At 41.0% G+C, this 115,680-nt stretch overlaps 1 protein-coding gene across 25 annotated transcripts; it reads right to left on the reverse strand.

Moving 5' to 3' along the window:
* Positions 1-1,958: 1,958 nt before the first annotated feature.
* Positions 1,959-83,710, reverse strand: CREM (cAMP responsive element modulator). 25 transcript variants are annotated; one of them, XM_055147257.1, is made up of 11 exons: positions 83,371-83,705; positions 75,848-76,006; positions 72,838-72,938; positions 59,716-59,839; positions 39,756-39,902; positions 36,655-36,752; positions 36,159-36,301; positions 26,833-27,021; positions 13,417-13,452; positions 8,876-9,032; positions 2,629-3,184 (listed from the first exon to the last, which is right to left on the reverse strand). In XM_055147257.1, exons 3-11 carry the CDS (start codon positions 72,879-72,881, stop codon positions 3,040-3,042), a joined length of 1,083 nt encoding a protein of 360 aa, XP_055003232.1. In that variant the 5' UTR covers positions 72,882-72,938; positions 75,848-76,006; positions 83,371-83,705; the 3' UTR covers positions 2,629-3,039. The 25 variants fall into 25 exon arrangements, with proteins under 25 accessions (XP_055003231.1, XP_004605459.2, XP_055003235.1 ...); XM_055147258.1 differs by lacking the exon at positions 83,371-83,705 and adding an exon at positions 82,082-83,361; XM_055147256.1 differs by lacking the exon at positions 75,848-76,006 and having other exon boundaries at positions 1,959-2,771; positions 83,371-83,710.
* Positions 83,711-115,680: the final 31,970 nt, after the last annotated feature.

The raw sequence follows: 115,680 nt of genomic DNA on the forward strand, positions 1-115,680 counted from the left end.
AAAGCCTTGGTTTCAGGCATCACTTGACTGTGCGAGAATTAAGAAGTTGCTGTGGACCTTGGAAAATCTGCCTCAAGTCCTACTTCTCACAGGGGCTCTGAACCCTGGAACAGTTGGAGCACTCCCACCTCATCCCGATGGGAGCTGCTGACATGTTTATTCAACACTGACAGGCACTGTGCTGTACAGGACCTTAGAATCCTTCCAAGTGGTTAAGTCTTTATTTACAACCCAGTGCTTTTAATTCTGTTTTCCTTGACAGTGATTGGTTAAGGAAGGAGGTTATCACAAAGACCAAGCGGGTGGAATTTGAGAGGGCAAAGATCTGACTGCTTCTGAACAAGTTCTCCTTGCTCTTAAAACAGGACGAAAGAGAAAGGTGCCCTTTATCCCCCTCTGGTGCTTACAATCATGGCAGAGAATTTGTGATTTAGGAAAAATCGAATTGTTTCGACATCGTTAAGTCACTGACTTGAGCAATTCTGGGATGTCTGACCTCTGGACTTTGTTTTGTGAGGTACTAGAATTTCTTCATTGTTTAAACCACCCACCGGGGAAGACAAAGAGGCCACTGCTCTTTGTGACCCCCATGTATTCTGAAACACCAGCCTGTCTTATAGAGCGTCACTAGCATACTCAAGCGCGCGCGCACGCATGCGCACACACACACACACACACACACACACACACACACACACACACACACACACACACACACACACACACACACACACACACACACTCTCCTGTGGGTACAAGGGAAAACTCGCCCATCTCCCAGGAGTAGGATGCAGTGGTCTTTCCCATCCAGCATTCCCTCCTTGCCGGCACAACCGCTTACCTCAGAGCCCAATTCAAAGCCATGCCTCCGGGTTTACATGTTTCTAACTCTGACATGGAGCATTTCCTGCTGCCCCCATGCAAGGTCAGCTCTGCTGACCGGTATTCCCCTCGTCCTGCCTACAGCTCACAACACTGACAGTGACTGGCTGGCTGAGTATAAAGCACCATTTCCCTGCACCCTGGGGTTTTTCTGTCTTCTTTCTTCCTTGACTTCTTCCCTCCTTCTCTGTAGAGGAACAAACAAGAAAAGAGAAATTCAGAGTTCTACACTCTGAAGGATGAGTAAGTGTTTCTAAAGGAAGCCTTAGATGGCATGTCCTGTGTTCTGGGAGTGCCAGGAAAGAGAAACGAGATGACAGGAAGAAGTGAGATGCTAGGCACAGGATCCTCCCTCTCCACAGTGAACACCGGAGCCTCGGGGTGGGGGAGAGAGGCCCAACTTTACGACTCAGAAGTTACTGCAGAAAATAAGAAAATGTAACAGAGACACTGAAGGCCTTCAACTGATGTCCTGGGAGGACATGTGGATACCAGGGACAACACTGCTCTTGAGATACAAAAAAGATCATCTGGACGTGTGGACACAAAATATTTGATCTAATGTGGACTTCAAGCTGTTTTGAAATGGGGAAAAAAAACAACACCCTGGCTTGCTTTTGTTTTCACTTTGGTAGCAAGAATTCAAAATAGAGAGTACTCAGCAGGAGACGGCCAGACCCTCTGCAGAAAGGCCTTCTCCACCACACGGCTGACGTCCTGCCAGCGGCTGCTGCATGTTCCCCTCGAATGAGATGACAAGAAAAAGCATCTGCCGAGGGGCTGGTGAGAAGGTAGGGCACAGCTGATCCAGGTTCAATCCCCAGCACCCCACATGATCCTCGAGCCCCTCCAGGAATATTCTTGAGCCAGGAATAAGCCCTGAGCACTGCTGAGTGTGGCCCCCAAACGAAACAAGAATGAGAAGCATCTGCAGAGCTCAGAGCCCAGTGCAGGAGGCGGCACGAGTGAGCACCCCGTGCCGGTACGCAGTATAATTCTGACTCAGACGTCAAACCCAGTTTGGATAGTAAATATTTGTTGTAACTATAATTAGGTGATAGTAAACCAACAGTAAACACTTTTGGAAGATTGTTTTATATTACACAATAGAGTAAAAACGTAGTAAATTTCAGATACTTAAATGAGCACCAAACACTACAAAGTGTAACCAACATGGTTCTATTAAAAACTCTCTCCAACTATGGCATTCAAGGACAGTAATACAATACTTTTCTTTACAAAGCAACTAATATAAAAGCCTGCAAATGCCATAAATTCATTTATAGGCTATAATTTTCATAAAGGCATGTCATTAGATTCTTTTAATTCTTTCCTGAGGTATTTTTGGGGTGTGGTTTATTTTTTATTGTACGGCTGGATGCATTATCTTTGATCATCCTTTCCTAAAATGATTTTTAAAGACCTGCAAACAAATTTATTGCATAGGACACTATTCATGACATAGAGATCAGGAACTGCAAATATGTAGCATTGGAACAAGTCTTACAAATATTGCATTTTAAGAATTTGTTACATACATTTTTTACAGCTTGTCTCTTTAAAAAAAATTGAAGTTACAGTTAAGAATTAACTACGTACAGTGAAGCATTTCAGGAATGTTAGAGATTAGAGAATATGATGAATGATACAAAGGAAAAAAGCCATAATTCTTGCCGGCTATATATTGTATTGCCTGCAAAAGCAACTGTACATGTTGTGATCAGTTCACAGTTAAATATTTCTACTAATCTGTTTTGGAAGAGCATATGTCTTTCAAGGTCTCAAGTTCCTCTATAAGCTTCTTGTTCTGAACTTCCAGCACTGCAACGCGGCTTTCCAGACATTTTACATACTCTTTCTTTCGACGTCGACATTCTTTAGCAGCTTCTCTGAAAAGGGGTAGAAGCAAAAGGGCAAACAAAACAGTTTTTTGCATGCTATTGACAAACAGACTGAAGTAAGCATAACATATGTGATCATGGCTGCATTCCAAATCTCACAACAACATTCCCAATTCCATTTCCAACACTAAAGCCAAACTGGATTCTGAAGGGTCACAAGTGTCCCTTCTACAAGTCCACATGGCAATTAGTAGAACTGCTGTTATCTCCTGCCTTGATTAGAGTTCACAGAAAACAAGGTCCAAGCCAAAGACAATTACTCTGCTTTATGGCAATAAAGATCTTTGAGGGCCTTGAGTTCCTCAATGAGAGTCTTGTTTTGGTTTTCAAGCACAGCCACACGATTTTCAAGACATTTGACATATTCTTTCTTCTTCCTGCGACACTCCCGGGCAGCTTCCCTGGAACCAACACAAGGCAAATGACTACAAGAACAACCTCCCAGGACAATCCAGAGTGGCTCAATAAACATCTGCCCCACCACCCTCCGCCCCTCCAAAAAAACTCAACAATCAATCAATCCTGGGTACAGTTTGTACAAAACAATACACCAAACCGAACCAAGCACATGCCCTTTGATAAAATTACTCTAAGACAACAAGAACAACTTGAGAGCACAATCCATTCACTCAGCATTGGTCGTAAATGGTGTTTTCATAAACACACACTCTGATAATAGTCACCAGAATTGTTTACAGTAGCCTAAAACAATAGGCCCATATCCCCAAAGTGGAACTGCCACAAAAAGATTTAGAGATCTTTTCAAATTTCCTTACATTTATTTTGGTCTACCAAAAGCCACATTCTCTGCCACAAGCTAATTTCATCTGACTAAAAATTATTAGAAAAAAAGTTAAACCTCCAAATCCTTAAATGTTAATATCAGTCATCTGAATTCTTTAAGATTAAATTTCAGTAAAGCAAGTAAGAGCAATCATGACGGCAAGAAATACTTTATTGGCTAGAAAACAACATGGAAAAAAGTAACAATAAATAAGTCACATGCATTTTCATAAACCAAAATAAAAGAGATTCTATTCCTGAGACTAAAAAGAAGGGGAGAAGGGAGAGTACACAATACAACATCTAATGATTCAGAACATTTAAGTCCAGGAATGTGACTTAAAATTTAAAATTATGAGAAGGAAACCACTGAAGCACCCAACAGTGTACTTCAAGGCTCTCTAATCATATGCATCTCTATCCAATCTGCTAAATTTTAACGCGTGGTAGACCAGGCCCAAAGGAAACAAGAGACCCACAGCCAGAGCACAAACATAAATAAGTAGAAGAACACATTAGTCACTTTCACGTAAAACTCCACAAAAATCAAGGAATCTAACAAATATTTCTCTTTCTGTTTTTTCAGGGGTGTGTGTGTGTGTGTGTGTGTGTGTGTGTGTGTGTGTGTGTGTGTGTGTGTGTGTGTGTGTGTGGTATGAGGGGAGGGGGAACATGTTATCATTTAACTCCTCTATAGAATATCCCCCTCTTATACTCTGATAGCTCTATTTTGGAATATTCAACTGAGAATAACTGCCTTTGGGGTACTCTTTACATTAAAAAATTTTAAAAAGCCTACACTGAAACCTATTAAGAAACAAATATTATTTTAGCAAAGGTTTGTGTTTAATCACTAAGTACCAGTTACTTGAATGCAATCAACAGGCACTGCTGTCAGTCTCAAGTGGGGATGATATACACATCATCATGATGTGTACAGGATTGGCCAATTCTGATTTATTTTTAGGATATTTGACTCTCACTACCCTAAAACAGCAACAGCTGGTTATCTGTTTTCTCTGTGGGAGGCCAAAGTCAGCCAAAAAGAGAAACTTCGAAATTCCATCGAACTACAGGTAAAGATCGCCTGCTTCCTAACCCAAAACAATGCTACCGTTCTGTGAACTCACAAAGCTTTCAGATACATATTATGTATAAATTACAATTTAATGTAAACAGGATGACCCAAATAAATAAATCACAAGGAAAAGTGAAGAATACAAGCAAGATCACTTAGAGCCCAAGATGCCAGCTTGGGAATATAATTCAACACTCTTCCATAAAGGAACTAAAACACATTTATGCATAAGAATGTTTTCATGATTTAATCACTGTATTAAGTTCTAGATCTAGGAGGTGTATAGCCATGTTACAAAACAAGCTACTGTTCGAATTATTCAATTTGTATACCAGTGTTGTGGGGTATTCAATCTTTTAAATTAACCAAAGCGAACTATTTATTATAAATATCCATTCTTTGTGTTTCCTGCACTCAGATATTATGGGAGTCTGGAGGGTCTCCAAATGCAAAAAACTTTATGTCAGTGTAGCCCAAAGTGAGCACTGGAACCAAAAAAACGAGTTAGGAGGAGGGCTGTAGTAACTTAAGGAGCAATGGGGAGCAGTAATTTTTGTTTGTTCTCTTAACATGTTCATGATGGCATTGTTGATTTGTGTCAATAAAGCCACAGCCAAGTATAAACCACCAGCAGAATAAGCCAGCATCAATGAGACAGTAGAACATGTATGTGTGTGGGACCCATAATAATTGTTTTCTGAAAAGAAGTAGACCAAATAAGTTTGGGAACCTCTGCTTTGAATAATCACACAAATATATGACACTTAGCTATGGAAAACACCTCTTATCTGTGGCAAGGACAACAAACTGACAGGGCTTTAAAGAAATGAAAATTGTCAGCAGATTGATTGGTAGGAATATAATTATCCTTCAAAATGCCAGTCGAAGAATCAAAGAGAATGTTGAAGAGGTCTTTCTGTTAGTCAGGAGAACCCATCTCCTTCCCATGCACATAAATCTGAAGCTGACACTGAGATGACTCAGAGGTTGGTGCAGAGAACAGGCCCCAGAGCAGAGACCGCTGATTGCATGTTCTGTCTGAGCTGTGCAGTATTAACTCGCTTGTTACATGACCTCTCTGAACCTCAATTCTTCAAAGGATGATAATCAAATCTATCCTCGTGTGGAATTTATGTGACTTAAACAAACAGTAGATATAAAGCACTTAAAACTCAGATATAGTACTGGTACTTGCTGAACAGATACCAGTATCTTGTTCAGCAAGTACCATACGTTGAGCATAATATACCATATGTTAAGTGTAAGACATTGGGCAACCAATAGCCACCTATTATCTGCTTTTCACTCATCTTGCTCTAAAGCTGGGATTTACAAAGCTAAAATAGCCCTTTCTAAGAACTCTTGCAGTTGAGTATTCTATTTCTTTGTGTCTTTAAGCACCACCATAATGTTTTGGTCTAGGCTGGACACAGCATGTAAGAAAGTGGTCACTCGGGCTAGAGTGATAGCACCGTGGGTAGGGTGATTGCCTTGCATACGGCCAACTCCAGTTCAATTCCCAGAATCCCATATGATCCCCCAAGCACTGCCAGGAGTAATTCCTGAGCACATGAGCCAGGAGTAACCCCTGTGCATTGCAGGGTGTGGACCCCCCTCCCAAAATAAAAAGAGAGAAAGTGGCTGCTCTATTATCACATAGCTGAGTACTAGGCCTGACCATCTAAGTGTAATTATCTAGAAGACATTAGCATAACAAGGAACCGGCCTAAAGGCACATTCCTCAGAATGCATCCCCATTGTGATGTGACCCAGGACTATTTCTAGTCAATGAGTGAAAACTGAAAACTGCTAGGTCTTCCAAGGAAATGTTTTCAGAGGGTAAAGGCTCAGCTAGCCCCACTCCTCTGCCAGTCTGAAGCAAGGCCGACAGGTGTGGCTGCCAGACTGTGGTCCTCGGAAGAAATGTCAGATGTTGAAGATGACAGCAGGGAGGAGGAGCAGACCGGATCCCCAATGACGCTGGTGGTTCTTTGTTTGGGCTGCACATTAAATCTGGACCAGCTATATAAGATCAAAATACCACCTACAAGGCTAGGCCTTCATTTCCTGCAATTATTACAGCTTGAACACAAATGCTACCCAATGATTGTTATTAGCCAATTATTCTTTTTTAGAAACCATTTTTTTACATTTTATTTTTCCTTTGGGAGATTGCTTATATATGAGTAGGCAGCGGTGGGGCATGCTTATAGGGTCTCACTACTGACTCTTTGGTTGTGTTTTGTTTATACCTGCAGGGCTGAGGGCTTACTCCTGGCTGTGTGCTCAGGAATCACTTCTGGAGGTACTCAGGGAAGCATATGTGGTGCTGGGGATCAAACCCAGGTTGGATGAATATAAGGCAAGCACCTAACCCCTACAGAATCTCTCTGGTCCACTAGGTAATGTCTTATCCATTTCACTTCCGTGAAACTGATGAGTTCCTGACTTAAGTAAACTGACTATTTTTAACAGCTGGGTTGGGGATGTGGCTTGGTGGCAGACTGCATGACTAGCATGAGCAAAACATGCCAGTACAGGGATCCAGTTCAGGCACTGCCAAAAACAGAAGGCAAAACCAAAGATAGGGAATGTCTAATTGAGGAAAAAAAGGTGTCGAGGATCAATTTGACATCTTGCGTTATCCTCACACTGAACTATTTCTAAACTGGACTTCACCATGTCCTGTGTGACATGAGAGTATTTATATTCAAGTACACTCATAACATGAAGAGCTATGATAATTTTAAAGTATCCACAGATCAAATTTAGATCAAATTCAGATCAGATTAAAATTAGGAATCTTTGATAACAAACAAGATTTCCTTGGAACAACTATGATGGCCTGTGAGCCCTTTCTGCCCTCCTTCAGGATTATCCTGATGTGAAATTGTGATGATGAAAAACAGGAATCCAATATGACTACATACATGAACCTGAAACAATCACTGATAAGGAGGTCCACCTCCCAATGCTCCTATTTCTGAAATCTGCTGAAGTATTCCAGGGTACCAAAAAACTCCATTTAATGATATAAGCTTGGGAACAGTAGTCTAATGTAAGAAATTCTAGAATATATCAAGCTTCCATATTTAAAAGGCTATTTGGTAAAGTGAATGTCGCTGCTACTGTCTCACATTTGTGACAAAGGACGGTATTGAGCTCAGACCCCTTCTAAATTTTAGAGACTCATTAGTTAAATTGATAATACCCAGTAAATTAAATACCATTCTAAGTTTCTTATTTTATAGATGAACACATCCAGTCTAAAATGTTTTATTTTTCTTAACACTGACATTATTTTAGACAGGAATAAACTGATAAGACTTAGCAGAAAAACTATTTTGCTTATTTAAAAAAAAATTAGATTAATGTGTGTCATTCTTTATAATAAGAATTAAATTCTGGGGCTGGAGCACTAGCACAGCAGGTAGGGCATTTGCCTTGCACTCGGCCAACCCGGGTTTGATTCCCAGCATCCCAAATGGTCCCCTGAGTACCGACAGGAGTGATTCCTGAGTGCAGAGCCAGGAGTAACCCCTGTGCATTGCTGGGTGTGACTCAAAAAGAAAAAAAAAATTAAATCCTGAAATAATAAGTTAAATTTGAAAAATGATTTTGGAAAACTGTATTTTTTGGTAATAGGAACTGTTTAAAAAATAAAATTACAGTAATAGTATAAAAACAAAATGAAAAGGAATTAAATGTAAATAACTATCACTATAATATTCATAGGTATCTCCAAATGGTGGGGCTGCAGGTAATCATATCTTTCTGCTGTTTTATACTTGTGCTGGACTGGAATGTTTCAGAATAATATATGACTGACATAACAGGGAAAAGTTACCAAAAAAACTACTTGTGACTTAAGAAATTCTTAATGCACAATAAAATTTATTTTGCTTATAAAAATGCTTAAATATCAAAGTTATCCCCAACTGTACCAGGTACAAAATAACTACTTGTAATAAAATTATTCTATCATTACAAAAAATTAATGGATCTTTTAGACATGATCTTACAAAATATAGGGATGTTCCTGGAGTTTATGAAAGAGTTTGATGGTGAGGAACTCTGAGGATCAGGACACTAGAGCAAAAACCACATAAAATGCCACATAACACTTAAGCTGAGAAAAATCCTTTCAGAAAAGTCAGCTCAACTTTTAAAGCCCTGGGGAAGAAAGAACATGTCCTAGGAAAGATCGCTGACTTCTCGAGCAGTGTCTGACCTGTTTTTCATTAGCCTGAGTTCTCGTTTGCGTGTTGCTTCTTCTGCTAGTTGCTGGGGGCTGTGCAAACTTCCTGGTGAGGCAGCCATCACTACTCCCTGTGGTAAAGTAGTCGTTGGAGCTCGGATCTGGTACGTGGGCATGTCACCAGTGGCAGCTGCAATGAAACAAAATATTATAAGCCTGTATAAGCACTTAAGCTCGAGACTGCACATACATTTGACCTGGGAATGACATGAGAGGCAATCTTGCTAATCTTTTAAGATGTGAGCAGTAGAGAAATCTTAGGTATCAAAGATTGTCAATTTGGAACACTGAACAATGATATTCAGCTCTATACATGTAAGATACGAAAAATTCCCTGATCATTTTAGAAAGGTTGTTGTTTTAAATCCAGAGCTAACGTAGAGAGGCTTTTAAAGTGATAGTTTATTTAACCTAAAAATCAGTGGGGTGCTAATAAAATGTTAACCAGGTTTCTGTGGGAAGAAAAAAAAATGTCCTGACCTAAAGCACTTGTTGTTATACTATATAGTGGAAATATGTCTATCAGAGCCAATTTCAAAATACCAATGTGATGTTATCACAAATATAGAGTAGGAAAGACATATACAGAGAGTAAGTAGAAATAGAACACCATTTGGGTAAGATAAATGTAAATAACCTTATGAGCATAAGTGAACTAACTCGATATGAAGAACTTTTAGTATTAATTCACATGTATATAGATATATACACACATATAGGTTCGGCTTTTAATAATGGCTCTTGTAATTATCAGCTTGCAAAAATTCTGAAAAATCTACCATTGGTTCTAAGCAGTGGGAGCTGGCGGCAGCACACCTTGGCTAAAATTCTGAGTATCCTCTGGCTATTTTTCCATCCTCTGACTATTCCAGTTGGGATTTTTCTATACCCTCTTCTCATGCCTGTGACTATGACTGAATGTCTTTAAGTGCAAATCCTAGGGTCAGAAAAATGAGTGAGGAACTGGGAGATGAATCCAGCTCAGTAATTTTCTCTTTAAAAGCCAAATAAGAAACAAAATAGGAAAGCTCTGTTTTTAACTGGTTTGAGAAATTTTGTCTTTTGGTATCTTCATAGAAAATATTCTGTACTACTCGCTCTTAAGAAGTATTTTCTAATTATTGATAGCTATGATTAAATGATAAGATTTAATATTTATTTAGCATTCAGAATGAATATAAAAATCCTGTGTTCCAATTTATATTTTAAAAATATCTGTCTTTAATAAATATAGCATCCCAGAAGAAACAAATGGATTTAAGCAATAAAACATGTTTCTACCACAACCATTTTAACTTTGAGAATGTATAGTACAGAGTTAATCTGATACTCTGATGAGAGATTACAAAATACATGAACTTTCAAAACAAGAATGTCAAAATATTTTTAATAAGGCTATAAATCCTACAAAAATCAGTCTGAAACAATGCCAATGAAAACGTCAGAGGACTTCCATATCTCATTAAAATATTGTACCCATTGAGTAAGAACTGAAGTTACCTAAAAGAAAAACAATGACTTTTTCACTTAAATGGGATATTAGCAGTAAAAACAGTCAAGTTTTAAAGGTTATTCAAAAAACTCATCTTTTTTATGCAGAGGGCGGGGCCACACTCAGCAGTGCTCAGGGTTTTTTCCTGGCTTTGTGCTCAGAGATCACTCCTGGCTGGGCTTGGGGGACCATACCAGATGCACAGATTAGACATGGGTCACTGTGAGCTTGGCAAATGCCCTGCCTACACTGCACTATCGCTCTGGCCCTCAAAACACTCTGCTATGTGCTTCTTTGGGGAGGGATAAATGCCACGTTTTACCTAAGTAGGGCTCAAAATTACTTAAAAAACAAAATAATTAAAAAACATGGTTTGGGTGACCACTTATATAAAAGGTCTTCCTAACATGAATGAGAAAAAAAATGAAAGTTCTTATTGCTTTCATATGTAGTTCTGGAAAAGGGTCATAAATAGTAACTGCCAAATCTAAGCATCAGCAGTGTGTCTATTAAGTAGATCTTGAAAAATCCTAAATTTTCCTCTGTGACTGTTAAAAATTACTGTGCATACTGGTCTTATGTCCTAAAAAAATTTTGTGTGGCCTTGAAATATTTGAGTTGATTTTATCACATTAGAGACTGTAAACTTACTATAGCAATTTAAAAATATATTTCAATCAGTGTAGGAGGAGATAGAACGGAGCACAAGACCACATAGTTCTCTCTTCCCTTTACCCACATCCAGGGAAGAAGGTTATGGGATAATAAAGGTTGAAACAATGGAAAGGCTGGAGGTTACACAAGGCTTTCCAAAATTGGAACAATAGCCAGTGACGAATAAGAAGTTTCACACGTCACGCTGACACAGCAGGCACAGTGGAGGGATGCTCTTCCTAAACACTGCTGGCGAGTGTAGTGCAGGTAACAGAGGCACAGAGGGTCCGTCTATCCTCTCTTTCCAGTTTGCCACATATCAGCTGTATTGGGCACTGGAGAGTTAACACAGAATACTCATATGATAAACAAAAGTTACTTTAGGAGGTTGTATTGACTTAAAAAAAGGGGGGGGAATGGGAAGTGGGTGGGATTTATTTCACTGATGAAAAGTTTATTATATCTTAGAATCAAAAATGGCTGTAAACTTGTCTCTTTCCAAAAGCTGAAAGTATCCTTTAAGATTAACTGGCTTTAAGGGTAACAGCAATTCCAAAATAAACATTCTCCAAACATGTGAGCTCAAAAAAAATATCACTTAAAAAAAAATCACTTGGAAGGAAATGATATACTTAGATAGATTAGTTCTGGGAAGTCACCTAACAAGCTGGAATTTACTAATTTTTCAAAAAATATAATCTCCTCCAACAAAAATCAGATTGAATTAATTCAAGTCTAATATAAGTTAGTAGGTATTAGTGAAACTTTCTGTAATATCATGAAGAATCAGTAGGATGATGTACTTCCTGTGGACATTGAATAATGTCGATGGAAGAACTCCATATCTTTAAATACACACTTATTAGTAAAACATGTTAAAGAGAACCTCATTTTGAGGAAGTATGTCAAAACTTTGTTTTTGAAACAAGTTATGAAAATGCTTTTATCTTAATATAAGTTTGCAAGTATTATGACCAGTAGGATTTTAAAGCAAATCTGGAAAGTAGGATTCTAGTGCAAAGAACTTTCCGACTTTCTTTTTTATTTGTAAATTTATATTTTATTTGGCTTTTTGGGTCACACCTGGTAATGCTCAGGATTACTCCTGGCTCTGCACTCAGGAATAACTCCTGACAGTGCTAGGAGGACCCTATGGGATGCCAGGATCAAACTCAGGTTGGCCATGCGCAAGGCAAACACCCTACCTGCTGGACTATCCCTCTGGCCCCCATCCAACATTCTTTGGTGACATACTTATTCTTCTTTCTACTAAAGGTCAATAATTTCTATCCCACCTAACTACTGTATGTGTCCAGGTTATTTTTTATTCTAGAATTTCATTGCATAAATTTCTAAAATTAAATGGGTCGTTGGTGGGGGCTTTAACTCATGCCTGAAGAAAATGTCTATAATAATTTTATTCTATGGCCCCAAAACTTTAGACAAGTTAGGAATAATATTTTTCTGCTTTTGGTTTGGGGGCCACTCCTGGTTGTGCTCAGGATTTCTTCTGGGAGTGAATGAGGGACGCTATGACGTGCCAGGATTCAAACTGGGGTTCGCCGTTGCAAATGCAAGCCAGCACCCTATCCCTATACTGTCTCTCTGGTCCTGAGAAAATCTTTTTAAAGCCCGGTATCCCCTTGAGTCTCACATGGTAAGGGGCATGTAATGGGTGATCTGTGGGTTGGTGAATGTACTATGAAGTAAAAAAAAATTTTTTTCAGCCACACCTGGCAGTGCTCGGGGCTTCTATTCCTGGCTCTGCACTTAAGGATCACTTCTGGTAGGCCTGAGGGACTATCTAAGGATGCTGGGGATTGACCCCAGGTCGGCCACATGCTAGGCAAGTGCCTTACCTGCTATACTATCGCTCCAGCCCTTATAAATTTTGAACTTTCCAGTTTTTGTTCAAGCCCATTTATACCTTACCTCCACTCCGCCCCAGTGTCTAAGATAAGGAGCTTACTAACGTATGATTTATTAGCGATTACATTTGCTATTACTATAAGATATTATTTAACATTATTAGCAAGGCCCTACAAGATGTGAAATATTTGTTCAAACTGCCCTTAACTGATAAAAAGTCTTATTTCTAAATCTTCCCTCCAATATCACTCATCCCTCTGCTCTGGCCTTTTAGAAGCAGAAAATTCTGGTTATTTATGTGTGCGTAACCATCTAACTCCTGACATGGAAAAAGATAAATGCTTCTGGCTTAATAACAAATAATCCATGGGAAAAGAAATTCTGAGAACTCTCCATTTTGGTCATTAACTTCATACCTCTCTTTGTAAGCTTTAAACGCAGTACACCAGGAAAAGCATGGGATTTGGAGTCTGGATTCTAGTCCAGCTCTGCCACTTACCAGCCATGTGACTTGGGGCAAGTTCAGTTTCCTCATCTGTAAAATGGGGATACAGTATCTCATTTAATACTCACAATAAACCCTGTAATGTATGTCAAAGTGTCTAGCACAGTGCCTGGCACATGGTAGGCATTCAGCAAATGTTATTTCCCTTCCTCTTCCCTTTCTTAAGTTCTGAAAGACAATGTTCCAAATTATGCTTATACCGTATATTTGTTGAAAAGCAGAAAATATCCATAAATATAATTTTCCCAGGAGTCTCCCTTCTAACAAACCTGGGGAATAGAATGATTGAGATGTATGCCTCTTATTCCTTAAAAAACAAAACAAAAACTATTATAAGACTTTAAAACTCATATTTTTGTTATATGCCTTCAGAGAATAACATATATCATCATTTAGAATAAAATATTGTAGTGGAAAAGAATCACAGTAAACCAAATGAGACAAGCTCATCCGTGTGGTACTGAAAAAAAAAAAAGTCATAAATGAGTAGGAAACGAAAAAAATCAGAAGCCCAGTCGAGGGCCTAGATCTCCACAGCTCCCAGAGTGAAACAATTTATAACTCCCCTGTGACGGTGATTTGATTTACTCATTTACTGTGATCTCTGAGGTACTGAGCACGTGACTGAACAAGAACACTGTAACAGATGAAACTCCTACTGTCATGTGTCATTACATTACTGTCACAACTCCACACGCACTTAATTAACAACAGACATACCTTGCCCCTCGTGAACAAGCTGGGGGGCTTTTTGCTCCAGCGCCAGGGAGCTACTGGCATTTCCATTTTCCTCTCTTGGAATTCTCCTACCTTACCATCATACCAGTGCTCCAAATGCCCAAATCAGGCTTGTCCTTGTCTGCCATTTTTTTGTTTGGGGGCCATACCCAGTGGTGCTCCTGGATCATTTCTGACGGGCTCAGGGGACCATATGGGGGCAAGGGATAGAACCCAGTTTGGCTGTGTGCAAGGCATGCACCCCTACTTTGGACCTAGCCTGGCATTTTACATTGACAATAAAACTTCCCTCCTCTATTGTTCCACCATTTCCAAGAAAATGATATTCTACATAAACATGATTGTTTTGATGTTAAACATTTTCGAATCTTACAATTATTAGAATGCATACATACATGACATAGAACCAAGTCATTACCTAAATTGACTTTAAGTTACACAGGAAGAGACCTTTCCTGAGTTGTTTATTAACTGAAAATCTTTGAGTTAAAAATCTGCATAGGAGATGGAGAGATAATACAGTGAGCAGGGCGCTGGCCTTGCATGCAGCAGACCCAGGTCCAGCCCCTAGTATCCTTATGGTCACCTGAACCATATCATCCCCAGGAGTGAGCCTTGATCCCAGAACCACAAAAATTTCTTTAAAAAGAATTTTTAAAAAATATGCAAAAGAAATTATGAATACTGACATGTAAAGCTCTATATTCTATGAAAGTAATAATATTCTAGAAAAAAAATCCAATCTTCACTTAAGATGCAAACTTCATTTTGTATATGAGCAGTGTGCAATATATATGATAACTCATGTCACACAGGCATTCATTTGTCGGTATTATGTGATCTTTCTTTTTCTTAGTTTGTTTTTTGGAGGGACTGGAACAATAGCACAGTGGGTAGGGTGACCTTGCACGCGGCCGACCTGGGTTCGATTCCTCTGCCCCTCTCGGAGAGCCTGGCAAGCTACTGAGAATATCCCACCCACACGGCAGAGCCTGGCAAGCTACCTGTGGCATCTTGGATATGCCAAAAACAGTAACAAGTCTCATAATAGAGACGTTACGGGTGCCTGCTAGAGCAAATCGATGAATAAAGGGACTACAGTGCAGTTTTTTGGAGTGCCCCGTGCTGCTCAGGGCTTTCTTTTAGCTCTGCACTCAGGGATCACTCCTGATAGTGCTCGGGGAACTATATGCATTGCCTGGGATCGAACTAGGGCTAGTGGCATGCAAAGCTATGGCCTTAATCCTTGTACTATCTCTCTGCCCCTCGTGTCCCTCTTGCTAATTTTGTGAGGCTGGAAGAGCCATTAGTCTCCTCTCATCGGTGTTTCTGTTGTATAGAAAACAGATATTTGGATGGGCTAGAAATGCACCAGTGAGAATGCAGGGGAAATGCAGCACTTCTTGGGAGTGAAAGTCTGATTTCCTGGGTGAAACTCTCCTTAAGGAGGAAAGATATACAATATAAGATATAAATATATACAAATATATAATAAACATAATATATAGGATAACTATCCTGAGCTGACAGTTTCTTTGGCTGTCTTTTGGCAAATTTACCACACTTGAACCTTTGAATTATTTTTACCTTAAACTTAACTAAAATGCAAAGTATTATCATAGTTATTTTATTAGGCAATATATTTATATATGCAATTAAAAGAGGACAAAGTTAAACAATTGTCCAAAGTAAAGTTTCATTCATATCTTTTCAACAGTAGTGGGGAAATAGGATAAAACCAATTTCAGTCAAACTTTCCTTACACATTTGGAAATGTAGTGAAACATAAAGGAGATAAATTGTCTCCACTTCCAAGTATCATTACAAGTTGTTTTTCTACCAACTTCAAAAGGCTGGTATAACCTGATCTAAATCATTCTTTTATGTGAAGATTTCCAAACAGAAGTTATTTCCAGCAATAAGCTGTCACAAATATGAAATACATCTTTGTTCTGACACATAAAATATTAACTGTGATACTGTTTTCCAAGTGTCAACACGTTGGAATGTTCATTTTCAGCAATTCAGAAATTCTGGCTCATATTAGAGAACTTTTAGATTCAGTTTCAAAGGCAATGAGTTATGCTCCTAATAAACTTATGAATAGTCAAAAAGTATTTCTGATGAAAGTTTAAACTGTACTCAATAAAATTAATGATTTGAAAAACTAGATTCACTTTTGTTTGATAAGATGACCCTACCAGTACAGTAAATGCTCCTAAAACCTTTATCTAGCCAGGCTGGTCATTATTGTGAGAGATTTTTCAAACTCTTAAGTTGTAGACCATTAGTGAGTCATAAAGTCAATCTCGTGGATTCAGAATGGCATTTAAGCCAATAAAAAAGGAAGAAATGGGGGTTAGAGGGTCCAAGGACAGAGGCAAAAGATGACTGATTTGCAGGGAGCGGGCCAGCAGGCGCAAGGCTGAGTCCAGTTCCCCAGTGTGGTGGCTCCACATGTGTCCAGTTATGTTGTCTGTACCTGCAGCTCTGCAGTCTGTGACCCCGGAGGCCACAAATGATTTCTGCAGTTGTGTGTGTGTTTGTGTGTGTGTGTGTGTGTATGTGTAAGCACCACATGCAAGGGCAAGACCCCTGGGAAGCACAACTGATAAAAAGAAGCACCCCAACCAGGAGTGCAAGCACCTGGCAAGCATCACAGAATCACAGCAAAGGAGGGTGACCTTCCACACAAGGACCACAAGGGAAAGAGCGCAGCCCCCCTGGGGAGCCTGTGCCCAAACCTTGGCAATTAAAGGAATAGAAGGCCAGGTGTTCCAGCACCACAGCCAAAGGTGCAGGTATTGCAGACAGGTGAGTGGTGGGACCCCTCCCCCACCCCCACATCATCACCTCATCATCAACAGAAGGAAAAGAAATAGAACAGGATAGAAGAGAGGAAAAGTAGCTCAGTTAGAGACTTTGAAACAGTAAGAAGAGGGGCCGGAGTGATAGTACAGTGGGGAAGGTGCCAGGCCTGCATGCGACTGACTGGGTTTGACCCCCCGCCATCCCACGTGGTTCCCTAAGCACTGCCAGGAGTAACTCCTGAGTGCAGAACCAGGAGGTAGCCCCGTGAGTCGCCAGTGTGGCCCCAAAACAAATACATCAAAACAAAACAGAAAAGAACCATGGGTTTTGACCTGCTTTATATAATTCTAAGGAACACACACACACACACACACACACACACACGCACGCACGCACACCCATCTATACTATAATGGAAAATATCATTCACGGTCAGAAAGTTGCTATGGTGCAAATAAATCCACGGGACTCTCCAATACCCACCCTTAGCCCAGACTCAGAATCGAAGGCGAGGGTTCTAGAGTTGCTCTGCTACACTTTCAAAAGATTAGGGGATGGGGGCTCAGGGTGTGTCTCAGAAGCTGAGAGCCCCAGTGACAGGCACAAGGCCTGGGGTTCAAGTCCCAGCACTGCCCGCATCACTGGGATGCTCTGTGAGCACCCCAGAAGTGTGACCCCCCACATCACAACCAAACAACAAAGGGAGGGGCAGGGAAGAGCCCCCGGGGCCCTGTGCACTCTCAGCTCAAGAAAATAAAATAGAAAAAATGCTTTTTGTCTCATTTTCAAATGAAACTGGCAGATTTTCTAAAAAATCACTTAAAAGGGAACAAGTGGGGGTCTTGTGAAAAGTTTGACATTTTCGAATCAGCATTTCTGAACATTTTAAATTTGAAACAATTTAATCATGTGTCAGTATGGGTAAAATTATGGAAAAAAATCTCTTCAAGGAGGGTACATTACTGTCCTTTAAAAAATTATTACAATGTTCACTTACAATGAATGCTTGGAATTTTCTGCTAAGTCTATGCCTCCAAATTTTTCACCTTTAAATATTTTTGAGTAATTTTTTAAAAAGTTATTTATGATCCTCGTGCTTAGACAAGTCAAAGATGAGCTAGAACTAAAGGCATACTTCAAAAAGAGATATAAAGCATAAGAAATATACAAAGTGCCTTTTGGTTCCAAAACATTTTGAACTCTGTAGTTTAAGGCCATCTCTATCTGTTAGGGCTTCTGTGATCTATACCACCCCTAAAACTTTTCTGGAAAAAGAAAACAAAACCCACGCCTTCCGAGGTCCGTTTCTAGAACAACACAAATCTTCCCTGCTCAACAGCGTGGTGCTCTCTGCAAAGAGGGCTGAGCCCCCCCAACTCTGCAGACCTAAAACTGTGGCCAAGCTGTTCCTCGGACGGTTCTTCGTGCATTCAGCTGCAAACTGAGGACGGGGTCAGAAGACAGCCGCCACCGCAGACACGCCGTCGTACGCACTGAAAGGCAACCCAGCCCAAAGCACTACCTGTCGCCAAGAGAACCGAGCCACGCAGAGCCCGAGGACCAACTGACGGCGCGCTCGCGGCGGGAGACGCGGCTTCCAGCCCCGCACTTCCCGGCCTGGACACTAGGGCGCGCCTCGACTCGCGGGCTCCGGGCGGCGAGCCCCGGGCCGGCCGGGCGCCCCCGCCGAGCCCCCTCCGGCCGGCACGTGCCCGCGCTCGGCCGCGCTCGGCGCCCGCGTCCCCGGGCAGGACGGCGCGGGGCGGCGCTGGGGCGGCGCGCGGGACACGCGCCGTCCGACCTTCCCCACCGCCGGGCGGATACTCACCACCTGGGACAGGGGCAAGCGAGGCGCACGAGGAACGCGAGCACGGCCCGAGCGATCCCGGAGATAAAGCGGCCGTGGGGAGCTAGTTAACGCCTCTAAATCTGTCAGCAGCGCTTGACAAAGCCGAGAGGAACTGACTAAATCACAGCATGACTCGGGGCTGACGTCAATGTGCAGCTCGCTTGCAGTTTAACTTTTCCACTTCCCTGCCGAAACACGATTCCAGGAAACGCAGTGACGTCAGCCCTTTGAACTCGGTTAGCGGAGGAACAGACCATTTTAAATAGAGGAGGAAAGAAACACAAACATCCCGAACAAGCAAGCTCGCTCTTCCTATTCTGTTTGGAGCTGCATTTGCGCCCGGCAATGAGATCGGAAGCTTTTTGCCCCTTCTTTCTCCTCTCTCCTTTCTCTTTCTCTCTCTCTCCTGTCTCTCTTCCGCCCTCTCTCTCCTCACTCTCTCTCTCTTACAACTTGAACAATATATATTTTAACTTGCAGCTGCATTAAGTTTGCAACAAGTCGCAGATGAAGTACCGCTTCCAGCGGAGCCAAAGGCGGAGTGGGGTGCGGGAGGGGGCAGATCACTGCCTTAGTCCCGTAAGCAAGTGTAATACCGAGCAAAGAAGCAATCACGTAACACCGCTCCAGAAAGTGCTGGGTATAAAGAAAGAGATACTAAAAGAAAGTTCTTACTCCTCAGCTACTGGGGGGGAAAAAATGAATACTTTTTTGAAAATTCCCAAGTGGTCCCTTAAAGAATTTGTCTAAACTTCAAAGACTCTTTTCAGAATTAATATACCCCCCTGTTTAAAATTCTTACCTGTTTCATCTCCTGTTACAGCCATGATGGGCTTCTGCATACAGAACTGTCTTGTTTCCCCTATCACAGGGCAATATAAACTGTTCCAAACTAGCAAGCAAGTGCAGGTTACTAGGAGTACTGACATCAGAATGACATCACTAGCCTATCAGGACCATCAATTTGCTTTGTCATAGCAGAACTCACTGAAACCAAAGTCCTATTTTTAAAACGCTTCATAATAAATGATCTTAATGCTTTTGTTTCCCATTTTTCCATAAAAATCTGTTAAAATGGGTTTGGCAAAAAAAAAAAAAAGAAGTGGGGGGGGCACTTCAACTACATGAAAAAGTTACATAGTGTTTCTTATGAAATTGTTTATGACTGTGTCCAAGGTTTCTAGGTCAAACAAAGGGGGCACAATAAACCCTACATATTTTAAGAGCTCCTAGGAGGGAAAAACAAAGTTTACAGATTTAAAACAAAAACAACTGACAATCAGCCCAGAAAGACACTAGTTGTTTCAGAGACACTTCTAAATTCATGAATACCCAGTCACCTTTGTTCACTCAATACATTTTTATTCCTTGAGCTATTTGCTACACAAGCATAAAATACAGCTATTCTCAAGGTGACAGAATTTGCTAATATCACTTGAAGTAGGTATTAAAATTAAAAAATCTCACTGTTCCAAAATACAGCAAATACTATACCGCATTTCTCCCTAATTAAACTAAATCATAGGAATTTGCTGCTACTTAAAGTTTTGACACACAAAACAAGCAACCTCATGTGACTCACTCTAGTGTATTCTTTGATCACATTAAAATCCCTTGGAAAACGGGGGCTGGAGTGACAGTAGAGTGAGCAGGGCACTTGCTTTGCACGCAGGCGGCCCAGGTTCAATCTCCAGCATCCCATAGGGTTCCCGCCTTCCTCTGCCACTCCCTTCCCCCATCCCCTCATTGTCCTGACCTTGCCAAGAGTGATTCCTGAACACAGAGTCAGGAGTAAGCCCTGAGCACTGCTGGTTATGGGCCCCAAACAGAAAACAAAACAAAACAAAAATTCCCTAAAAAGAAATTTGTGATTTTAAAAGAATCATATGTTATTCACAACAACCATTCATCAATCTGAAAAATATCTACATCACTAGAAAACTGAATCATTGCCAGATTCTACCAAAGACAATTTTTTTAAGATGTGGACAATGTTCTACAGTGCTGCCAACTTTAGCTGGAGAAATGAATTGACATCTCTCCTGCACAGTGAACCATCACGGGCCTTTCCTCATCAGTGGGTTGAACAGAGCCTGTTCCCCGGCATGAGAACTCAACCTGCTCTTGTGTTAGTAAAAGATCACCCCACCATATTAATGCCTGCACTGATGAAGCCCAAGGCAGGGGCTTTAGACCGGTGTGCAGGACAGAAAATAGCCTGCAGTATCCTATGAACTGAGGACATGGTGGCCAAGAGTAGCCTGGGGATCCCTTTGGACACTGGCCCAAACCAGAGGCTCCATGAAGGACTCTTGCATCCCAGTCACGTCTGAGGATTACTAGGAGTCAATTTTATTTCCCATTTCAGAAAGTCCAAAGTCATTTTTATTTCAAAATTTCCCTAAGTTAGCACTAAGATACTCAACACATATTCGTATAAAAAGGATTGAGGGAAGGAAGGAAGGAGAGAGGCTGGCTGCTTGTCTATTAATACATTCCCTAGTCCAGGTAAATCCAGTTCATCAGAACATTTCCGGAGTGAAGGAGTATTTCCTTTTTATCAAGCGAATGCTACTTTGACATTTAGCCTATGTCAGGGGCTGTGCTGGGCACAGAGATTTTACAATTCATGTAAAATACGTCTGGAGAAAGTGCCGAGCGACTCACAAGGGGTATGTAAGCCACCTGGGAGGATCAGGCAAGGCCTTCTGGAGGAAGGGATACCCAGGCTAAAGCCTCAGTGTACATGACGAGGGAAACTGCTTGGGTCAGAGCACATCACAGGAACGAAAGAAATCCTGCATGGAGCCTAATTCCGAAAGAGGGAGAATGAAGCTACGAGCTAAGCAAGGCTGCTCGGGCCAGGAAGGGGAGCCACCAAGGCCTGTTAAACAGATCTGGCTGTGTGACGGATTCTCAAGGCTTTGCAGCAGGAAGCTGACATGGCTGGATAGGAATTCTAGAAATGACCACTTTGAACTACGAAATAGAAGAGTGTAAGGGGGAAGGTTAAGATGGAAAGAAATGGGAGCGGGGGGGGGGTGTTGGAGGCAGGAACACTATTTTAGAGAAACATAACTTGTTCTCAGAAACACTAAATGGGATAATAATTCTACCTGAACTTTTAGGAATCATTAGCCCCAAAAGAGGGCTGGAAAACATATCGTTAGGTGAGAAATGTTTGCCACAGCAGCCACTCATGACAGCAGCTGCAGAGAACAGAGCCTTACTCCAGGGAGGGTGGGGGGCACAGGAAAAGAATTCTCACAGCGCGGGGTGGGGGGGTGGCGGGTACGGTGGGGGCCTGAAGATGTCTGTGCTTCAGTCTGAAGGAGGGAACGACCAAATGGGCCAGATGAGTCCAGGATGACACCTTGGTTTCTGGATTGAAGCAATAGGAAGGTCCATCATAGAAGAGGGAACCAAAGATTTGTGGCTGGGGAAAATGCATTAGTTTGGGTGTGAGAAATCAGAGATGCGTATGGATAGCCAAGCTGCTGGGTTCAGGGGTTTAACAGAACTGAAATTCTGGACAGGCCTATGGTTGGTTATCTGAGAAGAGATTTCAAGTCAGACCGGAAGAAGGGGTCTTCTTCCCAAGGAGCAGTAAATGCTTAGGACAGGAGGAGCAGAGGGAGAATCAATCAACAAAGGGGGCTCGAGGGAGGCAAGAGGGGTCGGTGTCGTAGTACAGCAGGGAGGGCGTTTGCCCTGCACTTGGTCAACTTGGGGTCAAGGCCCGGCATCCCATATGGTCTCTCAAGCACCACCAGGAGTGATTCCTGAATGCAGAGTCTGGTGTAACCCTGAGCTGTTATCATGGGTGTGCCTCCCCCTCAAAAAAAAAAAGTAATTTTCGGGAGAAAAGGAAGCCGAACTCATCAGTGTTATATACTGGTATATAAGGGGCTGGGACATTTTGATTGTGAGAAATCTGTATGCATTTGGTCTCTGTCTTTGTTCCTGGCTCACAGATCATCAAGTCCTTGGCATTTTCTGATCCACAAGAGCAATGGAAGCATCTTTAGTTTTATATTTTGGGTCATAATATTGTTGAGTTTACAGCTTCAGAGCTGTAAAGGTGAAACGGTTATTAGGTATCCTTAATTAGACCCTACTGGGTATATGTGGGTGAGGTGACATCTGGATAGCACGTAAGGACACAGGCTGCTTCTTTCAGGCAACCAACCAGGAATAGAGTGGAAAGAGGCAGGAGGACGAGCCGATCAATGGTTTAGCCAATCAGGTCTGTGGAACTAAGCTGCCATATAAACCTGAAAGGGCAGGGTAAGAGCTTCATAGAGGTGGGACAGAGGCACTCCTGGAAAGGCCACGAAAGCCCAGAGTCCTTGCCCTTGCATCCTTTTTATCTGGATGGTTCCGAGTTATATCATTCATGACAAACTGACCACCCAGTAATGTTGCTCTAATTTTCTCTGAACTCTATGAGGTGTTCTAGCAAACCACTGAGCCCAAAGAGGTGAGGGAAAGAAGTTGTGGGACTTTCTGACTAACTCAGGAGCCAGTCGGCGAGAAGCACAGCTGAGAGGGGAAGTTCTGGAGGATTTTCAGCTTGTGGTACTGGATCCTATTTTGCAGTAAAGAGCATCAGCACTGAGCCCAGTAGGAGCATAGCAAATAAGATGGGAAAGTGGTGTAGAAGCCCACAAAGCTCAATGGGTGGAAACACACAGAAGGCTCAATAGCACCAAACAGCTTAGTAAATCCTTCGAGAATAACTTGAGTAACACCACTGTGAGATTTAACAATTTTCACAAACTTTCTTTAAGTGAACTATATGATTTTTGTTTGTTTTAGTTGTGGAGGGCACACCTGGCAGTGCTCAGGACTTATTCCTGGTTCTGTGCTCAGGGATCATTCCTGGTGGGGCCAGGGGAGGATAGGGTGCCAGGGATGGAATGCGGGTCGGCTGAGTGCAAAGCAAGAACATCCTACCCATTGTACTTTCACTCTGGCCCCTAACCAAACTATTTTTGATAATTCTATTTTTTTGTTGTTGTAAGAGTATTATTTTGTCATAAGAGTGTCAGAATTGGTTTGAGTTGTGGGACAGCAAGTAGTTGTCCCAGAATTGCTGGGAAATTGGTATGGGAGATGTGGAAGAAGAAAACAATGCTCCTCCACCGAAACTCCTAACCCATCCTCCCTGCCCCACCCCCACATATCTGAACTGGATGAAGAACTGTTGGTATCAGAACCACTTTAGGATTCAAACAAAGTAAGGACTGAGAACTAAGTCAGTGTGACCTTTCAATGGCATGTGACCTGGCACCCTGTTATGTTAAACATAAAGCAGGAACTCCTGGCCAAGCGATTTAAAAGAAGGACAGAAAGATGGAAGGATGGGAGGATGGGAGGATAGAAGGGAGGATGGAAGGGAGGAAGGGAGGACGGGAGGAAGGAAGGAAGGAAGGAAGGAAGGAAGGAAGGAAGGAAGGAAGGAAGGAAGGAAGGAAGGAAGGAAGGAAGGAAGGAAGGAAGGAAAGGAGGGAGATAGGGAAGGAGATAGGGAGGGAGGAGATAGGGAGATAGGGAGGGAGGGAAGGGTGTTGGGGGGCTGTGGGGAGAGGAACCACAAAGGGAAGGGATGAAAAGAAAACAAGAGAAGAGGAGTAAAGATGGGAAGGAACCAAACCAAACATCCCACCTGCATTTAATAAAGACAAGCACACAGCATCACTGGTAGATTTTGAAAGGATAAACATGTTATTAGAGTTAAGAAAATTAAATGATGAGATAATCAGCTTTTAAAATAAAATCAATAATACTCTATACCAGCACTACCCAGGAAACATAGAAAGGTTCTGTTCTTAATAGTAAGAAAAGCACCATTCATGGGGCATATAAGCATTTAGGAAACAAAGAACATGAAGGACTTCCATGGAGATAATCTTAAGCAGTTAAAACACTGGCCTTTAAAGTAAGATCAGAATAAGTGAGACATTCTCTGCACTGAAGCCAAAAAAAAAAAAAAAAAAAGATGATTGTCAAGACTTCAGGTTTGCCCTAATCTATAACTTGAATGCAATGCCAGCAATAGTTTTGTTAAAATTATCATTGCTCAGAAACTCAAACTTACTCCAAATGCATGTGAAATAATAATGAATCACAAATAACACTTGAAAAGTGATAAAGTTCTTTTTATGTTGTTTTTTTTTTCTTTTTGGGTCACACCCAGCGATGCACAGGGATGTTATTCCTGGCTCATGCATTCAGAAAATACTCCTGGCGGTGCTTGGGGGACCATATGGGATGCTGGGAATTGAACCCGGGTTGGCCCTACCCACTGTGCTATCGCTCCAGTCCCTTGAAAAGTGATAAGGAAGGGAACTTGTTCTGTAAGATAACAGCATGGTACTGGTATCTTTAGAAAGAGAGCCACAGGAAACAACAGAATTCTGGGACAGATCCAAGTAAACATAAGAACCTACCGTATAATTAAAATTGCTCCCATCAATTAACAGGGAAAGTAAAAACCAGGAGAGGAAAACAAGTTCCTTTCTAAGAGAGGAAATGGATTCTCACCTACTACAAACAGAGGTACTTCTTTATAGGTGAACCTCAGAAGAATTAATATGATAATGCACATGACAACAGAATATAAGGTAGGGAAATATAAATGTCTATTTGTATGGGGTCCACACCCAGCAGTGCCCTGTGCTCAGGGGTGACGCCTGGCAACGCCAGGATGGAAACAGGGCTGGGTGCCCAAGGTAAGCATCTCATCCCCTGTACTCTCCAGCACAGAAAATATGGCTGTGACTTATGGAAGAAAGAAAAAGTTCTGAAGTGAAATAAGTAAAACTGCAGAGCATAAAACTTAAATGTATAGTATATAAGATACAATACAATTTTAGAAGTCTCCTTTGTTGTGAAAACCATTGTCAAGTTGGCAAGAACTTCCCAAATTAAAGAAATAGTTGAAGAAATTATTATTTAAGATTATTTAGACATATAAGATTTATGAGTATGGGGGAAATATAATGGGTGGCTTTATTTTTACATTTAAAATTTTTTTGGTTTTTGGGTCATACCCAGCAATCACTCCTGACTGCCCTCAGGAACCACTCCAAGTAGTGATGAGGGGACCATATTGGGATGCCAGAGATCAAACAAACCTGGGTGAACCATGTTCAAGGCAAACACCCTACCCACTGTACTATCTCTCTGGCCCTATTTTTTACATTTTTAAACATTACAGTATTAGGTCAGTACCATGAATTATTTTTGCTCCATTAATGTCACATTTTAGTTATTCATAGACGTTCATAGTCCATATTAAATCCCCAGACCCTGAAGGGTAAAGCTAACTATTGTGAGAGCCATGAATTATAATTTGGTGTTTTTGGTTCTTGCAATGCTCAAATTAAAGAACTAGTAATACTCCACTTAAAATTAGTACTATATCACATAGACTAAGTAAATGGACTACAAGGAACAGAATTTAAAGATCAGGATTTTGGAAAATTTTATCAATATGTCTATTATTAGTTATCATGAGTTCAATAAAATTAAAATAATACATAATACAAATGTCAACTTCCATAAGATATAGAATGGGTACCTCTGAATTCAAATATACCAAGAAGGGTCTAAAGGAAAAACAAAAGCCAGAAATTCTTTTGAAATAAAATGTCTAGAAATCAGACTTGAATTTAACAGTTGGGGAAAACCCAAATTTAGTGCTTAATGGGCTAAATCTTACACTACAGAAATAGGTAGAACGTTCCTAACCCCCAAATGAAGGATATTTACTGAAATAAAAATTTATTCGTTTCCAACTCGTTTTCAGTAATGCTACTTTGAAATTAAGCAGTTGGTAAAACCTGCTTAAATTAAAACAAAAACATATACCCTTTCCCCAAACACAAAGAAAATTCTGTACTTCCTGTATATTGAAAAAAAAAAACCAAAACTATAAAACCACCACTAAGTGGTGTGATGTAGTAATTCATAGGTATTCTAAATGTATTAGGATTAATAAGATATACCTTGAACAACAACCTGGCTGCCTGGGACAAAGAACTGCTGTGTGCCATCAGCTGACTGTGCTGCGTACTGTACAATTGTAGCACCTGGTGGAGGAGCTCCTGAATTTGTCATTGTTAAAGCCTGTAGTCCCTGAACACCATCAGATCCTGGGTTAGAAATCTGGATTGTTCCACCTTGGGCTATAGCAACTTAACAGAAAAAGAAAAGAAATATTAGAGCATTTCAAGATTCACATTTCTTAATCCCATACTGGAAGAAGCTAGCTGAATCTATTTTATTACCATTGCTTCTCATTCTCAAGTTACCCTTATTTCTCTAGGCTGAAATGATAAGGAACATCAGGTCCTCCTTCATGGCACATGGTCTGGAAAAGCTCGTGAACACTTATTTCCTGTAAAATATTTCCTGAAAATATTTCCTGTTCTGAATTGTTTGAAATACACAGAATCCATGCTTTTTTTTTTTCTAACTCATGATGTATATCCCACTAAGTTGTTTCAGAGTGGAGATAAAGATGGAAAGGTACAACTTCTTGATTTTTTTCCTCCTTTTTTTGAGATAGTTTAGTTGTGTTTATTAAAACTTAACAATCGTTTAACATTTAAGAAATTCCACTGAGAAGCCAGGAAGATAGATAGGAACCAGGGACACATGCCTTTCACACACTAGGACCTGAGTTCGATCCCTGGGACTTGCACAGTGCATCCCCGCTCCCCACCTCACCACCACACACATATCAGTACCACTGGGTATGGCAGTGACAACAGCATTCCAGTGCCCCATGATAGCAACCAAACACTGAACCTTCAAGCGATCACAGGGGAAAGGTCCCCAGGCTCCCTGAGCACTGCTGGAGAAACCCCACCCCAAATTTTAAAAATTCTACTGAGCATCACAATTAAAATGAATATCAACTTTTAGCTAACTAACTCCTTTTCTACTATACCGTGGTGGGAGAAAGAAAACAGCTTTAATCATATGTGTCTATATACATATATATTACATAAAATATTTTAACTATATATAACCTCTATTTTGGGAGACCCCACTCCAAATTTTAAAAATTCTACTGAGCATCACAATTGCAATGAATATCAACTTTCAGCTAACTCCTTTTCTACTATAGTGTGTGTGGGGGGGGGGCGGTGGGGGGATACATTTAATCATACATGTCTATATATTATATAAAATATTTTAACTATATATATCCTCTATTTTGAGGGACCCCAAGCCAAATTTTAAAAATTCTACTGAGCATCACAATTGCAATGAAGATCAACTTTCAGCTAATTCCTTTTCTACTATATCATGGGGGGGAGAGAAAATAGCTTTAATTATGTTATCTATATATTATATAAAATATTTTAACTACATATTTTGGTCTTCAAAACTCAAAACTGTTATCTTTTCTTCAAAACTCAAAACTGTTGTCTTTTCCATTTTGAACATGTCAGGAGAGCCCTGAAATGTGAAGTAGGAAAGTTGAAACGACAGCCTGGAATGGACGGTAAAAGCGCAGTTGCTGCAGTGGTTCCCCCCCTCTCGAGTGGGTGGAAGAACTGCAGCTAACAGTAACACACAGGAGGCACCTTTAAAGTAGGAGACCTGCCAGACATCTATTTTAAAGTTACACATTAACCACAAGTTCCAAAAGAATAATTGATCCAATGTTTTGTCTTAAAATTTCACCTGATAAGACAAGTATTGTTTAAAATCTCTGAAAGGTCTGTACACTTGAACACAAAGATCACAACTGCATGTTTTTAAATGCCAGGTGTGAAATGGAACCATCGAACATCATTTAAAGCCCCAGTGAAAGCATTGGTGATTAAAACAAATTACTTATAGACTTTACAACATCTATAAATGAAAGTAGATGTCTTTCAGGAGTCTTATAGTTGTGTCTGAGTATACGCTGAATAGTTCTGAGTTATTTTCAAATGTTTTTAAGTGTATCTAAACAAAGAACTGCCCCTAAGTGGTGACTTTTTGAAATAAACCTGTCAAAAATAACAACAAATCTTTGACCTCAGCCACTAGTGACTAGCACAGAAAAAGGTGTTAATATTTAAAAAGATATTTTAACATAGATACTCTGTTTTGGTTCATTGACAGGCAGGCTACTATTAGATGGACAGAAATGGAAACTTCGTTACAGAATGTCAATAGCAATCAATAGCACTGAGGTTGAGAAAGCCTGATGTAATATCACACTATTTATCCGGCTCTTCTAGAACATTCTACCAATTAAAAACAAGATTTCACTATAACTGAGTCAAGGCTTTGAGAGGGTCTGGATTCATACCTGACAGCAAGAGGGTTAGGGAGAGATTATCGGTCTACTTTTGTCTACTTTTAAAAGTATGATAACAAAGGATTTTTTTTCTTTTGGCCAGAGCAATAGTATAGCAGGTAAGGGTGCTTGTCTTGCATGAAGCTAACCCAGATTCAATCTCCAGCAACCCATATGGTTCCTCAAGCCCAACAGAAGTGATCCTAAGCACAAAACTGGGAGTAACTCCTGGGCACTGCCAGGTTTGACCCCAAAACCAAAATAAGTAAATAAATAAAAGAAATATTCCTTTTGTCTACCTTCATGGCTGGACAGGAATGAATTTCACATTATCACAAATTTGAATGTGCCTTTGAAAAAGATAATTAGTTTAATGATATAGAAATAGCATTTTAGAAAGAACAGGCATATGCCGTTATCATTATAGCATGTAAGCACAAAACCTAGCATATAGCCAGCACTCAATAGTATCTATCAGACAATCTGTCACTTATGCATATAGAAGAGTTAAACAAAGGAAGTATGGCTTCAAATTCTAATAACAATTTAAATTCAATGTCAGTAACAACCACCAAGCTTTTGAACTAGTTAAAAAAAACCTTAGTAGCTGCTCCCATGGGAAGAAGTCTAAAAAAAGTGGTAGATAACAAGTTCCTTTTTCTTTATTTTCATACTTTCTTTTATTGTCCTCCTTCAGAATTTACCTCACAGTATTTGCCGATCAATCAAAATGTCTTTGCTTTCATGCTGTGAAAATGGATACATGAAATATTTGTTTCTCTCATTTTATTTTTCAATCAGTCATTATATAAGTGGATGTGCAAACCAAAGATACACACACACACAAACAGGCTGTCCACTGTCTCTAGAGGGAAACATTTCTTACTGCTAAGTCTAGTTTTTAGCTTAGCTTTTCTCTTCTTGCAACAAAGGTGCTCCTGACCTTGGCATTATCAAATGACAGAGGCTATTCTCAATCAAAATGCTACATCTCACTTGACAATGAACAAGATCTTCCAATGCTTCAGAATAGGCTTTGGGTTGTACGTGTTTGTATATTCCAAAGATTAGAGGAGGAAACTTTAAATTAAAAAACATTCAAGGATAACAAATGTTTTCATTAAATACACATCTTGATAAATTACAACTGCAGGAGAAAAAATAAGATGAAATTATGAGTGAATTGTCACATCTTTTATTCCTTAGCCAATTTTTAAAAACGAATGAAAATCATCTAACAAATATAGAAGTAGAAAAAAAAAATTTTCCTGCCTACTGCTCCCCAAACCATTCAGGGGGACGGGAGGTATTTTAAGATGAATCTCAGGCATCAAATCTGGCTACTCATTTTATATTTTAAAAACCTTTAAAATATAAAATTTTAATTGGCTTCCAAGCAGTGCTCAGAGCCCTGTGTGTTGGGGAGGGACACCCCACCCACCCAGTTCTGTGGGCTGGACGGTTGAATGCTTGGGCCCCAGCAGTGCTGGAAGTTAGTTACAGGGCCTTCTGGGTGGTAATGAGGAGACACCAGAGACACCCCGTCTGTGGAAGAGGTGACATGCAGTGCTGGGAATCAAACACAGGCACGCACTTGAGGCTAATCTTTTACTTGGAGGACAGTTTGGGAGGGTTTGGGTCACACCCAGCCATGCTCGAGATCACTCCTGGCAGGGACTGGGAGACCATGCAGTCAGGGATTGAACTAGGCCTGCATATAAGGCACGCACTCAGTCTGCTGACCTCTCTCCCACCCTACGTTAAACTGTAAAATAAAATTATTTGTCCCCACAGCAATGAAAATATATTTTATTATTTTTTTTTTAAAATGGGGCAGGGGAGGTGACCTTCTCTTGGCATGCTCCTGGCTCTGCATCAGGCAGGGATCATTCCTGGTGGGGATCGGGGACCACATGAGGGGCTGGAGATCTAACCGGGGTCAGCAGTCAAGCACCCTATCCACTGTACTACCTTTCTGGCCCTTATTAATTTTACTTTGAAGATTCAGGCTTGATGGATGCATTCTTGGACTGAACCATGTAACCGGGTATAAAAGCACTTCCTGTGGCTTCTTTTCCTATCGACAAGGAAAAGTCCACATTGATCTGAGTACTCATAATACTTGAAACAGAAGTAAAAGCATTTTATTATTTTAGATATGATACCAAGTTTCCTCTTTCAACTATTTCTCAATAATATTAGTTTCATTAAGTAGTTCACATTGCATTTAAATTGCACAACTAGACTATATAATCTATTAAGTGCTATTTGACTGTCCATCACGTTACTGTTAATAGTAGCAGTGGGTAGAGGTTCTGCTACTCTCCTAGTTCCCCCTCTCCAAAGCCTCATTTTAGCTACATCTCACAATCAAGAGGGTCACTGTCCACTAGTTGAATGATGGATACCCTGACCTTCAGTTAATTTTTTATCTAAATATAATTATTTAGTTATATTATTATATTATTGTAATTATATTATTATAATTATATTATTATAACTAAGTATTTTTCTGCTTAATTAGCTTTAAAGGTTATATAAATGTTTTGTCTACATTTTTATATAGTTGTGGTTTTTATTTAATTTCAAATCAGTATTAATTCAAGGACAGCTTTTCCCCTTCCTAACTAACCATGTACAGGTATCCAGGATGATTAGAGCATTAACTAGTCAAGGCAATAAATTGTAAAAATAATTCCTAGGCATGAAAAATTGTGTTTTAAAATTCTTCTATTTCTACTACAAACTCATACTCATTGCCAGTGAGCACTTCTCTCCACTGTCAATGAAATCAGAGAAACATTAAAGAATTTAAAAATTATGAATTTTGAATAGAATTTTTAAATTAAGATAAGATTTTAAAGTCTTGTATAATTTTTTAAAAAGGAAATGAATGATAAAGGTGGGAAACAAAAAAATTTCATGACCAAATGAAGAAGAATTTATTTAAATTAAGGTTTCATCTGATTTTTCTCCTTCTAAATCTTAAACCTATATATATATATATGAGCTAATTCAAATACATAGATATGTAAATATTTAAGTATGTTGTAAAAACATCTTTATTTATAATAGTAACAAAAGATTCATAACAAAATTTTAGTGTATTAACTCAAAACAGCAGACCTTATTCCTCTGAAATAAGTTTAAAAGGTGAGCACAAAAGAGAATTTGTGAGTTCCTGTGCCTTAAAGGCTAAGAGGTGCAGGGAACAGAAGAAAGACTAAAATAAGCCTCAATCTCATGCTGTAACAAAAATAGCAACACCAAGGTTAAAAGCCAGATTCGACTAAATAGGCACCTTCTATGGTTGCTTTGAAAGTTACCTTGGGAGAATGCAAGCAATGTTACTCTGAAGATTAAAAACACAAGTGCATTTATTTTAGAATGCATGAGTGTATCATGTGCCAGCTTCTTTTATGAAGAAATGAATAGGCATTTATTCATGAGTCTCCTGAGAATTCTGAGTTATTTTAGGTAGGTTCACCAAGTTCACATATATCTTTATTTCATCATGGTGCACTCTGGACTGACCCACTTACCTTTGGTGTTTAAGAATTCCAGGAAGGGGTGAGTAAAGAGACAAGAGACATTAAGGGAGATGGGGACGGGGAGCAGAATTGAAGTCGTGGGCGATGGTCCTTAATTGGCAAGGGACTATATCAGGTAAAATAAAGTGCAGGACTAAACAAAACAAAACCTTGTCTTTAAAGAAAAGTAATCAATTAAGCAACTTCAAATATTTAAATTTCTATAGTTGCTTCACTTCTGTTTATGAATTTCCCACCTTTCCAGTGCACATCTTAAGTGTAGCCAGTGACATTCTCTGCTAATTCTAAAACTGAGCCCTTCAATGTTCAGAAATATTTTTTTGAGACAGAACAGGTTCTTTTCGACTGCAAAGAATGTTAACTGACTTATAACAAACCTCTCACCAAAATCTGTCCAGTACAGATTTTGCAAATGTAGCTTGCAACAACAAATCCCTGCCTATTTAAAATTGTTCTTCCTATTCCCACAGAGACAATTATAAGATCACTTCTTAGCTCTCATAGTAAAAATGATGATAATCAAAGGCAGGGACCTGCGATGTGCCTTGCACATGTGACAAACAATGGGTTGAAGTCCAGGTACCACAAGTCGTTCCCCCCCACACCCGCCCCACCCAACAAGCCGCCCCCACTACTGACAACAACAGAAAATCAAAATAATAAGGTTGAACTTCTATAAGATGGCTAACTCTAAACTGTTAAAAGTATAATGTTCATCTATAAGAAAATCTGAGTATACTTATCGCTTTATTCCAACCCTGGCAAACAAACCTTGTAATTCTTTTTCTTCTGGATTCTAATTCATTGTATCAAATAGAAATAACCTCAAACAAGAGAGAAGGAAAGGAAACAAAGCCGAGTTTTGGGGAAAGTCATTCATGGGTAAAAATTAAGGAATTAAATCCCCCACTCAAATAATTTTTTTGAGAAAAATTATGAAAAAGTCTCAAAAATAGGTAAACACTTATGCACAGAACAATCTCTCAGGGTTGTGAATATGCCTCGGCCATACAGCACATGCCTAGCATACCTGAGTCCTGGTTCAATTCCTGACACTGCAAATTTCTTTTTCTTGAAGACAAAAAAAAAAAACCCTCTTGAAATTCCAGTTTAAAAAAAAGATACCAGTAACTTTTACTATTTCCAGATATCCAGAAATACCAAAGCACTAATATCTATTCAGTTACTTCCAGTAAGAAATAGGGTAAATGAAAATAGTTCTTATACTTAGGCCCCAATTAAATGCTTACACTGAAGAATTACCACCATAAATCAGTGCCACAAAATTACAAGAAATCCATTTTAAACACAGGTAATATAGCCTTTTTGTGAAGCAATACAAAATACATGGGAATTTTTATCTGCGGACACCCCACATTGAACAACCTCAATTCACTGAAATAAGTGCTCGGATCCTTACATGGGTGCAAATTAAGACACATGAGAGACAGAACATGACTACTTGGGTACTCAACAGATAAAAGGTTTACTTTTAGCACACAAATTTCTAGTACTCAATCAGAATTGGACTCCACTGCCCCATTCCTCAACACCGACAGAGACATTAAATGCAGAGCCCCTGCAGTGAGCACCCACTGAGAATCTAAGAAATAAAGGTTTGGGTACTGGAAAAGAAAACGCAGTGACTGTCACAAAACACTGCCACTATGAGCTGTGTTTCTGCTTCATTCCAAATCAGCACACATCTTCCCCCTACTCCTTATTATCTTTCTTTTTTCTCACACTGACACCAGGATTTGATAATTTCATTTTATTCCCACTGCAAAGACTGAAAATCTTGAGATGCAAAAATCAAGCTGCTTGCTCTGATCCAGTTAGGGAATGACAGAACTTCCAGTGTCCACATTCTCTCAAAGCTGTTTTCATTACTTCAAATTTTTAAATAATTCTCTAGACAGAGAACAGACAGTATCCTTTCCCGTTTCCTTCTCTTCCTAAGGAGTTTACGATCCATCAGAGAAATGTTTCAAGTGCTCCTGGATCATCGCCCCAGTTTTTAAGATGTCAGATTACTTCAGCAGCATCTTCAACCAGAAAGTGTCCACAGCTCTCTGCACATTGCCACCGCTGCCCAGCCTCTCCACACCTTGCCCTGATGACCCTCTGTGGATGGAGAGCACAAGCTTGCTCCTGTGGCCATGTGCTATCCTCTGACAGCCAGCAAACTTGCAGTGACAGTTCCAAATCTCCTGCCATATATGTACAGTCGACCAACAAAAAGGCATCAAAACCAGAAAAGTGGAATGACAGTGAAAACCTGGAGGTCTAATATTGGAGACAGTACGAAGTTTTTTCTCTTCCTAACATTGACTTTGGCCATAGCCACCAGTGCCAGGCAGAGACTGTGGACAAACCAGAGAGCAGTTTTGCCAGGTTATCATGGTAGGAGCCATCCAAAGCACTGGGATTATCAGAAGAAATTTGATTTACTATTGCAAATCCACCACAGCTATAAGAAAACAAAGCAACTGGTGACTCTTAAAGGTGTTCCCGTGTGTTAAAGAAGATCACAAGTTTCCTTTAAGAGTCAGGTCTTAAGTCTTGGGAATTGTCCTAAATATCACTACTTTTAAAGGAAAATTAAAAAAATGTATCTAAGGCCTTAACACTGTATTTCAACAAACAGTCTTTAATATCATACATTTTCCAATAATTAAAGAACATCTTTTCTGTTCCAAAATCTTATCATCCCCTTTTTCTCTTTTATTAACCTTTAGTTTTTACTAAAGCATTTTTATGCAACAGATGTTCTTGATTTGGGGGAAAATACTCATGCTTTAACTGGAGTAAAAAAGCCACAGAATTAACAGCCCATTAAAATGCACAAGACTAAATGTGAATGTTATCTGTTTATTTAAAGCTTTTGGTGCTTAAGATTTCAAGTAAAATAATCTGTCCAATTGCTATTGTTTAAAAAAATAATTTTCCATGGTCTTCTAGGAAAAACTGTGGCACAAATTAACACAATAGAGAGTAGTAAAAACAATCACATGTAAAACATAATTTAGAAAACACATGTTTTCTTTCAGATTAGTAAATATAAAATGCAATTGTTGGTGACAAAAGCCAATAAGAATGAAATACAGACATATCTTAGGTTTGCATGCATCATAAAGACAAGAGAAAACAGTAAGTTTTAAACTTTTACTAGACAGGAATATAAACATATAAATGTTGGGAGGAGGAGAAACAATCCTTTTTTTTAAAAATCCCCAAATTTTCTTCTAAAGTCAGTAAAAGTTTCTTGTTTTGTTTTACTTTTCAAAAGTTTAAGACACTGTCAATACAAATCACTCACTTCATCACTTCTTTAACACTCTCCATTCTCAGTACAGTTTGGTTTGGATTATTAAGCTGTATTTTTAAATGGAACAATTTGTGCCAAAACCTGAACTGCTTCAATGGAACCAGAGAAGACTTAAGGCTAGCACTACACCATATCGAATTGCTGCATACATACTGTATTGCCCCGTGCTAGTCTGATATATGCTAGTCGGTACTGCCATGGTAGCGATGTTAGGTGGCGTTCCTTCTTCCTCTGATTTTTCTTCTTCAATCTTGGGAACACCAGGCACATCAGAGGAAAGCTCATTCAGTATTTTTCTAAAATACAATTTACATGAATAATTATTTATGGGTTTTTTTGTTCATTTTTTTTGGGGGGGTCACACCTGGTTACTCCTGGCTCTGTGCTCAGGGATTGCTCCTGAAAAGAGGCCACCTGAGTTGCTGGGTACTGAACCCGGGCCAGCTGCATACCTCACCCGCTGTACTAATGAGTTTTAACACAAAACCAATTGATGTATACTTATTTTCCCTCTTTTTCCTTGGTTTGTTTTCTATGGGGAGGGCCACAATCTGCCAGACAAATGCCCTACTTGGTGCACTATCTTTCCACCCTCTATCCTCCCGCTTTGGGAAAAGTATTGACACAGCTGGAAACTTAATCAACTTACCTATAAGAGGGTCTTCGTGAAAGGATTTCTCTACGTTTATGAGAATCAATTACACCTTCTGATTCTGCAGACTCATCTGTCTCTGCAATTGTTGCTACCTGTAACACAAGAGTTTCTGAAATGCATCACAATATAAATGACCTCTTTTATTTTATACAAAACAATGACTGAACCTGTGTGCAGCACGAAGTCAGGCACAGGCTGTGTACCCAGCAACAGAACTCCACACCCATACTTTATGGGGCACACCACATAACTCAGCTTTAGAAAGGAAATGCCAGACACCAACATTTAGGTTGTAGAGCTGTAAGTTGTAAGTGAAAGAAATGATACAGATAATAAATATGCTCAAATGAGTAGTCAAGTTATTGTTTATTTAAATAAACAAGGCAAAATCAAAGAGAGTTTGAACATCAGGAGAGGAATCTCAGGAAAAGACTAAATAAATATAAGATGCTTTAAGACCTAAAACCCAACCCTGAAAGTACTCTCAAAAATCCAACCAGGAGTAAGGAGTGTGTGGCTGGTAACGGCAGAAAAAAGAATCTTCAGATCATTGCCCTATTCACAATTCCAAAGCTGACTGAAGCTGAGTCTTCAAATTAGATGTTACATAGTTCCAAAGGAAAGGAATATTTAAGCAAACAAGACCTGTGCACTTTTTTAGTTAGGATTTATATTTTAAAAGACAGGGGCTTGATGGTGGGAGTCTTCAAGGTTAAAATAAGAAACATCTATTTAAAAGAAAGATCAGGCCTTTAAACATAATTTCATTTTTTAAGCCAAGTATAAGACAATAATGATTACGAAACAGCAAACTACAATAATGAATATCTACTACATGACAGCTCCCAATCTACTCAAGTGATTAATCACTCAAGGCCCAGGGCAGTTCTGAATTTGCAAAATTCACCTAAAATTAGAATTACAGAGGTTAAAAAATGTGGTTTGGGGGTAGAATACAAGTCTTGAGATAGAATACAAGCCTTGCATATGCAAGGGCTGAATTCAGTCCTTGGCAATAAACATGCATATTGCGTGGGTGGTGCCAGAAAGATAACTCAATGGGCTGAAGCACATGCTTTGCATGCAGGAAGTCCGGGTTTGATGCTCAGCCCAGCTCAGCATCTCTAATGGTTCTGACAATCTCTAACCTCTAATGGCCCTTACCCTGGCTTATGCCCCCAGGATACATTCCTGTCTTGAGCAGTAGACCATATGGGGTCTGTCTGGGCATCAAACCTGGTCAGCTGTGAGCAAGGTCAGTACCTTACCCACTTACTATCTCTCCTGACCCTAAGATAATGTTTTTAAAATTCAACAATGCAAGCAGGAATATATATTATTTCCTAGGCACATGATATACATGTATATTCATCCCAATACATATGACCATGCATGTCTGGAAATGGGCATGCCACACACAAGCACACTCATCAATGTCTAGAACTTATTAGAAAAAAAAGTACCATTGCTAAGTATTGATGGGTTTATTTTGAGCACCCAGTGATGCTCAGGGCTCACTCCTGGCTTGGCACTCAGGAATTACTCCTGGTGGTGTGTGGGGACCCTGTGGGATGCCAAATTGATCTTGGTCAGCTGCGCACAGGGTAAGCGTCCTTCTGTACCATCTCTCTGCCCCCAATACTGATCAGTTGATGTAAAGCTTTCACTCATCTCTCAGATGTGAAGGAACCTATTATTTCATTCATCTTAGATATGAAAACTGTGATTCAAGCAGGACTAAGTAACCAGTAGACCATTCAACAGGGAGGAATCGGACCATTCAACAGGGAGGAATCAAAGAGAAGATCCACTGGTCTGTATTCATTAATTAAAACAGGAAAAATAAATAAATAAATAAATAAAACAAAGTGAAAAACAATTCACTAGCACCTCTCCCAATACAAAATAATCTCATTAATAAAATTTGGAAAGTATACTGAATATGAGACACTTCCTTATAAAGACTAATCAGGGTATAAAATCAAGTGTTACCACCCAAACCTCAACAAAAATCCTGTGACACAAAGGAGAACCAGAAAGCAAAAGAATCAGAAACGCTTAGAACCAAGAGTCCTCACAGGAAAAGGGAAAAGTTCTCACCCTGGGGAGCAATACAGGGAGAGGCACCCGTGCTGCAAACATCCAAGCCTTTCTTCCGAGACTTGCAACCCTCCCCTTATTCCGCAATAAACTATAGGCAAACATTAGGGCTGATTATGAGCCTACATTTTCCTCAGACATTTCTGCCAACTAGGTTCAAGTAATTTCAACAGTTAAAGTACAACAACAAATAAGCCTAAAAAAGAAGAGAATTAAGCTCAGTAAGGTATGCTCAGTAAAGAAAGATAAGCTAGGGAATCCTGCAGGAGACTTCCATAAGCTAGGAGCTCCCCTTCCTTCTTTTCCCTTTATTTCCCTTTCCTAAAATAAATCTTTTCTGGATTTGGGAAAAAATTTTAAAGTATGCTATAAAAATCATTTCTATTGACAAAAATGTTTTGGCATCAAGATATATTAAGGATTTATAAGCAGCTTTGATGATAATAAGAAACAAAAGATGTCACTGGATCATAACCATAGTAATGATCACACCAAAAAATCAAGGTTTAGTTTGAGTGGTACATAATGTCCACCTATGATACAAGATAATATCAGTATCTTATTACTATGGATTACACATATTGAATTAAAAATAAAATTTCTACCTACTAATGTGAATATTCATCAAAACTGCAATATTACCATAATTTTTAAATTACTTTAGATTATCAGACCTCCCTAAAAATTCTTCAAAATATTTTTAAGCACCATCGGAGAAATCTGCTACATAAATCTAAGTTTCAGCACAGAGCAGAGCAATGACTTGAAGAAGAATTACTCATCTGGCAATTACTCATTCTGCAAATTAAGAGCTGACAACAAAACTGCAACTCTTAAGTCAGATCTAGCCAGGCAGAATGCACTTTAGACAAAAAAGGGAATTTTTCCAAATGTCTAATAAAAAAGATTTGAAAGTGAGATACAAAGGAAAAGGTGATAAGTGAATTAGTTGAAAAAAAAAATCCAAAGACAATTCATCCAGGAAGGCAGCTAACCTGAACAGTTTGTATTTGTGGTGACTGAATAACCGATGGCTGCGGTGTCTGAATTACTCCCTGGACATGTACAGTTTGGCCCGAAGGTAGCTGTACTAGAGTTACAGCTGGGGAGCCTCTTCCGGTGCCTGATCCAGCTACAGAAACCTGCAAAAATGATCAGCATTGAGGATTAAGGCTGGATCCTTTTCTTGTCCACTGTGGTTTGCTTGTTTGTTTAAATACCATTCAGCACTATGCCTAGCCCATTGTCTCTTTGTTTCCTGCTTCTGAGAAATGACACGCTGGGTTACTTACCATGAGGAGGTAGTTACTGTCCTGGAACAGTCATTCTCTGATGTGATAGGTATTAAAGAACCCATGCTCCTCACTTTCCGTCCCCATGCTTCGGTGGCTAAGAATATTCCAAGCACAAAGTTCTAAAGCAGTTAAACGACCTCACTGCGACCTCAAGACTACTAACAGTGAGGCCTTACTTAGGCCAGAATATAAACTTCAGGGAAATGGGAGACAGAACTGAAATGTGGTAAATATTTTTTAATAAGTGAAATGTTTGACATATTTCAGTTATCACTCCAGATGCAAGCTAATGCTTAGTCCCCATACAGGTGAAATATTATTTTTGTCTCTTTCACAATCGCAAGAAAAGGCAGAGGCCAAAAAAAATTCCAGGACCTCTTTGACCCAGAAAAAGCTCATGCCTTGGGTTTAGCATTGTCCTATCACACTTCACTTTCCCATAACACAAGCATTGAGAGAGACCAGAAGCATCATTTAGTTTGTGTGGAGAAGAGAGAGCATAGCCAGTGCCCAGATCCTCTGAATGCGTTCAACTGCGAGTCCTACCAGCAAAGCACAATACTCTTCCTCGGGGCTGGAGCAATAGCACAGCAGGTAGGGCGTTTGTCTTGCACGCAGCCGACCCGGGTTTGACTCCCAGCATCCCACATGGTCCCCTGAGCACTGCCAGGGGTGATTCCTGAGTGCAGAGCCAGGAGTAACCCCTGTGCATTGCCAGGTGTGACCCAAAAAGCAAAAATAAATAAATAAATACTCTTCCTCTTTCTATGAAACCTTCCAAGTTTTCTAACTAACAAATTTCTTAGTCATACTGGCCAGAGTAATCCAGAAGCTTCGCCCCATTTTACTAAATTTCATTACCCATTATGAAACAGTCTCAAAACAGTCACTTTGGAAATGAAATCTGCCACCAGTTTCTATCATGAATGGTAAAAGGACCACAGATAGGGCCCAAAACAAGTGTTTTGTTGTTTGTTTTTTTTTTTTGGTTTCTGGGGCATGTGTGTGTGTGTGCGTGTGCATGTGCTGTGTGTGGTTTTGAATCATACCTGGCAGTGCTCAGGGTTTACTCCTGGCTCAGCATTCATAGATCACTTCCGGAGGGGCTCATGAGACCACGTGCAGTGCTGAGACTCAAAACGGGGTCTGCAGCATGTAAAGCAAGCACCCTACTCACTCTACTGTATCACTTCCCCCTCTAAAACTAGTTTTGAAGGTAGCCTCTGTGTGGGATATATCACTTTAAAGAACATAAATTATTTCCAAGCTATATATACCAGTAGTTGCAAAGAATTACTATGACAAATAATTATAAAACTTATTTAACTACACCATTCCCTAGCAAGGCAAAGTTCCTCGGCAATCCAAAAGTGAGAAGTGTTTTGACCATACAAGAGAACTTACAAGTTGAACACTGTTCAAAGGTAGGAGAGTTAGAGTTAGGTTAGAAAGCAGAATTGATTAAACCCCTGAGAAATAACAGCACACCAAATGGTGTCAAACTTATCACTCCACTGCACGTGCCACAAAGACAGAAGCATAAAGACAGAGAAGTACAAAACAGAGATCAGTATAGGCTTGAACAATTAGTGAAAGCTCTGTTGTATAAGTCATATCTTAAACGACGCAACATTTTAATATGCGTATGAATAACAATTTGACAGAAAAATGAAAAACGTGGACCACCATGCAGTCCTAGGCAAATCCAACACGTTTGTCTGGGAATATTTTTGTCTACAGTACATGCGAGGGCCCATAATGCAATCAGTACACTAACAAATGAAAAGTTACAATATTAAAAACCAACAAAACAAGCAAAAAAATCAGGAGAAGTTATTCTACAAATGCTCTCGGCACAAAAGGCAATTCTGTGAGAATTATTAAAACACATTATCTCTACATAGACTAATTATCAAAAGGCATATCACAAAACTATTTCTCAAACTTTTTGGCCTCAGGAAATCTTTATACTTTTTGTTTTCTTTCTTTTTGTTTTTGCATTTTTTTTTGGGTCACAACCAGCGATGCACAGGGGTTACTCCTGGCTCTGCACTCAGGAATTACTCCTGGTGGTGCTCAGGGGACCGTATGGGATGCTGGGATTCGAACCCGGGTCGGCCAAGTGCAAGGCAAACGCCCTACTGCTGTGCTATTACTCCAGCCCCTGTTTTCTTTTGTTTTTAAAGCCACACCCAGCAATGCTCAGGAATTAATCCTGGCTCTGAATCCAGGAATTATTCCTGGCGGTGTTCGGGAGACCATTTGTCCCCCAGAAATTGAACTCACGTCTACTGCATGTAAGGCAAACACTCTACCCGCCGTATCACTCTGGCCCTGACCTTTACACTCATAAAAATTGTTGGATGACCTCAAAGAATTTTTACTGATGTGATTTATCTCCAGTAAGGTCTGGACAACATTTAATAATCAATTCCTGGGAAGGTAGAATGCTAATTTGTAAGCTTTGCTGATTCCTGTGATGTAAATACTTCTGCTGTGGCAGATTTCAAGTTACCAAAGGATGACACTAAATGCAATGCTGGAAAAACATACAGCTACCAGTCGGAAGTCAGAACTAGGAGGTCACAAGTTATATGCAGCAATGGCATCCAGAATGAAAGTCAAAATAAAAAAAATTTAAGTAATGAGTGTTAAAAGGTTTCTTTAAATAATTTTTAAAAATTCCATCACACACATAGGTAAGATTTTATGAACAGTAATTTACCCAAATAGAAAAATTAGTAACAAGAGTGAATAGTTAACATTTTTACGAACTCTCTTAATGTCTAGTTAAAGTGAAAACAGCTAGATTCTCATACATATTTCCAGTGCTGAATCTACTGCAATAGAATTCAAAAGGACTTACAAGTCTACTGACATGTAAGGAAACTCTCACACAGAGTTTTAGAAAAGTAATATTCTAACTTTTCTTTTAGGAAGAAATCAAGGGGGAAAAGTATAAAAATAAGGAAGGGAAGTAACAGGGGGAGCAACGGTCAGCGGGCCTCAGGTACACTGGTAATGAGGGGGCAGTGATATAGCGATAATATCCAAACCACAGAAAACACGGGATTCAAACTACAACAACCAAACTTCAAAATGTACCTGTCAGGTGGCAGGATGATGGGGATGGGTGGGAAGTTGGGAACCCTGGTAAAAGGACTGATGCTAGGACACTTGATATTTGAAATTCAACTACCAATAATTGTATGAATCATAATTCTGTGGCTAAAGAAATAGTACAGCAGGTAGGGCACTTGCCTTGCCTGCAGCCAACTTGGGCTCAATCCCTGGTATCCCATACAGTCCCCCAAGCACCACCAGGCACAGTAATTCCTAGTGCAGTCAGGAGTAACTCCAAAGCATTGCTGGGTGTAGTCGGATGTGGCTCAAAAATGGAAAGAGGCAGGTGGTGAGGATGGAAGGAGTGTCATGGTTCTTTAATAAAATATAAAGTATTTTTAAAAATTTATTTGGCTTGGATATTAATATACATATTTTAAAATGAGCAATCGGGGCTGGAGCAATAGCACAGCGGGTAGGGTGTTTGCCTTGCATGCGGCGGACCCGGGTTCAATTCCCAGCATCCCATATGGTCCCCTGAGCACAGCCAGGAGTAATTCCTGAGTGCAGAGCCTGGAGTAACCCCTGTGCATTGCCAGGTGTGACCCAAAAATAAGTAAGTAAATGAATAAATAAATAAATAAATAAAAAGAGCAATCTATTTTGATATTACCCCAAAAGTTAATAAGCCAGTTACAAGTAGTTTTTTCATAGAGGTTATTTGCACTGTGGAGTTTGAACCATATCAGTTATAATACAGTCCATTTGGGGCCAGGGAGAATATTGTTCAAAGGTTTGGACACCTGCTTTTGAAGGCAGGAGCCCTGGGTTCAATCCCTGGTACTGATCTTTCAAGCACTTCGGGGAGAGAACATCATAGAGTGTGATTCCAAAGCTGGAAAAAAGACCAACCACCATATAAGCCACTGATCTTTCATGTACTTTGATCTTTACCCCTGCATGATTTTGTAACATCTTAAAGTGCAGTTATTTGGAAATAGTGACTTAATGAGTTAGGCAGATCTCAGAATGCTGGCATACTTCATTAAATATAATGAGAAAAATCATATTTGTTAAAATTAGTATCAGGGAACTATAAAGATTAAGCAGCTACACAGCTCAAAAGGCAAATACAGGCTTTCCAGTATCCATACTTTCTCCTTAAAGGCTTTAAATTTATCATTAGCAACAGATTACAAATCATTTTCCTGGAAATGGCAAACTTCATGTGCTTTTGAGAAAATGTTTTCCAAACATTCATTCAAATTTAAGTAGCCATCATTTACCTATCAGTTTATTCAATCAAGTAAAATTATATCTACTGAAAGTTATAAAGTCATAAATCATAGTTATAATTTATTAAATTGTTTTAAAATGTTACAAATCATAAAATTATAATAAATTATAAAATTATAATTACAGAAACGAATCCAAGCAGTTTTTCATGCTACTCAAGTACATTCTTCAAGAATACTACCTATAATCTGCAACAATAATTTTTCTCTGAGTCCAAATTTAATAAAATAGAATATTAAAACAACATAACCTCACAAATTAAGATTTAAAACAACAGCCAGAGTGATAGTACAGCAGGTAGGACTCTTGCCTTGCAGCTGACCTGGGTTTGGTCACCCATACCACATATGGTACTCCAAGCCTGCCAGGAATAACCCCTGAGCACAGAGCCAGGAGTAAACCATGAATACCACCGGGTGTGGCCCCAAACCAAACAAAAATAGTAATATTAATAATAAAAAAACAATTAATAATATTTACTGCTTCATCAAACATTTGAAGTGGAATAGACCTTTTCTTTCTTTCTCTCCTTTTTAAACTGCAAGGAAACAGCAGTAAAGAATATAATAACTGGGACTGGAGTGATAGCACAGCAGGTAGGGCATTTGCCTTGCACGCGGCCAACCTGGGTTTGATTCCCAGCATCCCATATGGTCCACTGAGCACCAACAGGAGTAATTCCTGAGTGCAAAGCCAGGAGCAACCCTTGTGCATTGCTGGGTGTGATCCAAAAAGATTATAATAATAAAAATCCAGTTTGGTGCCATTGACTTGATTTATGCTAAGACGCCAGGGGTTATCACCTCTCATTGTCATGATTAATATGAATGCCAACGTAGAAGAAAGGAAAGCATGAAAACCACTTAATTCTTCACACCACCTGAAAGGTCTTCAAAGTCTATCCCTAGAGCAGTGCACATAACCCTTTGGAAACTGCTGCCATAGATGAGTGTAGCTCTGAGGCCATAGTTGGGAGAGTCCACATGTCAGAAACTGAGCAAAAATAAAGCACAGGAGAGTCCGACAAGAATTCTCATGGACTCAACTTACACACTGAAAAGAGCAGGCCGACTTCCAGTGGGGGAAATAATCTTTACCTCAAAAACAAACAAACAAACAAACAAGCAAAAACAGACATTTAAAAGAAATGATGAACAACTTTGAAGAGAAGATTCCTGGGGCTATAAGTATATTTCATGTTTTAGGTCGATGTTCTTTCACACATAATTTTCAGGATTTAAAATTATTTATCAATGGCTCTATCATAAGGGTTGTCAAAATTACCAGCTACTCAAAGAGAGTTGTGCCCACTAATCAGACTTCCTAGAATGCTTGGGAGGACTTATGTGAATTCTGTAACTACAATAAAACTTCTTTATGGTCTAACCCTTGGGTAGTGGAAAAGCTCATGAGACAACTTTCACTAATCTATTCCCATACAGGTTGAGGGATAGCAGAAGTGGTATATTATGGAGTTAGGATTCAGATGTTTAAAAAAATTGGGGGCCCTAGAGCTGGAGAGATAGTACAGAGGAAAGGGGCTCTTGCTTTGTATGTAGGTGACCTGGGTTTGATCCCCAACATTCCATATGGTTCCACACACATTGCCAGGTCTAATTACTGAGTGCAGACCCAGGATCACCCCAGTAAGCCCAGAGCACCACTAGGTACGGCCTCAAAATGGAAAGAAACAGGAGATAGAATTACCAGAGCTGGTAAGACTCTTGCCTTGTACATGTACGACCTGGGTTCAACTCCAACACAAATTAAGTTGCCCAAGCCAGCCAGGAATTATCCCTGAGTGCAGAACCAGGAGAAAGCCCAGAACACTTTCAGGTGTGGCCCCCAAACAACAAAAAATTAAATAAAAATAATAGATAGCTCAAAGGGTTGAGTGCAGTGCTTAACATGCAAGAGGCCTAGGTTCCATCCCTGGTGCCACAAGATACCTCAGAGAAGTATGATCCTCAAGCACAGATCTGGGAGCAGTCCCTGTACACCTCTAAGGTGGCCCAAAAAAACAAACAAATAAGAAATTAACTCTCTGACATAGAAAATTGCCTGATATTCTATAATCAACGATATATTGGTAAAGCCAATAGGTTAATATTTACCATCACTCATTTTTAAAAAGCTCAGAGTAAGTCCTTGGGGCCGGGTGCCATGCATGAGGTTGACCTAATTTCAATCCTCAGCACCACATAGAATCCCCCAAGCACAGCCAGGAATGATCTGAGCACAGAGCCAGGAAGAGCCCCTGAGCAGCTCTGGATGTGTCCCCCCCAAACAACAAAATTCCTACATGGTAACAGCTCACCCTTCCTGCCTTGTCCACAGCTAGAACAAGCACACTTGAGATGAGATATGGTGCCCATATGATTAGAACATGCATGACATCCCCAAAGCCAAAACTGAGTGAGAATCTTTTTTTTTTTTTTTTAGTGTAAGGCAGCTGACTCAGTTTCAATCTAACTGACTCAGTGAACTGAAAGCTATAAAAGCGAGTGACAAGGGCAAAAAACGTGGAGATGTTTAATTTTGTTTGTTTTTTTTGTTTGGGGCTATATTCAGTGATGCTCAGGCTTACTCCAGGCTCTGTGCTCAGGGATCATCCCTGGTGGGCTTGGAGGACAATATAAGGTGCCTGGGATTGAACCAAGGTCAACTGCATGCAAGGCAAATGCTCTACCCCAATGTACTATCTTTTAGTCCCTAAGAAATGTTTAATTTAATAAGTAGGAGAAATATGGGACTGGTGTGTTTAAGTCCAAACTCAGACAGGAATTAAATACGTGAGAAATACTGACAAAGAGCAATCTAACAAGAATATTATAATTAGATTATTCATAAAAAAACAAATAGAATTCTAAAGATGTTCTAGAAAGAGGAGAGAATTAAGACTTTCCTGGGGCTGGAGCGATTATATAGCAGGTAGGGAGCTTGTCTTGCATGTGACGAATCCTGATTTGATTCCTGGGCACCCTATATGTCCTAAGACCCCCGGGAGTGATACCTCAGCATAGAACCAGTAGTGAGCCCTGACCACAGCCAAGTGTGGACAAAAAAGCAAACAAACAACACACACACACATACACACACACACACAAAGAAAAGCTCCAGAACTTCCTAAAAGAAACAAAGGTGACAGAGAGATAGGCTTTACTTCCCTTGAGCCTGTAAAACATGCAAGCTACAGGAAGAAAGAGAGAGCTTTCTTATGAATGTTGAATATTTATTCCAAAAAATTTTAAGAAGCAGAACTATCACTGAACCAGTTTACAGTTACGATTTAATTCACTCTTCCATTTATTCAACAAATACTTATGGGGAGACTGCCAGTGGAGAATGTGTACATTGAGGTTAGAGTCCCTGAACAAGAAAAGTTTCTGCTCTTCTAAAGCAGAGACAGAAAGAAGAGAAACAATACCTAATTTTTTTCTTAAAAGAAAAATTAAGTGGGGTGAGGAATCAAAGTGATAAGGCTGAGAGAACGTGGAAGGAGGCTATCAAGGTATAGTAACTGGAGGAAGGCTTCTCAGTGGAGGGACCAACTGTAAATAGCCTCAATCAATAAGGAGATCAAGAAAGTCATCGAGTACTAATCACAAGTAAAAGTTCAAAACAAAAACAAATTAAAAACAGTGTACTTAACGGTCCATGATTTTTGTCCTCCTATTTATGAAGCTCTAAAATTGTGTAGAATGAACTCGAAGCAGACATGATTTACCTTCTTTTCCAGGTCCCCTGAAGAATAATCCTCTTCTATAGGGTGCCTGAAACATAGGTTATGCTGATGCCACCACATCCACCAACACCCCCACTCTGGATAGCAGTTATTCTAGTGAGATAAGTTATGGTGATGTAACTGACAGCCTCACTTGGCTTAGCAAGTGAAAAAAAATCTTAATAATGACACTTATCACTGGGAAAAACCTCACAATGTTGTCACAGCATTTGATTAGCACCTAGTGGACTAGTTCCAATCCGTAGCTTAGCTTCCCTTCCGATGGCGTTTATGATGTCACAGTTCAGCTGCATATGTCACAGAGCTACTGGGCTACATTCAAGACAGTTAATAAAGGAAGGGGGAAAATAGGTGAATTCACAATATAGCATTTTTTGTGATTAACTCTGCGTCCTGAGATATCACATCTATATATCACTTACATTTAGTTTCAGGGACAACAACGAAAATTTTAACAATCTAAGCAAAAAGCTGTAAAACTATCTTTACCAAGAGTTTAATTTTTTCTACAAGGAAAAAAATGTCATGACTACTTCAGATAACTTCAGCGTAAGAACAGAAAACTAATGCAATTACAATTGTGAATACCTGAATATAGATGCAAAATATTTATTTCTTAATTTTCTTACTGAAGCACTGAGATAGACCATTACAAAGCTGTCCATGATTGGATTTCAGTCATTCAGTATTTCAACACTCATCCTTCCACCAGTGTACATTTCCCAGCACTAGTGTTCCCAGGTTCCCCCTCCCATCACACCATACCCCCTGCCTCCTGCTTCTCTCTCTCTCTCTCTCTCTCTCTCTCTCCCTCCCCACCCCATGCCCCTTTAAGGCATTGTGGTTTGCAAAAATTTATTTTTAAAAGGTGAGCATAATTGTACTAAATAAAGGCATATAGAGATAGTCTTAATTTAGTGTCTTTCTAAAACACGTTTCTTTGGGGGCTGTACCTGATTCAGTGCTCAGGGATTACTCCCGGTGGCGTTTAGGAGACTGTACAGAGAGCTGGAAACTGAACCCGAGACCATCATATGCAAACTAAGCACCATACCCACTCTCATGTCTCTTGAGTCCCTTAATTTATTGTCTTTAGTGTCCTTTTCACTAAGCTTAAAAAAAAAAAACTAGCAAGATAAACATACTAGAGTATCAACAGAGCAAAATTTTACTTACCTTGAGAAAATCAGCTAAAAATAATTAGTATCAGCTAACCATGTAGAACTACTAGTTTTACATTTGCTGTCATAATTCTAAAGAGAAATCACATAGGGAGATTGTTGCCTGAAACCCTCAGGGAAATCCTAGAGAATAAGCAAATACCACATGGCCTATAATCCTAGTATTTCAATTCACTAGGGAAGCAGATCACTGCTTTTTTTTAATATAAATGACTGCGCATATATAACTGATTGGCTTTTTTTTTTTTTTGCTTCGATCCACAGGGGTCACTCCTGGATCTGCAATCAGGAATTACCCCTGGCGGTGCTCAGGGGACCATATGAGACCACAGGAAGCCCACTCCGTACCTCAATGAAACAAACAACAAAAAAAAATCTCCTAAAATGACATAATGAAATTTGTATGACCATTAAATCTAAAATAGTAAATTATGTTTTCAACTTTTAGTGTCAACAAAGCATGAAGGAATTTTCACAGTATTTTCAAAGTTCTAAGAAATCTAAAGCACAAAATGCAGGAGCATGAAGCATGTACCACTGAACATTAATTTTTTGACATAATGTCAGAACTTTGTTGATGAAACTACTACAGTGATACCTTGAGCACCCCCAAGAGGAATTCCTGAATGCAGAACCAGAAGTAATCCTGAGCACTGCTAGGTATGTCCTCTCCCCAAATAAATAAAGCATATGCCATGCATTGCGAGACCTGGGTTCAATCCTTCAACTGCACAATAAATACACAGAGCAAGTAGATTTACTTTAGTATGAATTCTTAAATACAACTATTTGTTTTGTTTTGTTTCGAGGGTTGAGGCCACATCCAGTGATGATCGGGGGTATATCCTAGCTCTGTACTCAGGAATTACTCTTGATAGTGCTTGGGGACCATACAGAATGCCAAGGATCAAACCTAAGTTGGCTGCATGCAAGGCAAGTGCCCTACCTGACTGTACTATCTTTCAGCCCCAATAAAATATATTTTTACATTGGCATAAATTACTTCATCTTAAAGCCATCTGCTAGCCATCTGAAGCAGACTGCTGTAATAAAAGCAACCATTACACATTGACTATGTATATCAAATGCTTTACTTTTGACAGACATAAGTTGTCACATTTAAATTAACCAATGAAATTTTAAAGTTAACCTACAAGTTTGTTTTTCTTTTTTTTGGAGGGGGTAGCAGATGTTGGGCTATACCCAGAGGTGCTCAAGATTTGCTCCCCTTTGAGGATTCACTTTTGGCAGAACTTGGGATTAGATGCAGTGCTAAATCAACAACCAAGGTCAGCAACGTGCCAGACAAGTGTCTTAACCCCTATATTATCTCAACAACCCCCTTCTTCCCAATGCCCCTATTTTTATTTTATTTTATTTTATTTTATCTTTTTGGATCACACCCAGCAAAGCACAGGAGTTATTCCTAGCTCTGCACTCAGGAATTACTCCTGGTGGTGCTTGGGGGACCATATGGGATTCTGAGAATCGAACCCAGGTCGGCCGAGTGCAAGGCAAATGCCCTACCCACTGTGCTATCGCTCCAGCCCCTGCCACCATTTTTAATAGGGCCCATATTTAGTGGTTCTCAGGAGCCCTAGCAATGGTGGCAGTGACAGAGGGAGCACATGCAGTGCCAGGAACTGATGTGAGGGTCTCTTACATGCTAGGCATGTGCTCTACCACGTGAGCTATCTCTCTAGCCCTGTGCCCATTACTTTAAAAAATATATTGGGGGCTGGAGCGATAGCACAGCGGGTAGGGCGTTTGCCTTGCACACGGCCGACCCGGGTTCGATCCCCAGCATCCCATATGGTCCCCTGAGCACCGCCAGGAGTAACTCCTGAGTGCAAAGCCAGGAGTAACCCCTGTGCATCGCCGGGTGAGACCCAAAAAGAAAAAAATTAAATAAAAAATAAATAAAAAATAAAAAATATATTTATTATCTACCAAAATAGAAGCTACTATAGTAGAGAACATTCCTGTTTAAAGATGCACATTCTTCTTGTGAGAATTAACAATTTTCACTAATTTTCTTCCAAGGAAAAATTTTTTAATCATTTCTGTTAGCAATTTATTGGTAACAAGCAACATAAAATAAATTAATGTGGTCTTGAGGGGTGAATGTGAAAAAGGAGACAATGGTGAAGGGAAGGTGATGTGGTAGTGGGATTGTTGTTAGAATACTGAATGCTTGTAACAAATCACCACGAACAACTTTGTAAACCATGGTGTTTAAATGAAATGTGCAAAAAAAAAATAAGTAAATAATTTTTTTTTAAAAAAAACTATGAATTGAGCTTCCATAGGACCTTTCTATTCCATTTCCTGGAATATACCCCACAGCCCCAAAAACAAAAGCAGAAAAGACATCTACACTCTTTGTTTTCTTTTTTTTTTTTTTTTTTTTTTTGCTTTTTGGGTTATACCTGGTGATGCACAGGGGCTACTCCTGGCTGTGCACTCAGGAATCACCCTTGGCGGTGCTCAGGGGACCCATATGGGATGCTGGGAATCAAACCCGGTCGGCCGTGTGCAAGGCAAATGCCCTACCCACCGTGCTATTGCTCCAGCCCCAGACATCTACACTTTTATATTCACTGCAGCACTATTCACAACAGTCAAAATCTGGAACTGCCCGAGAACAAATGGGTGGGTAAAGAAACTATGGTACATCTAAACAGTGGAATACTATAGAGCTGTTAGAAAAATGAAGTCATGATGTCATGAAATTTGCTGGACATGCAGAGCACCATGCTGAGTGAAATGAGACAGAGAGAGGGAGAGATACAGAAAGATCACACTCATCTGTGGGATATAAAGAAACAGGAGAATAACAAGCAAAGAAATAGAAACAAAGGATAGTAGGCCTGGTCCTTCATAGGAATCTTGCCAGGATGTGGAAGGAGGTCGAGACAGAGAAGGGATCACTACGAGAAAAATAGTGGGAAGTAACCACTATGGATAAGAACTGGGTGCTGAAAGGAGGTAAAATGATGCACATGATACCCTTTCAGTAAGAGTATTGTAAACGACAAAGCCTAAAAAGAAAACAGAAAAGTGTCTGCCACAGAAGGTAGGCTGGAGGGAGATGGGAGGGAAACTGGGGGCATTGGTGGAAGGAAGGCACTGAGGAAGGGATGGGGGCTCAAATATTTAATGACTGAAACTCAATCATGAACTACTTTGCGACCTTTCTATCTCATAGTGATTCAATTTAAATTTTTTTTTTTTTTTTTTGCTTTTCAGGTCGAACCTGGCGATGCACAGGGGTTACTCCTGGTTCTACACTCAGGAATTACTCCTGGCGGTGCTCAGGGGACCATATGGGATGCTGGAATTCGAACCCGGGTCGGCCGCGTGCAAGGCAAACGCCCTACCCACTGTGCTATCGCTCCAGCCCCTTCAATTTAAAATTTTTAAAAACAAAACAAAATATAGAAATTAGCACATTAAAGAAAAAAATTTTTTTCATTCCAGGAGTAGGCCCTGAGGATTGCTGAGTGTAGCCCAAACCACCCTCTCTCCTTAAAAAAAAAAAAAAAAAAAAACCAAATTAGTAAAACAATGTGCTTAAACTAAATCTAGTGCAAGTGAATCAGTTTAACCCACAATAATCAACTGCAATGCTGAGACATATTGTCAATAGCCAATGTTGTTCAGATTTGTTCTGATTTTCAGTAGCCAAACACATCCTTCCCTGGCTTCTTTAAAACCTTGAAGATGGATTTCTGGCCCAACTCGTTGTCTTGAACTCAATACAATGAGAAATGCATTCCAATTTTCCACCCGATTAGAATGGCAAACGTGTAACTCATACACCAAAATATCATTGTATCACTATCATCCTGTTGTTCATCGATTTACTCGAGCGGGTGCCAGTAATGTCTCCATTCGTCCAGCCATGAGATTTTAGCAGTCTCTCCTTACTCGTCTTTCCCAACGCTGCCATATTGGAGGCTCTTTCAGGGTCACGAGATTGAGACCTATTATTGTTACTGTTTTTGATATATTGAATACGCCACAGGTAGGCTGCCAGACTCTGTACCAAAATATATCCCTTGTTAAACCATTATACTTCAGTCCTGTGTTGCTCTGACACTTACACGCTGTTTGTTTGGTTTTCTGCATTGCCAGGGACCAAACCTAGGGCCTCAAACATGCAAGGCAAGTGCTCCACCACGAAACCACATCTCTGGCTTCTGTCTACATTCAGAACATGGAGCATAAGAAAGGAGATGAACAGAGTATAATCCCTGACCAACATTCTCCAGTGACTTTCTAAGCTCCCTAGTCTCAATTCCCTAATGAAGGTAAGGAACTTGCCTAGCACGTAACCCTGTTTCAATCTCTGGCACTGGCACTGCATATAGTCCCAGAGCACTGCCAGGGATCACTCCTGAGCACGGAGCCAGAAACAGTTGCTGAGCACTGCTAGGTATGCATAGCCCCACCCCCCAAAAAAGGAAGGGAGGGAGGGAGGGAGGGAGGGAGGGAGGAAGGAAGGAAGGAAGGAAGGAAGGAAGGAAGGAAGGAAGGAAGGAAGGAAGGAAGGAAGGAAGGAAGGAAGGAAGGATGGATTTAAAAATAAATGGATTCTTGAGGACTTTAAAATTTATACTGGAACTAGTTCTCTGGACGCACTATGCTGACCAGGCTGATCACCAGAGTTTTTCCACTTTCCTTTGCATCTTCGTGGGAACCTGGGGAATCAGTACATTATAAAGAGGCATCAGCTTTCCACATGGAGGCATCACACCCTCACGGTGGTGTGGGGCTGCTCCTGGCACTGTGCTGAAAGCCCAGTGGTGCTCAGGGACCATGTGGCACCGGGGATCAGAGCAGACCTCTACAGGTGTATCTGGCACTCAGCGGGATGAATAATGACCTCAGTCCACAATGTTAATTTTAAAATACATTATTCCTACAGTTGAAACAACTTGGTAAAAATAAGTCAACAAATCCAAACAATCCTTCCCAAGGCCTCCACTTGTATTATCTCATCCAGCCAGATCTCAGGCAGCTTTCCCCATGGCCAAGAGTCATAGAAGGAAGCTTTCCAGCAGATTTCGTTATTGTGATATAAATGGGGAAATGTGAATGTGGAGTCATGGACTTATATTTGATTTTATTAGATATGCTCGTAATGTTTGGTTATATATGAAAATGTTGCATTTTTTTAAAGATTTGACACCCCAAAGTAAGTGGACTTGATATGAAATGATGTCTACAGAGCTGGCTAAAATAAAACTACTGGGGCTGGAGAGATAGTACAGTGGGTAGGATATTTGCTTTGTATGTAGCGGGGTTCCATGCCCAGCATCCCGTACGGTACCTAAAACTTGCCAGGAGTAATTCCTGAGTTCAGGAATTATTCCTAAATTCTTGGGATCAGAAGGATAGTACAAGAGTTAAGGCACCTGCCTTGAGTGCAGTAGACTACACCTTGGTTCAATCCCTGTCAAAAGTGAGCCCTGAGCACAAAGCCAAATGTAACACCACCACCCCAGCACTGCTGGGTTGCCCAAACACCCAGCCACAAAGTAAATTAATTAAAATAAAGCCAAATATATGTATATATATATAAAATAAAGCCAATCCTCCACACCACTAGGTCAAGGGGCCAAAGCATGCCTTGCATGCAGGACACCTGGGTTCTGGCTCTGGCCTCACCTAGTTCCTCCAAGCACTAGAGGGCATACTGCCCCAAAGCCAAGAGAAATAAATAAACAAACAAAATGAACTCCACAATTTATTACTAAGAATTTTTCCGGGGGCAAAAAGGGATGGGACTCTTCTATGTCAAGATTTACACTTAACTAGACATGATGCTCACTTTAATTACAAATAAGCCAATAAGGGAAAATAAGAGAGGGGCTGGGAGCGATAGCACGGCGGGTAGGGCGATTGCCTTGCATGCGGCCAACCTGGGTTTGATTCCCAGCATCCCTTATGGTCCCCCGAGCATCACCAGGAGTAATTCCTGAGTGTATGAGCCAGGAGTAACCCCTGTAAAACGCTGGGTGTGATCCAAAAAGGAAAAAATAATAATAAAACCCAGAAAGTCAAGTCATGACATTTTATCTCAATATTTGTATATTTGTCACATTAGTGTTTTGTTGTTGTTGTTGTTGTCTGTGGCAATTCCTGCTTCCAGTTATCTGAATTATAACTCTGTAAATGCCATTTAATTTTGAGTAGAGAGAAAGGAAAGTCTCCATTTATAACTCAAATAGAAAAACTGGAAATTGAGACTCCAGCCTCCCTGGATGCATTACTGTCTTTCAACCAATCAGCATGACAGAGGCCCGAGGGCCAGGAGCAGGCTGACGTTTTCAGCTCTTTGTAACCACAATGATTTTCAGAGTCAACCTCGTCAGCAGTAGCTCTGGAAAGGCCAGCACACTCAAAACAACTACACGGACACCTCAACAGCCCTGCTTTGAACTAATCATAAAAGGCCCCTTACAATTTTTTGTTTTGTAAACAGATGCCATAAGCTTATGAAACTGAAATATATGTAATAGAGTACTAGAAATGTATTTTCTCATACTTTATATATATATTTTTAATTTTTGAGGTATATTTTATAAAAATTATTGTACTTCGGGTAACAACAATTGTGTGTGTGTGTTTGTATGTGTTTTGTGGCTACACCCAGCTGTGCTCAGGGCTTACTCCTGGCTCTGAGCTCAGGGATCACTCCTGGGTTCTCTCAGCAGACCATATGAGGTGCCAAGAATAGAATCCAAGTTGTCTGAGTGTAAGGCAAGTGCCCCACCCGATGTATTATCACTCCAGCCCCCACAACAGTTTTCTAAATAATGTCTTATTTTCTCAGCCTTACTTGATTGTGAGCCTGCACTACAAGATACATATATCATATAAATACGTGTTGTTAGACTTCGTGTTATTTGTAAGGTGTCCAGACAACAGGAGATTCATAGTTAAATGTGGAGGTAGTCAAATGTGTACATGGAAGATTTTTGCCTGCATTGAGGAGATGGCACCTCATCTCTTCATTGTTCAAGGTCAACTGTACTAGTAGGTGATACCAGATGCAAAGAATCAAGAAGAATGAATCTTGGAGACTGGAGTGATGTACAATGAGTAGGGCATTTGCCTTGCACGTGGCCAACCCAGGTTCGATCCCTAGCAACCCATATGGTCCACTGAGGACCGCCAGGAGTAATTTCTGAGTACAGAGCCAGGAGTAACCCCTTAGCTTTGCTGGGGTGTGACCAAAAGCCCCCCCCCAAAAATCTTGATTATACATTTTGTTCCCATATTTTCAAATGATAATTTTGCAATATAAAAGGAAACTGAGTGTTAAAAGTTCCCTTTTTTTTTTTTCTTAAGGCGATGGGTCATATCTGACGGTGCTCAGGGTTTACTCTTGGCTCAGCAGTCAGGAATCACACCTAGCAAGTTTCGGGGACCATATGTGGTGCCAAAAATAAAATCTGGTTCAGTCATGTGCAAGGCAAACACCCTACCCACTGTAGTACTGCTCCAGCCCCAAATGTTAAAAGTTCTTGCAAATTTGAATTTAAGTCAAACACATGTGGAAGTTTATATTACTTTGAAGAAAATAAAACAAGTGGCAAGTAAACATGAGGACATCAGGAATTATTCATGTTAACCAAATTAACCAATAAATCAGCAAAAAGATTATTTCTTACTCGCAATATTTCTAAATGTTAAAGATAAAAATATGTAGTCTATCTTTACATCAAATACTTCAAGTATAGCACGATAGCACTGTCATCCCATTGTTCATCAATTTGCTCTAGCAGGCACCAGTAACATCTCCATTGTGAGACTTGTTGCTACTGTTTTTGGCATATCAAATACGCCACGGGTAGCTCGCCAGGCTCTGCCGTGCAGGCGGGATTCTCTCGGTAGCTTGCTGGGCTCTCCGAGAGGGATGGAGGAATCGAACCCAGGTTGGCAGCAAGGCAAGCGCCCTACCCACTCCAGTCCCTGCTACAGAAGTTCATAAACTTGATATTCAAATATTATAAATTTGATATAACTGAGACTGGGGGAGGGGTCCCTCCCAAATGGTGTTCAGAAGGCGAGGGACTCTCAGAGGGCTCAGAGTCCCAGAGAGTCTCGCCCCGCTAGGCCTGCGGTTGGATGCTGAGCCCAAGGATGAGGCGCTGCTCTGGCCCATCCGCGCCACACCGGGCAGTGCCGGTGGCCTGCAGGACTGCGTCCAGTTGGGCTCAGGACTACTGGAGGTTTAACTAAGCAGGATCGATATGGCGAGAGGCATTCTCTAGTTCTCTGACAGCCACCCCCGCTCTATTCAAAGGACTCCTAACTTTCCCACACCTCAAGTCTCCCTTCTTTGTCTCACAGACCATTCTTTCCGTTTCTGCAGGAAAGTTTTCTTAAATTTTTTACTTTCCATTTCCACTTTCCCTTCCTCTGATTTATCCTTTAGCCTGTCGAATCTCGCTTATGGCTTACTGACCCCTATTTTATTTCAAAACTTGAATCCATAGACTTCCTATTATTTGACCTCTTGAGCAGCTTCTGACTGGGCTCACTGAGCTGAGGGTCATGTAGTCTAAGGACCCTCAGATGTGCCAGTTCTCTTTTTCAGGGAGCCAGAGGGGACCATGCGGTACCTGGGCACAAACCCAGCACACCCCTAAGAAAGCATACACTCCTGCACTCAGCCTGGCCCCTTTTGCGGTTTCTATTTATTTATTCTTGAAAACCCTCATCTTAGGCAATGGAGACCTATTGGTTTTGACTGTGCAGTTCCAGACCCAGGGGAGGGGAAACGTGTGTGCTGACAGGGAGGCGTACCCGAAGGAGGAAAGTGGAGGCAGAGTGAGGATGAGACAGGCACAAGTATACCCAAATTTATGGGAGGAAAAAACATACCTATGTGTATTCTCTTCAATTCACATCGACCAAGACAAAAAAATATTATGGGAAGTTTTAATTTTCTATATAAAAAAATGTTTCTAACTAATATTCTATATGAACATAAGAAAAGGCCTGCCATTATAAAGAAAAAAGGGGGAAGTGTTTGTTTTAATAGCAAAAGATCTACATGCCTGTCTTCCAGGGCAACAAAGAAAGATGTTGTCAAGGAGATGCAGCTCGGCTGAATACTACTGAGGAGAAAAGCCTCCAGGGAACAGTGGGTGTTTGGAGCAGGCAGGAGGAAAGAAAACCTGGCCGGGGCATGAGGCCCAGTTTTAGGAAACAAGAGATCACAAGAACCATTCTGATGAGGAAAAACCCAAGAAACCCTAGAATTCTCCAAGGGCCTTCAGGTTAGCCTTAGGCTCCCTCCTTTCTTTTTTTACACTCTTCCCTTTGAGATGCCACAAAACTCTTGCTCCAGCCCTACCCCACACTACCAGGGCTCCAACCAAACGGTGTCCAGACTATGGGTTCACTGACTTCCAAGGCCGCCTCTAAACAGCTCCCAGTGTTCTAAACACAGTAAACAGTGGGAAATATTTCAAAAATATTGTGGAGTTCATGCCCAATTCAATCAGCTTAATCAATGGCTGAATAAATAGCAGCACTCCTACATTAAAAATATATATATTTAGAATCAGGACACCCTAAGCTCTCAACTATGTGCAACCCTAGGCTTACTCTCTCCCCCGCCCCCAGACATAGGCTCCAGTTAGGCTTGCCTCCTGGAGTTCCCAGAGCACCCCATCTTCCACCTTTGCGCCCCCCCCTGCACATACTCTTCCCGACCCAGAAAACTCTTCCCTCTCCTTCTGCGCCTGGCAAACCCTCGCCATTTCTGTCTGGCTCAGATGAAAAATCCTTTGTAGAGCACCTCTAATCAACAGGCTGTTCTTTCCTCTACAGGACTTGGTAAATTTTATACTCAGTGCCTAGATACAACATTACTCAAACATTTGATGAAGTATTAATAAATATGTCTATTGTTACATTTTAGAGATGTCAAGAATAAATTTTAGACGCTGACAAACAAGCACTAACTTGTACTGTTGTTCTCTAAATAAAACCAATACAGAGTTTAAGACCTAACTGGAAAAATCAAAATATACGTCAATGTATATAAATTGATTTCTATATATAGTAAATGTCCGCCACACGTATAGGTAATAACATAAATTAACAATTACCAAACTTATCAAGTAGTAATTCTAGGACTACATAAAATGAAGGGGTTTTTGTTCTCCCTTCTGTAGTGACAGAGGTGGAGAGAACATACTATGTCTGTCACAATGCAAAAGGAACTTGACTATGTTCTCTTTGAAATCAATTCAGTAAGAGGGATCACAGCCATATAACAGGGAAAACAGGATCAAGTGCAAGAAAACAGAATCTGCACATATATTTCCTAATACCTGCCTATTGGATTTACCTGAGCTAAAGTAGAAATTGAATTCTGACCAGTCTGAGTCTGCATCTGAGCAGATTCACTCTCTGCCACAGTATCTGTTATACTTCCATCTTGCCGAGATTCAATTGTTTCCATGGTCATTTGTCTGAAAAGATAATAAGAAGTAGTATTAGGGCCCTATCCAAAATATTTGCTTTTTATTCAGCTTTCTGATTCTCATTTCTTCTAGCCATTACTTTTTTTTTTTCTCTCCCCAAGAAACAGGTTCAGGAGCCAGAGAAATAGTACAGTGGGTTTGGCCCTTGCCTTGCATATGGTGAACCCAGATTCAATCCCTGGCACCACATTCAGTCCTGTGAGCACCACCAGGAGTGATCCCTGAGTGCAGGGCCAGGATAAGCCCTGAGTACCACCAAGCATGACAAAAACAAGGGAAGAGAAGGGAGAAGGGGAAGAGGATGGAGATAGGACGGGAGTGGGGAAGAAAGGGAGGAAGGGAGGGAGAGATTAAGTGACAAAGTCCTAAACCCTCCAAATTTAAGGCACTTTCTCTGCTCAATAGGCTTGGGTTGTACCAAGAGCAGTATTAAAAACGGTCGTGGGAAATTTGAGACTGTGAATCTTAACGAAGTCTCTTTTGTAATAATTTTAATCCCTCTATTATGAATACATGATTAAAATTAGGTTCTCCATTTTATATGAAAATATAAATATTCTGACTCAAAAAACTGTGAGTGGGACCTCACCTGATGCCCCGGGCTTACTTCTGGCTTTGTGTCAGGGGTGACTCCTGGCAGGCTCAGAGCATATGAAGTGCTAGATATTAAACCTGGGTCAACAGCATGCAAGGCAAGTGCCCTGCCCTCTGTACTACCTCATGGGCCCCTGAATTAAAATGTGATTAATATTCCTGCTTCCTAATATGGTTTAGTATAAAAGAATTACCAATGTGCTGTAAAGACATTTCTTTCTTGTCAGTACTAACAAGCTTCTTGATAAATAAGATCAAATCCTTTGAGCTAACCACTTACCCTGTCAGTGATAGGTACTACTTAAAGAAGAGAACCTAAAATTTTCAGAAAACCTTTTTGTTTTTGTTTGTTTGGGGGGCAAACCCAGCTGTGCTCAGGGCTTACTCCTGGCTCTGCACTCAGGAATCACTCCTAGCAGTCCGAAGGGACCCATATGGGGTGCCAGGGATTGAACCCAGGTCAGCCATATGTAAGACAACATCCTACCAGCTGTGCGATCACTCAGATCCCAGGAAAAACTTTTGACAATTTGTTTCCCACTATGGGTATAATTTAAATAATTTATACACAGAGTGTCTCTGACAAAAGTAAAGCATATTACAATAAAAATTACCAGCCCAAAAGAAAACATAATGTGCAAAGTTAATTTATCAAAATGAAATTTTTTAATTTTTAGGAACTACTCACAACTATTTGTACATCCTGTCAAGTGTCAAGATTTTTCATTTGTTTTGTTTCTGGGCCATACCCAGTGTTGTTCAGGAGTGACCCTGGCAATGCTCAGGGAACTAAATATGGTACCAGGGACTCGAATCAGGGTTGCAGTCACTGCCCGTGCAAGGCAGGCCCTGAGTTTTTTGGGTTTTTTTTTAACCTTAGTGATCTAAATAGAGAGCCAAAGTGTATATAAGTCACCTAAAATTTTGAATTAAAATGAGCATATCTATTTTAAAATTTTAAGTAGTTATCAGGTTCTATAGATCCTTCACCTACTATCTTTCAGTTAATATCTTCTTTTGCAATTCAAATAAACATTCTCAAACCTATCATTTATGAGCTATATAATACACTTGTAATTCTCATTATTCAAAATAGTTTTAATACTTAAAAGTGACCATGAAAATTTAAAGCAAATAAAAACCTGAGGCTACTATGAAAAAGCTAGTTTCTCTCTCTTTTCAAATTACTTCCCAGCACAGTCACTCCAATTTCAAGCCATGTGTAGGTCATCACCACGTTTAAAATTGCAAATTCCTACTGCTATATTTTTGCTTAATGGGAGCAGTTCCTAAATCTCTTTTTGGGAGGTCCCAAATCACTTTAAAGCACTATTTCTGCAGTATATGCAAAGGTATTATCTAGGGAAAGAAGAGGGACCCAGTTAGTCAAAAAGCTTTAAAGATCCAGCTAAAAAGATTTTTTTGCTGCAAAATTTCTCAGAGGCTTGAAGATACTAATGTGCCTTGGGAAGCATGAAATAGACCCAAAAGTATCTAGCCACCAAACCAACTCCTTTTCCACTAAGCATATACCAGCAGCATTGTTAAAGAAACAATTTGAGAAGTGTCTTACTTGGTATCTCTCTCTCTCTTTTTTTTTAAACCTAGAGCCCCCTTATGAAATCTCTTAAAATCTCTTACACCTGTATTAAAAGCTCTCTTAAAGGTTCCGCCAAGAGCTTAAGTCTCAACTCACACGTTACATACATGAAAGGCCTTCCCCAGTAAACTCTATTAACATCCATTTGGTACCATCTACATGCCAGGCATAAAGAACTGACGACTGCTGATAGCTAAATGATCTTCGGTTTCTGAAATAAGGTCCTTAGATAACCTACATCAGAACTGGTTAAAGTACTTTGTTTGGGGAGTTGTGTTTTACTTTTATTTGTCACTCCTGGCAACTCTGAGGAGCCCATGTAATACTGGGGCTCAAGCCTGGAATCTCTCATGCAAAGCATGTACTCCAGCCCTTTGAGCTATCATCCTGGACCTAATTAAAGTACTTAAAAAACCTCTTCAATTAAAAAAGATTCTTTAAATCTACTAATCTCAGGGACATCTCATTTATTTAGGCCATCCTCAGGGCTTACTTCTGACTACACTGCAAGAGGTTGGTGGGGGTGGTCAGTGGAGCGTATCTGGTATCAGGGATAGAACTCAGGTTGGCCACAGGCAAGGCAAGCACTGTGTCCACTGTATTATCGTCCTGGCCCCAAACCCAGTCAATTCTTAAATTGTGTCAAGGATATTATATATGAAATGCTTTGGAAAACAGCGTGGAATGATGTCTGCTTTGAAGATGAGATCATCTGAACTGGTATACTGAAGGAGGACAATGAAAGAAAGGAAAACACTGAGGGTGTTTGGAAAAACAGAACAGCAGGTTGTAGTGATGAATCTGGCTGAGGTATGAAGCACCATTAATCTGTTTTACTGCAGAAGCAGCAGAGCTGATAGAAGCACTGTTAGAAAGGTTGATGAAATTGGATTGGGAATAGCTCTTAATATTCTGTCCTATTCAGATGCTTCCTTTGAGTCTTTCAGTATCTAAGGAATCAATTTATATTGTTTAGTACCAGCTCTTTGTTTAGATGTTTAGATTCTTCAAAAAATTCAGTCACGAACCAGGTAATAAGCATAATTTACCCATTTATAAGCAAAGCAAATGTCCCAAGTCAATGTACTAAAACTTTTAAGAGAAAAAATAACTCTTCTGATACATACTTTACATTTTTATTTAAAAGAAAAATTTTAATTAATTGGCTTCTAGTGTATTGGTTAGAGGAAGTTACAGGTAACAAGAATTATATAAAGTAAAATAAAAAGATCAAGAATTCCAAGTATATAGCAATTTGAATCTATATAAGGTAAAGTTGCCTCGTTCTTTTTATTTAAGAAATGAAATAATTTATTAGTTAAAATTCAATAACTATTTCCTACCTAAGTCACCGAGGGAAAATCAATTATATATTTTTTTAATTTAAATTTTATTGAATCACCATGTGGAGGGTTACAAAGTTCTCATGATTATGTCAGTTATACAGTACTCAAACACCCTTCCCTTCACCCGTGCCCATATTCCATCACCAACCACCCCATTATACCTCCCGCCCCCTTCCACCTCCCCAGTCCCCGCCCTTGTAAGTGATAAGTTTCACTTCGTTTACGCTTTATCTTGGTTACAGTCCATGTTTCAACACATAATTCACTATTGTTGCTAGGGTTTCCCCCCAAAAAAGAGAAGACAGTCCCACTGTCAAGGAAGCATTTGATGGCTCTCCATTGCTGAGAATGTAGAGATATTAAGTCCCGCTGTTTGTTACATAACTTTTCTATTTTTTTCCCCCCTCGTCCCGCGCCACCGAGATCACGCCTGTTTAGTAATCACCACGCTGCCTGACAAAGGGAAACAAACCAAAAGAGATGGTTATTTCTCGTCATCAGCCGGCGTGGGGCTCTAGCTTAGTTGATAGTCTGGTATAACGTCTGCAAGCAGTTTCTGGAACCAAAAGTAATACGCTGGTATCGGCCTCGGCTCAAGGTTCCACCAGCGTCCCGCTGTTCCAAGTACATAATAATTTATTCCCTTGCATCCGATTCCCACGCCACCAGGTCTGTGTCAGCTTAATGGACATCATACTATGGTTAACGCCACGCCGCGTTTTTTCCCGAGAAAGAAGGATATTTCTTCTCAGCCGGCGTGGGGATATGGCTTAGTTCAGTCTATAGAGATGGCTACCACTTTGGTGGCCTTCAATATTTCAGCAAAAGACTTACTATTCTTGTTAGGATTTCCCACCAAAGTCCGACCCGTTAAAGTCCAGGGAAAATTCTGCCTAAAATTCTATCGCTACAATCTTTTACCCTTTAACAAAAAACTTAGTACTATTGTTTGGAGTTTCCCCCCACGTTAAGCCCTGCCAAAAAGGAACATTTACACGTTGGAAAATCAATTATATTTAGTACACTTTTGAAAAAGCTGAAATACACAATAGTATCTAAGAAATTGCCAATCAAAAAGTTTTTATGCTTTGAAAAATAAACTATTTAGGTCTCATTTTTATTTGTTTCTATGCCATATCCGGCAGTGCTCAGGAATCACTCCTTTAGGAACGCGGGAGACCATATGTGGTGCCAGAGACTGAACCCAGGTCCACCGAGTGCAAGGCAAGTGCCCTACCACTGTATTATGTCTGGTCCCTTAGGACTCATTTTATGGGATATAATAGTTTAGATGTTGTTGAACATTTATGAAATGAAAGTTTTTTATAGTCATTATACCATGCAATCACCTTAACTGTTCCCCTTTTCTCCTGGATATTTCCTGGAATTCATTCCTTTCCCCTTTTCTCTTGTTTCAATCTTCCTTCTCTGGCTTCTTCAATTTTACTTACAGACGGGTTCCAAATCTGTATTTGTGCACACTTGCCTCTACTGATCATATCTCAATCTGAGGTTTTCAGACACCTGTGCCTTACATTTCTTATCTCAGCCAGGAGCATTAGTATCCATTTATGCTCCAAAGTTAGAATCATGTGTCTATGAGTCAGTACCAGATCGGCTACAAGAAAAAAAAAAAAAAACCAACCCTACAATGCTAAATATAGCCATTGAGAATGCCATGAGGCCGTGTGCCTTCTAGGGAAGAAAGGCAGGAATGGAAAGGTCATCATTCATCCTCCTTGCCACACTTGGCACCACCCACTTGAACCACCTCCCGTAACAGTAGACCAAGCAGCTGAGACCATTTCTCACAATTTCTCCAGTCCCCAGTCCACTTTGAAAACTACACACCCAGACAATGGGGCTCCCCTCAGTCATAACTGTAATGCTCCTTCATCCAAACCAGAATCACATTCTTCCCTAATACCCCACTTCCTTTTTTTCTGAGTCACTGACAAAGATGAAAGATGAAAGCCCCTTCCATGTTTCATCTTCTCTCTCATGGACAGTGCTTTCTTTCCCACCATAATTCATACTGCTCATTACTCTTCTTCCAAATTTTTGCAAACGTGCTTCCTGAAACTCCAAACTCCCCTAGAGTCCTCTCAATAGAGATCAGTTGTCATTCCTATCTAATCAAGATCAAAATCCTGACTTAACATCTTCAATAGTTCCCTCTACTACTACCCAACTGTTCTTTTTATTTTTTTTTGTTTTTTGGATCACACCCAGCGATGCTCAGGGTTTACTCCTGGCTCTGCACTCGGGAATTACCCCTGGCCATGCTCAGGGGACTATATGGGATGCTGGGAATCGAACCCAGGTCAGCCGCGTGCAAGGCAAATGCCCTACCCGCTGTGCTATCACTCCAGCCCCCTGTTCTAACTCTTTTGCGAAAGACAGCTGAAGGAGAATGGTAATCAGCGAGCCCAGCTGATACCCCAATTCCATGATGTCGCCTTCTACTTATAGTCAGGGTATAAACTGAAGACTGGTTCCTGGCTTTCTCCTCACCAATCTGTATTAAGTTTACATCCCAAGGATGGGCTCATCCCTCACCCTGATGCCTCTATGCTTTACTTCTGATGCTTTCAATGACTCTTCACTCCACGTCAACCATCTACACGCATAATTTGCCCTACACTGAACCTAATCTGTGTTCCAAGATGTTCCACCTAAGAAATAATCCGGTATTTCCAGCTCACACCTTTCATCTTGCCCTCACCTCAAACCTGGTATTTCATCCACCACACTGAGTTTCTAGAATGCTTTCTCCCATCACCCTTCTCCGTTTTTCTTGTTTTTTCTTTAGCATCCCATGGCACAAGGGGTTATTCTCAAGTCTATACTTGGGGGACCATGCAATGCCGGACATCAAACCCAAGTCCCCTGCATGCAGAGCACGCACTCAGTCTATTGAACATATATCTATCTCTCCAGCCTACCCTTCTCTCTTTTTCATAGCCCATCCTATTCACCTTAAAATTCATGGGTTCCTGGAGCAGAGAGAATACAGCTACTAAGGTATTTGACTTGCAATAGGGGATCCTGGCATCCTCTATAGTCCAAGAATTGTCAGGAGTGGTCCCTAAACTCAAAGTCAGGAGTAATCCCTGGTAGTATCACTGGTGTGAACCAAGAGAAAAAAAAATCGCATCTCATTTAACTACTATGTTCCAATATCCAATTCTCACCCCTTTACCTTGGGATCTACTTAGTAAATATTAGTATTTCCTTAGCATCTGCTTAATAAATCTCAGATAAAAATCAATTCTGAATCCTTTAATCCTGCACCAAGGTTTATAAACAATCAATCCCTGTCACTAAATCAAAGGTTCATTTTTAAAACCTATCATATTTAAGCCTACAGCAATACTTAAAACTGTTCAAATTGTTTTTCTTTCTTTTATTTGGGGGTGGGAGGACATACAACATGTTGCCAAGACTTTCTCCAGGAGATCACTCATGATGGAGTCCAGGGGGACCACATGGTGTGTCAGAAATCAAACCCAGATGGTCACGTCAAGGTAAGTGCCCCAACATCTGTACTATCTCTCAAACCTCTTTCTTGAACTCTACTTGATGCCATGATATTGCATTTCCACTGATCCCCTTACAATTCCTCCACAAGACCCTTTTCATGCCCTTCTCTTCCGCAATATTAGTCTCTAAGAGTATGTCTTTAGAGTTCTGTCTAGACCTTCTCATCTGACTCTCATATTTCCCCCTGTGTAACATCATGTATATTTCTTTAGATTCAAAAGGCATCTGTCTCTCAGATCTCTATCTCTAGTTCACAGATTTCTCTTGAATTCCAAAATCACATATCCAAATGTCTACTTAGTATCTCCAAATATATCCAGCAGGCACCTCAAACTCAGTGGGTTCAGAAATGAATTCTTCTTCCACAAACATATCCTTTAATGAATGCTGAGTGCCTTATCCTAGGAAATCAGGGTCTCATCATCCACCTAATTTCTGAAGACAGAAACCTAGATATCATTCCTGACACTGTCTTTTTTTTCCCAACATCATCTCTACCAGATAAGATGCTTGGCCAAGAAGATAGCAAAATGGGTAGAGTGTATGCCTGACATGTGTAAGGTCTTAAGTTTGATTCTCAACATCAATGTCCTCACCCTCAGCACAGTGGGGGTCTGGAGGATCCCCACATTACCACATTGCTGGGCCAAACACAGCATCATCACACCTAGCACAGCAAGAAAAGAGAACAACTTAGCCTCTCTACATGCTCAATGCCATCTTTCCCCTCTATCCTATCTTTCTAAAGCATACGCTTCCGTTTAAAAGGCTCTCTGCTTAAGCTGCTTCAGCTGTTCCCTACTGACTGCAGGATAAAATCCAAACTTCCACTAACAAGCCGAATTTTAATTACCTTTGGCTCAGCACTTGTCACGTAGCAAATGCCTACTAGTTTTATTCCTTAACAATTTTATAAAGACAATAGTCTTTTTAAGAGATAAAAGGAAGGGAGATAAAAGAATTAATCCTTACTCATCTTAGAATCAGATCTCGGATTCTGATCTCACCACAAAGGCATCGAGAAGGTACAGCCAAGTTTGACTAAGGACTTTTTCCAAAGTCCATACCAAACTGCCATCCAATCTTTCACAATATGACCCTGTCTGACTTTTAGAGTCAGTCTCCGCTCCTTCCCACTCTGCATTCTGGCCTCTTTACAAGCCCGTCCCCTGCCCATCCCCTCCCCCTCAAGTACACACCTTATTCCATGAATTCTAATGTTTTATGCCTGCTCTTCCCTCTTTCTGAAATGCCCTTTCCCCCTTCTCTGCCCAACAGGCAAATTCCTCCTCTTTTTTCCAGACTTGGCTCAAGGATGCCATTTTTCAGAAGCCTCTTCTAACAGCCTTGTGCAGAGTAAGTCACTCTGTCCCGGATCCCCAACACCTTCTGATGCAACAGCTCCAGTAGGGCACTGATGCCTGCTGTGAGCAATGCCCAGACTGGGATTACACTTTAGAGTTCAACCTACCTCCAGTGCCTAACAGGAGCTAGTCCAAAACCATTAAATAAATCAACTTCATCAACCACTCTAGAAAACTATATATTTGGCAGATGTTTCTAAAAATGAGGAAAACAAGGCTCAGAGAATATGAATGGCTTCCTACAGGGCATAAAATACACGGCACAACAGCCGGTGAACAAGAGGCCCTGTGACTGTGGCATGCGGCTTCCTTCTGCAGTTAGTACCCTGAATATTATAGGTTAGACAATCTTCCATAGCAACTACGTGCCTTTGCATATGCCACAACTATGGTTACTATTATTTCATGTTTCACACTAGGGTGTGAGAGTTCTGATATTTTTCCCATTTGCATTCTCCTAGAGTGCTTAGTATAATGCCTAGTACAGGTCAATCAGCCTGTGATACTAAAACCAATTTATTTGACAGTGAAAAATCATTCTCAGTGAACTAAGGTCAGCACTATGAATTCAGAATTTCATATATGTGTGTGTATGCATTATATACATATATACACATATACATATATGAAACAATTATTTTCAAACAAATGTTTCTACATACCTATATCTAATCACTCTCAAATATAACCTCTTATACCCAACCCCACTAAAACCCAACACTGAGCAACGCTCAGGAAAAAAGATTCAAATAACAAGAGCTCAACAAAAGGGCTGGAGAGAGTACAGTGGACAAGGTGCTTGCCTGGCATGCAGACAACCCAAGTTCAATCCCTGGCATCCCATATGTTCCCCGGAGCTTGCCAGGAGTAATTACTGAGTGCAGAGCCAGGAATAACCCCTGAGCATGGCCAGGGGTGGCCCAAAAACAACCAAACAAAAAAAGAGTTAAACATATATCAAGTATTACATGGCGTGTTTTCAAAGACTATCTCAGCAGGAGATGTAGGACCCAAAACTTGGCTATGAATGACATTTAACACCAACACCTGTAAATAAACCTCTCTTAGTGCAGAGAGAATTTGTGGTGTAAAGGACTGATCCATTATAATTATAATTCTAAATTAGTTTCCATATCCTGAAACTAAAATTGAGACAGCACAGCAAGTTTTCAAAAAAATATTATTTCTTCTAATCATCAAATTTTAAACATAATACCAAAATTAGCAGAACTGTACTTAAGTTAATTATGTAGTACTTTGTTCTTAATTGCTGTCTAGAGAGAAAAGGATCAATTCGCAATTAAAAGTTATCAAATGTCTAAATATAAAAACATTTCCTAAAAATAAAAGAGCTAAAACAAAAAATCCATTATGTATTTTAAACTAAAATCAAACAAGATGGCAAATATTTAGTTCAATCCTAAGGATCAGAGAAAGATCTTCTAAAATGGGCCGACTTAAACTTATAAGCAATTGATGAAATAAGTAATAATACTTTTTACTTGTGACGATTAAATATTTCTTCTGAAGTCTTAAGTAATATTTGACAAACTATTTTATTCTGACAGAAAAGCAAATATAACCTGTTATCCCAAATCTATTCTTACTATATTGAGACTCAAAAAAAAAAATTAAAAACCAGAATCTAGTAAAACAGAATCACAATTTTCAAGGATTTCCAGAGTGAACTACTTTGGGGGGAGTAGATTTGTGTTTTAGAATTATATTTGATTGTTCTGTTTTCTTTTTCTTGTTTTGGTTTTTGGGGTCACACTTGGCAGTGCACAGGGCTTCCTCCTGGCTCTGTGCTCAGGTATCACTCCTGACGAGGCTTGGGGACCCATAAGGGATTCTGGGGACCAAACCTGAGTGAGCCGCGTACAAGCAAACACCCCACCCACTGTATTCCAGCCCCTCTGTTTTTTTCTAAGACTATTTTAATAAAACATTGACATCATAATGCAATGAGCCCTTAAAACACTAAAGCAGAAATATAGGTACACTACAATACAAACAGAAAGTATGAGAACAAAGAAACATAATAAATTCATTTAAAAAATATACTTTACAACTAAAGAAATACTGAGAAATTATAGAAATGCTGAAGAAATTATAGAAATAGTCAAAGTTTCCAGGCATATCAAGAACATAAATATGTAAGTAGAAGGAAAAATAAAGAGAAAAAAAAATAAGAATTCTGTCATGGCCAAGAGCATAGTACAGTGGGAAGGGCGCTGGCCTTGCACTTGGCCAATCTGGGTTGATTGTTGGTGTCCCATATGGTTCCCTGAGCACCAACAGGAGTGATTACTGATTGCATCACCAGGTGTGACCCAAAAAAAACCCCAATATAGTAACTGTATTAAAGAAAAGGGCCAGAGTGTTAGTACAGTGGTAGGGAGTTTGCCTTGCATGCAGCCAACCCAGGTTCGATCCCCAGAATCTCATATGGGCCCCTGAGCATCACCAGAAGTAATCCCTGAAGGCAGAGCCAGGAGTAACCCCTGAACATCATCAGGTTGACCCAAAAAGAAAAATACAAAAAGACGAAAGAATTCTGTCATTATATCAAGTTGGGGTTTTTTCTGGTTTTTTTTGTTTTGTTTTGGTTTGGTTTTTTTTGCTTTTGGGGTCACACCCAGGGATGCTCAGGGGTTACTCCTGGATCTGCACTCAGGAATTACTCCTAGCAGCATTTGAGGGTCCATATGGGGTGCTGGGGATTGAACCCAGGTCGGCCACATGCAAGGCAAACGCCCTACCTGCTGTACTATCACTCTGGCCCCAAGAAAAGTATTCTTAAAAAATTAGAAAGGAGAAGATCCGGAGCTGCCACACTCGAAACGGATCCTCTGCTCCTAAAGACTATGATCTGAGAGGTCTTCTAACCCATTTTGGCACCCAGAGCGGCTTCTTACAGAAATGCATCTAGACTGTGAGCTGTGCTACAATCCCGTGCCACCCAGGGAGGGATTTTCCCTCTCTACCCTGTTTTTCTGCGCGGAAAATGGAGGGGCAGCAACATCAACATGGTGAGAGCCACCTCCTAAGACTCCCAACCCAGAGGTATGAGTTTGCAGTGACATGGCTCATAGGCGATCATGGGGGGGGGTGGAGGCGTTACCGGCACGCCTTCCGTCCAGATAAGATCCGGAGCTGCCTCTCGCGAAATGGGCCCTCTGCTCCTAAAGACTATCATCCGAGAGGTCATCTAACCCATTTTGGCACCCAGAGCGGCTTCTCACAGAAATGCATCTAGACTGTGAACTGAGCTAAAATATCAGAAATCCAAAACCTCTCATAGTCTTCATTCTCAGCAATGAAAAGAAATTATTAAATAATGCCTTTTCAGCAGGCCTGATTGTTGGGGGGAAATTCCAAACAATAATAGTGAGTTCTCTATTGAAATACTGAATATATTCAAAGTATAGAGAGAATAAAGTGAAGATCATTAGCTGCTTAGGTGGGGGCGTGGGAGGGGGATATATTGGGTTTCTTGGTGGTGGAACATGTGCACTGGTGAAGGGATGGGGTTTTAATCATTATATGACTGAGACTTAAACCTGAAAGCTTTGTATTTTTCATGGTGGTTCAATAAAATATAAACTTTAAAAAAATTAGAAAGAAACAAGAAGGGACAAAGAAACACAGGCCAAATGTATCTAAATAAAAAATGAAACAAAGATAATTTCATAACAATTAACATTTCAACTAATAAACTCATATCATATCTTACAACCAAAATACAAAGATAAATTATTGAGCAGAGTCACTCTAGTAATGATTTTTTTACCTCTTAATAGCCACACAAAAGGAAAAGTTTAAGTGGCCTCTATTCTCTATCATGAAACCATTTTACAAAAACCTATTAGAAAATTTTCTTTTTTAAGTTAGATATAACCTATGAAACAACCAAAGGATGTCTCTAAAAGTAATCAAAGGAAAAGTTGAAAAATTCTATTTGGTCTTCTGTAAAACATAAAGTACTTTCTATTTATTGAATATATTTATTGAATACTGAATATTTTATTTACCAGTATACAGGAATCTGGCCAAATTATTTTTAATTATAGTTTGTAAGTTGGACTGTAGCAATAGCACAGCGGGTAGGGTGTTTGCCTTGCACACAGCTGACCTGGGTCTGATTCCTCCGTCCCTCTCAGAGAGTCTGGCAAGCTACCCGAGAATATCCCATCCAAACAATTGGACAACAGTGCTACAGTGCTACTTTCTATTTTTGAAAGTATAACTCAAAGGCAAGGAGGAAAGTAAAAACAGCATACCTCCTTACATACCACCTACTTCCTGTGAAAAAAAGCTTAATATAAGCTGAATTAATTAATATAAGCTTACCACTCCTACATTGCCTAGCACAGTACACAGAAGATAAATCTCATAATTAAGCGATTGAATAATTTGTGCACAGATTACATAGTACTACTGTAATATATACATATCTCTAATTTATCCACCTCTTAGAGATATCATTTTAAGTTCTAAGTAGAACTTTCAAGAACAGAAAAATATATATCCACCTACCTTAGATTTGTCTTAATATATTTTTTCCTGCCACATTTGCTCATTATTAAGACATTTGTAATCAATGCTTTGCTCCTTCCCCGTTTTCTTCTTTATGGATCCTGCAGCAAAATTACAATGTTGAATTGGAAGATCATAACATTCTATTATTAAGTAATGTAAAAAAAAACATAAAAAGCTTAAATTTTGTGCTCTGTCTCAGATTATTTTCTACTGGGAAGAAAACAATTTTTAAACTACATTATGACACAGATACCAGCTTCATTTGAAAATAATAATCACTGACTACATGGAATATTTGTTTCTTAAAGTTTATACTATAACAACTTTTGTTACTGTTCTTGATTATTTTTGACTATAACCAATAGTGCTCAAGGCTTGCTCCTAGCAGTACTCAGGAAACTGTGATGTGCTGGAAATCAAACCTAGGCTCCCTGTATGTAAATTAATGTATTTCAAACATGCTGAATGAAGTAAAACTGGCAAAGAAAAAGACAAGAGGCTATTTGGGGGGCCTTGAGAGTTGGAAAGGACAAATGTGCACAACTCTAAGTAACTTCTAAGCATCTCTGCCAGCAATGACAATGTTGCTGAGTCACTAACACAGTGCTTTCAACTTTCCTTCCTAAGGGGTCCCCTCTAAAACCTGTAAGTTGAGAAGTGCTCCAGTAGTCAGGTTTGCTGCACCTCACTAAGGTAATTGCTACTAACATTCCCCCCTTGATACAGAGAGAGCAGCAGAGGATAAGGCATTTGAACCAGCTATCTGTGGGACTCTAATGCAAGGCTGCCGTCATTCTAATTAGAGCTAACTCTGTATTACTGATGCTGGCAGTTTCCCTGGAAAGTGTTCTTTCCTATAAACCTTACAACCAAGAGTCCACGTATTTATTAAACAGTGGCTAGCATCCATGATGTGGCAGGCTGTAAGCTAGGAAAGAATTAAATGTCCCTGTTCTCCAGTGCACAGAAGCTAATAGGTAGACAAATGTTTAAATAAAAAAATAATTTTATTTGAATACTAAGGATAATCATGGTTCCATATCAAAGGAGAGAAGAAACTGCTACTACATTGAATTTTGGATAAGTAATACATGCTATGGTTCAGAATTTTCGAGTATAAAAGGGTATTCGGTGAAGTTCTAGAACTGCCACCCGTTTCTTCTTCCCAGAGACAACCAGCAGCGAAGTGAAAAAAAGAACAGTTTCCTGCAACCACAGCCCAAGATGTCCAAAGAGAAAATGCTAATCTCATACCAGAATACTGAGCAGCAGATAAACTTGATTCTGACTCAGACTTACGAAAGGATTATTTCTAACTACTTTCTAAGAACTTCTCCAAGACTGATCGCCTGCCTGCCAAATCTTTAAGGATGTCTTTTCGTTTCTAGCTTAAGAGCCCTACATTTCGTCAGTCCAAAGTTCATCATCTTTGAACTCTTTATGATACCACTTCGTGTTTTTATTCTATATTATCCAGTCCTTTTGTTGTCAGTTGTCAGTCTTTTGAACCACTCCATAGACATTAGTACTCCCAGCCGTCCAGTCACAAACTCCCCATTCTCTCTAGGGCAATACATCTCAAGTCCCATTTCTAGTCCAGCCCCCGCTGGTAAGTTCTAGCCATTATTATTAGATTTTTTTTTTGATGGAAGGAGGTAAGAGTGAGACACATATGGCTGTGCTCCAGTGACCTCGCAGAGCAGAGCCTGCGGTTGAGCCCTCTGAGTGGTCTCCCAGGCCTTGTCAGAAGTTCCTTAATGGTTTGTTCGTTATCTCCTCCAAACCCAAATATTCAAAAACCACAACTCCCTTAGTCTGCAAGCCTCCTCCAGGGTGCTGCTATCTCAGTGCCTGTTAGCAACATGACTCAGCCACTCAGGTTTTGGGTCCTCCTCTATCTCCATCCCCCACTTCCCTTAGTGCCCATTTCCTGAGGGGGCACTGTGGTCAGCTTGGCAAGGGGATGTCGACTTAAGGTTGGTTTTTGTTTGGGGGCCATTCCCAGCTTACCCCAGGCTCTGTACTCAGGGATTACTCGTGGGAGTGCTCAGGGGCTATGTGGGGCGCTGGGGAACTGAACACAGGTTGGCCATGTGCAAGGCAAATGCCCTACCCACTGTACTACCACTCCAGCCCCTTTATTTTATTTAATTATTTGGGCCACACCTGACAATGCTCAGGGGTTACTCCTGGCTATGCACTCAGGAACTACTCCTGGCGTTGCTGGGGGAATCATATGAGATGGGATGCCAGGAATCAAACCCAGGTCAGGTCGGCTGCTGCAAGGCAAATGTCCTGTCCGCTGTGCTATCACTCTGGCCCCCAGTCCCTTTATTTAGGTTTTACCTTGAGTTCTGTCACTAGCTGAGATCACATACAACTATTTCATTCCCTTGGGCACGCTTTCATATCGAAGCGAGGACACCAACTTTATAAATAATGCAAAATGTCGAAACTGTTCTTCTAGTGTATGCAAGGAACACTTACCAATCTAGCCTCACTAATTTTACCTCCTACATATCTCTTGACTTTGCTCCAATTTCTACATTCTCAGTGCAGCTGCTTTAATTCTCATTGCTTGTCACATTAAAAGCAGTTACGAGTCTACCGATGGGGCTGGATAGTACACAGGTAGAATGTTGCCTTGCACACGGTTAACCCAGGTTCGATCCCCAGCATCCAGTAAGGTCCCCCAGCCCCACCAGGAGTGATCCCTGAACACAGCCAGGTTTGGCCCCAAGAAAAATAAAGTTTCCCCATTATTACTTCAGTTCACTCAAACATAATCTTAATCTCTCATAATTCACACTATACTAATTCAGACAGGGCAAACTGCAAATTCAACGATGTTATTTCCTCATGGATCCACACCCTCTACCCCGGCCCTCCCTGCCCTCTGGCTTACAAATAAATAGGCTTGGGCCAGGAAGATAGCTCCAAGGATTGGTACACATGCTTTGCATACACAAGGTCCTGAGTTCAATCCTCTGCAGCACATGCTTTTTACCTGCTAATACACACACCCAACAGCCATGTGCAGCCCTGGTGGTCCCAATGCCACTGGGCCTGATCTCTCCCATAGAGGTATGACCCAAATGTTGAACTGTCAGGCCTGCACTGCGGGGTGGAACTGCCATGAGAGGCTTCCCTTTCTCCTGAGTTCCCACTTAAAAAAAAAAAAGAAAGAACGAACAGGTAAGGGTCTGAGTGTTATAATTCAATATGCTTGGCAGACGCTCAATAAAATATTATTAAGACATTTCAACTGTAACATTAACACAATTCCTTTCATCAATTTCCCTGTTTTAATATTATCCTGGGGATTCACAAAATATTTTTACTAGATATACCAAAAAAAAAAAAAAATCCAAGTGCTTTTTAAAAGGCTGACCTCACCTCCAATCTTAATATACTACAGCTTTCTCTTAATGGCTGGATATGAGGTGACTCTAGCACCCTCCACCCACACATATATTCTAAGATGCTCTTATGATGGAATTAATGAAGCATACAGTCTTTTGCTTTGGTGGGGGTGGGGATGGGGCAAACGTGCTTGGGGCTTACTCCTTGCTCTGCAGTTATGGGTTCATTACTAGGGGGCTCTATGGTGCCTGGAATCAGAGTACAACAAAAATGCCTAATTTGCTGTACCGTCAGGTCTCAGAGTTTAATAATTTTTTGATCCTAAATATACTCTTGAGATCATCATCTGTATCACGGTTCATGTTATAACCGGAGGTTGCAAATTTGTGGTTTGGTTTTTGCTTGGGGGACCATACCTGGCAGTTCTCAGGGAACCATGTGGTACGAGGGATCAAATCTAGTACCTCTCCAAGTTCAAATGAGCTAACATACCAGCCCTGAGCTTGTGATTTTAAAGTTTTATTTCCCTACGTCTAAAATCACAAAAGATACTAATATCATAAAGTGTACACAATAGAGTGTAAGAACTTTCTACCTACTAAAGAAAGCTATACTTTTATTTTTTTTTTTTTTTGCTTTTTTGGGTCACACCCAGCAATGCACAGGGGTCACTCCTGGCTCATGCACTCAGGAATTACTCCTGGCAGTGCTCGGGGGACCATATGGGATGCTGGGATTCGAACCCGGGTCGGCCGCGTGCAAGGCAAACGCCCTACCCGCTGTGCTATCACTCCAGCCCCGAAAGCTATACTTTTAATAGTAGAAAGGCACTTTTTATATGTTATAAGCAATTAATAACTATTCTAAGGGAATTCAAAAATTCTTTTTCCTTAAGTGTGGATTTTCGTGCTATATTTATATGTCTATTATACTGACAAAAACCTACTCATATTAATAAAATTAATATTTGGTGTTCAGCTTACTCTTCACCACTGAGTAGCTCGATTTACCTCCTGGCATAACAGTTCTATTAAATTTCATTACTATCATATATTCTTAATAAAAGCCCCTATAAAGATTTTTACAATATGCTAATTAGAATAAAATACAGGCTTATATTTACACTTACAAAATTTTGGACATAACTGCTATAATTAAAGCCATGTCTTAACTTTCTGGGCAAATTAGATATACATAAAAAACAAAATTTTTTAAGTAATTTCAGTAGAATAAAAAAAAAACCTAAAACCAACTGATTTTACATATTAGCTGATATTCTTCATCTTTCTGTAAAACTATACTTAATGCTCCCCAGTGTATCAAGGAATTATTCTACCAGCTTACCAAACACTTTTGGTAAGGGTGCTCACTTACCAAACTTAATTATGCCAGTTTATCAAAATTACTCACATATCACCAAATTTGTGCCAGCTATACTTAGTTCATTATGCTGTCATGTAAATTATGCTATCATGTTAATTATGCTATCATGTAAGTTGTATGCTTTAGAAAGCCAAGAAAGGAGGGTCGCTGAAAAAAATTCCTCCTTTTGGAGGCTGGAACAATAGTGCTGTGGGTAGGGAATATGTTCCCCGGAGCCTACCAGTTGTGAGCCCTGAGCACAGAGCCAGGAGAAAGTCCTGAGCACCATAGGGATGGCCCCAAAGCAAAAAAACAAACCCCCCAAAAAACCCAACAACAAAAAACTGCTTTTGGACTAGATTATAGGTAAAAAGGGCTGTAAAATGTTAGGGAAATACTACAAAAATGTAGAGTTCTTTTTTAAAAAATACACTAACAAACCATTTGAAAGTTTTTGCTCCTTTTTAAAAAAAACATAAAAACTATCCAGAAATATTTTTTTTACCCAAAAAAGGGGAGGGGGCAGAGATAAACAAAACTGCAATTAGCAAAGTCAAAAATGAAAGTAAGATTGTGGAAGGATACATCCCCCTGTAATACTAGGTGTGGCCTCTAAAAGGAAAAAGAGGGGTTAGAAATATTGTACAGAGGGTAAGGTGGTACAGTCTTGCACATGGCCAGCGACCACATATGGGTCCCCCAAGCACTGGCAAGAGTGATCGCTATGTACAGGGCCAGGAATAAGCCTTGAGCACAGCTGGGTATGGGTCCCTCCAAAAAATTTTTCAAAGGTGGACTAAAAGACATGGTAGTAGTGTACCTCTAGTCAGAATAGGAAAAGTAAAAATACATACAATCTGTCTCTGGTTCTGGGACGAAGCAAGGATTTTGCTGCTTTAGGAAGTGGGAGATAGTGATAGGTTAACTACAATTTAGGTGGCAACAGCAAGTCAGATTTGAAAGATAAGGGAAGTTTGAAGCTCACAGTGTAAAATGTTGGTCCTGCTCAACCATGGGTGGAAAAACAGCCTATAGAATTTGAAAGATCAGGGAAGTTAGGCTCATAGTCTAAAAGGTTGGTGTAACCTACCACATGGATTAAAAAAAAAAATCTGCATGAAGGCAGCGCTGGCAAGAGAAGCCATTCCAAAGGGCCATACACCTGAGGCTGCCAAGGACAAACCTGCGGTTACCAGGCGGTTAGGGGAAGATGACTACAGGAAACACAGCGAGCTCGGTGGCGTCACAGGAAATTACACCACTTCTCAAGTTTTGTAATCGCTGTGAAGCATTAGACTAACTTTCAAATAATAATCTTTACATTCCACTTGTAAGTAACATCTCTAGCATTCTGAACATGAATCATATATAAAATGAAGTTTCCTAGCCCGGATTCAACTTCCATTTGTTTCAGGTACCTGCTTTAAGAAATCTTTGTTTGGGGGCACACCTGGCAGTGGGCAGGCCTAACTCCTGGCTCCGAGCTCAGGGATCACATCTGGCAGGCCTGGGGGGACCATAAACAGTGCTGAAGCTGAACCTGCTTAGAGGCAAGGCAAACGCCCTACCCACTGTACTATTTCTTCAGCCAAGAAATCTTAATTCTCTACCAAGAGTGCCAAGTAATTAACTACTAAAGCAGCTTTTTCTTTTTTAATTTACTCCCGATATGGTGCCTGCTTTTTGCTACTCAAGAGTTCTTGCTGAGAGGGGCTGGAGCAATAGCACAGCGGGTAGGGCATTTGCCTTGCACGCGGCCGACCCGGGTTCGATTCCCAGCATCCCATATGGTCCCCTGAGCACCGCCAGGGGTGATTCCTGAGTGCAGAGCCAGGAGTAACCCCTGTGCATCGCCGGGTGTGACCCAAAAAGCAAAACAAACAAACAAACAAACAAAAAAGAGTTCTTGCTAAGAATAAGAAGGAAATGAAACCTATTCTCCACCCTCTAAGCACTATCCCCAATAATTTAAAGTCATTGGGGAAAGCTATTTCCTTGGCTAGCCATTATTGCCCAGGGGGGTGGAGTTATTTTTCAATAACACAATAACTGCATTAAGTATATTTCATTCAAGTATATTTCATAATACCTATCTACACATTAAATGTGATCACAAATTAGCAAATCTGGGCAGAGTAGGTAAGGCATTTGGAATTAGAAGAAAGAAATTTCCACATACTTACCTGGATTGGTCGTCCATCCGTTTTTGTTTGTTTTGTTTGAGGGCCACACATTGTGCTGCTCAGGGCTTACTCCTGGCAGACTCAGAGAATGTATGGGGTGCAGAGGATCAAACCCAGTCAGCCCCGTGTAGGGCAAGCACCTTATGTGTTCTGCTATCTTCCCGGCCCTCTTTAAAAGGAAGCATCCTATGCACCCTCACTGCTGATCGAGTGAGAAACTTCTTTACATGTTTCATCGTAACCAATGCTAGAACATAAATTCCAGTTTAAAAAAGTTCTAAGAAAAAAGCATCTGTATGCTATCTATGATCCAATTCAGGCTGCTAGAGATTATGAGCAAAATGGTAGAAATGTTCTCATTTTAACATTTGCTGTGCTTAAGGGGGGGGTGGAGTTTCACTAAGGTAATTGTGCAGAAAAAAGAGTTTATTTCATGAAACTCTCAAAGTACAATATTCAAATCACATGAGTCCTACTGTCAAAATTTCACAAGATTTAGGCAATTGGTTTGACTGAATCCCTGTTCAAAAGTATGCACGAAGATGCTTCCTATCTGGAGAGAACTTCAAGACTTGAGCCTTACATAAGAGTTACTGGTAAGGGTTTTCTTAGAACCAATATTCTTCTTCACCAGTCAAAATAGTGTTTTTAACAATCTCTAACCCAAATCCCCATGTCACTTCCTAGTTTTTCCTTCAAGTTCCTGGTTTTATTTAATTTAGCTATCACAGGACTATTATCATCCTCTCCTTGTTCGACCTTCTTAATGCTACCATATTGGGGACTCTTCCAGGGTCAGGGGAATGGGCCGATTGTTGTTACTGTTTTTTGGCATATTGAATACGCCAGGGGTAGCTTGTGGGGCTCTCCGAGAGATGGAGGCTTTCAGGGCAGTCTCTTGTTCCTGACACCCACTCAAGAAATCGATGAATAACAGATGACAAGTGATAAGTGATACAAGTGATCAAGGACTGTATCAATAAAATTTAAGATGTCTTCATGAGTAATAAAGAGGTAACTTCCCACTAAACACAGGCTTTTCCTCTTCCTTCCCCCCACTCGATGATGAATAACCTAGATATTAGAAAAAGAAAACCCTGTAAGTGAAAGCATATACTTTTAAGAATAGCACACTACAGAGGCTGGAGCAATAGCACAGCGGGTAGGGCGTTTGCCTTGCACGCGGCCGACCCGGGTTCGATTCCCAGCATCCCATATGGTCCCCTGAGTACCGCCAGGAGTAATTCCTGAGTGCATGAGCCAGGAGTAACTCCTGAGCATCGCCGAGTGACCCAAAAAGCAAAAAAAAAAGAATAGCACACTACTGTGCTATTACCATGGTAAAAAAAAAAAAAAAAAAAAAAAAAAGAGTACTTTGTTTAGGTACTTTATGTATGCTTTAACTAGAAATTAGCAAAATGATATAAGATGTTTCCTCATAACCCAGGGAGCTCCACTAGGTGTGGTCCAAACCAACCCCCCAAAAAAATTCACTTCTACCCAAGTGTAAAGGATGAGAGACTTTCCCTGAAATCTCCATTTTTATCATTAGAATATGCTGATACTGAAATTGCCTTCAAAGAGCAATAATAATTTCCCAAAGTTGACATTTACATACAAAATCCATCCATTCAATAAGATAGAAATAATACATCTCAGAGACATTTCAGGATTAACAACTAATGCCTATTGCATGTTTTCAATGGTTCAGCTGTTAAATGTTTGCATTGTCTAGTTTTATTTTAAAACTCTAACTGGAACAGGACATTTGTGGGTTTTCCAGTAGACTGCCCACTTTAACAATACACCTGGCTCAACCTTCTGCCCAATACTTAAAGACTATTATTAAGTTGGGGAAAACAAGATGGGAAATACATGTTTATACAGGCAAAGATTCAGCTAGGATCTTTACATACACGTTAATAATCAGCAACTCCTCCCTACTTTTCATGACATGGTCATATCCCATACAAGGTTTTTTTCAGTCATGAAAAGCCCCTTCTTGGTGGCTGATGGAGTATGGAGTCTATAAAATCCTCAGCAAAAGCAAAAGTCATTAATCTTTTGGGACAATGCCAAAACAAAAAGACTAAAGAGTTTCTCGGTATTTATACATTCAATAAAAATTTATTCATACACTCTTACAAAAGTAAGCATACAAAACATCAGTGCCATTACAATTTCACTCTCACCCAAAAGATCGCCTGCATCACAGGCAAGGCATTTACTTACATTTATAAATTTACAGATTCACCAAAAATGTCTCTGTAAATTATCAACATTTAATATAACAATACTTTAGTGTTTACTGATGTAGGAGCAAAACCACTTACTGTCTTTTTCAAAGCTGTTTGGATCAGTATTTCCTTAGACATCAGTTTTTAATACGGTGCATGGATCAACCAAAACACCGTTTATAAATTGCTTTCTTTAAAAAGACATAGACTTTAAAAGCCTCAGACTTCTAGGACGTAGGAGTTTATTATCCAAAAACTGTATCAAGACTAGGAGAAAATGCGGTACCCAATTTCGGAGGATGGGGGTAGCTGACTATGAACTGTTAATGAAATACAATTTTCATAGTGAACCTCCATCACTGCACCTAAATTACTTATTCATCTCGAAGGAAGGTGGCTGCAATCCCACCCACAAACCGGGCAAAAAAAAAGCCAAAACGGGGGGTGGGTGGTGGAAAGGAAGTTTGATTAAAGTCAAGTTAAGTTGCAGCGGCAAGGGGGGCTGTTTCAGGTTTAGTGTGCGTCCTTCAGGTCCACGCCGAAAGTCACTACTTCTGAACATCTGCGGCAAACTAACAGCTGCTTCACCGAGCACCGTGGCAGGAAAAAAAAAAGGTCTGATTTGAGAAGATTCCTCGTATGCTCGCAACAGGCAGTCGGTTATTAAAGAACTAGGTTTAATCATGCGTCCCACGCAACAGGCATTCGGACCCCGGCTAGGTTTTCCTCTAGAATAAAGAAATAAAAGGGAGCAAGAGGGGAAGCCACTTGTCGAGCCGTGGGGCGGGGCGGGGTGCGCGGCTCTTCCTTCTTCGCAGCCTCGGTGGCAAGGTCTCCGCTATCTCATCCCACCGGGGACCGCAATGACTCAGGGGCGCCGTCCCCCGCACTCGGGTTTCGGGCAGGTTGGGGTGAACGTTAATTCCCGTCTAAACCCCGGGCGCCAGAAAAAAAAAAAACAAAACTGGGGCAAAGGTGTTCGCGGCCGTCGGCGACGGTACTCGGAACCCACGTCCTCGCCGGCGTCAGCCCCAGCCCCGCGGGGTTTTTTCCCCCCTCCCCGAAGACCAGGGGCACCGCACGGATCCGACTTTTCCAGCTGGTACCGAGTTCGCCGGGGGCGACGGCGGGTTCCGGGGGCGGAGAGGAGCCCGCTCCGCGGCTGGAGTCTGAGGCCGCGCCGGGGGCGCCGCTGGCGGCCCGGGCGGGCGAGGCGAGAGGGGCCGCCGCGCCGCGGGCAGAGCGGGCGAGGGGGAGACGCGGCCGGGAGGCGCCCGGCGCCGCGCAGACTCCCCCGCCCGGCCCGCCGACCCGGCTCCGCTCCGCCTCCAGCGCCGCGTCGCCGGCTCCCAAGTCTCCGGGTGCGGGGCCGGCGCGCCACTTACCCGCCGCGAAGGGATTTACGTAGCGGACCTCGTCACTGATTACGGACGCGAGGAGGTGGAGACGCCGAGCCCGACCGCCGCTCAGGAGCGGCGCCGCCGCCCAGCAACCCGGCGCCGGCGCCGGCGGCGGCCCCCACGTCGTCCCCACGTCAGCTCTGATGCGGCAGCCGCGGCCTCCCAGCCGATCCGCGACCACAAGCAGCGCCGCAGCCGGCCGAACCGCGTCCGCGCGCCCCGCCCTCCCCTCCCCCACTCGGCGACCGCCTCCCGGAGGGACGCCCGGCGCAAAAAATCCAAGCTCGAACTCCGCCCCCTGCCGGCCACCGGCGGGAGTGCGGCGCCGACAATCCAACAATTAAATGGAACGGGAGGAGGGGCGGGGAGAGCAAGAAGGGTCAGGGGCGGGGCGTTGTGGGAGGAGGGGAGGGAAGGGGCGGTGCTTGGAGGAGGAACGAGGCTGGGGGTGGGAAGGCGGAACCCGCGGGGCGGGGCCCAGGGGAAACCGGAAGCTGCTCTGCGGTTCGCGCGTGCGCCGGGAGGGAACCGCTGGCTCGGCGCTGCCCGAGTGGCTCGAGGTCGCTTGGCCTCTCAGCGACTGGCTCAGGTACTGGCCGAGCCTAGGCGAGGTCCGCGAGCGTTGTGAGTCGCTGCTGGCCGGAGGCGCAGCCCGCACAGCTCCAGGGCTGCCCAGCAGGCCTTGGGGACGTCCGCGGCCGCGACAGACGTCCAGTCAGAAAAGCCTGGAGGAGGGGGCTTCCCCCTCTGGACGCGAACCTCCGGCAGCCCGGACTTGGCCCCCAAAATCGGTCCGCTGTCACCACAGTCACCTTGTCAGTTCGGTGTCAAGTGTCGTCCACGAAGCCGCAGTACTCGTGATGGAGAAAAAAAAGCAAAAGAAGAGAAAAAAAAACCCTTCGCCTGCCAGGAAGGAGTTAAGTTTCCCTCGTGTTTCATCTCATGAACTCAGCGGGACCCCGGGCTTTCCGGGAAGAATGTCGCTGACCGTACAGCGGTCGCCTGTTTGGGCATCACCAGACCAGACGTCGCCAGGCAAAAACCGGTAGCAAGGCGGGAGGTGAATGTTAGGGTGGCGGTCCCTTGGACCCCGGTGATGCTGCCCTTCTATTCAGGAAAGGAAAAGTCCGAGCCGTGACCTAAAGCCCAACCTGAAGGCGCCCAGGGAGGTGTCACTCTGGGAACAGCTATCAAAGACCCTACTTGGAGAGTTGAGAAAAATTGAAAACGTATCAGCATAATGCAAATAGAGAAGGGAAGTTTGGTGACATAGTAGAATCCTGTCAGGGTGGGAGAAATCACTGAGCTCTTTTTCAGGCTAGCTAAGGCCAGCGTGAACTATTTCCAGTTTTATGAAATACATCCTAGCAGAGAATTAAAAACCTTGAGGTAGGCAGAACTTACTGACAATGGACAGTATCTAGTTCTGCCACCTCTTATTTGCTAATGAACATTAGTCAACTTCAAAGTTAAATTTTCAGGGCCAGGGTGAGAGTCGACCCCCGAACACAGTCAGGAGTAATTACTGAGTGCAGAGCCAGCAGTGACCCCTGACCATAACAGGTTGTGACCCCAAATAAAAAAAAAAAATTCAAGTTAGTGAAAGTAGCAGAAACTAGAAATGACTGACAGAACATTTCTCAAGTAACCAACGGCTCATTTTACCATTAAAAGGAAAGAGAAGAAAAAGAAGATGAAGAAGAGAGCCTGGATTACTAAACCCTGAATAAATCATTCTAGTCATGGTCAAGGTTGGCTATGTGCTGAACAAATGGATCTTTATCTGCAAGTGATACATGAAGAAATTGTAATCATTCTTCCAAAATATTCACTTGTTAATTTTGACATTTTTTATTGAAATATACATGTGCTTTTTTTTTCAATAGAATCTTAGGCAAAGAGCTCCAGATGAAGCATGAGTGGTAAATCAATATTGAGGTGTAAGGGACATGTCAAATTCTGTTTTGAGAGCAGAGGAGAGGAACCTGATCTAAAGACAGCTCACTGGAATAAGAAAGGAAAAGGCAGGAGACAGCAGTAAATGTATATAAGCTCCTGTTGCTCTTAGAACAAGTTGCCATAGTTCATGTATTTAAAACTGCACAATTTAATTTACAATTGCATAAATCAAAAGTCTCACATGCAGCTCACTGGTTAAATCTTGGCTGTTGGTTCCAGGGAACACCAATTACTTGCCGTTTCTGGTTTTTAGATGCCATCCACATTCCACAGCTAATGACCCTTCTCTATTTGCAAAGCAAGCAATGGGAACTCATGTCTTAGCATCTCTCTGATTTACTCTCCTCCTTTTTACACCTTTAAGAGCTTTGTGACTGTTGATAGGAGCAGAAGAGATAAGACAGAAAGGCCCTTGACTAGCATGCAGCTAACCCCAGTTTCAAATCCCCAGCACCATATGTGGTACTGTCCCCTGAGCACCTCCAGGTGTCCTCCATTGCTCTCACCCCCAAAATCAATGATCAAACATTACTGGACTATAAATTGAGAGTACCAGATTAGGGAGAGTAGCTGGACTAAAAGCATGGGGTATGGGTCTTGGGCACTTTCTTGTAAAGGTGAAGTAACTGTGTACCCCAAGACCATGAATGTCAGCATCATTGTAAACGCATTAACTATAGTAAAAAACATTTTTTCAAGAACACTTATTACAACACGGCCTACCCAGATATTCCAAGATTAGCGCTCCATTGTAAAATCAGCCAATTAGAAACATTAATTCTATCCACGATCTTGGTTTGTTTCTTCGGGGGGAGCCCTGGCTGGCTTGTAGGACTATATCGAATGCTGGGACTGAACCTGGGTCGGCTACATGCAAGGCAAGTAATCTGCCCACTGTACTATCACTCTGGCCCCTATGTACAACCTGATGTCCCTTGCCATATGACCTAATCTCCAAAGACTTACAATTAAGATTTGGACACCTTTGAGCAGCCATTATTCTACCTATACACTGTGAAGAATTTCAAAAGAAACCTGAGTTGCTGAAATAAATCACTTGCCTATCGCCTAAGCATTACTTGCAAATCAAGCAGTTGGTTAGAGATACCAATAACTTTTTTTCACTTTGTAATATTTATATCTATCATAAAGACTGACTCATACATTTTTTTAAGGGTCGGGAATATGATAGTGTAAATTATATGCCTTGCATGCAGGAGGCCTGGGTTTGATAGACATACACACATATATACAAAATCCATTACATAGTAACTTTTTCAATTGGATATTAGGATCCAGAAGAACAGCATGATTGTGGAATAATCATTTTATATGATCACTGTGGGCTGGAGCGATAGCACAACGGGTAGGGCATTTGCCTTGCATGTGGCCGACCCGGATTAAATTCCTCCGCCCCTCTCTGAGAGCCCAGCAAGCTACTGAGAGTATCTCGCCCGCACAGCAAAGCCTGGCAAGCTACCCGTATTCGATAAGCCAAAAACAGTAACAAAAACAGTAACAGTCTCACAATGGAGACGTTACTGGTGCCTGCTCAAGCAAATCGATGAGCAATGGGATGACAGTGACAGTGATCATCACTGTAGTGTCAACACGTTATTAGTGTTTATTTTTGGTCACACCTGGCAGTGCTCAGGGCTGCTACTGGCTCTGTTCAGTGCTTACTCATGTTAGTTGTCAGTGTTTAGGGGACTTTATTGGCCAGGGATCAAACCTGGGCCTCCTACATGCAAAGCATTTTCTTCTGCTCTTAGAACTATCTCCCTGGTCTTTGTGTGTTTATAATATGCAGAATAGACAGTCTAAATCTAAGCTTTGTTCAAAGCTTATGTAATCTAAGCTTTGTTCAAAGCTTATGTTTATAAATTATTTTAAGAATTATACATGCAATTTCTGTTACAGAATAGAAATATTAGGCCAAAAGAAAGCAATGGCGATTTCTTGTTCTCAAAAATATTTTCCTGGGCCAGAGCAACAGTGCATTTGCCTTGCACGCGACAACCTGGGCTCGATCCACAGCATCCCATATGGTCCTTCGTGTACTGCCAGGAGTAATACCTGAGTGTAGAGCCAGGAATACCCCTGAGTATTTCCAGGTATGGCCCAAAAAAGAAAAAGAGGGGGGGTGGGAAGAGAGAACATGGGCTTCTCTAGAGAGGAAAAATATTTTTTTATACTATGTTCCCTGTATTAATAACAATATTCCACTTTTACAGGTATGTATGTTTAATTTTAAATGCTCAAGAAGCAGACTTTAATATATTAGCATTAAAGTGTTAATGATATAATACTATTTCATTTATCTGCAATGGCCAGGAAAACTACATTTTGGATGAATCAAGGCAAAGATAATAGCGTGACATACACATACTTGCCCACCAAATAAGGCCTCATAAAGGAACTTAGAGACCGTGGAGTTTCACCAAGTTTATAAGTAGTATTATCCGTGGGAAAGTATTATATCCTCTTTAGGAAGCTATACATCTTTTTATATAGAAGAAGAATAAGTATAATATAGGAGATTAGAAAAACATGACAGTAATATAACCTTTTGTTTGTTTGTTTGTTTGCTTTTTGGATCACATCCAGCAATGCACAGGGGTTACTCCTGACTGCACTCAGGAATTACTCCTGGTGGTGCTCGGGGGACCATATGGGATGCTGGGAATTGAACCCGGGTCGGCCACATGCAAGGCAAATGCACTACCCGTTGTGCTATTGTTCAAGCCCCAGTAATCTAACCTTTTAAAAACACAGTTACAAAAAAGGCGCTTTAAAACCTAGTAGTATTGAGGTCGTTGCCATAGTACAGCAGGTAGGGAGCTTACCTTGCATACATGACCTGGATTTGATCTCAGGCTACCCACATAGTCCCCTGAGCCCTCCTGGAGTGATCCCTAAGTACTGCCAGGTGTAGTCCCTCCCATAAGAAAAATGCTAACAATATTTATATGGCTCCGTGTCTATTTTGAGATCCTTCAGCCAGGCAGTACTGTTGAAGAGAATTACAAGAACACCTGCTTCCCACAGAAAAAGTCTATCAGTGACACCTTTCTCACTTCAAATTATTATTAACTGGGCCCCAGAAGATAGCTCAAAGGGCTAGATCATATGTCTGGCATATTTAAGACCCTGAGTTTGATGCCTGGCTCTGCCTGATCCCCTCACCACCTGGAATAGAATTGCTGGCCAAAGCAGCATCAAGTTGCAGGATTCATGCATTGAACTGTCTACTCAGTTGACCAAATATGACAGGAAATCACTGCTGGGTCCCAGAGCATTGCTTGGGAATACCCTTCCTCTGCCTAAAAGTATACCTTTAGAACCAGATCAGGGCTGTAGCTCGTGGTAGAGCCCTTGTCTTGCATGAGTGAGAGCATGGATTATATCCCTGGCATGAAAAATATATATAACAATTTCTCCCTCTCTGGGTCAGGAAAAGTGTCACTTTTCCATTCTGAATTCAATTATAAGATACCATGTGTCATTTCTTTCCAACAGAAGTCCTATACTAATGACCAACCATCATATACTTAATCTCTTTCTTCCTCTTTAGTTCCTTTCTTCTTTTATCTCCCTGCAAAGGTATTTCTAACTTCTTCAAATTTGTTGACATTTCTTCTCCAAGAAAAGCCACATAGCTGCCAACCACAAAAAAAAGGGATGCATGCCCACTTTACTTTTTCTTTGCCTGTATCCCTATTGTTCCATCTCTTATCATTCCCTGTCAGATTTCTTAAGAATTGAAAGAATTGCTATATTCACTACCTATTCACTTCTTATGTCTTACTTGATTTTTGCCCTCCCCTCCCTTTTCTGATTACAAACCTTGACACTCCCCCCCCCTTATTCTATTTTATCTCCTTTTCTCATCTGACACTACCAACTATTTCCAGCTTCTCTTTTCCTGCCTGAAATTCTATGACACTTGACTCTATCAGTGTCTATCATCTTTGCTTCACTAATCATCTGCTCTTAGATATCTCCTACATTGTCTTCTTTCATCATCTCATAATTCTCATTTCTTTTAGCATAAGTCTAAACTTTGTGTCCAAAGCACCCAACTTCTATTCCTAATCCGAAATCATCCTACCAAAAACCTGATAGAATTTTCCACTTGCATGACCTATGATCCTTTCTAATTCATTAAATTCCAAACCACATATATCATCTTCACCCTCCATACTTGAACCTTGAATTTTTGCTTCAACAATGTTAATGGCATTTTTCAGCTTCCAGTCATCCTGCCTCTAAACCTTGAAGTCATGTCAGTATTATTTTATTTATAATTCAAGATCCATTTAGCAAATAATTTGAAGTGCTTGCCTTGTTATAGTACCTTGAAAATGATGAGTTGTTATTGCTTTTACCTGTGGTTGTTTGCATTCATCTTTTGCTTCTCATTCTCACTATTGCTAGTATAATTGAGACTATCCTTGCCTCCAGTATAGTTCATCCTAATTATTACTGCCTGATTCATTTTTTCCCAGTCATGGCTCCAGTGATGTTATTTCTTAAAATTATATACTAAGAGAGACTAGAACTTAAGGGACTGAGATGGAAAGAAGACTGATTTATTTTTTGTGGGCTTGTGAATCTTGTACTACATATGCTACATATTTTTAAAGCATAAAAGTTTAATTAAAACAGCAGAGAACTGGGGTCAGAGGGATAGTACAATGGGTAAAGTGCTTGCCTTGCATGCAGCTAACCCAGGTTTGATACCCGGCGTTCCATATTGTCTTCTGAGTGCTTCCAGGAGTGATCCCTGAATGCAGAGCCAGGAGAAATCTCTGAGCAACACCGGATGTGTTCCCAAAACAAAAAACAGCCAAGGACTTACTTTAGTAGATATTATTGGCTAACAAAGTCCACGCCTGGCTGTCTTCCCCGGGCCCCTCGGAGGGAATGGGCTCCAACTTCCCTCCCCACCTCAAGCAGAGCTCCCGGCAGCCGAAGACCACCGGAATCTAGTTGCAGCCATGCTGGAGGCTCCTCTCTACAGGTTCGGACAGGCCTCATGCATGAAGGTACTGGCAGAGGTGTGTGTAATCCCATCAATGGTCAACATCCAGAGACTTAAAAGCAAGCTCTCAGAAGCGCGAGGCCGTGCAATATCTTTAGCCTACTTCTCCCTCTAGGAGAAACTGGCAATCTTCTGAGAGTTTCCTGCCCCCATGGGACAGCCTTGCAAGCTCCCCATGGTGTATTCATATGCAAAATCCAGTAACAAGCTAGATCTCATTCCCCTGACCCTGAGGAGCCCCCAGTACAACATCATTAGGAGGGCCAAGTCGAAATAGACTTCTAAGTCTCAGGCAAAGGACAAAATGAGATGTTACTGAGCCCGCCCGAGAAATCAGTGAATAACAGGATATTGTGATTATGATTGATTGTGAACAAAGTCCACATGTATAGTCAAAAGGCCTTCGTGATCATGGATACAAATTAAGTGTACAGCTTCATTACATATTAGACTTATTTGTTTTCTACTACATTCATTTCCACAACTTATTACATTTTTTTCTGAAATGTTTGTTTAAAAGATGTACACTGGGCTTCCCCTGCTGGCTGCTCAAGTCACTCTCCAAAGGAAGGAAGTGTAAATTTACTTTTTCTAAGAATTTCAATTTGGTGAATATTAAAGAGTTAGTATAGAGGTTAGGGTGCTTGCCTTCCACATGGCCAACTCCAGTTTGATCCCAACGCCACATATAGTTTCCCAAGCACTACCATGAGTGATTGAGCATAGAGCTAAGAGAAGGCACTGAGCACTGCTAGGTCTGGCTCAAAACTCCCAAATTTTTCCAAAATGGTTTAGTGAGCTATGAGGATGTTGTTCGATAGCATGCTAGACGAACTTCATCACTATTTTATGTAAATATATTACTTTTTCCAATTGTCTTTCCTTACTCCATTTCATGATTATGAAAATAACATGTCAAATATGTAACACTTAGTGCCTGATAAAGTTTAGAAATAATGAATTCTTTATGACTTACTGAAGTTCTTTCACTGATTTGTGTGGGCCAAAACACTAGAAAGAACCCTAAAGACCTGAGTCAGCCCCTTAGTTTTATAAATTAGAAAGTGGGGGTTGGGCGGTTGATAGCTGACAAGACTGACTTTAACTAGTAAATAGTAATATTAGGAGAAGCCACAGTTTGTGACTTTTATTCCTCCTACTTCCATTATCTCCCAAGGCCTTAGAATTGTATGTTGTCCAAATAAAACTACCCACCTACTTTATTTCACTGACTTACTGCAGAATACAATGAGAAAATGACACTTTAGAATACTTTACACAGACCCATCTTATTCAATCTTCAGCATTCAAGACGTTAGCAAGTACGATGTGCCCAATTCAAATGTTTGTGAAAGCTGAGAGTTGGCTCAGGGGCTGAACTTCCACTTTGCAAGCATGTGACTGCATGTCACATGCACCATTGTGAGGACGCCAGTCAAGTATGAGTGAGCACCACAAGGGTATGAAGCTCAAAGAGCTGACAGAGCACTGTGGCCTTGAGGGTAGCCTCTGATGAGCACTGTGTGAGCATCACAGAAACGCCCCCACCCCCACCAATATGCAAATATGCAGATGCCACAGTTAAAGGTCCGTGACTTATGACACACAGAGACTAAGTATGTGAGCACCACAACCTGACATGTGTCTCCACGACCAAGTGAGTGTGTGTGTGTGTGTGTGTCCATTCCCACCCAACTCTTAGTCATCATAATAGCAACAACAGCAGAATTGGGAACTGAAGGTAAGAGGAAAACAAAGATGAATGTTTGAGAACATTCAACAAGTGGCTGTCATTGGTTCTCCACATATTAAGTCTCCAATTTGTAGTCTGGCAAGAAATGTCTCCTCTTTGGGTAGAAAGCTAGCTGTCCTAGATTTCTGCACAGGGGGAATACCTGTGGGTGTGCGCTCTGTTTTGTTCACTTTGAGTTGCCAGGCTCTGCCATGCGGGCAGTTGCCAGGTTTGCCAGGCTCTCTGAGAGAGACAGAGGAATCGAACCCAGGTTGGCCACATGCAAGGCAAACACCCTAGCGGCTGTACTATCGCTCCAGCCCATAGAGAAGCTATCCATAATAATTCCTGGAACATATAAACTTCCTTTAAAGCACCTGATTAGGAGGTCAGAGTGATAGTACAGTGGTTAGGGTGCTTGCTTTGCATAAAGCCAAACCTGGGTTTGATCCCATATGTTTTTCCAAGCTCTGTCAGGAGCGATCCCCAGCCAAAAGTAAGTCAAAAGTAAGTGCTGAACATCACTGGTGTGGCCCCCAAACTAATACTAATTAAAAAGCACTTGATTGATTCTTTTAATTAAAAAAGGAACTTGACTTGAAGTTAGTCTCAGAATTAAATCCAATGACTATTATATTAACCCCTTTGAAGAACTGAGGCCTGGGGCTGGAGCAATAGCACAATGGGTAGGGCATTTGTCTTGCACGCGGCTGACCTGGGTTCGATTCCCAGCATCCCATATGGTCTCCTGAATGCAAAGCCAGGTGTAACCCCTGTGGATCGCCGGGTGTGACCAAAAGGCAAAAAAAACAAAAAACAAAACTGAGGCCAGGCTAGAGTGATAATACAGCAAGGAAGGTTCTTGCCTTGCATATCGACGATCCATGTTTGATCCCCGGCATCCCATATGATCCCCTGAGCACCACCAGGAATGATTTCTGAGTGTAGAGACAGGAGTAACTACTGAGCATCTCTAGGTGTGACCCTCCCACCCCATTTAAAAAAAATTAAGCCCCATTTTACAATTGGAGTAAAAGGATTAATATCCTTAACTATTAATTAATAAAAATTAAATCAGCACTTCCAATGTCAAAGAGGACTCATTCCAACAATTGATTGTGAACTAAGTTCTGAAAACTAGATTTCATTACATGGATAGAACAGCTGTCAAACTCTTGCATGCACACAGCTGTCACAAGGATACAAATTGGTGAGCAAAAACACATTAATGCTAGGAAACAGGTATCAGGAAGGATTACCTCAGTGGGACAAACCACTGACCAGCACAAAGACTAGGTTACCATCAGAGAGAAGGTGACACCTTCTTATGATCACCCCAGCCCCCTGAGTTTATCTTTAACCTTTCCTTGGTGCTTTACAGTTCCCAGAGTCAGGTTTGGTTACTTAGACTCTGGACTTTGTATTTGAAGTGAATTACTTACTTTTCTATTTCCCCTATAACTTTTCATATTTTACTATAGAGCAATGTTCTTTGCTTAAACACAGAGAAACTTTAATGTTAAGCTCCTAATATTTGGGAGTTGATTGACTCAAATATATTTATTCCTGAGCATCTGTCACAATTCCTTCATTCAGGTTTTAGTTGCTGTGGTTCCTAACAACTCAAAATTGGGGCTACTCACTGTGAGATTTGGATAGACCTGAGGCAAGTGGCAAAGCTAACCGACAAGCAATTATGACAAGACACAGGAGCCCCCCTGGGGAAGGACAAGTTGAACTGGCCTGAGGTCTTAATCTGGGATTTACGGTAAAAGACTTGCTTGCTCTCAGAACCCAGAGAATTAAGTTTTGGAATCTCTATCTCTTACTGTGTTTATCCAAATAACTGCACGTATTAATAAGAAGTAAACGTAATTGTTTAATATGTGCAGTTAAAGGGAAAAAGAAAAGCATTATAGATATCCCTGGGGATGTCTCCTTTGTTAATCCCCCCAAGACAATTGCCTCCGTTGAAACACTTGACCTCTTCAAATGATCTATCATACCTAAGTGCAGTCCTATACTTCAACCCCCCTCAGACATCCTGTAAGTATGCTAACAGCTCTGTATTAAATGGACCTGTCTCTAACCCGGTTCCCATCTCTTTGTTCCTCTGCTAGAGAGGCTGGGGATGTAGTTCTTGGGCACCCCCACTCATGAACTCACAGAATCCTGTGTCAGGATGTTGGCAAAGGAGACTAGGAGAGACTAGCAAAGAAGAGGACAGGGTGGGGATGGTGGGAGGGATGCTGGAACCATTGGTGGTGGAAAATGGACACTGGTGGAGGGATAGGTAATCGATCATTGTACGACTGAAAGCATGAAAATTTGTAAGTCTGTAACTTTATCTCACGGTGATTCACTAATAAAAAAATTTTTTTTAAGTTAAACACACACACACAAAAAGAAAAAAGGTGCTTCTAAGAGCTCAAGACCACCCACCCTCACAGCCTGTCCCAGTATGACTCCATTCTCCTTAAAATACCTGACTCAAAGCAATCTCAAAACCGCTCCAAGAAATTACAGTTTGGGGGTCAGAGATAATACAGGAGTTGAGGTGCTTATCTCATCCAAGGCCAAACCTTTATTTGATCCCTGGCATTACGTATGTACCCCAGGCACTGCCAGGAGTCACTCCAGCATATAGCCAGGAATAGCCCATGAACACACCATGCATGGCCCAGAAAGGGAGCCAATGCATGCATGGCATGCAGGATACCTGAGTTCACTCCCTAGGATGCATGCCATTAGGAGGGTCTCCCAAGCACAGAGCCGGGAGGAGGCCCTAAATATCACTAGCTGTGAACCAAAACACCAAAAATACTTAAAAAGGTTTTTAAAAAGCATTTACAGCTTGTTTCGGCTAAAACTTAAAGGTATGGTCCTATGTTCCAATCTCTGCAGAGGAATAGGAGCAAACTCTGTTAATCACTTAACAAAACCAGATGGGCGCCACATGGTCCAGGCCCTGCTCCTTGATTTTTAAACATTTTCATTTCCCTGACTCTACTGGGCCCTTTATCCTCTCCTGATTCCCTTGTTCTTTCTTTAAAATACCCAGCGAGAAGCCAGAGAGATAGAATAGCAGGCAGCATGTTTGCCTTGCACATTGCTGATTTGGGTTCAACCCCCAGCACCCTATCTGGTCCCCCCTTTGAGCCCTGGCAGCAGTGATCCTTGAGTTACAGGGCTAGGAGTCAGCCCTGACCATTACTCTATGTGACCCAAAACCAAAATAAATTTTAGAACTACCCAGGGATGTAACTTAACACAAAGCACATGTATTACTGCATAAGACCTGTGTGTATGTGTGTGATCTCTGGTACTGCTAACAACAATAATAAAATAACCAGGTTGTCTGTTTTATTTTGTTGTTTTGGGCTGCCGCACCTAGTGGCACACTCGGGGTTACTCCTGGCACTGCACTCAGGGAGCCGTAGTGGGTGCTGCAGATCAAACCTGGGTCAGCCATGTGCAAGGCAAGTGCCCTACCCTATCTGCTGTACTATTGCTCCAGTCCCCGGATTATTTTTCTTTTTTGCTGTTTTTTGTTTTGTGTTTTTGGAGCTTCACCACTTTCACTACTGTCTACCTTGTTTTCTCTTTGACCAATCCCAGGAAAACATTTATTCCCCTGGCTGTCCTTAGCCCCTCTGACAGGTGAAGGAATTTTCTAATCTACTTCCATTTTTTGTTTTTTCCCCCTCAAGGTAACTTTATTAGTAAAGCAAGACACATTTTATTAAAATTTATTTTGAGGGGCCAGAGAGACAGTATAGTGGGTAAATTATTTGCCTAACATGCAGCTGACCCAGGTTCTGATCCCTGGCACTTTATACTTTCCCCCAAGACTGCCAGTAGTGATCAGTGAGTGCAGAGCCAGGAGTAAGACCTGAGCATTTCTGGGTGTGGCCTCCAAAATGAAAGCAAACAAAACCAAAAAACTTATTTAGAAAGATGCAAAGTGAGAGATAGAGGTATGTGAAAGAGAAAACAGAGGCTTCTCCAGAGTTGAAATAGGTAAATAAAGAAACATAGATGGGGGCTGGAGCGATAGCACAGTGGGTAGGGCGTTTGCCTTGCACGCAGCCGACCCGAGTTCGAATCCCAGCATCCCATATGGTCCCCTGAGCACCGCCAGGGGTAATTCCTGAGTGCAGAGCCAGGAGTAACCCCTGTGCATCACCAGGTGTGACCCAAAAAGCAAAAAAAAAAAAAAAAAAAAAGAAGAAGAAAAGAAAGAAATAAAAAGAAACATAGAGACACTGGTGGAGGGAATGATCCTCCACCAATATGGAGGATCATTGTATGACTGAAACCCAGTTATGAACAGCTTTGTAATGGTTCATCTCATGGATATTCAATTAAAAAAAGTTCAAGCCCAATTCAATCAGCTTAATCAATGGCTAAATAAATAGCAGTACTCCTATAGTTAAAAAGAGAAAGAAAGAAACAGAGACAAACAAGCAAAATAGATTTTCAAGGGAGAATATGAGCTTTTGTAAAGCAAGCCTGGTCTACCTCCATTTTCTCACATTGCTTTCCTCATGGGGGCGGATTTTTTTTTTTTTGCTGCCCACTCCTGTCCTTTGAATGCGCACATTCCAATGAGGTCCACTCAGACTACAATGCTCACCCAATCTTGTCAAGATACTGTAGCTTCTTCTACCACTCCACACTTGTGCCCACCCAGGCCTCACCCACACACATATCTGTTTCTCCTTGTCCTCTTTTTTAACTCCTGCTTGATTGCTAGAACAGAAGGAAGAAGAACAGATTTGGAGGAGGAAAAGGGTTGGGTCACATGACTTCATACTTAGAATTTATTGCTGGCTAAGGGATCACTGGGGTCGACTGCATGCATGGCCAGTGCCTTACCCCCTGTACTATCTATCTGGTCCTGTTTTTCTGGTTTTCTGGGGGTTTTAGTTTGTTTGGGAGCTTACACAGTGTGCGTGGGGGTCTGTCCTAGCAGTGCCCCTTGGGGGACTGTGCAGTGTCTAGGACCAAACCTGGGCCTACTGCATGCAAAATATGTAGTCAGCATGCTGAACTACCGGTCTGCCCCTCTGAAAACACACCTCTTGGGGTCAGAGTGATAGTACTGCGAGTAGGGAGCTAACCTTGCATGCACCCAACCCAAGTTCAATCCCCAGCACCCCATGCAATCCCCTGTACCTCAGCAGCCGTGATCCCTGAACACAGAGCCAAGAATAAGCTCTGAGCACTGCCAGGTGTGACCCAAAACAATAACAGAAAAAGATAGGATGGATTTTTAATGCTCTCAATTCCTGAGATATGCTATGGCAGGCCACACCATCACTCCTAAATGTAATGCTTATCTCTTCTGCATATTTAATTTCTGTTCATTCTTTAGAGCCAGGCTCCTTATTTCTTCTTTAATGGTGTCTCTCTCTATGTCTCTTTTTTTTTTTTGCTGGCCATTCCTGTCCTTTGAATGCTGGCCACTCCTGTCCTTTGGCAAACTAAATGAAACTTGTTTAACCATTGGTAGACTTTCAGTTTTTATAGCACTTACAGTAATTATAATTAAGTGATTATGTCCAAATACTTTTTTTCTTGCCTTTTGGTCACACCCGGCAATGCACAGGGGTTACTCCTGGCTCTGCACTCAGGAATCACTCCTGGCGGTGCTCAGGGGACCATACGGGATGCTGGGAATCGAACCCGGGTCAGTCTCGTGCAAGGCAAACACCCTACCAGCTGTGCTATCGCTCCAGCCCCCAAATATATTTTTTTTGCTTTTTGGGTCACACCTGACAATGCACAGGGGTTACTACTGGCTCTGCACTCAGGAATTACCCCTGGCGGTGCTCAGGGGACCATATGGGATGCTGGGAATCAAACCCGGGTCGGCCGCTTGCAAGGCAAACGCCTTACCCACTGTGCTATCACTCCAGACGCCCCCAAATATTTTTAAAACCTAAGTCCTCTACCAGAATATAAACTTTGTGATGACATTCATCTTATTCAATGTTGTTTCTCAAATAGTTCCTGAATTACCCTTCAGATCCAACAATAGTAAGATAGGATATTGTGAAAAAAGCAGTAAATAGCTATCAACACAGTTGGAGCTTATATTAGGCTCTTAAATACCTTTTTGATTTTATTTCATGCACCTAGTTCGATACCTTATGCTGGAAATGCTTAATAACAATTTTCTAATAAGATGAGAAGGAAGATGGTATTATTAAATGGATCATGTGGAAAATGCTCTTAAAAGATTTGCCAGTCTCTTTAAAATATCAAGGAAATGACATCCAACTTCCCTTGCAAACATGAATCATGATTTTTAAGCTCATGTCATCAGTAAATACTCTAAATGGAATTTTCCTAAGTCTTGGTATTCATAAATTGACAACCTCACATTCTGTAGGTAACAGTGCCATCATGTGGATACTTGTTCACCTAAAATAAGACTTGAACTTCTTATAGAGACTAGAAGGATGTGATTCAGAAACCCAATCACATCCTTCCACTGGACATTACAACCTGTAATTTGCGTTGCTTTCTAAGACTGTCACAGATCAACTTCTGAATCTGAGTTTTATCATGGAGAGCTTGAAAATGCATATTTAGATGATAAAAGAAACCCGAATATGATGGTGTGCAGATTCATGAATAAAACAATCAGGTTTGTTTTGTTCGAGGGCCACACCTAACACTGCTCATAGCTTACTCCTGACTCTAAACTTAGGGATCACTCTTTGCGAGACTTGGGTTACCAAATGGGGTGCAGAGGTTCAAACCCGGGTGGCCCTTCAGCAAGGCAAGTTCCTGACCTGCTGTGTTCTCTCAGCCCTGGTAAGTATAATATTTTGAAACCATCCTATGGTCTTTGTACTGGTAGAAGTTTTGCTTGTTTCACTGTATACATGTATCTGTTCATAGTAGCACAGTTTTATGTTTTGTTCTGTTTTGTTTGCTGCTAACAGGTATTGATATTTTCAGATATTGGAGATAGAAGTGATAGTAAAGGGTCTGGAGCAATAGCACAGCAGGTAGGGCGTTTGCCTTGCACGCGGTCGACCCGGATTCAAATCCCAGCATCCCATATGGTCCCCTGAGCACCGCCAGGGGTAATTCCTGAGTGCAAAGCCAGGAGTGACCCCTGTGCATCAACCGGCGTGACCCAAAAAGAAGAAAAAAAAAAAGTGATAGTAAAGATATAGAAGATCAGACCCATTTTGAATGCCTAATCTCCCTTATTTCCAATTTTGTATTCTTTTTCTGAAATCCTGGTTTAGGTAAGATTGCATTTCATGGCTAAGCTATAGATTAATATAAATATTAAAATAAATAATATCTAAACACAGAGGGTAAAGAATTGAATGTGAAAGCATGGGGGCAGGATGGACAGAATATGAGATCAATATTAGTTCAAACAAACTGAGGAAATCAAAGATTGATGAAAACATCTAGAGCCAGGGAGAGCTGGGCGGGGCTGCATGAAAGACTCCTCGGTTTCTAGTTTAGATAAATTGCAAAGATTGAGCAGATTAGACCCTGGATGGGAGAAAGAAAAAAGGCAAAAAAAATTGCAAAAGTTTTCCTACTGATTTTACAACAGGCATATCTCTCCCTAATAAATCACATTATTTAGGTTTCAGGGAATTTCAACATTTTAGACTGGAGCTAACTCTGAAGGTCACGCAGTTCAGGTTTCCTATTACTGAGGCACAGACGTTTAAATGACTTGTGTGATCTTACACCAGCTACAACATAGACCTCCAGTTTCTTGCGCTGTTATTTCTGCTCCTATAATTAGAAACCGTTCCCTTCTGTGCGCTAGAATTAGAGCAAGAGCTGAGCAGAAGATAAGTTACTACCACCGTCAGAAGCAGCTGCTCTGGTCTGGGATAAACATATTTTCCAGTTCTGCTTTGTCAACAGAGTAGAATTGAATTATCCAAAAATCAAAAGATTGCTCTTGGACTTATTACAGAATTAATAAAAGTTGACTGAGAAAACAGGACTGTTTTTTGGGGGACTTACTGAGCAAGCTATCAGAGGCTCGAGCATGCTTTGCCCTGTGAGTTGAAATCTTGATCACAGTTCTACATGGGAAATTTGTAGGCATGGATTTGCTATGTTGATTTGTTGTTATATGGATTTGTTGTTATAACAAATTTGTTATGTTTGTCACTTAAATTTTCACTGTCACATTCAAAACCCAGGGAAGAGTAATGATACTAAATTTCAGAGGCTTTGATTAAATCAATCTGATGATATTAAAACTGATATTAAAACTGGCTGAGACATTGGTACTAATAAATTTCAAAGTGATCTCTACATCCATCAATCAACTTCATGCTGTAAGAAACTGGCTCTATAGCTGTGGCTGCAGTCCCACAATTACAAGTTATTATTGAAAGGGAGATTAGGTAAATGAATGAGGCTTAAAGCAACTCATCATTATTAGGGGGAAAATAAAGATCATAACTACCGCATGTCTAATTTGTCACCTCAGAGTGCTTGCTGCTGAAAGAGTTACTCAGCAATAGACTGAATGGTAGCAAAAAATAGAGAATTTGTTGGATTTTTTTTTTAGAGGGGATGGCAGGGGAACACCCAGCTCCTGACTCTGCACTCAGTAATTGCTTCCAGCAGTACTTGGGTGACCATATGGTATGCTGGGGATCAAACCAGGGGTCAGATACATGCAAGGCGCGTGCTCTAGCAACTGTACCATCTCTCTGGCATTGCAATAAACAGATAATCTGAAGCACTAGATTAACATGCTCAAAACCCCTTGCTTTGGATATCTTCTTCTTGTTATTCTCATGTAAACCCTCAAATTATCACACTCCAGGAAGAAAGAGCTCCTCATATGGTTCCTATGCCTATTTAGTATTATTCAAATTTTTTTGTTTTGGCAATTATCCTTTAATTTTTTTCCTGAACAGTTATAAAACTTTGGTGTCTTTTTTTTTTTTTGATGAGAGAAAATTACAACAAATTTGGCAAAGGAGTTGGGTATTTCTGTGACATATCTCATTTCAAAATAACTAGACTTAAAAATTAAAAGCAAATGTTATTTGATCTAGATAGAGGGCTTATATTAATACCTAAAGAGTATAACATAAAGAAAACGGTATTACTTCTCGCTTGGCAATGTTTCCCAAATGATTTAACATACTAAATAAGACTCATTAGTTTAATGTAACTTTTTGAAGGGAGGGGGGCCACACCTGGTGGTGATCAGGGCTTACTCCAGGCTTTGCTAAGGGGAACATATTGTAGGGAGCCATTTTACCTTACTGATCTTATCCTGTCACTATTTGTTTAATCACTAGCTAACCCCATGCCACACCTAGCAAAGGTTGCCACTCCTAATCTTACTGATTTTATCCTATCAGCATTTGTTTATTACTAGCTAAATCCCGTGCCACACCCTGCATTTCTATTGGGGGTCCCGGCACCACCTCCTCCCAGCAGGGAGGTATAAATACTGTAACTGCCATAGAATAAAGGCCTTTTCTCCCTCCTCCGGCTCTGCGTCTGTTCATTCGGCTGCCCTACGAAGGGTTCTCCCTGCTGAACAGAACGAGACCTCCACATCGACTTCCACAACATATGATGTGCTGGCATTGAATCCAGGTCAGCCACATACAAGGCAAGTGCCCTGTACTATCTCTCTGGCCCAATATATCTATATCTTTTAATAAGGAGAAAGCAAACCGGAGAATTTCCATCTTAGTTTAAGATTTAAAAAAAAAAAAGAAGAAAAAACAGGGCCATGGGGCCAGAGAGATAATACAGCAAGTAAAGTGCTTGTCTTGCATGCTCCTGACCTGGGTTTCAATTTCTAGGACCTCTTGGTTTCTGGAGTTCCACCCATAGTGATACTTGAGTGCAGAGTCAGGAAAAAGCCCTGAGCATGCTGAGTTTGATCCCAAAACAAGCCGCCACCACCAACAGTGCAGAGAGAGTACAGGGGTCAAGGCATTCATTGCCCACTCTCCAACCTGGTTTGATCTCCACATTGCCGGACATATGCAGGGCAACCTGGGTCATCAGGGATGGACCTGGTGCTGCTTGGAAACCATGTGGTGCTGGGGATTGAATCAGAGTTGGCCCCCTGCAAGGCATGCGCCTTCACCCCTGTATTTCTCTGCTGCCCCATATTAATTTTAGAATTCTGCTTCCTTGAAAAATGTTATCACCATTTAGTTAGGGGTGGTATTGCATTTGCTTTAGGCAAGACAGATATTTTAATGCTCATTCTTACAATCCACAGGAAAACTTTCCATTTCTTTTTTTTTTTTTTTTGCTTTTTTGGGTCTCACCTGGCAATGCACAGGGGTTACTCCTGGCTCTGCACTCAGGAATTACCCCTGGCTATGCTCAGGGGACCATATGGGATGCTGGGATTCAAACCCGGGTTGGCCGCGCGCAAGGCAAACGCCCTACCTGCTGTGCTATCGCTCCAGCCCCCAACTTTCCATTTCTTTATATCTTTATTTCTTTTAACACTAAGATACAATTTTTCACCTCCTTTATTAGGATCCTTTGCCATTGTCAAAGAAAATCCATTATTTCTTTTTTTTTGAGAGGGGTTTTAGGCCACACTTATGGTGCTAGGGGCAACTCTAAACTTGGTTCTCAGGGGTCCATCCAGAGGCCATTCATTATTTGAAGTAGGATAGCTCTCTGCAGGCTGAGTCCTTTTCATTAGCTCCAAGTCTTACGGGAGCTTGTTGTCCAAACCTGACTGTTTTTCCATCCTTCCTGTCCTTCTGTCCAAGAACCAGTCAGAAGTCTTGTACTGGCCTGAGATTCTTCATCATGGTGATCACATGTTCATCCTCAGGGAGCTCTCCTGCCCTCTTGGTGGGGTGTCTGCTTTCCTCAACATCACACGAGGAGATCTTCTGCCTGCACAATTAATAGTAGTGCTGGCAAAGACCATTTTCCAGCATCCATAGTTGATATTGCATACTTGAAGAATGTGCTGGAACTTCTTGGGGATCACTAGAGACATGGCAGTGGCCCCAAACAGTGTGTCTGGTTTGGGGTTTTAGTCATTCTTTGTCTTGTCTTTTTGTTTCCTAATTCATTTATTTCCACTCTGATTTTTTTTTTTTTTTTTGCTTTTTGGGTCACACCCAGCAATGCACAGGGGTTACTCCGGGCTCTGCACTCAGGAATCACTCCTGGCGGTGCTCAGGGAACCATATGGGATGCTGAGAATTGAACCCGGGTTTGCCGTGTTCAAGGCAAATGCTCTACCCACTGTGCAATCACTCCAGCCCCCACACCCTAATTTTTTTTTTAATTATGCTCCTTTTATTGCTTTACTCTTAGTTTTGTTTTTCCTTCTTTTCCTGGTTCTTTCAGGAGTAAGATTAAATTACGTGAGGCTTTTTTTGTTTATTGATGTAGATCTGAATAGTGACGAATTTTCCTCTTGCTACTGCTTTTGCTGGATTTTATAGGCTCTGATATTTTATCTTCTTGTTTTCATTGTATTCCAGGTCATTTTTATTTCTCCTGGACTTCCTGACTGACCCACGGGTTATTCAGAAATATGTTGTTTAGTCTTCACATGGACTTGAGTGACAGCACAGTGCAGTGCTACAGTCTTCACATACTCGAGGCTTTTCCCCTGCTGTTTTCTTTTGGTTGGCTCATACCATCACGATAGTAAAAGATGCTTGGTATGATATGGTTTCATTTGGTTTTGGTTTTACCCAGCGGTGCTCAGGGATTACTCCTGAATCTGCACTCAGGGGTCACTCCTGGCTGTGCTCAGGGGACCACATGTAGTCCTGGGGATCAAACCTAGGTCTGCTACATGCAAGGCAGGCACCCTACCTAGTGTATGCTCTGGTCCATGATACAGTATGATCCCAATCTCACAAACTTATTAAGACTTCTTTTGTGTCCCAACAAATGACATGTCCTTGAAAACCTTTTGTGTGCTTAAGAAGAACATTTTTCATTTCTTCAGTGATGGAAGTTTCTGTATCTGTTAAGTCCATATTTTGAATACTTCATTTGATGCCATTATTTCCTTTCCGATTTTTATCTGGATAATCTATTTGTTACTATAAGTGGTATGTTAAGACTTTTATAATGATTGTGTTGATGTCCTTGAGGTCTGTTAATAATTGTTTTATGTATTTGGGTGCAGGTGCACCCAAAATGGGTGCATACATATATTTTTAATTTTAAAAATTTTATTAAAGCTGTGACTCACAAAGTTATTCATAGTTGAGTTTTAGACATACAATATTGCAGCACCAATGCCAGTGTCAACTTCTCTCCACCAATGTTCTCAGGTCCCTCCTCCCTCCCCACCCCAGCCTGCTCTCTTGTCAGACACCTTTCTAAGTTGGTTGTAAAAGTTTGGGTTTCTTGATTTCAGTGTTGTTGACTCTGTGGTTTGGGTATTTGGCTCCATTGCTTCTAACACCACCTCTGTACCTGAATCCCTTGATCTGGTCCTTGTTGCTTCTCATCGGTCTCTTCTCCCCTCCCCTCAACTCTTTTTTTCCTTCTCCTCCCTATATTCTGGGGCCAAGTCAATCTGGGCATTCTCCCCTTGAAACCATTGCATTCCGTCATCCAGTTTATTCTAAACACCAGAAGTTGTATCACTCTAAGTGATATCACCCTATGTTTATCCTTTTTCTTCTGGATTATTTCACTTAATATGATGCCTTCCACCTCTGTCCATGTTGCCATGAACTGCATGATTTCATCATTCCTTACAGCTGTATAGTATTCCATTGTGTATATGTATTGCATCTTTATGGGATCATTGGACGTCTGTCATTGGACGTCTAGGTTGATTTGAAATCTTAACTATTGCACTAGGTACTGCAGTGAATAATGGTGTGCACACACCCTTTAAAATGAATGTTTTTCTCTCCCGGGGATAGGTCCCCAAACATGGAATTTCTGGGTTAGATGGGAACTAAATTATGAGTTTACTGAGACTCTGTTCTACTGTTTTCCATATGGGTTGGATCAATGTTTGATACAAACGTTGGATACAATGTTTCCAACAGCTATGTTCCTTTTGACCACATCCTTGACAGCAGTGATTATTTCCAGGATTTTTTATATGTGGCACATATATTGATGTGTGCAAGGCAAGTTCGCTACCCACTGTACTATTTCTCTGGTCCCTGCTTATTCTTTTAAAATAAAAAACTTTCAGCATTTCTCAAAGAACAAATCTGGTAGTGGTAAGATATATTAGCGCTTTTTTTGTCTGAAAAATCCTTTATTTCTCCAACAAATTTTCTCACCAATTTTGCCAGGCAAAATAATCTTTGCTGTCACGTGTTGTCTTTTAGTGGTGTAGCTGTGTCATTCCACTGTTCTCTGTAGCACTTTCATCCCATTGTTCATCGATTTGCTCGATCAGGCACCAGTAACGTCTCCATTGTGAGACTTGTTGTGACTGTTTTTGGCATATTGAATACACCACGGGTAGCTTGCCAGGTTCTGTCGTGCAGGCGGGATACTCTCAGCAGCTTGCCGGACTCTCCGAGAGGAACAGAGGAATTAAACCCGTGTCGGCCTCATGCCAGGCAAATGCCCTACCTGCTGTGCTATAGCTCCCATCCTACTGTTCTCTAACTTGTAATATTTCTGCTGAGAAACTTGAGGAAAATCTGAGAGAGTTAACTTTATATGTATCTTTTCCTTTTCATTAGCAGCCTTCAATATTTTTTATTTATCATTGACCTTTGACAATTTAACAATAATATGTATTGGCATAGATGACTTGAAATAAAAAATGCAGTGTGCTTTCAGCTTCCTGAATATCTCTGATCAGTTATTTCCCCAGGTCTGGGATATTCTCAGCTATTATGTCTTTGAACAGATATCTTCACCCTTTTCTTTCTTTGCCTTTTGGCACTCCTATAACTCTGGTGTTTACTGTTCTTTGTTTTTCTTGTTTTGGGCTGGCAGTGCTCAGGGCTTACTCCTAGTGGGCTCAGAGGACCATAAAGGGTGCCAGATAATTGAACTTGGGTTGGCCGCCTGCAAGGCAAACAACCTACCTGTTGTAATATCTCTTTATTTTCCTTAACCTAACTGAGTTATTTTCCATAGATCTCCTCTTCCACTTGAGTCATAGCTGTGAATTTTTTTTGTCTTAAATTTCTGATATTCTTTCTTTTGTGAGTCTATTTTTTTGCTTCTCATGCTAAATTTCACATTGTAATTTGCTTCTTCCCAGCATCTTTGTGCAGATTTCATTTTAGTACACATGTCATAACTGTGAGTCGAATTTTAAAAACTATCTTCAATCACCTTAAGCTTATGTACTGCTTCTTTTGATATCTTGGACTTTATTGCTGTGTTCAGCTGAACTTTGTTAAATTTTGCTGTGATAGTTTTATTTTTTATGTTACCTCGTCTCTTCCATTTTTGTGTCCTTAAATTTACCCCTTGGAGTTTTTGTTTTGTTTGGTTTGGTTTGGTTTTAAGAATTGCATCCCTCTCCCACTCCCCATCCCCCACCCCAGAATTTTTTGTGTATTCATCTAGGTTAACTTCTGTCATGTTCCTGCAGGTGGTGCTGTGGTTTTAGTGTTGGAATTATCCATTCCCCCACCTATGGAGGTGATGGGGAAAGCAAAGGTGAACAAAGACAATGAAGAAATCAAGAGGTTGGTAATATCATTTATTGCAGCTGCATAGTATTTCACTGTGTGGACTGGAACTGGGGAAGGGATGCAATGGGGAATTGTGGATTAAAGTGAGGGTGAGGTACACAGGGGTTTTCCTTAGAACTGTCCACCAGCTTTCAGCTGAACTACCAGACTTTGGACCAGAAAACCAAAAACAAAGATGTATTACAGAAGAGGCAATGTGAAGAACTGCTATAAGCAACGAAAAGGGCTATGTCCTGCATGTAAAGAAAAATAAAGGGTTCTGAAACTCCAGTCAAGACCTCCTGATACATAGAGGAATTTGCAAAACCAGTTCCCGTCTGCTGCTGGAGCAAGCTCATGTACAAAACTCTGACCCTGTTTCACTTTTCTTTTCCCAATTAAGCCTGAAATGTGTGTGAACTCATACACCCACTAGCTGCATAATGTGATGCTAATGATATGAGAAGCTCAGCCCCATCCCAGAATCCTGCGGACCCCTCCTGCATATTCCTCCAATTAAAGAGCCCCTTAAAGAGCCTTTAGCCCAAAACCCTACGTGTGACTCTCCCCTGCAGGTACCCACAACCATGTCTCCAGTGTGTATTGTCATTTGAATAAATCTGCATTATTATCTGCATGGTCTTGTCCCTAAGTTCTTTCACTGAGCTAGTGGGTGCCAACTCCTGCTTCTCTTTCCCAGAATAACTTCCTTTGGGTGCTGGGTCTTATTTTGCAACTTAGTCTTCCAACGGAGTGTACATTTGGTAGATTGGGAACACCTGTAAAGGCGATTAGAGGCCGCCCCCAAAATTTCCATCCCTCTCGGAGAGCCCGGCAAGCTACCGAGAGTATCCTGCCCACACGGCAGAGCCTGGCAAGCTACCCGTGGCATACTCAGTATGCCAAAAACAGTAACAACAACGGTCCTCATTCCCCTGATCCCAAAAGAGCCCCCAATAGTGTCGGGCTACACTAGCACACGACAGGGACAAATGGAGATGTTACTGGCACCCGCTTGAGCAAATCAATGAACAACAGGATGACAGTGATACAGTGATTCTTATTTACATAAGTAAATTTTCAACTCTGGAATCTAAAGTATAAGAATAAGCTTTAATTTGAGATATGTAATAGAAAATTATTCTGGGGCCAGAAAGATAGATTGAAGGGGTTAAGGCCCTTGCCTTCCCTCCTGGTGAGCCAACATCACATCTGGCTCCCCACTGCCCCCACCCCCCAGCACCACCCAGGGTCATTCATGGACACGAGCCTGGAATAATCCCAGAGCACTAAAGGATATGCCCCTCCCCCAAGAATGTTACTGTTAGCAGTATTGAAAGCATAAACAAAGTCTCTAATTGTGTTTATTCTAGAATTAATGTCTTTTTTTTTAATTTTTTTGCTTTTTGGGTCACACCTGGCGATGCACAGGGGTTACTCCTGGCTCTGCACTCAGGAATTACTCCTGGTGGTGCTCAGGGGACCATATGGGATGCTGGGAATCGAACCTGGGTCGGCCGCATGCAAGGCAAACGCCCTACCCGCTAAGCTATTGTTCCAGCCCCGTTAATGTCTTTTTAAAAACATTTTTTTTATTAGTGAGTCACCGTGAGGTACAGTTACAGACTTACAAATTTTTGTGTTTGTGTTTCAGTCATACAATGATGGAGTATCCATCCCTCCACCATTGCCCATTCTCCAACACCAATGATCCCAGGATCCCTCCCACCACCCCCATCCCAGCCTTCCCTACCCCATCCCTCCTCTGTGGCAGGGCATTCCCTTTTGTTCTCTCTCTCCTTTTGGGTGTTGTGGTTTGCGATAGAGGTATTGAGTGGCCATCATGTTTGGGCCATAGTCTATTTTCGGCTCGCATCTCCCAATCCGAGTGGGTCCTCCTGACCCCCCTTACTTGGTGTTCCCTTCTCTATCTGAGCTTCGAGTTAATGTCTTAAGGACATTTGCTGCTATTACCACAAATTGGCACTGCATCATTTGATATGTGAAATGCTCAAATAATTTTGGTATTGAGTGTGTGACTTATTTTTCTAAATTAATTGTTTTGAATCACACTCATCAGTTCTAGAAGGCTACTCCTGGCTCAGTGCTCAGAGGTGGCTCCTGGAGGTACCTGGGTATCCGTCCCGAAGAACTCAGTGCTCTAGAATGTAATGCTTCTGCTGAAGTTTGTTGAGCTAGTTTCCAGGCCCAAGGGATTATGGTTTAAACAATTTAAAGGAAGTTACTCATAGTAACTTGCACTGTATGGGAAAGGCTCAGAGATATTTTATCAGACCAAATCATAGACAACTTGAGCATTAATACAAAGAATAAATGAAAGGATTTGAAAAATATATAAAGCATACTTGATTTTTATACAAATTAAGATGTGTATGTTGAACTTAAAGATCCTCTCTATGGAAAAACTTGACTTTAAAGCTGTTCTAAAAATTGAACTGAAATTCAGGAGAGATAGTACAGCGCTTGCCTTGCTTGCACATGACTAACCCGGGTTTCTATCCTTGATCCCCTGAGCACTGCCAGGAGTGATCCCCACGTGCAGTCAGGAGTAACCACTGAGCACAGCCAGATGTGATCCAAAACAAAACAAAATTGAACTCAATTAATTAATTGATTGAGTTTTGGGTTTTAAGCCACTCCTGCTGCTCTTCAGGGCTTCCTCCTTGCTCTCTGTTCAGGCATTACTCCTGGCAGAGTTGGGGGAGAATACAAATGGCTGGGAATTCACCCTGGGTCAGCCACGTGCTGGGCAAGTGCGTTCTCTGTAGCGCTATCTCTCTGATCCCTGAACTCAATTATTTTTGTTGCTTTTGTGGGGTCACAGCCAGCAGTGCCCAAGAATTACTTCTGGCTCTGTGCTCAGGAATCACTCCTTACAGGGCTTCAAGGGGCAATATAAGGTGCCAGGGATTGAATTCTGGTCAGCTACATGCAAGGCAGGTGCCTTCTCCACTGTACTATCTTTCTGGCCCCTTAATGCAGTTTCAAACTTTTTGTTTATTTTGGGTTTTTTTTTGGGGGGTGGGCACACTATACAATGCTCAGGGGTCACTCCTGGCTCTGCACTCAGGAATCACTCCTGACAGGGCTGGAGGGCCATCTAGGTTGCCAGGGAGAGAGCCCAGGTCAGCTGTCTGTGAGACAAATGCCCTATCAGCTGTTCTCTTTCAGACATTGAATACGAAAATAAAGTGCTGTACTTTTCCCTTTGCTGGCTGTTGTTTATTTCCTTTCTTTTTTGGGATTTTGTTTGTTTATTTGTTTTTTGTTTGTTTTTGGCCACACCCAGCAATGCTCAGTGGTTACTCCTGGCTCTATACTCAGAAACACTCTCTGAGCAGTGCCCAGGGGACCATTAGGGATGCCAGAGATCAGAGATCAAAACCAGGTTGACCAAAAGCAAGGCAAGCACCCTACCCAATGTACTATCACTCCTTTTCTATCTATCTCCTTTCTTGAGTGAAACTGTTACTTTGTTTGTTTGTTTGTTTTTGGGTTACACATGGCAATGCAGACACAACATTATTTTTTTATCAGGAAAGTTTAAGTATCTCTGAGACATGCACTTGTCTGGGAATGGGATAAAATCAGTAATGACTTAAACGTGTAATGAGTTTATTTATCTGACAAAATGACAAAATCAACTGTGGCATAGTAGCTCAAAGATCTTCATTAAGGGCTCTACCATCCTTAAGAGTGGCTTTTAGGGGGCTGGAGTGATCACAGTGGATAGGCCCTTTGCCTTGCAGGCGATCAACCCAGGTTCGATTCCCAGCATCCCATAAGGTCCCCCGAGCACCGCCAGGAGTAATTCCTGAGTGCAGAGCCAGGAGTAACCCCTGAGTATTGCTGGGTGTGACCCAAAAAAAGAGTGGCTTTTGTAGTTATGGTCACTGACATTGTGACCAGGTTCAGGCAGAAAGAAAATGCAGAGACAAAGGGCAAAGAATGCAAAGCCTTCTCCTGAGACTCTTTCTGACTCCAAAAAGGTCATTTTTCCCCTGAGACTTTTGCCTCCCTTTGAAGGAGCTAAAAATATGTCACCTGGCCCTCGCTAGCTACAAGAAAGTGTTTGTCCTACACAGAGGAAATGATTGGAACTGAGTTAAGCTAACATCTCTGATCTCTGAGACTGAGTTAGAGGCCCTCAGTGACTTCCCACTGTCCTGTTGAGATCTCAGGTCTTAACAAGAAAAAAACATAATCAGGGATGTGTAATGACAATGACGTCACTTCTTATTTCAGAGGCAGTATAATTAGGGGATGTGGTGGTGACAAAGGTCGGCTTCAACACTACTCCTGAATTCATTGATTCAACTATGATTTATTGGGATTTTTTTATGGGTCAAACGCTGTACCAAGTGCAAGGTCCTAGTGGTGTAAGATCTACACTCAGCCAGCCAACTCAAGTGGGAGAGACAGACATAAAAAACAATTCAATAAAATTAAAAAAAAAAAAACCACACACACAAAAAACAACAAATGCAATTGTCCTGGGTTCAATCTTCAGAATTCCATATAGTTCCCCAAGCACTGCCAGAAGTGATTCCTAAGTGCGGAGCCAGGTGTAACCCCTGAGCATCATCAGGTGTGGTTTGGAGATGGCCAGGTGTCGCCCCCAAACAAAACAGGGGCTGAGAGATAGTACAAGGGTTAAGGAATTTGCCTTGTATTGTCCGCCCTGACCCCACTTGAATCCCTAGTACTACATAAGATTCTTCCTGAGCACAGAGCCAGGGCTAACTTCACAGCACTGCCTGATATGCCCCCAATACCCAAGAGAAAAAAAAAAAGTTCAATTAGACATGATTTAAGCATATAAATCATGGGTTCAATCCTGGATACCCCATTTATTTCCCTGAGCCCTGCCAGGAGTGATTCCTGAGTGCAGAGCCAGGAGTAAGTGCTGCCAGGTGTGGCCTAAATATCACTGAGGGTATGTCTAAAACTATCACAGAGTTGTAATTGCACTGTTTTTTAACTCTATTTTTTGAAACCAAACTTTCCCTTTAAAAAGTAAACATACATCTTCAAGCGAATTTGATTGTTCTGGACAAATTTTAAATCCAGGTGGTATTATTCTTTTCCAATAAAGAGAGCTGTTTTTTAAAAAAGTGGGTGGTGGTGTTGGAAGGAGGGCTGTTTTTTTGTATAAGTAGGGCCAGAGAGATAGTCCAGAGGACAAGGCACTTGCCTTGTACAGGGCTGACTCCACTGGAATCCCTTTACTGCATACGGTCTAGAAGTAAGGTCTGAGCATAGCTGGGTATGGTCCCAATGCAGTAATAACAACAAAATCAAAAAGCAATAATTATATAAATATATTTTCTTTCTTTAACACTCTAACATAAATAACAAGTAGCAATGGCTTTGGGGAAGTGTTGCAAAGTAAAGTTTTGTTTGTGGTCTTTTAGTATAAAATGCATTTCTCATAATGTATATAGATTTCAAAGGTACTTAAATATATAAAAATATATATTTTTTGGAAAATATATATACTAAGGTGAAGTGCTATAGCTTATTTTTTAATTTCAGATAACAATCATGAGCACTATATCATCCCCCAACCCCACACTGGGTAAGGTTGGTAGTGTCTATTCATAGAATTGTAAAATGTCATATCTAGGAGTAAACTTTAGATTCTTTCATCTTAGAAAGTTCTTCTGTGAGTTGGACTTCAGTGTTTCACCAGCAAAGGTAACAAATAGTTGATTAATAAAAATTATAAGACTGGTAGACATAATTTTTCAATTTTTGGTCTTCTTCTAACTTTTCTGCTTCTTATTTCTAGAAATAAGATCTATGTACTATAATGTCTGTATATTGCATCTCTTAGAATAGAATTGAATGTTAGCTGTTAAAACTGTAAAACTAAGGGTTGATGGGGCTGGAGAGATTGCACAGCGGGTAAGGCCTTTGCCTTGCATGCAGCCAACCCGGGTTCGATTCCCAGCATCCCATATGGTCCCCTGAGCACTGCCAGGAGTGATTCCTGAGTGCAGAGTAAGGAGTAACCCCTGGGTATTGTCGGGTGTGATCCAAAAAAGCTAAAAAAAAAAAACCTGACAAACAAACAACAAAACTAAAAATTGAGGGATTGGCAAAAGGCCTGGAGTACATGTTTTACATGCAGGAGGTCAGGTTCCATTCCAGTATTGCATGGTCCCCAGTCTCCACCAGGAGTGAGACGCAAGCACAGAGTTAAAAATAGCCCCTGATCTCTGCCAGGTGAGATTTCCCCCAAACTAAAAACTAAGACGAAATGTAAAAATAATAAATAAATAGTTTTTCTTGAGGATACTATTTGCTTTCCAGATGCTGTATTAAGTTATCTAATTTCTTACCTGAAACTGCCTAGGAAGTTTAATTGATTGATTTGATTTTACATATTCCTTTTGGTTTGGGGACCACACACAGCAATGTTCAGAATAACTTTTGACTGTGCTCATGGGTCATGTCTAATGGTGCTCGAGGACCATATGCAGTGCCCAGGATCTTGGTCACACACAATGCAAGTACCTTGACTTCTGTTCTGTCTCCTGGACCTCTCTAGAAGGGTTTAATACTTGACCAGATTAATTACTTGGGATCTGCATTTTGAAAAAAATGTTTTTCCTACTATTCAGTCTCTCTTCCTATTTTTCTCTCCTTCCTTCCTTCCTTCCTTCCTTCCTTCCTTCCTTCCTTCCTTCCTTCCTTCCTTCCTTCCTCCCTCTTTCTCTCTCTCTCTTTCTTTCTTTCTTTCTTTCTTTCTTTCTTTCTTTCTTTCTTTCTTTCTTTCTTTCTTTCTTTCTTTCTTTCTTTCTTTCTTTCTCTTTCTTTCTTTCTTTCTTTCTTTCTTTCTTTCTTTCTTTCTTTCTTTCTTTCTTTCTTTCTTTCTTTCTTTCTTTCTTTTCTTTCTTTCTTTCTTTCTTTCTTTCTTTCTTTCTTTCTTTTCTTTCTTTCTTTCTTTCTTTCTTTCTTTCTTTCTTTCTTTCTTTCTTTCTTTCTTTCTTTCTTTCTCCCTCCCTCCCTCCCTTTCTTTCTTTCATTTGAATCAAGAAAGTTTTTATTGAAACTTATTTAGAAGGATGTGAGGAGATAGAAAGGGAGAAGTGTGTGCTCAAGAGAGGACAAAGGCTTCTCCAGAGCATTAAGCAAGCAAAGAAACATATGAACAAGCAAGGAAGATAGTGTTGAAGGAAGAACACAGGCTTGAGGAGCAAGTCCCTAGACTCTCTTTCTTCTGTTTCTTTTGCCTTTTCCTTCTCACTACCAGGTGTGTACCTGCAGACATATCCATTGTCCTTTCCCCACCCTCCCTCTCAAGGTTAGGAAGCAGGAAAGAAATTTTTTTTTTTTTTTTTTTGCTTTTTGGGTCACACCCAGCGATGCTCAGGGGTTACTCCTGGCTTTGCACTCAGGAACTACTCCTGGCGGTGCTTGGGGGACCATATGGGATGCCGGGGATTGAACCCGGGTCGGCCGCGTGCAAGGCAAACGCCCTACCCGCTGTGCTATCGCTCCGGCCCCAGGAAAGAAAATTTACATAAGATGGGGCTGGAGCAATAGCATAGATAGCATAGCGGGTAGGGCGTTTGCTTGCACGTGGCCGAACCGGGTTCAATTCCCAGCATCCCATATGTCCCCTGAGCACTGCCAGGGGTGATTCCTGAGTGCAGATCCAGGAGTAACCCCTTTGCATAGCCAAGTGTGACCCAAAAAAAAGCAAAAAAAATTACATAAGAAATAATATGATAGGGGGCCAGAGAGATAGCTCGGTGGACTGGAGTGCTTGCTTTGCATGCAGGACGTTGTGTTTCGTCCCTGGAACTGCATCGTTTCCCCCAAGCACTGCTGGGAGTGACCCTTTGCACCAGGCCAGAAGCACCTTAGCACCACTGAGTGGAAAATTAAAAAACAAGACAGATGCAGGCTTGATTCTCAGCACCCCATATGGTTCCCACCACCAGGAGTGAATCCCTGAGAGCAGCTGGGTGCAGATCCCTGGACGCAAACTGGCACAGAGCCAGGAGAAAGTCCTGAGAACAGCTGAGTGTGGTGCCCCCATCTGCCCTCTCCCCAAATAAAAGAGCCAAACTGGGGAGGGCCGAGCAATAGCACAGCTGGTAGGGTGCCTGCTTTGTATGCAGCTGACAAGGGTTCAATCCTTGGCACCCCCAAATGGTCCCCTGAGCCCATCAGGAGTGATCTTTGAGCACAGAACTGAGGAAGAATGAAGGAAAGAAAGAAAGAAAGAAAGAAAGAAAGAAAGAAAGAAAGAAAGAAAGAAAGAAAGAAAGAAAGAAAGAAAGAAAGAAAGAAAGAAAGAAGAAAGAAGAAAAGGAAAGAAAGAAAGAAAGAAAGAAAGAAAGAAAGAAAGAAAGAAAGAAAGAAAGAAAGAAAGAAAGAAAGAAAGAAAGAAAGAAAGGAAGAAAGAAGGAAAGAAGGAAAAGAAGAAAGAAAGAAAGAAGAAGAAGAAGAAGAAGAAGAAGGAAGAGGAAAGAAAGAAGAAGAAGGAAGGAGGAAGAAAGAAAGAAGAAAGAAAGAAAGAAGAAAGAAAGAAGAAAGAAAGAAAGAAAGAAAGAAAGAAAGAAAGAAAGAAGAAAGAAGAAAGAAAAGAAGAAAGAAAAGAAAGAAAGAAAAAGGGAACGAGATTGACCAGAGAGATAGTATAGCATATAGCAGGTGAGGCAATTTCTTGCGGCTGACCTGGGTTCCATCCTTGGCATCCCATATGGCCCCTAGAGCATCACTAGGAGTCATCCTGAGCGCAGAGAACCAGGAGTAACCCCTGAGCACTCCCAGGTGTTTTCCAATTACATGCCCCACCCCCAAATAAAGGAAAGAAAGGAAGGAAGGGAGAAAGAGAAAGAAAAAGAGGAGGGGAGTAGAAAGAGAGAAGAGGGAGGGAGGGAGAG

Source organism: Sorex araneus, chromosome 9, assembly GCF_027595985.1.
Source record: "Sorex araneus isolate mSorAra2 chromosome 9, mSorAra2.pri, whole genome shotgun sequence".
NCBI lineage: Eukaryota > Metazoa > Chordata > Mammalia > Eulipotyphla > Soricidae > Sorex > Sorex araneus.

Coding starts and splice junctions, on each gene's coding strand:
- CREM (XM_055147256.1), bottom strand. CDS start 72,881: ATGAGCAAATGTGGCAGGAAAAAATATATTAAGACAAATCTAAG. Junction 39,903..59,715: donor CAATTTCTACTTTAGCTCAG/GTAAATCCAATA, acceptor TCATTTTTGCAG/GTTTCTGTAGCTGGATCAGG. Junction 13,453..26,832: donor CAGCCAGGTTGTTGTTCAAG/GTATATCTTATT, acceptor CCCATTTTACAG/ATGAGGAAACTGAACTTGCC.